At 48.6% G+C, this 144,179-nt stretch overlaps 1 protein-coding gene and 1 non-coding gene across 3 annotated transcripts; one reads left to right on the forward strand and one right to left on the reverse strand.

Annotated features, from left to right (window-relative positions):
- Positions 1-52,637: 52,637 nt before the first annotated feature.
- Positions 52,638-52,833, reverse strand: LOC139234247 (U2 spliceosomal RNA). The gene has a single exon (XR_011588301.1). It is a non-coding gene; the product is annotated as a U2 spliceosomal RNA (small nuclear RNA).
- A 27,422-nt stretch (positions 52,834-80,255) lies between these two features.
- On the forward strand, positions 80,256-120,567 carry LOC139234175 (tropomyosin alpha-1 chain). Of its 2 annotated transcripts, XM_070865215.1 has the most exons (10): positions 80,257-80,590; positions 81,522-81,647; positions 92,924-93,057; positions 95,066-95,183; positions 95,809-95,879; positions 100,644-100,719; positions 101,259-101,321; positions 101,414-101,483; positions 102,298-102,376; positions 105,380-105,587. In XM_070865215.1, exons 1-10 carry the CDS (start codon positions 80,477-80,479, stop codon positions 105,381-105,383), a joined length of 855 nt encoding a protein of 284 aa, XP_070721316.1. In that variant the 5' UTR covers positions 80,257-80,476; the 3' UTR covers positions 105,384-105,587. The 2 variants fall into 2 exon arrangements, with proteins under 2 accessions (XP_070721317.1, XP_070721316.1); XM_070865216.1 differs by lacking the exons at positions 102,298-102,376; positions 105,380-105,587 and adding an exon at positions 119,145-120,567 and having other exon boundaries at positions 80,256-80,590.
- The last annotated feature ends 23,612 nt before the right edge of the window (positions 120,568-144,179 follow it).

The raw sequence follows: 144,179 nt of genomic DNA on the forward strand, positions 1-144,179 counted from the left end.
ATCTTTTATGTCCATCTGAGAGCAGACAGGGCATCAGTTTAATATCTTATCCGAAAATTGGCATCTCTAACAGTGCAGCGCTCCCTCAGCACTGCACTGTAGTCTCAGCCTAGAAATTTGTGCTCGAGTCCCTGGAGTGAGTATTTGAATCCCAACCTTCTGACTCAGAGATGAGAGTGCTGCCCACTCAGCCATAGTTGACATTGTGCTCTGGGATAACAGGCTATTGGGTGAACAACATTAAATAGAATAGGTTAATACTATACACTCCTCATCTCTCCCACAGATGGATCATTTTTTGGTAGATTGTATGTCTCAGGCTACAAAATACAAATCAGGTTTATTGAGCAATAAAATTAAAAAGAAGCAAGAGTGAAATAGCAGATTTCACTCGATTACAAAAGTTTATTGAAGTTTGGAAAGTTGATAAAAGTTGATATCGTACATCCTAGGCATGGCATTTACCTAAGATGACTCAACGTTTTCACATAGCCAAAGCAAAATCAAAATGGTAGCTTATTCTGTATCGTAAATACAGATTGCAGCAGCCAATTTGCAAAAAGCAAGCTCCCACAAACAGCAATCAGATAATGACCAGTTCATCTAACAAAAATTGTCAGGAAGCGGTGCCTGGAATGGGCAGGAGAGTGGAGCCTTGGGCTCATACAGGGATGGAAGAACTATGCTAGGATGAGTTAGATGGACTAAATGGTCTCCCTCATCTACAGTTAAAGTCCACAGGGATGAAGATAAGTTTCCTGCCTGTTGCATGGTGAGGTGAAAGACAGGACCTCTGAGTGTGATGAGAACCTGTTACAAACCTGCTATCTATCCAAGTCTCATTGATTTTGGGTTCACTGGGTTTGCAATCAGTCTGACAGTTTCTAATTAAAGCCTCACTCATGAATCATCTGCAGTGATAGCTCTGGTTTTATCATTCCATGTGTTGCAATGGGACCTTCGCCCAACTAATGGGTAACTGTAAAGACATTGGCAGTCTCCAATCATCAGTCTCAACCTGATACCGCGAAGCATGTGGTAGTGATCTCCGACTTCATTCTTGGCTAAGCTGGGATCAGAAGAAGAACGGTTTTAGCCCCATTTAAAATGACTCTTTTGTTCAGTTCTCATTCAAAGCAGTGAGTCATTCCATGATCTGACCTTCCCCCAGGCCGTTCATCCTCTGATCATTGAGGGTGAGAACAGCCTGCATTAACCTGCCCTCCTGTTTTCCATCCTCCTGTGAAGAGAAGCCTTCTCCTGGGCTCCCTTCCCTAATGGAGTGGTTGGGATTGGAGCTCACTGCGGGAGGGGATCATCCTCCTGGGCTCCCATTCCTAATGGAGTGCTGGGATTGGAGCTCACTGCGGGAGGGGATCAGCGATTCAAAGCGGCAGCCTCCTGCCTCCTGATGTAATGGTCAGTTCAGTGAGGAGCCAGCGAAGAATGCTTTTTGTCCAGAATCCGATCTCCAACCCAAGAAAACAACACGTGACATGCTTGCATTTATATAGCGCCTTTAACATCCCACGGCGCGTTTACACCTGGGTGGGCTCGCAAGCCACAGTGAAGGAAGTGCAGCGTGAAAATCACATCACTGCCCAGCTCCCCAAGAGAGTCAGCTGTGGCTCAGTGGGCAGCACACTCGCCTCCGAGTAAGAAGGTTGTGGGTTCAAGTCCCACTCCAGCAACTTGAGCACATAAATCTAGGCTGACATTCTCAGTGCAGTGCTGAGGGAGTGCTGCACTGTCGGAGGTGCCGTCTTTCGGATGAGACGTTAATCCGAGACCCCTTCTGCTCTCTGAGGTGGATGTAAAAGATCCCATAGCACTATTGCGAAGAGCAGGGGAGTTATCCCCGGTGACCTGGGTCAATATTTATCCCTCAATCAACATCACTAAAACAGATTATCTGGTCATTATCACATTGCTGTGTGTGGGAGCTTGCTGTGCACAAATTGGCTGCCGCGTTTCCCACATTACAACAGTGACTACACTCCAAAAGTACTTAATTGGCTGTAAAGCGCTTTGAGACGGCTGGTGGTCGTGAAAGGCGCTATATAAATGTAAGTCTTTCATTCTAAACGCAGTTCCTCCCATGCTATTAGCTCTAGACTTAGGAATTTGCTTACAGTCTATTCAAGTTGGACCAAAACGTAGAAATCCACACTGACTGACTGTTCAAAAGATCTTGTTTTTACAGGTGAAAATGAAGATCAAGATAATCGGCTGCAGGAAAAATGAAAACCAGATGCAGGCAATGACAGGGTTGCACTGGTATGTGATGCTCTTGTCTAATCTTCTCATCTTCAGTGATAGATCGCTATCTTCCCCCTTTCATATTACAACACATTGCGCAGTGGAAGCAGGGCTCTACACAGCCAAAGATATTTCAGTTGTCCTTTTTGGACTCATCCCTGAAGACACCGGTAATTGAAGTCCGTTGTAGAAGTGAAAAGGATACAGGTAGTGTCATGTTTCTGATGGCCTTCTCATCATAAAGGGTCCATCGCACTGCCCTGGAATGCTCCCAAGCTCCGTATACACGGTACAACTGACCTGCAGTATTTCGCCAACATTTATACAGCTCCAGTTACTCTTATCCATAGCTTACTTGGATTATTAGAGATTTAATAGTGTTCAAAATTCTGAGAGGTTTTGATATCTGTAAGCTGGTTCCACTGGCAGTAACTAGAGTACACAGATATAAGGTGATTCCCAAACAAACAACGGTGGTGGGGGGGGTGGGGGGCGGGTGGAGGGAGGGAAGATGAGGAGAATTCTTTTTATGCAGCGTGTTATGATGAAGAAAAAAGAAAGACTTGGATTTATATAGCGCCTTTCACAACCACTAGATGTCTCAAAGCGCTTTACAGCCAATGAAGTACTTTTGGAGTATAGTCACTGTTGTAATGTGGGAAACGCAGCAGCCAATTTGCACACAGCAAGCTCTCACACACAGCAATGTGATGATGACCAGATAATCTGTTTTTTGTTATGTTGATTGAGGGATAAATATTGGCCAGTACACCAGAGATAACTCCCCTGCTCTTCTTCGAAATAGTGCCATGGGATCTTTTACATCCACCTGAGAGAGCAGACAGGGCCTCGGTTTAACGTCTCATCTGAAAGACGGCACCTCCGACAGTGCGGCACTCCCTCAGCACTGCAGTGAAGTGTCAGCCTAGATTTTTGTGCTCAAGTCCCTGGAGTGGAACTTGAACCCACAACCTTCTGACTCAGAGGCGAGAGTGCTACCCACTTTTTATTTTATTTTTATTAAATATTATTTATTCAACATTAAAAGTAATTACAACATCATGATCATTCTATTGTAGCATACAAATCCTGTCTGCACCTCTGCACAGCCATTCCTCCAACATACAAACATCAAAACCTGAAGTTTAATTTGACTCCCGTAACAGTTATTAATCTATTGTGATCATAACCAAACCTTCCAAACTCTTTCTAGGATATCCTCATCCCAAAAGGTTTCTTGCAGACACAACAGGTCCATGCCTTTAACACACTGCAACAACTGCTGCAATTTCCTTTCTCCTCCTCAGTCCGTTCACATTAACCGAGACCAATGTAATCATTGCTCCTAATAAAGGAGGTGTGCCTGATAATCCTCCCGTCATTAAATCTCTGGTCCTTCCCTCCTCTCATGCTCCTTCCCAACTTTCCGGGCAACTCTTGCTTCCTCCTGCAGCCTCCGGCTCTTTTTCACCTCCTGTTTGTGTCATGTATCTTACATTATTATATATAACTGTATCCTAACATGCTATACATGACTGTAATAAGATATGACCTGTAACCACCAGCATACTTTACCACCAGGGGTGAACTTGCAAGAGACAGGTATATAAGGAGAGGTCTCAGGCAAGTGCAGCATTCCAGAGCTGTGAAATAAAGGTGCAGGTCCAGAGTGACCTTGACTTCACTACATGCCTCGTGTGAATCTGTACTGAGGGGACAGGACTTTACAGTGGCGACGGGTTACGGGATTACAGAATCCACAGAATGGCGAACAACGGATCAGATGAAAAGTACAATGCGGGAGACAATTGGGAGGACTTTATAGAAAGGCTCCAGCAAAGCTTTGTAACCAAAGACTGGTTAGGCGATGATGCGGCAGACAAGAGAAGAGCTCATCTCTTGACCAGCTGTGGCTCGAAAACATACGCTTTAATGAAGGATCTGTTGGCACCCGAGAAACCAGCAAGCAAGTCGTTTGAAGAATTGAGCACACTGGTAAGAGACCACCTGAAGCCAGTGAGCAGCCTACACATGGCCAGACACAGGTTCTACAACTACAGACGCTGTATGGGCCAGAGCATACCCGACTTCGTGGCGGAACTTCGGAGGTTATGTGAGTTCTCCGATGAACTGAGGAGAGAAATGCTGAGAAACTTTTTCATTGAAGGAATAGGCCACGCAGGCATATTCCGAAAGCTCATAGAGACCAAGAACCTGACCTTAGAGGCAGCAGCACTGGTTGCACAGACATTCTTGGTAGGGGAAGAAGAAACGAAGTTGATTTACAATGCAGGTACGACAACTAACGAAATATCAGAATAAGAAGTTCACAGCACTAAACAAGCTGCTACCCCCACACACAGACAAAACCGGGAGAACAGGCTCTCAACAGCAGGCAGAAGCCATCAAGGGCCACAGGAACGGTCGTTCACACCTCATCAACCCACAATGCGAGCAATCAACTACAAACTGAGAGAAGCTCAAGAGAGATCAGCCAGACGCAGCTCATTCTTTGGGAACTCTTTGAACAATGGAACAGGTCTGTGCTGGAGGTGTGGGGGTGGACACTCGTCAAGGGGATGTCGATTTCAGCAGGCTATTTGCAGAAATTGTGAATATACAGGGCATTTGGCCCGCATATGCAAAAAAACAGTAACTCGGCTGGTATACGAATCAGATGGGTCGGAAAGCGGACCAGAAGATGGTGGGGACAGTACCCGGGACACCGGTGTACAGCGGGTCAACACAATCAATGGCTGCTGCTCCTACAACAGGACGCCTCCTATAATGATGAGGGTCCTACTCAACGGGATATCTGTCAACATGGAGCTGGATACGGGAGCGCGTCAATCTCTCATGGGTGCTCAACAATTTGAACAACTGTGGCCGCATAAAAGAGACAGACCAAAACTCACAAGGGTCGACACCACACTAAGGACCTATACCAAAGAAATCGTACCAGTCCTCGGCAGCGCCATGCTCTCTGTCACAAACAAAGGGACAGTGAACCGACTTCCCCTGTGGATTGTCCCCGGAGACCCCCCAGCACTGCTGGGGAGAAACTGGCTGGCAAAACTAAACTGGAATTGGGATGATGTCCATGCCATGTCATTAGAGGAACGGACCTCCTGCTCAACAGTTATAAAGCGATTTGAACATCTCTTTCAGCCAGGTGTGGGCACTTTCAAAGGGGCCAAAGTCAAAATCTACATCACACAGGATGCTAGACCGGTCCATCACAATGCCAGAGCTGTACCCTATGTGATGAGGGAAAAGATTGAACATGAACTAGACAGGCTTCTGCGGGAAGGAATTATATCACCTGTGGAATTCAGCGACTGGGCAAGTCCCATCGTCCCAGTCATGAAGCCTGATGGATCCGTACGAATCTGTGGGGACTACAAATCTACCATAAACAGAGTCTCCCTGCAGGACTAGTACCTGCTGCCCAGAGCGGAGGACTTATTTGCCACATTGGCTGGAGGTAAACTTTTCTCAAAATTAGACCTCACATCTGCGTATATGACGCAAGAATTGACCGAGGAATCCAAGCTACTCACCACCATCAACACACATCAAGGCCTTTTCATGTACAATCGATGCCCATTTGGCATCAGGTCGGTAGCTGCCATATTCCAGCGCAACATGGAGAGTCTGCTCAAGTCCATCCCGGGGACGGTTGTATTTCAAGACGACATACTTATCACGGGCAGGGACATCGACTCCCATCTCTGTAATTTGGAGGAAGTACTAAAGCGGTTGGATCGGGTAGGACTACGAGTCAAGAAATCCAAGTGCCTGTTTCTCGTACCCGAGGTTGAATGTTTGGGCAGAAGGATTGCCGCTGATGGAATCCGCCCAACAGAGTCCAAAACAGAAGCAATTCGTCTGGCACCCAGGCCCTGGAATGTCTCAGAATTGTAAGCCTTTCTCGGGCTACTCAATTACTTTGGGAACCTTATGCAGAACTTAAGCATGCTGCTAGAGCCTCTCCACGTGCTACTCAGGAAGGGGTGCGATTGGTTTTGGGGGGACATCCAGGAACGCGCCTTCAATAAGGCACGCAACCTTCTGTGTTCCAACAGTGTTTTGACTTCCTTTGACCCAGGTAAAAAGCTAGTTCTCACATGCGATGCGTCAGCGTATGGGGTCGGGTGCGTTTTGCAACATGTCAATAGTGCGGGCAAATTACAACCCATAGCTTATGCCTCCAGGTCACTTTCGCGGGCGGAGCACGGGTACGGAATGGTGGAGAAGGAGGCGCTCGCGTGCGTGTACGGTGTCAAAAAGCTGCACCAATACCTTTTCGGGGCCAAGTTCGCGTTAGAAACCGACCACAAGCCCCTCACATCCCTCCTATCTGAGAGCAAGGCAATAAACGCCAACGCCTCAGCGCGAATTCAACGGTGGGCACTCATGCTGGCGTCCTACGACTATACCGTAAGGCACAGACCAGGCACAGATAACTGTGCCGACGCGCTCAGCAGGCTACCCCTGGCGACCACGGAAGGGTCTGACGAACAGGACTGTGAGATAGTCATGGCGATCAATGCCTTTGAGTCCACAGATTCGCCCATGACGGCTCGCCAAATCAGAGCCTGGACGGCCAGCGACCCCACGTTATCCTTAGTAAAAAGATGTGTCCTAACCGATGCCTGCCCCGAGTAATTAAAACCCTTTCACAGGCGCATGCATGAGCTATTACTACAAGCAGACTGCCTGATGTGGGGCAGCCGAGTAGTCATGCCTCTGCGAAGCAGAGAGGCATTTGTCCAGGAGCTCCACCGCGAGCACCCGAGGATCGTTCTCATGAAGGCCATGGCCAGATCCCAAGTCTAGTGGCCTGGTATTGACGCGGACTTGGAGCTCTGCGTCCGAAGGTGCACCATTTGTGCCCAACTCAGCAATGCCCCCACTGAGCCACTGGCCCTGGCCTACAAAACCGTGGTCACGAGTGCACGTAGACTATGCGGGCCCATTCATGGGCAAAATGTTCCTCATAGTTGTAGATGCATTTTCAAAGTGGATCGAATGCACCATTTTAAACTCGAGCACAACCTCCACCACTGTGGAGAGCCTCGCAACCATGTTTGCAACGCACAGAATCCCTGACATATTGGTCAGCGCAGAATTCCAAGACTTTATAATTGACCACGGCATAAATCACGTCAAGACGGCACCATTCAAGCCGGCCTCCAACGGCCAGATGGAGAGAGCAGTGCAAATCATTAAACAAGACATGCTTAAAATCCAAGGTCCCACGCTGCAGGGTCGCCTGTTGCGACTGCTGCTGGCATACAGATCTCGTCCGCACTCACTGACTGGGATCCCCCCCACGCAACTGTTGATGAAAAGGACTTTAAAAACAAGACTATCATTAATCCTCCCAGACATGCACGAAATCGTTGAGGCAAAGCGCCGTAAGCTGACTGAGTACCATGACAGAAATTCGAGGGGGAGATGGAATGAGATAGGGGACAAAGTGTTTGTACTAAACTATGGCAGGGGTCCCAAATGGCTTGCAGGGACAGTAACGGGCAAGGAAGGAAACAGGCTACTGGTAGTATAAATGGACAATGGCAAAACCTGCCGGAGACATGTCGACCAAGTCAAAAGCAGATTTACCAACAACACTGCGGAACCAGAGGCAGACTACAATGCGGAACTCGCATCACACCTGGTGGACAGACAGAGGGAACAACCTGAGGAAAGGGCAATCCCAACAAACAGCCCAGGCGAGTCAACAACAATCACACCAATCGAAACAGATAGCCCAGGCGAGATACCAGCAACCACACCCAAAAAAAAACAGACACCAAGGCAAACAACTGAACCACAACTCAGACGCTCCACGCAAGAGTGTAGACCACCTGAGAGACTGAACCTATAAAGACAATAAGACCTTGGGGGAGGGTGATGTCATGTATCTTACATTATTATATATAACTGTATCCTAACATGCTATACATGACTGTAATAAGATATGACCTGTAACGACCAGCATACCTTACCACCAGGGGTGCACTTGCAAGAGACAGGTATATAAGGACAGGTCTCAGGCAAGTGCAGTATTCCAGAGATGTGAAATAAAAGTGCAGGTCCAGAGTGACCTTGACTTCACTACATGCCTCGTGTGAATCTGTACTGAGGGGACAGGACTTTACAGTTTGAACTTTCCCTGCGGTTTCAGCCTCTTCCTTACATTAGGTTTAGGTCGAGGAGCTGCCCCTTCTCCCTCCTTCTGTCCTTCACTAACCTTTTCCTTTCCACATGATACCCCCCACCCCCCAGTTCCATGCCTCCATCCCTCTCCTCACTCTTGATCTCTTCTGTAATCTCCCATCTGATCCCCATCAGATACAGAATCTCCCTTAGAGAGTCCTCCTGCTATCACGGTTTCTCCAACAGTGCCACTCCCTTCGTCCTCACCTCCACCGCTGACCCTTGCTCCCTGTTTCTTCTCTCTCTGGGACAATGGCGTGTCTCCACCCATCTTGTTACCTTTTGGCGTCTTTGTCTCCCTGCTCCCGTCCTGCTGCCCTTTAAGGCTCCTGCCTCTTGCACCCTCTCCTGGTCTTGCCCCCTCCTGATCCCCAAGATATACAACTCCCAGTCTCTCTTTGGAGTACTTACATTTACCCCGCGCCCTGCACCCGCCTCTGCTCCCCCCACGGACACCTGAAGGCGAGCCATATTATGGATCGACTCTGTCCCTGACCCGGGATGCCCTCCGCTGACTTTGCCCTTTTCCACCATACTTGGTGTGTTTTCCACCATCTCCATCCTGTTCTCTGCTCTGCAATTTCCTGCCTCTTGTTGCGCTCTTTCCTCATTCCGTTCGGCGACTGTGTTCTCCGCCTGCTCCGCTCTTCTGGCCACTCCACCCACACCTCCTGCTCCTTCTCCCATCTCCTCGTCACTCAAGGAGCTTCCTTCTACCTCACACTCACAGCGGGTGGGGCCTTTGCAACAAACCCCACAGCTCTCTGCCTTGCAGTTCCGAGCGATGTGTCCAGACTTGCCACAGTTATAACAGGACAGGTCTGGACATCTTCTTACTAAATGGTCGTGTCCAAGACAGTATTAGCAAACCTTCACCTGGTTATCATGCAGAACCCGGAAGTACTGCACTCCTTCCATTCTCTCCAATTTCATGCTGTAGGGTAATGACTTCACCCCCTCTGGGAACCGCACCTTTACATAACGGGTTCCATCGGCTACCCGCGTCCCAGGATAGTATCTCCTCTTTATTACTGAGCAAAGTTTAATGTCCCACGACTCCAACTTTTTTATCAGCACATCGTCCTCAACATAAACCGGCAGGAATACAGCAAAGACACATCTAAGTACTTCTCAGCAACCTTCAGGCTCAGTAAAAGTCTTTCCACCTCCTCTCGGCCACTGACCGTTACTTTGAACCAAACATTCGGCTTTGGTCGGCAGGCAAAGCAACTTCCCTCACCACAGTCCTCATGTACCGCCCGGATAATATCCCAAGCTCGCATCTCCTTATCCTGGCACTGAACCACCACCATGTTTTCTTTCCCAAACCTCCTGAGGTCCCGGCCAAATCTTTGGGCCTTTTATTCTCCCTTCTCTCTCCTGATTAAATTCACACTGGGAGCATTGTCCTCTCAGGGGCCCAGTACTCCAGGCCCCTCAGCAGCATCTGGCTGATGTTTATGGGCCAAAACAGCCCTAACATTTGAAAAAAAAACAAACACCCACCACCAACCTATTACAAACGCACTCCAACTCCGGCAGTAATCAGCAGTACCTGCTCACTCCTGGCCCCTCCCACCAAGAGAGTGCTCACTCCTGGCCCCTCCCACCCAGAGAGTGCTCACTCCTGGCCCCTCCCACCCAGAGTGCTCACTCCTGGCCCCTCCCACCCAGAGTGCTCACTCGTGGCCCCTCCCACCCAGAGTGCTCACTCCTGGCCCCTCCCACCAAGAGAGTGCTCACTCCTGGCCCCTCTCAACCAGAGAGTGCTCACTCCTGGCCCCTCCCACCCAGAGAGTGCTCACTCCTGGCCCCTCCCACCCAGAGAGTGCTCACTCCTGGCCCCTCCCACCCAGAGAGTGCTCACTCCTGGCCCCTCCCACCCAGAGTGCTCACTCCTGACCCCTCCCACCGAGAGTGCTCATTCCTGGCTCCTCCCACCCAGAGAGTGCTCACTCCTAGCCCCTCCCACCCAGAGAGTGCTCACTCCTGGCCCCTCCCACCCAGAGTGTGCTCACTCCTGGCCCCTCCCACCCAGAGAGAGCTCACTCCTAGCCTCTCCCACCGAGAGTACTCACTCTTGGCCCCTCCCATTAAGAGTGCTCATTCCTGGCCCCTCCCACCCAGAGTGCTCACTCCTGGCCCCTCCCACCCAGAGTGTGCTCACTCCTGGCCCCTCCCACCGAGAGTGATCACTCCTGGCCCCTCCCACCCAGAGAGTGCTCATTCCCGGCCCCTCCCACCCAGAGAGAGTTCACTCCTGGCCCCTCCCACCTAGAGAGAGTTCACTCCTGGCCCCTCCCACCCAGAGAGTGCCACCCACTGAGGCCCGTCTGAATCTGGAATGCGCTGCCTGAAAGGGTGGTGGAAGTAGATTGAATAGGAACTTTCAAAAGGGAATTAGATAGATAGTTGCAAAGGAAAAAAAAAATTGCTGGGCTATGGGGCAAGAGCGGGGGAGTGGGCCAAATTGGATCGCTCTTTCAAAGAGCCAGCACAGGCTCGATGGGCCGAATGGCCTCCTTGTGTGCTGCAAGATCCTATAATATGATTCTCTGTATGCAAACTGAAGGTTGCGGATTCCAATATCAGTCACTGATTTATGCAAAATAGCAGCCCATAAACAAACCAGGATTCACTTTAAGCCACAATAATGGTGAGAAAAGTACTTTGATTTTCGTTTGATATTTCAACACAGGTTTGGAAAAGTCTTTGGAAAAGGATATTGCAGAATTTTTGTTCTGTTCATTCTGGGGATATGGGCAAGGCCGACATTTATTGCCCATCCCTAATTGCCCCTTGAGCCGCCTCCTTGAACCGCTGCAGTCCGTGTGGTGAAGATGCTCCCGCAGTGCTGTTAGGGAGGGAGCTCCAGGATTGTGACCCAGCGATGATGCAGGAACAGTGATATATTTCCAAGCCAGGATGGTGTAGTAGAGGCAGTGTCAGGTACTGTCAATAATTCGGCCAACTTGCTCAGATGTCTCAGCAGATATACCTGGATCACCAACGACTTTGATTTTCACAAGAGGGAAGCTCTGCACCATTTATTGAGTGAATCAGGAACTATTCATTCTTTCTAACCTGTTGAGTTCTATGCGATCTGTTTGTCTTAACAATCCATGTCACTTCGCTCCACCATTAGCTGAAGCTTGTACAAACCCTCTTATCTTGGAATCATGGGTTCATCATTTTAGAATTGCTCTGGTGAATTTTTGATTAGATCCTGAATAAGTTAATTATTTTCTGTAGTAGGCTCATCTATTCCTTGCTCCTTCAAAGTCAGAATCTGAGATGGCACAAACTGCTATAATTGTGGTTCCATCCCATTCAGTGGGTCGACAGTCATGAGATAATCATGGATCATGAACATCATTCACTATCTTCATTCATTCAACCAGTGAATATAAGAACATAAGAAATAGGAGCAGGAGTCAGCCATTCGGCCCCTCGAGCCTGCTCCGCCATTCAATACGATCATGGCTGATCTGATTTTGGTCTCAACTCCACTTCCCCGCCCACTCCCCATAATGCTTGACTCCCTTATCATTCAAAAATCTGTCTCTCTTTACCTTAAATATATTTAATGACCCAGCCAGGGGGATTGTAATTACCCTCCATTTCAGCATCCTGTTGTTTCATACAGGATTCCAAGAACGTTGCCTCCTCTATTCCATCATCATCAAGACTTGCTTCCACTCTAAAAATGAGTCCTCAGGTGGCTGAACAGTCTACTCCATCCAGCAGAACATTCCATGGTCCTAAATTTACCTTTTACTAGTTTGAATCGATGTCTCCTTGTCCTAATCTTTGCAGCAGGAACAGGAGGAGGCCATTCAGCCCCTCGAGCCTGCTCCGCCATTCGTTCATGATCTGTACCTCAACTCCGTTTACCCACCTTTGTTCCACGTCCCTCGATCCCCTAACCCAAGAAAATTCCATCCATCTCATGTCTTGAAAGCTTCAATTGTTCCCCAGCATCCACAGCCTTTCGGGGGAAGAAAGTTCCACATTTCCACTACCCTTTATGTGAAAAAGTGCTTTCTGATTTCCCTCTTGAACGGCCTAGCTCTAAGTTTAAGATTATATCTCCCTGTTCGCAACCACAGGAAATAGTTTCTCATATCTACCCCATCAAAGCATTTTAACATTTTATACATTGCTATTAGATCATCCTCAATCTTCCTAACTCAAGGGAATACAAGCCCAGTCCACGCATCCTGTCCTAATAATTAACCCTTTTAGCCCGGTAGCATTCTTCTGAATCTGCGCTGCTTTCCCGCCAAGGTCGCTATACCCTTCCTGAGGGGTGGTTCCCAGGACTGAACACTCTCTATAAAAGCTACCAATTAATCCCACTCCCCGCTCTTTCCCCACAGCCCTACAATCTGTTTTCCTTTTTAATTATTTATCCAATTCCCTTTTGAAAGTTACCTGGATCACAACACCGGAACTCTGATGTTAAGATGAACGGACTCCTCTCCACCCCCCCCACCCCCGCCCCCCACCTGATATTAAACTGTAATGTTATTCTCAGTGTTGTACCGGGAATCGGGGTATTGACTCCCTGTGGGTATCAGAACCCCCATGATCTCTGAGCCCGCTGCTCCCCTCGAGCTCTGGGATTTCACACGCCTGACTCTGGTGAAATATGCAAAGCTTGAGTCACTAGCAGGGGTCAAGTGGCCATTTCCGGTTGCCCCGCTGTTTAATTTGACTGATTACATTTAACCTTCCGTTGGATGGCTTAATTCACCAGCAAGAGCACGTCACAATTTTAAAAGAGAGTTTTATATCACTGTTTATCACTTGGATGGCAAATGTAACAACGTCACACCGAGTGCTGACATCGCTCTAACAGGAATGAGCCAGATAACCTCTCGCCCATCAGTCACTGCCTTTATTCAATCTGCAATTGTACTTTCAATCGCTGAAAACAAATCAATTGATGGCACGGGTAGTAACCATGGAAACGCGGGGGTAGTAACCATGGAAACGCGAGGGGTAGTAACCATGAAAACGCAGGATAGTCACCATGGGAACGCAGGGGGTAGTAACCATGGAAACGTGGGGGGTAGTAACCATGGAAACGCGGGGGGTCGTAACCATGGAAACGCTGGGTAGTAACCATGGAAACACAGGGGGGGGTAGTAACCATGGAAATGCGGAGGGTAGTAACCATGGAAACGCAGGGGTAGTAACCATGGAAACACGGGGTAGTAACCATGGAAATGCGGGGGAGGGTAGTAACCATGGAAACGCGGGGGTAGTAATCATGGAAACGCGGGGGTAGTAACCGTGGAAACGCAGTGGGGGGGCAGGTAATAACCATGTAAACTGACAATAGTGCAGACCTGCGGCTGAGATATTAAACTAGCACCTTGTCCGCCTGTTCCTCGCATTCTGGCAGACAGTTAAGATCACTTTACAATATTTAGAGGGGAGCAAGGTGCTCTCCCAGTGTCCCGAAGCCATTACCACCCAAACTGGCTTTTCATACCATTGCTGCTTGTGGGATCTTGCTGTGCATAACATGGCCGCCATGTTCGAATTTTTAACAACAGTGACTGAACTTCAAAAGTAACTTGTGCGACGCTTTGAGCCGATCCTCAGAGATGGGGTGAGGTGTTACATAAATCCAATCTTCCCTATCTCTGTAATCTCCTCCAGCCCCACAACCCACCCACTCCCCGAGATGTCTGCGCTCCTCTAACTCTTCCCTCCTGAGCATCCCTGATTATAATCACTCAACCATTGGTGGCCGTGCCTTCAGCTCCCTGGGCCCCAAGCTCTGGGACTCCCTGCCTAAACCTCTCCGCCTCGCTCTCCTCCTTTAAGACGCTTTTTAAAACCTACCTCTTTAAAGAAACTTTTGGCCATCTGCCATAATTTCTACTTACGCGGCTTGGTGTCAAATTTTTATCGCATAATACTCCTGTGAAGCACCTTGGGACGTTTTATTATATAAAGGCGCTATATAAATACAAGTGGTTGTTGTTTGTTTAGTGCCCAGTGTGATCACAGCGTGTATTGCCCAGTAGGATGTGGGCCAATCCAGGTACCACTCTGGCCTGATAGTTGCCCTGGATGAAAGTGTAATTTTCAGGAAATATTTCAGAATGTTAAAGCCTTTCAATTATCCTTACTCCGCCACCTGTAGATTGTCCTCTCTAGCCCATCTTGTACCATCACAGATCCAAGACCTGCAGCAGTATCGCCTCCAGTAACAGGATTAACCCACTGCAGTTCCCATTGTTGATCGAGCCAGTCACTTTGTACATACGAACAATGGTGGATGGGTAAAGACCCTCTGGTCCATCCTGCCTGTCCCACACAACAGCAACAACAACAACGTGTATTTATATAGCACCTTTAGCGTAGTCAAACAGCCCAAGGCGCTTCACAGGAGTGTTGTAAGACAAAAATTTGACACCGAGCCACATAAGAAGAAATTAGGGCAGATGACGAAAAGCTTGGTCAAAGAGGTCGGTTTTAAGGAGCATCTTAAAGGAGGAAAGAGAGGTAGAGAGGCGGAGAGGTTTAGGGAGGGAGTTCCAGAGCTTGGGGCCCAGGCAACAGAAGGCACGGCCATCAATGGTTGAGCGATTATAATGAGGGAAGCTCAAGAGGGCAGAATTGGAGGAGTGCAGGCACCTCGAGGCGGTTGTAGGGCTGGAGAAGATTACAGAGATAGGGAGGGGCGAAGCCATGGAGGGATTTGTAAACAAGGATGAGAATTGCGATACCTTGTGTATCACAATATCTACACTCCACCCCACCCGAAACCATGTGGTCACCTGGGAGAGGCAAAAAGCAGATTAAAAAACCCCAGGCCAATTTTGGGGGAAAAAATCTGGGAAATTCTTCTCTGACACATCGAGGCAATCCATACTAATCCAGGAGACCACTCGGGCCCTGAATACCCTGCAGTACCTACCTTCTGTAAGAGGTGCTCTCCGCCCCAGCCAGAAACAGGACCAGCTCGCGCTTGAAGGAATTCAGCCAATCAGCGTTCACCGCACGGACTGGCAGCCTGTTCCAGAGGCCCACTGTTCTCTGGGAAAAGACCCACCTCTGGCTATTATTCAGCCCACATTTGGCATCTCTGAGAAATAGCTGCCGTTTGGAACTTTAACTCAGCCGCCTGTCTTGTTTTTTAATGACATGCCTGTAGATGAAGGAGTTGTCCTTTTGCAAAGGGCGTTACGGAGTTGGATGGGACAGCTGACAATTTACTGAGAGAATCCAGTCAGTGTGAATCTCTTGTCCACAGAGCAGACGGGGCCCCAATTTAACTTCTGGTTCAAAAGACAATGCAGTACTCCCTCGGTGTTGCACTGGAGTCTCACCTTACATTATGTGCGCAAGTACTGGAGTGGGTTTTAAACCCACGGGGCTAGACTTTCCCTAAAGCCCCTCGATGCCTAATTGCCCACTGAGAAGAACCGCTAATGTTTGGTGAGTAACGCTGGTGAGAATTTCCATTTTTATGTTTAAAGTAATTAAAACTAATCGCCTGGCGAGAAAATGGGCGTTGCACACTCATTGTCGGCGGGTTTCTCGGCGGTGAAGTGGAAAGTTAGTAACATGGGCGGTCATTACCAGAATGGACGGTAAGTACTAAAATTTAGTCCCAGGCTGCGGTTGGGCCTAGGGGAGGAAACTTAAAAATTTCAATTAAAAAAAATAAAAACGTACAAAGCATTCCCAAGACAGTTTTAAACCTAATCGTCGTGTTAAAATTGCAAAAAAAAAAGACTCTTTCACTGACCTTTCTTTGCAGGGCCCCCCCTTACCGCCCTGTTAAGCAGCGTATATAGAGCGGGTCTCTCGGCGATCTGGACATCGGCGCGGGCGATTTCAGATGTGGCCAATACCATCAAAATCTTAAGTGGAAACTTTCACCGGGCGGAAAACCAGTTATACCGTCGAGAAAATCGCCGACAATGAAGGCGAAAGTCTGGCCCACAATCTTCTGAATCTTGTGAATCTCTGCAGTTCTCTGCCCCAGAGGGTTGTGGCGGCTCAGTCATCGAGTATATTCAAGGTTGAGATCGATAGATTTTTGGACTCTCGGGGAATCAAGGGATATGGGGATCGGGCGGGAAAGTGGAGTTGAGGTAGAAGATCAGCCATGATCTTATTGAATGGCGGAGCAGGCTCGAGGGGCCGAGTGTTCTACCCCTGCTCCTATTTCTCATGTTCTTATGAAAAGTACGATTATCTGCACTTTTAAAAAATGTTGCAGAGAGTGAAATGAAAATTGGGACATACACATGGGGTTAAGATAGAAGCTGAAATATCATGGACAAACTATATTAAAAAATATATATATTTTTAAATCTAGTAATTTTTATCATAATGTAGAAATTTGACATTCCACAAATATAACATTAGTTTTTCAGGGCCAGAACAGTGGTTTAGCATTCAACACGCTGTTAAAACCCAGTTACACTTGTTCCAACAAGGTTTAACATGATGAAGGGTCACCTACCCGAAACTTTAACTCCACAGATGCTGCCTGACCCGCTGTTTTCTGTTTTTATTTCAGATTCCAGCATCCGCGGTATTTTGCTTTTGCATTAACATGCAGCGGGGTGTTTAACAGCGATATTAGCGCGGAAAAGCTTAAGTTTTCGTTGGTTCCACTGATTTCACTGAAGGCTGGCTATGGGGAGGTGTGTGGGGGCAGGGAATGACTGAGCACAGTGCCAGGATTTCCACATTTAGCTGCGCATGTGCTAAATCCTGAAGTTGGGGTCAGTTTCGAGGGTAAACGCTGACAGTTCGCCGTAATGACCCACCGCAAAATCTGGGCCAATCACTTCTGCCTTTTGTTCTTTCCTCCCCTCCCCCTTTCCCGGCCTCTACGCTTGCTTAAAACCTGTTACATCGCTAACTTTTCCCAGTTCTGACGAAGGGTCATCGACCTTAGTGCTGGCTGTTACGGCAGGTCGATGGAAAATATGGCGCCCGCATGGTGCGCACTGGCCGTCATCTTGGGAAGGGCGGTAACGCTGATTTGACGCACGACCCACCATTTTGGATGTTGCCTCGCCATTGTACCGCCCTCTCTTAAACATACACAGCTTAAACGATGGAACCCCACCCCCAACCCACCAGCGTTACTTAAATGGACACAATGCAACTTTGAGCTAAGCTGCTTTTCACCTTTGTACTGGTTCCTGCTCAGTTTATTTGAGTCACCATCATCATAGGCAGTCCCTCGAAATCGAGGAAGACTTGCTTCCACTCTAAAAGTGAGTTCTCAGTTGACTGAACAGTCCAATACGGGAATTATAGTCTCTGTCACAGGTGGGACAGAGTGGTTGAGAGAAAGGGTGGGTGGGGAGTCTGGTTTGCCGCACACTCCTTCCGCTGCCTGCGCTTGCTTTCTGCATGCTCTCGGCGACGAGACTCGAGGTACTCAGTGCCCTCCCGGATGCTCTTCCTCCACTTAGGGCGGTCTTTGGCCAGGGACTCCTAGGTGTCGGTGGGGATGTTGCATTTTATCAGGGAGGCTTTGAGGGTGTCCTTGAAACGTTTCCTCTGCACACCTGGGGCTCGCTTGCCATGTAGGAGTTCCGAGTCGAGTGCTTGCTTTGGAAATCTCGTGTCAGGCATGCGAACAATGTGGCCTGCCCAACGGAGCTGGTCAAGTGTGGTCAGTGCTTCGATGCTGGGGATGTTGGCCTGATTGAGGACATTAATGTTGGTATGTCTGTCCTCCAAGGGGATTTGCGGCATCCAGCGATTTGAGGTGTCTGCTGTACATGGTTCATGTCTCTGAGCCATACAGGAGGGCAGGTATCATTACAGCCCTGTAGACCATGAGCTTGGTGCCAGATTTGATGGCCTGCTGGCCAAGAACGAGGAGACACTCCCCATGGTGCAGGGCGCCATCGACTGCACCCACTTTGCGGACACCGTGTGACAATGCTGAGATGTACCATAGCTGCAAAGGCTACCAGTCTTTTAACGTGCATTTGGTGTGCGACCACGCCCAGTGCATCACAATGGTCAACGCCCACTATCCTGGCAGCAGCCATGATGCCTTCATCCTGTGCCAGTCCGGTGTATCTGCAATCTTCCAGCTACGCAAGGGTGGCTGCTCGGTGACAAGGGCCATCCACTCCAGCAAGTACTGGAGGGCTCCTCCTCTGCGGTCAAGGCAGCAGAACCGTTGCTTCAGCTGATGACACCCTCCGCAACACTACCACTTGTGGCCCACAATCATATAATGACAGCCATGGGGGGGTGGGGCGGGGTAGGTGGGGTGGGGCGGAATATGTGGGGGGGGTGAGGGGTGGGGGGGTGGGTTGGGGCGGGATATGTGGGGGGGTTGAGGGGTGGGGTGGGGTAGGTGGGGGGGAGGGGGATGGTGGGGGGAGGGGGTGGTGGGTGGTGGGGGGGAGGGGGGTGGGGCGGGGTAGGTGGGAGGGTGGGTTGGGGTGGGGTATGTGGGGGGGTGAGGGGTGGGTGGGTGGTGGGGGGAGTGGGGTGATGGGTGGGGGTGTGGGGCGGGGTAGGTGGGAGGGTGGGGTGGGGCGGGGTATGTGGGGGGGGTGAGGCGTGGGGGGGCGGGGTATGTGGGGGGGGTGAGGGGTGGGGCGGGGTAGGTGGGGGAGTGGGTGGGGAGGGGGATGGTGGGTGGTGGGGGGGAGGGGGTGATGGGGGAGGGGGGTGGGGCGGGGTAGGTGGGAGGGTGGGGTGGGGCAGGGTATGTGGGGGTGTGAGGCGTGGGGGGGTGGGGTATGTGGGAGGGTGAGGGGTGGGGCGGGGTAGGTGGGGGGGTGGGTGGGTGGTGGGGGGAGAGGGGTGAGACGGGGTATGTGGGGGGGGTGAGGCATGGGGGGTTGGGGCGGGGCGGGGTATGTGGGGGGGGAGGGGTGGGGCAGGGGGGTGGGTGGTGGGGGGAGGGGGGTGATGGGGGAGGGGGGTGGGGCGGGGTAGGTGGGAGGGTGGGGTGGGGCAGGGTATGTGGGGGGGGTGAGACGTGGGGGGGTGGGGTATGTGGGGGGGGTGAGGGGTGGGGCGGGGTAGGTGGGGGGGTGGGTGGGTGGTGGGGGGAGAGGGGTGAGGCGTGGGGGGGTGGGGTGGGGCGGGGTATGTGGGGGGGGTGAGGCATGGGGGGTTGGGGCGGGGCAGGGTATGTGGGGAGGGAGGGGTGGGGCAGGGGGGTGGGTGGTGGGGGGAGGGGGGTGATGGGTGGCGGTGTGGCGGGGTAGGTGGTCGGGGGGAAGACTGTAGATGGATGCCCTCGAGCAGCTCTGGGCTGGGAAGGCCCAGCTGTAGACCACACCACCTCGGACTGGGCGGCAATCTGGGCTGGCTGACGGACAGCAGCGAGGGCACTGGTGGAAAGGCAGGAGTGGGAGTAGGAACGCTGTCAACCTGAGAGAGGGCAGCAGATTATTGCTCCAAGGACCCAAGGCCTCAGCGATCCTCATCGTCATCATCGGCAGTCCCTCGGAATTGAGGATGACTTGCTTCCACTCTTAAAGTGAGTTCTCAGGTGACTGAACAGTCCAATACGAGAATTACAGTCTCTGTCACAGGTGGGACAGGGGACAGACAGTGGTTGAAAGAAAGAACATAAGAACATAAGAATTAGGAACAGGAGTAGGCCATCTAACCCCTCGAGCCTGCTCCGTCATTCAACACGATCATGATTGATCTGGCCGTGGACTCAGCTCCACTTACCCGCCCACTCCCCATAACCCTTAATTCCCTTATTGGTTAAAAATCTGTCTATCTGTGATTAGAATACATTCAATGAGCTTCCTGCTTCCTGGGCAGAGAATTCCACAGATTCGCAACCCTCTGGGAGAAGAAATTCCTTCTCAGCTCGGTTTTAAATTGGCTCTCCCGTATTTTGAGGCTGTGCCCCCTAGTTCTAGTCTCCCCAACCAATGGAAACAACCTCTCTGCCTCTATCTTGTCTATCCCTTTCATTATTTTAAATGTTTCTATAAGATCACCCCTCATCCTTCTGAACTCCGAGTAAAGACCCAGTCTACTCAACCTATCATCATAAGGTAACCCCCTCATCTCCGGAATCAGCCTTGTGAATCGTCTCTGTACCCGCTCCAAGGCTAGTATATCCTTCCTTAAGTAAGGTGACCAAAACTGCACGCAGTACTCCAGGTGCGGCCTCACCAATACCCTATACAGTTGCAGAAGGACCTCCCTGCTTTTGTACTCCATCCCTCTCGCAATGAAGGCCAACATTCCATTCGCCTTCCTGATTACCTGCTGCACCTGCAAACTAACTTTTTGGGATTCATGCACAAGGACCCCCAGGTCCCTCTGCATCTCAGCATGTTGTAATTTCTCCCCATTCAAATAATATTCCCTTTTACTGTTTTTTTTTCCAAGGTGGATGACTTCACATTTTCCGACATTGTATTCCATCTGCCAAACCTTAGCCCATTCGCTTAACTTATCTAAATCCCTTTGCAGCCTCTCTGTGTCCTCTACACAACCCGCTTTCCCACTAATCTTTGTGTCATCTGCAAATTTTGTTGCACTACACTCTGTCCCCTCTTCCAGGTCATCGAAGTATATTGTAAACAGTTGTGGTCCCAGCACCGATTCCTGTGGCACACCACTAACCACCGATTTCCAACCCGAAAAGGACCCATTTATCCCGACTCTCTGCTTTCTGTTAGCCAGCCAATTCTCGATCCATGCTAATACATTTCCTCTGACTCCGCGTACCTTTATCTTCTGCAGTAACCTTTTATGTGGCACCTTATCGAATGCCTTTTGGAAATCTAAATACACCACATCCATCGGTACACCTTTATCCACCATCCTCAAAGAATTCCAGTAAATTAGTTAAACATGATTTTCCCTTCATGAATCCATGTTGCGTCTGCTTGATTGCACTATTCCTATCTAGATGTCCCGCTATTTCTTCCTTAATGATAGCTTCAAGCATTTTCCCCACTGCAGATGTTAAACTAACCAGCCTATAGTTACCTGCCTTTTGTCTGCCCCCTTTTTTAAACAGAGGCGTTACATTAGCTGCTTTCCAGTCTGTTGGTACCTCCCCAGAGTCCAGAGAATTTTGGTAGATTATAATGAATGCATCTGCTATAACTTCCGCCATCTCTTTTAATACCCTGGGATACATTTCATCAGGACCAAGGGACTTGTCTACCTTGAGTCCCATTAGCCTGTCTAGCACTACCTCCCTCGTGATTGTCTCAAGGTCCTCCCTTCCCACATTCCCGTGACCAGCAATTTTTGGCATGGTTTTTGTGTCTTCCACTGTGAAGACCGAAGCAAAATAATTGTTTAAGGTCTCAGCCATTTCCACATTTCCCATTATTAAATCCCCCTTCTCATCTTCTAAGGGACCAACATTTACTTTAGTCACTCTCTTCTGGTTTACTATCTGTTTTTATGTTTTGCGCAAGTTTACTTTCGTAATCTATCTTTCCTTTCTTTATTGCTTTCTTAGTCATTCTTTGCTGTCGTTTAAAATTTTCCCAATCTTCTAGTTTCCACTAACCTTGGCCACCTTATATGCATTGGTTTTTAATTTGATACTCTCCTTTATTTCCTTGGTTATCCACGGCTGGTTATCCCTGCTCTTACCGCCCTTCTTTTTCACTGGAATATATTTTTGTTGAGCACTATGAAAGAGCTCCTTAAAAGTTCTCCACTGTTCCTCAATTGTGCCACCGTTTAGTCTGTGTTCCCAGTCTACTTTAGCCAACTCTGCCCTCATCCCACTGTAGTCCCCTTTGTTTAAGCATCGTACGCTCGTTTGAAACACTACTTCCTCACCCTCAATCTGTATTACAAATTCAACCATACTGTGATCACTCATTCCGATAGGAACTTTTACTTGGAGATCATTTATTATTCCTGTCTCATTACACAGGACCAGATCTAAGATGGCTTGCTCCCTTGTAGGTTCTGTAACATACTGTTCTAAGAAACAATCCCGTATGCATTCTATGAATTCCTCCTCCAGGCTATCCCGTGCGATTTGATTTGAGCAATCGATGTGTAGGTTAAAATCCCCCATGATTACTGCCATTTCTTTTTCACATGCCTCCATTATTCCCTTGATTATTGTCCGCCCCACCGTGAAGTTATTATTTGGGGGCCTATAAACTACGCCCACCAGTGACTTTTTCCCCTTACTATCTCTAATCTCCACCCACAATGATTCAACATTTTGTTCATTAGAGCCAATATCATCTCTCACAACTGCCCTGATATCATCCTTTATTAACAGAGCTACCCTACCTCCTTTCCCTTCTTGTTTATCTTTACGAATTGTCAGATACCCCTGTATGTTTAATTCCCAGTCTTGGCCACCCTGCAACCACGTTTCTGTAATGGCCACCAAATCATACCCATTTGTAATGATTTGTGCCGTCAACTCATTTACTTTATTTCGAGTGCTGCGTGCGTTTAGGAAGAGTGTTTTAATCCTAGTTTTTAAACCATGATTTTTAGTTTTGACCCCTTCTGCAGCCCCTTTATATTCATACATATTGTCCCTTCCTATCACCTTGTGGTTTACACTTACCCCAGTGCTACTCTGCTCTGCTGCCTCCTGCCTTTTGCATTCTTTCTTGGATGGGTGGATGGGGAGCCTGGTTTGCCGCACGCCCCTTCCGATGACTGCGCTTGATTTCTGCATGCTCTCAGCGACGAGACTCGAGGAGCTCAGCGCCCTCCCGGATGCACTTCCTCCACTTAGGGCGGTCTTTGGCCAGGGAGTCCCAGGTGTCAGTGGGGATGTTGCATTTTATCAAGGAGGCTTTGAGGGTGTCCTTGAAACGCTTCCTCTGCCCACCTGGGGCTCGCTTGCCGTGTAGGAGTTCCGAGTAGAGCGCTTGCTTTGGGAGTCTTGTGTCGAGCATGGGAACAATGTGGCCCGCCCAACGGAGCTGGTCGAGTGTGGTCAGTGCTTCGATGCTGGGGATATTGGCCTGGTCGATCCCAGCCATCTGTTGGAGCACAGATTGCTGGATTTCTGTGCGGGCCCCTTTCCACACTTGTAAACCCAGCAACGATGACAGCAGTCTGAGCTTCCACTGCAGCAGTGAGTCGTTGGGTCGCTTACACTTGTGTTGCAATGGAAGCTGTACCATCACCCATCACACCGACCATCACGGTTGGGTCCACAAGGTTTCAAATCGAGTCGCCCATCACTGCCATCCTGGAAAGCCTGGGCTCCAAGCTCCGCGCAAAGCCCCATGCAACGTTGGGGCCGCACTCCTCCATGCTCCTTGACACTGACGAGAAGTTCCCTGGCTAGGCCTTCCCTTGCACCCAGCACTTTGTCTGCCAGCCCATTACCCGCTTGGGAACACCATCACCTCCACGTTCCCCTCCAAGTCACACACCATCCCGACTCGCAAATATATTGTCGTTCCTTCATCGTCGCTGGGTCAAAACGCTGGAAACAACAACACTTTCACCACACGGACGGCAGCAGTTCATGAGGGCTCACATCATCTCCAGGGATGGCCAAAAGTCCCACCTTTGCTAGCGACGCCCACATCCTGAAAAGAATCAAAAAAATATTCTTCTTGTTTAAGAGCATTGTAAATTTTTGGTAACTCCATGTGACATTCTTTACATGAAATTATTTTGTATATTAGAAATACTTTTTCCATAAAAAATTTGCTCAATATTTTGAACTTTCTGTTCACAATATTTTTCTTTAGCCCGGCAGCATTCAGCCACCTCAGGTCCTTTCATCTGATCGAGTTGAAACATAAATATCGTATTTCAGGAGGCTACGGTTGCAGTATGTGCCTCTCCATTTGCATTTGATGCCGTAAGATAATATTACCATGCATGGTCCTGTCTAGTCTGTAAATAGCTGGCATGTAACCTATGGCTATATATAACTGACGGGTGTCTGCTGGAAATGGCAGATGGCATATACAGGGAGCGTCACTAGACTGTTTTAAGAGGGAGAACATTGCAAGGGTCTTCAACTTGTGCCATCGATTGTCCAACAGAGCCTTGCAAGGCCTTCCGACATTCCACTTTGCACCACATCCTGTTTCGTTGTTATTTTGTCCTCTCTCTCCTTTCCCCATGTCCGGATCAAACATTGATACCTGGGAACACGGACCCCATAATGGGAGCCAGCCAGTCAGTTCTGCACGCTATTCCCTCTACAAGTGGCTCAGTGGGCAGCAGGCTCGTCTCAGAGTCAGAAGGTTGAGGGTTCAAGTCCCACTCCAGGAACTTGAGCACACAATCTAGGCTGACACTCCAATGCAGTGCTGAGGGAGTGCTGCACTGTCTTTCGGATGAGATGTTAAACCAAGGCCCCATCTGCCCCCTCAGGTGGACATGAGTTTTTGACCACATATCCGCAGCATAACTAAAACCACCCATTTCCACCTCCATAACATCGACCGTCTCCGCCCTTGCCTCAGCTCATCCACTGCTGAAGCCCTCATCCATGCCTTTGTTACCTCTAGACTTGACTATTCCAACGCACTCCTGGCTGGCCTCCCATATTCTACTATACGTAAACTAGAGGTGATCCAAAAGTCGGCTGCCCGTGTCCTAACTCGCACCAAGTCCCGCTCACCTATCACCCCTGTGCTTGCTGACCTGCATTGGCTCCTGGTTAAGCAACGCCTCGATTTCAAAATTCTTATCCTTGCTTTCAAATCCCTCATGGCCTCGCCCCTCCCTATCTTTGTAATCTCCTCTAGCCCCACAACCCACCCGAGATGTCTGCGCTCCTCTAATTCTGCCCTCCTGGGCATCCCTGATTATAATCACCCACCATCGGTGGCCGTGCCTTCAGCTGCCTGGGCCCCAAGCTCTGGAACTCCCTCCCTAAACCACTCCGCCCCTCTACCTCTCTTTACTCCTTCAAGACGCTCCTTAAAACCTACCTCTTTGACCAAGCTTTTGGTCACCTGCGCTAATTTCTACTTACGCGGCTCAGTGTCAAATTTTTTATATCATAACACTCCTGTGCAGCGCCTTGGGACGTTTCACTACGTTAAAGGTGCTATATAAATGCAAGTTGTTGTTGTTGTTGTTGTTGTTGACATAAAAAATTCCATGGCACAATTTCGAAGAAGAGCAGGGGAATTATCCCTGGTGTTCTGGCCAATATTTATCCCTCAACCAACATCACTAAAACAGTATGGGCTAGATTTTCAGTTTTCGGCGACAACAAAGTTTTACGCCAAAATTACCGTTTTCGCTGCGCTACCGTTTTTAGGCCTAACTTTCGGCCTTTACGTTGGTAAAGTCGACGTTGCACGAGGATTTGCGGCAGAAACCGCGAGTTTCGGCAACTTTAGTCCCGGGCTAAAAAAAACAAAAAAATTGCAAAAAACATTCAAAAACGATTCACAAAACATTCAAAAAACCCTTACCTACTGAACCGCTGAGAAATAATTAAAAAATAAAATCTTCAACTGACCTTTTTGCAGGTCTCTATATTTGCCGTTGCTGGCAGGTTTGACCCTGTCGGTATTCTGGGCGCGGGGTACGGGTCCCGAAAGTGCGCCGGTAACGCAAGCTGCGGCGTTGCACATCGGCGCACCTCTCCCCGGCGGTACGTGGAAGCGCCGCCGCAAACTGGTCACCGAGGATCCCGCTGACCATGTTTTCGCCGCAGAGGGTCAAATCGCGGCAAAAACCCGCTCGCAAAATGTAAGCCATTATCTGGTCCCTGTTGCATTGATGTTTGTAGCATCTTGGCTGCTGTATTTTCTACATTACAACAGTAACTACACTTCAAGGGTATCTCATTGGCTATAAAGCACTTTGGGATGCCCTGAGGTCACGAAAGGCACTATATAAGTCTTTTTAAAAATTGTTTAGGTCCTTCAAAATCAGGGAGGGCAGGGTAGGAGATGATTGAGTCTGAAACATGAGCGCTGCTCTGGAGGGTCAGCCTACATTATGTGCTCATGTTCCGTGAGTGGGGCATTGAACCCACGACCTTGTGGCCCAGAGGTGAGAGTGCTGCCCACTGATCCATGGCTCCGAGATCTTGCTCAACATTGTTCTTCAGCTGGCATTTACAGTGACATCCGTTGTAATCTATGGGGCCAACATTCACTTGATAACGCCACCATTAACGCCGGAGAGAGGCGGCTAACGGGCAGCAAAGGCTGTCCGCCGGCAGTGAGCGGCGTCCACGTCTCCGTGGAAATGGAGATGGTCATTGGTGGAGGCACCAAGAGATCACGCTGTGCCCTCTAATGCAACCGTTAACACCGGCGATGGGCAGCTAACGGGCGGCAAAGGCCTACTGTCGGTGGCTTGCCCCGCGAATCCTCGTGCAACGTAAACGCCGAAAGTTAGGCCGAAAAACGGTAGCACAGCGAAAACAGTAATTTTGTCGTAAAACTTCTGTTTTCGCTGAAATCCGAAAATCCGCCTCCGTGGAAAGCGAGATGGCCATTGGTGGAGACGCCCTCTAACTCCATCCATGTGGTGATGTCATCCCGCATGCAACGCCCCCCCCTCCCCCTGACGCCGCTGACGCCATATTTGCTTTCCACGGCGGCCTCCCCGGCAGGCGGTCGTAGCACCTGCAGAAAGTGGTGAGAATGTCGGTGATCTCGGGCACAATCGCCAGAGAGCAAGGTGAGTTTTTTCTTTATTTATTCCAGCTTTTATTTACCAGTTGTACCAGTGGGGAAGTGTGGGTGTATGGGTCGGAGAGGGTTGGGCATTTTTTTCTCCACGTTTTTCCAGCCTTCCACCGCGAAATTGAGTGGGCCTCCTGAGCTCGAGGGTTGGTGCCCAAGGATGAGTGTACAACGCCACTTGTTATCGCCGCTCGCTCATCTTTGGGCGTAAAAACTCAGTTTGGCATTTGGAGCCTGCACCTAACGCCTGCCGGTAAAATCAGCACTCAGGCGGTGACACCGCCTCAAACACAGCCAGAACCAATTTCGAGCCCTATGAGTTCCTTTTCCCATCTAAAGACCCAGCTCCCTTTCACTCTAATCCCTCCGGCTATGCCGGGTATGATTGCAAAGTCACCACATTGAGTGTGGACTTGATCTTCTATAATTAGTGGGATAGACAGCATCCTCGGGAGCTGCTCACTTTAAATAACAACGTTGCATTGAGCCAAGCTCCAAATGCTGGGCACAGCTGCAGCTCCGAGCTGCATTAAGTCCGGATAAGTCAAACAAATTTGATTAAACAAAACATTAATATTGCGTGTGTACAGTCGAGAGTGGCTTGTCACAGGAAAAGAAAGGGGTGATTGAAGTGGGTTCAGACTGACAGCAGTGCAGCGAATACGTCCAGCCCCAGTGTTGCTGCTGTTCTGACGGACGGGGATTTAGTTGGAGTAACATTCCAGATCAAAGCGAATCAAGCGCTAATCCAGATTAACCCAGTCGCTGTTGTGAATGTCAAAAGCACTTGCCACATAGGCTGAGATCGGCTGTCTATGGAAACCCGACACAAAGACATCGCAAGTACTTCATTTGCTGAAGGGATTGGGTCTTCTTGTGAACATGGAATTTGCTCTCGTTAAACCTATTTAAGCAAATTTACAAAATACAATGGAAGTTGAAAGAAAATTGGTGTTGTACTGTACGCACCCGCGGTTATGCTGACAGCTTTGTCAAGCTGTTGCATTGTGAGTGACTTAGCCAGTCACGTGATGTTCACAAGACTCAATAAAACCCCAGCCAGTTGGGTCCAGGGGATCCACGATGAGGCAGGTGGTTGTGAGCTTGATGGATGAACCGATAATGTATAGTGTGATTGTTAAATCTTAGCAAATAAACCAACTAGTTCTTAATAGCAATGTGTTGCTATGAATTCTTAAGCAAAGAACCCATGAAGCAAATACATTACAGGCGTTAATCATAAGAACATCAAGATCATAAGAATTAGGAGCAGGAGTCGGCCATTCGGCCCCTCAAGCCTGCTCCACCATTCAATGAGATCATGGCTGATCTTCTACCTCATTTCCACTTTCCTGCACTGTCCCCATATCCCTTGATTCCCTTAATATCCAAAAATATACTCAAAGACTGAGCCTCCACAGCCTTCTGAGGCAGAGAATTCCAAAGATTCACCACCCTCTGAGTAAAGAAATTTCTCCTCATCTCAGTCCTAAATGGCCGACCCCTTATTCTGAGACTGTGACCCCTGGTTCTAGACTCCCCAGCCAGGGGAAACATCCTCCCTGCATCTACTCTATCAAGCCCTGTAAGAATTTTGTATGTTTCAATGAGATCACCTCTCATTCTTCTAAACACTAGAGAATATTGGCCTAGTCTACTCAATCTCTCCTCATAGCACAATCCCCCCATCCCAGGATCAGTCTGGTGAACCTTCGTTGCACTCCCTCAATGGCAAGCATATCCTTCCTTAGGTAAGGAGACCAAAACTGTACACAGTACTCCAGGTGCGGTCTCACCAGGGCCCTATATAATTGCAATAAAATGTCTTTACTCTTATACTCAAATCCTCTTGTAATAAAGGCCAGCATACCATTTGCTTTCTTAATTGCTTGCTGTACCTGCAGGTTAACTTTCAGTGATTGGTGTACAAGGACACCCAGGCCCCTCTGAACACCAAAATTTCCCAATTTCCTTCATATTAATTTAAAGACCGAGGGGTTGAATTTGGTCAAGGCCTCCCCCCGCCCAAGTACTGCCCAAAGTGCTGCCGATGGCCGGACGGTACTTTTGGCAGGATTTCATGGCCGAGATCCCTCGAAGGTCGGCGGGCAGCAAATGGACGATGTATGCCACCAATCTGGGCAGCAGCGGGCGGGAGGTCTCATTCTCGGCGGCAGAGGCACTTGCCGCCCAAGTGCTGCCGAGGATGGAGGGTGAAGAGCTGAACATAAAAATCATCAGGAAAAAATGTACAAACTATCGAAAGATCTTCAGGGGACCCCATGCAGGTAAGTCGCTGTGGAAAACAAATGCTCACTTACCTTTTTTTCACGATCTTCAGACTCACCGTCGGGGACAGACCGGCCTCCAGCCAGCGGCCCCCCCGTTCTGCCGCCGAGACCTGCCGACTCCCGCTCGGCGGGCGGGAGCTCAGTTGCGCCATTCGGCCGTCCGCTGATGTCAGCAGGCGATTCCCGGCGGCTCTCCCCTCCCGCCCGCTCCAGGCCGCCCCGAAAGTGGCACTGGGCGGGTCTTGCAGAGGAATGTCGGAGGTAGTGAGTGGTAAGGTGATCAATTTCGGCCCCAGAGAGTAAGAACATAAGAACATGAGAATTAGGATCAGGAGTAGGCCATATGGCCCCTCGAGCCCGCTCCGCCATTCAATGAGATAATGGCTGATCATCGACCTCAACTCCACTTTCCCGCCGATCCCCATATCCCTTGATTTCCCATGAGTTCCAACATATATTGATCTCAGCCTTGAATATATTCAGAGACACAGCATCCAAGCCCTCTGGGGCAGAGAATTCCAAAGATTCACACCCTCTGAGTGAAGAAATTCCTTCTCATCTCAGTCTTGAATGACCGACTTCTTATCCTGAGATTGTGGGGATGAAATTGGCAACTGTCCAGTTTGGGGCACACAATTAGAATTAAATGAATATTTAGCGCCCGGCGAGATGGGCCGCTAAATGTTGCGGAATTGGGATCTGTGGATAGAGGATTGGCTAACGAATAGAAAACAGAGAGTCGGGATAAATGGTTCATTCTTGGGTTGGCAATCAGTAACCAGTGGGATGCCACAGGGATCAGTGCTGGGACCCCAACTATTTACAATCTATATTATCGACATGGAGGAAGGGACTGCGTGTAACGTAGGCAAGTTTGCTGGCGATACAAAGATGGGAGGAAAAGCAATGTGTGAGGAGGTCACAAAAATCTGCAAAAGGACATAGACAGGCTAAGTGAGTGGGCAAAAATTTGGTAGATGGAGTATAATGTTAGAAAGTGTGAGGTCATGCACTTTGGCAGAAAAAAATCAAAGAGCAAGTTATTATTTAAAGATTGCAAAGTGCCGCAATACAGCGGGACCTGGGGGTACTTGTACATGAAACACAAAAGTATAGTATGAAGGTACAGCAAGTGATCAGGAAGGCCATTGGAATCTTGGCTTTTATTGCAAAGGGGATGGAGTATAAAAGCAGGGAAGTCTTGCTACAGCTATACAGGGTATTGGTGAGGCCACACCTGGAATACTGCGTGCAGTTTTGGTTTCCATATTTACGAAAGGATATACTTGCCTTGGAGGCAGTTCAGAGAAGGTTCACTAGGTTGATTCTGGGGATGAGGGGGTTGACTTATGAGGAAAGGTTGAGTAAGTTGGGCCTCTACTCATTGGAATTCAGAAGAATGAGAGGTGATCTTATCGAAACGTATAAGATTATGAGGGGGCTTGACAAGGTGGATGGAGAGAGGATGTTTCCACTGATAGGGGAGACTAGAACTAGAGGGCACGATCTTAGAATAAAACTGAGATGAGGAGGAATTTCTTCTCTCAGAGGGTTGTAAATCTGTGGAATTCGCTGCCTAAGAGAGCTGTGGAAGCTGGAACATTGAATAAATTTAAGACAGAAATAGACAGTTTCTTAACCGACAAGGGAGTAAGGGGTTATGGGGAGCGGGCAGGGAGGTGGAGCTGAGTCCATGATCAGATCAGCCATGATCTTATTGAATGGCGGAGCAGGCTCGAGGGGCCGTATGGCCTACTCCTGTTCCTATTTCTTATGTTCTTGTGTTCTTTTGTTTTTAAAAAAATGGGAGGGGTGATATTGGAGGCGTAATGCGCCTCGGTGGGGCAGTCACAGGACGATAGAGGGGTAGAATAGCGGGGCCATGATCAGCCCGCCCTCCCCTTCAGTTAAAGGAGAGGGTCGCTGTGAATACTGCAGCCACTTTCCTGGCACGCACTGGGCCCCCAGGACAGGTTTCAGCTGGGCCAGCGGGCCAGCCCCCAAGCGGGGGTGCCGGGCTACATGTTGGCTGCCCAGCCGAAGCTGCGGCTGCCATCGTCAGCCCAACAAAGAAAAGATGGCTGCCGCAATGCAAGGCCATCCCCTGTAAGGACGGCCGGGCACCCTGGACACGACAGATTTGAGACCCACGGAGCAGTCATTGGCATCACCCCGTGCCAATCTTGCATCCCGCAGGGCGAATTCCCCCGTATGGCACAAAGTTTTCGGTGCGAGGTGATGAGAGGTCGGTATGCACGGCGATGAGAGGTCGGTACACTCGGTGATGAGAGATCGGTACACACGGTGATGAGAGGTCGGTACACTCGGTGATGAGAGGTCGGTACACTCGGTGATGAGAGGTCGGTACACACGGTGATGAGAGATTGGTACACACGGTGATGAGAGATTGGTACACACGGTGATGAGAGATCGGTACACACGGTGATGAGAGATCGGTACACACGGTGATGAGAGGTCGGTACACACGGTGATGAGAGATCGGTACACATGGTGATGAGAGATCGGTACACAAGGGATGAGAAGTCAGTACGCACGGTGATGAGAGATCGGTACACAAGAGATGAGAGGTCAGTACACACGGTGATGAGAGATCGGTACACACAGCGATGAGAGGTCGGTACACACAGCGATGAGAGGTCGGTACACACAGCGATGAGAGGTCGGTACACACGGTGATGAGCGGTCGGTACACACGGTGATGAGAGATTGGTACACACGGTGATGAGAGATCGGTACACACGGTGATGAGCGGTCAGTACACACGGTGATGAGAGATCGGTACGCGCGGTGATGAGCGGTCAGTACACACGGTGATGAGAGGTCGGTACACACGGTGATGAGCGGTCAGTACACACGGTGATGTGAGATCGGTACACACGGTGATGAGCGGTCAGTACACACGGTGATGAGAGGTCGGTACACAAGGGATGAGAGGTCGGTACACACAGCGATGAGAGATCGGTACACAAGGGATGAGAGGTCGGTACACACAGCGATGAGAGATCGGTACACACGGTGATGAGAGATCGGTACACACGGTGATGAGCGGTCAGTACACACGGTGATGTGAGATCGGTACACACGGTGATGAGCGGTCAGTACACACGGTGATGAGAGGTCGGTACACAAGGGATGAGAGGTTGGTACACACAGCGATGAGAGATCGGTACACACGGTGATGAGAGATCGGTACACACGGGATGAGAGGTCGGTACACACGGTGATGAGAGATCGGTACACAAGGGATAAGAGATCGGTACACACGGGATGAGAGATCGGTACACAAGGGATGAGAGATCGGTACACACGGGATGAGAGGTCGGTATGCACGGCGATGAGAGATCGGTACACACGGTGATGACATCTAGACTCCCCGGCCGGGGGAAACAATCCCTCAGCATCTACCTTGTCAATCCCCCTCAGAATCTGACATGTTCCAATGAGATCACTGATTCTTCAGGCCCAATCTGCTCAATCTCTCCTCTTGGACAACCTTCTCATCCCAGGGATCAATATGACAATATCACATGGAAAACCATGGAAGGAATATTAATTTGTATTTCATGCACCAGAACAGATTGTTTTGATGAGATGATTTGTTATCTGAAATGCAACGAAAAGAAAACTGATAAATGTTGTGCATCCGGAACAATCCGATTGAGAACGAGCGCAGTATCTGATTGAACACCAGAACCAATCTGTGGTCGCCAGAACCAATCTGCAAGAGACAATCTCAGTTTCTTCCTCCAATACATTTAAATGCAGGCAGCACCTTCACACTGTGGATTGGATTTTATAACCAGTTACACAGTATTTGCAGCACAGAAACAGGCCATTCGGCCCATCGGGTCCGTGCCGGGGTTTATGCTCCATGCCAGCCTCCTCCCATCCCTCTTCATCTCACCCTATCAGCATAACGCTCTATTCCTATCTCCCTCATGTGTTTATCCAGCTTCCCCTTAAATGCATCCATACTATTGGCCTCAAATTCTCCCTGTGGTAGCGAGTTCCACATTCTCACCACTCTCTGGGTAAAGAAGTTCGGCCCACCTGAGAGAGCAGACAGGGCCTCGGTTTAACGTCTCATCCGAAAGTCGGCACCTCCGACAGTGCAGCGCTCCCTCAGATCCCTCAGATCCCACGGCACTGCCTCAAAGAAGAGCGTGGGAGCTCTCCCCAATGCCCTGCCCAAGCATTATGTAGATAGTGGACTGCCCTTCAGTTTGATACTGATCCCCCTCTGCGCACTTCAGCTCTGTGTAGAAGCAAAGTAGGTCGAAGGATGTGCAGGTTCTGTGCGGTGTGACCGACTAGTAGTGAGCAGTGCGCACGGGAGTGGCACAATGGGTTTTAATGATTGTGGTTTGCAATTCAGAAATGGAACGTTCCACCTGGTTCAACACTTCAAGCAGTGAACGTGAAATGGGATTCCACTGACACACAGGAAACATTTCTCAATTATACCCCATTCTTTTTATTAAGGGTTAGCAGTCGAGGCAGAAACGATGTCAGTATTCAGGATTGAGCACAAAATCTAGACTGCCACTGCCATTTTTTCAATGAGTCACTCATCCCCCGCCCTTCTTCAAGGCAGTGCCGTGGGATCTGAGGGAGTGCTGCACTGTCGGAGGTGCCGTCTTTTGGATGAGACGTTAAACCGAGGCCCTGTCTGCTCTCTCAGGTGGATGTAAAAGATCCCATGGCACTATTTCGAAGAAGAGCAGGGGAGTTATCCCCGGTGTCCTGGGGCTAATATTTATCCCCCAATCAACATCCCCAGAACAGATTATCTAGTCATTATCACGTTGCTGTGTGTGGGAGCTTGCTGTGCGCAAATTGGCTGCCGCGTTTCCCACATTACAACAGTGACTACACTCCAAAAGAACTTCATTGGCTGTTAAGCACTTTGAGACGTCCTGAGGTCGTGAAAGGCGCTATATAAATGCAAATCTTTCTTTTAGATTGAACAGGTGGATGAACGAAAAGGGGTTGAAGGGATATGGGAGCAGGGCGGCTAAATGTGATTAGAAGTATGTAAAGGGCGACGTAGACTGGTGGGGCCAAATGGCCTGTCTCCGGGTTATAACTACCTCTGCCTTTTAATGGCCTCAGACATTATTTGGTTAGCGGAATAGTTTTCATATCCTGTAATATTTCAAAATGAAATAAATTCAATGTAATCTTGGCTGGAAGCGAAGGTTAGTCAGCACCAGGAGCCACTTAAAAGCACAGTGCCAATTGTTGTGGGCAGGCCTACAATATTCTCAGAAACTAGTTGAGAAACATCCAGTGAAGTTTTATATCTGTAAAAGGGAGCACTATCACTTTTTTTTAATTACTTGTTCTCAGGATGTGAGAGTCGCTGGTAAGGCTGGCATTTATTGCCCATCCCTAATTGCCCCTTGAGAAGATGGTGGAGAGCCGCCTTCTTGAACCGCTGCAGTCTGTGTGGTGAAGGTGCTCCCACAGTGCTGTTAGGGAGGGAGTTCCAGGATTGTGACCCAGTGACGATGAAGGAACGGCCGATATATTTCCAAGTCAGGATGGTGTGTGGCTGGGAGGGGAACGTGGTGTTCAATCTTCCCTCTAATTTTTTGTGGGTGCGTGGCCCCTTTAAAGGGCTGCGCGACCCATTCACATTTCCGCGCCAGCGTTGACCTGCACGGGAGCTCCAGATCACTGAGCGGCCTCGCAGCTTAACGGGAACATTGTTGGTGTTCCCACATGCCCGCTGACCTTGCCCTTCCAGGGGGGATCGGCATATGGTGAGTTGCTGCAAGGAATGCTGCAGCCACAGTGCGCCAGTGGCAGAGGGGTGAACATTAAGTCCAAAGACCAGGGTGGGGTACAGGCCAACTGCTGCGCAATATGTCGGGCTCCTTGCCTGTTGTATTGGCTGTACCCATCCCAGTGCAACCTTCCACTTTCTTCTTATTGCAGGAGAAACAATTTCCTTTTTTCTCCCCATTGCTTGGTTTTCCTGTGTTGTGCCCTGTCTGTAGCCAAGGGGGCGGAGAGGTGACGTGTTCCTTTCCTGTCTGGCCTTTTTCCCCTGCTCCTTTATTTGTGTTCATGTCTGGACTATTGTTTCCATAAACGTACCAAGGGGGAGATAGTCAGCTGCTTTGCGCCTCCTGTTTGCGCCTGCGGGGGGCGGTAGAGGGGCGCTAAGGGGTTACCGACCCGGTGCGGCAAAGTCACCGATGCCCGTGAACTTCCCTGGTGGTTTTGCGCCACGCTAACACTGACCGCCTCGCTCTCTAGCACCCCGTAGACCGTGATGTCATCAGGTGCGCAGCGCCCCGTTACCGCCCCAGGTGCAATATTCGCTCCCGCCCCCCCGCAGCATCGCCGGGTATCAACACCGGCAGCAACAGGAGGCGTTGTCATCTCGGCTGGCCACTTGGGGGGCGATAACTAAAGGCAGTGGTGGTCAGGTCGGCCAAACTTTATTCCACGCACCGCAGTGTCTGGGACCTGCTGGAAGGTTTGGAAAGCTCATTACTGCGCAGTCTCAGCCCCCATTCTTGGAGAGTAATTGGGGCTGTAATGGCAGTCGCACAGGCCCTGAGACTGTCTGCATTCCTTGCTCCATTCCTGCCCCCTGTCCTCACCTTAACGTGAGTTTTGTGCCTTTATGCTTTTAGACAATCAGCCAGCAGATGACCAGCCTGCCCCTGAGCCCCCCAATGACAGTGTCGAAGGAGATGAGGAAGAGGACACAAGCACTGCGTCTCTCACCCGCAGGCACCACCTCGGAGACTGGCACTATGCGTTCGTTAGAGGCAAGGTTAGTCGAGGGGTCTGCACTGGGTGATGCACCAGGGCCAAGCGGGCTGCAGCAAGGCTGGGGGAAAGGGTAGCTCGGAGGCCAGCTCCCCAGAGGGAGAGTTTGTGGGTGAGTTCTACTGCACAGGACTCAGATGAGGACCTCAATGGGAAGGCATTTACACAAAGGGTGATGGCCATGCACTCCGAGACGATAGGTGCAATGGCAAGGGTGCCCGAGAGCCTCTCGGCAATGGTAAGGAGCGTGGAGGAGTCCGCCTCCAACATTGCACAGAGCTCTGCGCACACCATGGAGCCCAGCATTGCCAGTCTGCAGAGGATGGTGGACTCCCAGAGAGACTGTGGGGACACAGATCTCATGGCATGTGTCATGGGCGATGTGGCAGCTTCCATTGCAGCACAGGCGGAAGCGACGTAACGTCTTAGTGCTGTAGTACAGACAATGGTTGCTGGCATCCAATCTCAGACTGCTCTCACTCAGTCCCAGCTGGATGCCACGCGAGCTCTGACTACTGCCGTCGTCACTGGATCCACCACAGTCCACCGGGGATCTCACGGTGTCACAACGGCCCAGCAATCTGTGCTGCAGTGGATTGGCGGGGATGCTGAGGTGCTGACCCGGGGGAGTGGCAGTGGGTCAGTGGAGCAGGAACCTGCTGTCCTCTCTCGGGATGACAGCGTTCCTGATCCCACCACTGTCATTCCTCCATTGCCGGTGTCGCTGTCTGTCACCCAGCCAGCCCAGACTGTCACCGCCCAGCCTGAGGTGGTGCAGCCTACAGCCGGGCCTTCCAGGCCCAGAGCTGGTCGAGGGCGTCCTGCAAGGCCATCTGTATCTCTGGCCCTGACACACAGCAGCCTTCCACCAGCCATGCTGCAACCATTGGGGACACACTGCGGAGGCTCAGTAGAATAGATAAAGGTACAGTAAAGACGGGAAATAAGGTTTTGCACAAGGGTAATGTTGTCTATTCAATAACTCAATAGACTGAATACTGTAAACTCCGAACAGGTACAAACCTGGCTCTGCTTTATTAGGGCCCAAAGTGATTACATTACAAGATGGCTGGCCTTTTATACCTGGGCCGCACACACGTGCGTACAGCCCAATGACCTCCGACACTGGCGCCACCTGGTGGCTAGTAAATCCAAGTATACATACATGACAATATGCCCCTTTAAGATATTAGTAACAGTCTTTTTACAAATTGAGACGGTCCGGGGCTTTCCGCTCCAGAGTCTCTGAGTCTGTTATGAGTGGGGGCTGGGTAGCCGATCTGATGGGAGTGGCAATGACCATGTCAGGGATTGAAAGTCCAGATTCATTGATGACAGCGGAGTCCTCTAATGACTGAGGGTAGGTTGGTTGGTCACTGATTGTGTCTTCCTCAGACTGTTCCGGTTCATCCGTGTGCCGCAGCTTTATCTGATCGACATGTTTCCTGCATGTCTACCCATTCTTGAGCTTAACGATAAACACTCTGTTACCTTGGCCGTATCAGTACCGACGATCCATTTGGGACCTTGACCATAATTCAGTACATACACAGGATCATTGATAGAAATGTCGCATGACACAGTAGCGCGATCATGATACCCTTGCTGACTTTGATGTATTTGACATGATTATTCAAGTCAGGGTGGACAAGAGAGAGCCTGGTCTTGAGACTTCTCTTCATCAATAGTTCAGCAGGGGAGACCCCGGTAAGCGTATGGAGTCTTGTCCTGTAATTAAGCAATATGCATGACAAGCGAGTTTGCAGTGAACCTTAGAAACATAGAAACATAGAAATTAGGTGCAGGAGTCAGCCATTTGGCCCTTCGAACCTGCACCACCATTCAATATGATCATGGCTGATCATGCAACTTCAGTACCCCATTCCTGCTTTCTCTCCATACCCCTTGATCCCTTTAGCAGTAAGGGCCACATCTAACTCCCTTTTGAATATATCTAACGAACTGGCCTCAACAACTTAATGTGGTAGAGAATTCCACAAGTTCACAATTCTCTGAGTGAAGAAGTTTCTCCTCATCTCGGTCCTAAATGACTCATGCTGGAGTCTGTCCAGTTCGATTTCGACCTTCTCCCTCATCAAGTATGGAACTGCCCGAGCTTTATGATGGACTGGTCTTGCATCCGAGTCCACGTGGATCTGTACCTTGGCGCCCGTGAAATTGTCGATACCTGGTTCAAACACCAAGGGGAACTTGCTCAGCACTTGAGCACATGGAGTATCCTCCTCCAACGACAACGCTTTGATCTCGTTCCAGTTCCATTTGATTTTTTTCTAACCATTTCCTACCAAACAGCATTGGACCATTGCCTGGAACAATCCATTAAGGTAAATCGTGAACCGCACCATCATACGACACCTTGATTATTGCACTGCCAATCACCGTTATGAGTTCTTTGGTGTACGTACGCAACTTAGCATTGACTGGACTCAGCTTAGCCCTCACAGCCTTAGTATCCCACAGCCTGTCGAATGTCCTCTGGCATGCGAACGATGTGACCTGCCCAGTGGAGCTGATCGAGTGTGGTCAGTGCTTCAATGCTGGGGATGTTGGCCTGAATGGGGACGCTGATGTTGGTGCGCCTGTCCTCCCAGGGGCTTTGTAGGATTTTGCGGAGACATTGTTGGTGATATTTCTCCAGCAGCTTGAGGTGTCTACTGTACATGGTCCATGTCTCTGAGCCATACAGGAAGGGAGGTATTACTACAGCCCTGTAGACCATGAGCTTGGTGGCTGTTTTGAGGGCCTGGTCTTCAAACACTCTTTTCCTCAGGCGACCGAAGGCTGCACTGGCGCACTGGAGGCGGTGTTGGATCTCGTCGTCGATGCCTGCTCTTGTTGATAGGAGGCTCCCGAGATATGGGAAGTGGTCCACGGTGTCCAGGGCCGTGTCGTGGATCTTGTTGACTGGGGAGCAGTGCTGTGCGGTGAGGACAGGCTGGTGAATTCGTGCCATAAGTGCCTCTCCGCCATACTTAAATGCCTCAGCAGGGATTCCATCCGCTCCCGTAACCTTGTTATTTTTAAGCTCTCTTATGGCTTTTTCTACCTCGTGCAGTGTTGGGGTCTCACTGAGATGGTGGCGGGTAGCTTGCTGTGGGATGGAGTCGAGAACACTCGAGTCAAAGGCAGAGTCTCGATTGAGGAGATCTTCCAGCGGGCCCTGACTGCCTCGGTGTCCTTGATGAGTGTTTCCCCGTTCTTGGCCAGCAGTAGGGTGGAGCCTTGGGTGCTTGGGCCTGTAGGTAGCCTTGACTGCGATGAAGAATCCTCGCACACCATGGCTGTCGGCCAGCTGCTGTATCTCCTGTGCTTTCTCCGTCCACCACCTGTTCTTTAGGTCCCGGGTTTTTTGTTAGACCTCAGCCTTGAGACGTCTGTAATGCTGCTTTGCTGTTCCCGCGTTGGGTTGTTGTTTAAGGCTCAGAAATGCCCTGCGCTTGCGATCTATTAGTTCTTGGATCTCCTGATCATTCTCATCAAAGCAGTCCTGGCCTGGTGTTTCCTGGTTGAGTAACTGAGCGACTCTTTGCAGGCACTGGTTATGGAGGCCTGGAGGGCAGACCAAGCGCTGTGGGCATTCCGCGTCTCGGGGTCGTCAAGGCACACCAGGTTAGCTGTGAGGCGCTGGCTGTATAGGGCTCTCTTAGCTGGGTCCTTAAGTGCTCCCATATTGACTTTTTTGCCACACTGCTTCTGCTGTTCCCTCCGCTTTGGGGCTATGTCGATGTTGATGATGGAACGGATTAGGCGGTGGTCCGTCCAGCGGTTATCAGCTCCTGTCATGGCGCGGGTGATGCGCACATCCTAGCGATCCCTGGCTCGGATGATGGCATAGTCGAGCAGGTGCTAGTGCTTGGAGCGAGGGTGTTGCCACGATGCCTTGTATTTGTCCCTCTGGCAGAACAGGGTGTTGGTGATAACAAGTTTGTGCTCTAGACATTTTGTCAGGAGTAGGGTACCACGGGAGTTGGCTTTCCCTACTACCTCTCTGCCAATCATGCCACCGCAGAGGTCTGTGTCTCTGCCGACCCTGGCGTTGAAGTCACTTAGGAAGATCAGTTTGTCACCCATGGGGACGCAGGTCAGGGATTTTTCGAGGTTGAAGTAAAAACCCTCTTTGGCCTCATCCGTTGCATTGAGTGTTGGGCCGTACGCACTGATGACTGTGGCGCATTGGTTCTGGGATAGGGTGAATCGGAGAGTCATGAGACATTCGTTAATCCCGCAGGGGGAGTCTCTGAGATGGTCGACCAGCTCGCTTTTGATGGCGAAGCCAACTCCATGGAGGCGGCGTTCTTCCTCTGGTTTTCCTTTCCAGAAGAAGGTGTAACCTCCACCTTGTTCTTTGAGCTGGCCTTCCCCTGCCCGCCAGGTCTCGCTTAGGGCGGCGATGTCGATATCAAAACGTCTAAGTTCCCGGGCAACTATGGCGGTGTGGCGATCCAGCCTGTCGCTGTTGGGGTTGTCCGTGAGGGTCCTGACGTTCCAGGTCCCAAACTTCATGTTAGAGGAGTGGAAGATGCCTGTGCATGATTTCTTTTAACGTGGGGTGGTGTCTTATAACACTGCTGTGAACTGCCTTGGGACGCTTTACTATGTTAAAGGCGCTATATAAATACAAGTTGTTGTTGTTGTTGTATAATGGTACAGTATAATGGGGTGTAAATCGGGCGGGGTGTAAATCGGGGGGGTATAAATCTTCCGGCTGATTCCAATTCCTCCCTGGCTGGATTGGGTTAAAATGCCCCACACCATGGTCCAGAGCACAATTCAAATGGAAGCTTTAGAATGAATTTGGACATTGGCCACAGACACTGTCTAATATCCCAATAATGCTAACTGCTCTGTGACACAGTTCACATATCACTGATACCTTGAATGTGTGAAATTCTTCCATTGTATTGTAATAGCTAGTGAAGAAACCATTCCACCTTACACGGCCAGCACTGATTCAGTCTTGGCATCACTTTAATGGACACATCATTTCACACGTTCCAGTGATGTGCGCCACAGGAGTTGGGATTTAGCGCAGCCTGTATAATGGAAGAAATATTTCAACTTCAGTTACATAGACCATGTCAGAAGTGGTTATTTGTTGGCTCGTTTTTTCCTTTTTTCTTTCCCACTAATGCAAAAACAAAGACTTGCATTTATACAGCGCCTTTCAGGATGCCGCAAAGTGCTTTACAGCCAGTGAAGTACTTTTTGGAGTGCAGTCACTGTTGTAATGTAGGAATCGCGGCAGCCAATTTGCATACAGCAAGCTCCCACAAACAGCAATGTGATAAGGGCCAGATAATCTGTTTTAGTGATGTTGATTGAGAAATATTGGCCCAGGACACCGGGGATAACTCCCCTGCTCTTCTTTGAAATAGTGCCATGGGATCTTTTACATCCACCTGAGAGAGCAGACGGGGCCTCGGTTTAACGTCTCATCCGAAAGACGGCACCTCCGACAGACTGAAATCACTGGTTTAGAGTGTACCGTACCCGGCAGGATGCAAAGCAAATGGCTTCAGTTAGCCAAAATGCTGCCAGCTGTGGCCCAGTGGGCAGCACACTCGTCTCTGAGTCGGAAGGTTGTGGGTTCAAGTCCCACTCCACGGACTTGAGCACAAAAATCTAGGCTGACACTCCAGTGCAGTGCCGAGGGAGTGCTGCATTGGCGGAGGGGCCGTCTTTCGGGTGAGACGTTAAACCGAGGCTCCGTCTGCCCTCTCAGGTGGATGTAAAAGATCCCACGGCACTATTTCGAAGAAGAGCAGGGGAGTTATCCCCGGTGTCCTGGTCAATATTTATCCCTCAATCAACATCACAAAAACAGATGATTGGGTCATTATCATTCGGATCAGCCATGATCATGTTAAATGGCGGAGCAGGCTCGAGGGGCCGTATAGCCTACTCCTGCTCCTATTTCTTATGTTCTTATCACATTGTTGTTTGTGGGAGCTTGCTGTGCACAAACTGGCTGTCGCGTTTCCTAAATTACAACAGTGACTACACTCCAACAATACTTCATTGGCTGTAAAGCGCTTTGGGAACAAGCTAAGGTCGTGAAAGGCGCTATAGAAATACAAGCCTTTTTTTCTTGCAAAAGAAGCAGGACTAGTGCAATATTCTAGTTTTTAACTTTTTCGGGGAGAATGAATCACTGTTGCGGTTTCAGTCATCATACGGAATAGCTCACAGACTCTGCTAACAGTTTGTCCGCTGCAGTCTTGTTTAATGTTCACTCTTTCTTCAGCAATTGTCTCTAATTTTCCCACTGAAACTGATTTGTAGCATTAACAGAGGAAGCAAATATTTATAAAAGTCCGCCTGTATCATTACAGGGTGATTGCAGTGTGTTTGAGGTTAGCTCCCAGCGAATGTGTATCTGCTCGGTGTCAGTGTAAAAGGCACTCCACTCTGATTGATGCTGAAGGAAGGAAGGACTTCATATTTTCATGTCCTTGGGATTTCCCAAAGCACTTCAAAGCAAATGAATGACTTTGGCATTGTACTGTTGTACTGTCGGAGGCACGGCCATTAATTAATGAGAACAATGACCCGATAATCTGCTTTTTAGTGATGTTGATTGAGGGATAAATGCTGACCAGGATACCAGGAGATCTCTGCTTCTCTAAGAGAAAGACCTGGATTTATATAGCGCCTTTCACGACCACCGGATGTCTCAAAGCGCTTTACAGCCAATGAAGTACTTTTGGAGTGTTGACACTGTTGTAACGTGGGAAATAGGAAATCTGTAAATAGTGCCACGGGGTTTTTTACGTCCACCTGAGAGGGTAGGCAGAGTCTTGGTTTAACCTCTCGTCTGAAAGACGGCACCAACAACAATGCCGCACACCCTCAGCACTGCCCTGGAGTGTCAGCCTGGATTATGTGCTGTCTCTGGAGTGGGACTTGAACCCACAATCTAAGTATGTCATCATCATCATAGGCAGTCCCTCGAAATCGAGGAAGACTTGCTTCCACTCTAAGAGTGAGTTCTCAGGTGACTGTACAGTCCAATAGGGGAATTACCGTCTCTGTTACAGGTGGGACAGACAGTGGTTGAAGGAAAGGGTGGGTGGGGAGCCTGTTTTGCCGCACGCTCCTTCCGCTGCCTGCGCTTGGTTTCTGCATGCTCTCGGCGACGAGACTTAAGGTGCTCAGCGCCCTCCCGGATGCACTTCCTCGAAATATATCGAAATATGTACAAAGAAATTAAATAGCCAGTGCCGATTAATAAGGAATCATTCTGAATGAAAATGTTAAATGATTATAATAGACGTATTTGGAGGCCATCACTGATGTTTCTGAAGCATCGCGGAAACCCAGTTGCCCTACAGTTTGTATGCTGAAAGATATTTTTGTAATTCTTCCAATCGGTCATTCTTTTCTTATCAGTGTCTCTTTGATCTTTCTCAGTCGTTGGCGCAGTGTTCATGCTTTGAACTTGTTGGTGATCCACGATTGATCAAAAGGACTAATTTAGTCCAAAGAAGTTCAAAGCGGCTCTCGGGGCATTCCACTAGGATCTGGCTGCATGAACTGATAGACTTGTAGTGCTGGCTCTTCTCAATCAGTCCTCGGTCCAAACCTCCACTACAAAACCTGGCCAAAGGGACCCCTCCAGTTTGACTCAAATCCTGCTCTCTAACAGAAAGGAAAAAGACTCCTGTTTATATAGCGTTTTCTCACCACCTCAGCGCATCACAGCCAATGAAGTACTTTTTTGAAGTGTGGTCACTGTTGCAATGTAGGAAACGCGGCAGCCAATTTGTGCACAGCAAGCTCCCACACACAGCGATGTGATAAATGACCAGCTAATCTGTTTTAGGGATGTTAGTTGAGAGATAAATATTGGCCCCAGGGCACAGGGGAGAAATAGTGCCATGGGATCTTTTACATTCGCCAGAGAGAGCAGATGGGGACTCGGTTTAATGTCTCATCTGAAAGACAATACTTACAGATCTGAAATGGTTTTCATTTGAGACATGACAACTGTGATCATACACGATCCAAGTTTATAAAATGGAACCAAAAATGCAGATCCAACCAATTGATGTTATGTGGATTGTGAGTTTGGAACCAGAGGCAGTGAGTACTGAACCCTCAAACAGCAATTGGTGGCCGTGCCTTCTGTTGCCTGGGCCCCAAGCTCTGGAACTCCCTTCCTAAACCTTTCCACCTCTCTACCTCTCTTTCCTCCTTCAAAACGCTCCTTAGAACTGACCTCTTTGACATCTTGGTCACCTGTGCTAACTTCTCCTTATGCGGCTTGGTGTCAAATTTTTTTTATCTCCTAATACTCCTGTGAAGCACCTTGGAACATTTCACTATGTTAAAGGCGCTAAATAAATACAAGTTGTTTTTGTTGTGATCAGAGGGCTACACTGCACCGGAATGTCAGCCGAGATTTTGTGCTGAAATCTCAAGAGTGGGACTTGAACCCACGGTCTTGTGACTGAGGGGCGAGGGTGCTGCCCACTGAGCCTCCGAGGAGCTGGTCGGCGAGCGTGGCCTTTGCGTCCAGTGCAGGCGGGGAGACCGAGTGTGTCTGGTCACGCGATGGCCGCAATTGTGGCAAGGCGATAATAATGTGAAAATCCACAGTCAGCCAGAGAAACAAAACTGCTCAGAATCCTTTACATCATAAATACTCCCAGAAACTGGCAGTGTGCCGCTAAAGCTGATTATATGGGTCAGTTATCAATGGGTGTTTGTGGGAGCTTGCTGTGCGCAAATTGGCTGCCGCGTTTCCCGCATTATAACAGTGACTACACTCCAAAAGTACTTCATTGGCTGTAAAGCACTTTAGGCCGTCCTGACTGTTATGCTTTTGGTACGACCTCACAAACACACAGGTTTTAAGAACCTGTCAGGTGACCTGTTCCCTCTTTAATTGTTGTAAACATCAATGGCTGCAATGCCACAGTAGTCCACTGGGTGGAGCTATATATATTACACTGAGCCTGTGAAAGGCGCTAGATAAATGCAAGTCTTTATTTTGTTTGTTTCCAATTAGAAAAGGTTTATATCAAAGAATCAGATCTGTGGTGTTTCTCTTTCCAGCCCCTTGGAGAAATTCAGATCTCGGGAAATCAGACCCTAACACATCACCTCCTGCCCTCCCCCTCTGTGTCTGGTGATTGATATCGATGGTATTTCAGTTACCCGAGTGACTCCATCACCACACTGACCAATCACCATTCAGAAAGAGCAACTCCCTCAAGACCTGATAAACAAAAAGTTGCAAATGTTGGAAATTTGAAATAAGAAGAAAAAATAATGAAAAGAGTCGACAGTTTGGGCATCTAAGGGTAGATTTTGGAAACTCGTGTTCCAGGACCTGAGCATTACACGGTGACAATGTATATTGGCAGTTCATTACAGCAGTGAAATCACTCCAAAAGTACTTCATTGGCTGTAGAACGCTTTGAGACGTCTGGTGGTCGTGAAAGGCGCTATATAAATTTAAGTCTCTCTTTCAGCCGTGGAATCAGACACCCCAAGTGACATGCTGAAATCTTTTTCCTAAAGGTAGACGAGCACAATCTGACCTCCCTCAAGCTGTTTGCGCTTGGACTTGAGTTTTAAAAACAGCCTGTAAACAGGAGGCTGCTCGGTGACTGGCCCGTGTAAGAATATCTCATTGTCGAGCGCTTTGCAGCAGGGTCTAATATCCGCATTGCCGGATGGCGGAGAATTATCTCAGGGCTACACGTGTCAGACAGTTGCCAATGACACCCACTGTTCGGGGCAACCGGACGGATCCACGGGCCTTTGCATGTTCCAATTCGAGTCATCTGTGACTGACTATAGTTATGTGTGGGCATGGCTCCACGGTATACAGCGGCCCGGTATTTGGCACAGGCTGCCCCTGAACCGCCAGTCTCACTCACAGTACACAGGGCCTGCTGATTACAACAACAACCTGTATTTCTATAGCGCCTTTAACCTAGTGAAAGGTCCCAAGGCGCTTCACAGCAGTGTTACAAAACACCAAGCCGCACAAGGAGAAATTAGCGCAGATGACTAAAAGCTGTGTCAAAGAGGTAAGTTTTAAGGAGCATCTTGAAGGAGGAAACTGAGGTAGAGAGGCGGAGAGGTTGAGGGAGGGAGTTCCAGAGCTTGGGGCCTAGGCAGCAGATGCATGTCCTACATCCATGATCATGGTTCTGTGCAACATCTTGGGAGGCTTTTCTATGTTGTGGGCAGGATATAAATTCATGCTGTCCGGTATATGCGCATGCGAGTGTGCGTGCATGTGCATCTGTGTGTGTGCGTGTGCGCGTGCATGTGTGTGCGTGTGTGTGTGTGTGCGCGTGTGCGTGCTCTATGAGTGTGTGTGCGTGTGCATGCTCTCTGAGTGTGTGTGCACGAGCTGGCCTGTGCATGTGTGCATGCCTGTGTGTGCAGCGCATTCGTATACGTGTCTTATTTTTAATTCATTCACGGGATGTGGGCGTCGCTGACAAGGCCGGCATTTATTGCCCATCCCTAATTGCCCCTTGAGAAGGTGGTGGTGAGCCGCCGCCTTGAACCGCTGCAGTCCGTGTGGTGAAGGTGCTCCCACAGTGCTGATAGGGAGGGAGTTCCAGGATTTTGACCCAGTGACAATGAAGGAACAGCCGATATATTCCCAAGTCAGGATGGTGTGTGACTCGGAGGGGAACGTGGAGGTGGTGGTGTTCCCATACGCCTGCTGCCCTTGTCCTTCTAGGTGGTAGAGGTCGCGGGTTTGGGAGGTGCTGCCGAAGTAGCCTTAGCGAGTTGCTGCAGTGCATCTTGTAGATGGTGCACACTGCAGCCATGCACAGGTGCATGAGTGTGTGCATGGGTGTACGTGCATGGGTGTGCATACAGGTGTACAGGTGCATGTGTGTGTGTGTGTGTGTGTGCATGCGTGTGAGTAGGTGTACATGTGTGCGCGTTAACATGTGTGTGCGTGCTTGTGTGTGATCTAGCTCTGTCAAGCCCGTGCGGCGGCTGGTGTGCAATGGCCACCACACGTAAAAAAAATCCACACACAGGCATCTTCCACCCTTCAAGGTGTAGTTCGGGTCCTTCATTGAAACACCTGTGAACTCGTCCTTTTTTTGACCTGGAAGCAAGTTATGCTCGCTTCGAGGGACTGCCTATGATGATGATGTGTGTGTGTGTGTGTGTGTGTGTGTATGCGTGCGCGTGCTAAAATGTAAATTCAGTCAGGCCTGATCGAGCAGCTTACGCGGGCGCCTGTGATCTGTTGAACAGGAAGGTGCCCGGTGCTGTGATCGTTTGGCTATCACTGGAGGTCTCATTCCATCTGTGTTTCAGCTTTCACTGTTGTATAACTCGGAGCTAGGGAGTTATTGTTGGACACCAGTGCTTAAAACATTCTGATGGCATTCTGTGGTCCAATATTTTAATGGAGGTGTTAACCCATTTAAACCAAATGGGTTAATGCCTGTGTTGGAACAGTGAATGTCATACGATCGCCTTATTCATTCTGCGACTAATACACCAGCTGCATTTCCTCGGCCCAGATCCCTTTGTCAGATCCCAGCACCGTCGTTACTCCACAGAGTCATGTTTCAAGGCCAGCTCTGTGCACAGGATGGCCGTGGCAAGCCCAGGGCTGCTCCCTTACCTCGGGCTCTGCCAGGCACACCATTACATAGAAAAGTCCCGCCGTGTCCACACCAATCACAGCAACACCATCAACAACAGAATGCTCCAAAACAAACACAGATCGCCAAAACCATCCTGTGAGGGTCCTTTCCTTTCACTCGGTCCCAAAACTTTTGTATTACCTCCTTGGATTCTGAGAGTCCTGCACTCATACCCTCCCCATCCACCCATACCCGCCTGCACACACACCCACACACACACCCACACACTCACCCGCCTGCACACCCACCCACAAACACACCCACACACTCACCCACACACACACCCACCCACACATACACCCACACACTCACCCACACCATCATCATCATAGGCAGTCCCTCGGAATCGAGGTAGACTTGCTTCCACTCCTGACGTGAGTCCTTCGGTGACTGAACAGTCCAATACGTGAACCACAGTCCCTGTCACAAATAGTCGTTGAGGGAAAGGGTGGGTGGGACAGGTTTGCTGCACGCTCCTTCTGCTGCCTGCGCTTGATTTCTGCATGCTCTCGGTGCTCAGCGCCCTCCCGGATGCTCTTCCTCCACTTAGGGCGGTCTTTGGCCAGAGACTCCCAGGTGTCAGTGGGATGTCGCACTTTATCAGGGAGGCTTTGAGGGTGTCCTTGTAATGTTTCCTCTGACCACCTTTGGCTCGTTTGCTGTGAAGGAGTTCCGAGTAGAGCGCTTGCTTTGGGAGTCTCGTGTCAGGCATGTGAATGATGTGGCCCGCCCAGCGGAGCTGATCAAATGTGGTCAGTGCTTCAATGCTGGGGATATTGGCCTGGACGAGGACACTAACGTTGGTACGTCTGTCATCCCAGGGGATTTGCAGGATCTTGCTGGTGGTATTTCTCCAGCGACTTGAGACTGTACATGATCCACTCCTCTGAGCCATACAGGAGGGCGGGTATTACTACGGCCCTGTAGACCATGAGCTTGGTGACAGTTTTGAGGGCCTAGTCTTCAAACACTCTTTTCCTCAGGCGGCCGAAGGCTGCACTGGCACACTGGGGGCGGTGTTGGATCTCGTCGTCAATGCCTGCTCTTGTTGATACGAGGCACCCGAGATAAGGGAAGTGGTCCACGTTGTCCAGGGCTGGGCCGTGGATCCTGATGTCTGGGGGGCAGTGCTGTGTGGTGAGGACAGGCTGGTGGAGGACCTTTGTATTACCGATGTTTAGCGTAAGGCCCATGCTTTCGTACGCCTCAGTACATGTGTCGACTACGTCCTGGAGTTTAGTCTCTGTGTGTGCACAGACGCAGGCATCGTCCACGTACTGTAGCTCGACGACCAGACGTTGGGGTGGTCTTGGACCTGGCCTGGAGACGGCAACAGTTGAACAGCTTCCCACTGGTTCTGTAGTTTAGTTCCACTCCAACATGGAGCTTGTTGACTGTGAGCTGGAGCATGGCAGGGAGAAAGATTGAGAAGAGGGTTGGAGCGATGACGCAGCCCTGCTTGACCCCAGTCTGGACGTGGATTGGGCCTGTGATGGATCCGTTGGTAAGGATCACGGTTTGCATGTCATCGTGGAGTAGGCAGAGGATGGTGACGTACTTTTGGGGGCATCCATAACGGTTGACAGTGTCAAAGGCCTTTGTAAGGTCGCAGAAGGCCATGTATAAGGGCTGGTGCTGTTTCTTACATTTTTCCTGCAGCTGTCGCGCTGCAAAAATCATGTCTATGTGCCTCAAAGTGATCGTGACCATCTTTAAAAAAGGGGACAAGTCCGACTGCAGCAACTAGAGGAATCTCCCTGTTATCAGCCACTGGGAAAATCGTCACTAGAGTACTCCTCAATCGTCTTCTCCACACACACACCCACACACTCACCCACATACCCAGACACTCACCCATACACTCACCCACATACCCACACACACACCCACACACACACCCACACACTCACCCACATACCCAGACACTCACCCATACACTCACCCACATACCCACACACACACCCACACACTCACCCACATATCCAGACACTCACCCATACACTCACCCACATACCCACACACACACCCACACACACACCCACACACTCACCCACATACCAACACACACACCCACACACTCACCCACATACCAACACACTCACCCACACACACACCCACACACTCACCCACATACCAACACACACACCCACACACACACCCACACACTCACCCACATACCAACACACTCACCCACACACTCACCCACATACCCACACACACACCCACACACACACCCACACACTCACCCACATACCAACACACACACCCACACACACGCCCACAAACACAGCCACACACTCACCCACACACTCACCCACATACCAACACACACACCCACACACACACCCACATACCAACACACTCACCCACACACACACCCACACACTCACCCACATACCAACACACTCACCCACACACACACCCACACACTCACCCACATACCAACACACACACCCACACACACACCCACATACCAACACACTCACCAACACACTCACCCACACACTCACCCACACACACACCCACATACCAACACACTCACCCACACACTCACCCACATACCAACACACTCACCCACACACACACCCACACACTCACCCACATACCAACACACTCACCCACACACACCCACACACTCACCCACATACCCACACACACACCCACACACTCACCCACATACCAACACACTCACCCACACACACACCCACAAACACAGCCACACACTCACCCACATACCCAGACACTCACCCACACACACACCCACAAACACCGCTACACACTCACCCACATACCCAGACACTCACCCACACACACACCCACAAACACAGCTACACACTCACCCACATACCCAGACACTCACCCACACACACACCCACATACTCACCCACATACCAACACACTCACCCACACACACACCCACATACCCAGACACTCACCCACACACACACCCACAAACACAGCCACACACATACCCACACACTCACCCACATACCAACACACTCACCCACACACACGCCCACAAACACAGCCACACACACACCCACACACTCACCCACATACCAACACACTCACCCACACACACGCCCACATACCCAGACACTCACCCACACACACACCCACAAACACAGCCACACACTCACCCACACACTCACCCACATACCCAGACACTCACCCACACACACACCCACAAACACAGCCACACACTCACCCACATACCCAGACACTCACCCACACACACGCCCACAAACACAGCCACACACTCACCCACACACACCCATACACCCACACACACACCCACATACCCACACACACACCCACACACTCACCCACATACCCACATACACACCCACACACTCACCCACATACCCACACACACACCCACACACTCACCCACATAACCACACACTCACCCACACACGCCCACAAACACAGCCACACACTCACCCACATACCCAGACACTCACCCACACACACGCCCACAAACACAGCCACACACTCACCCACACACACCCATACACCCACACACACACCCACACACTCACCCACACACTCACCAACACACACACCCACACACTCACCCACATACCCACACACACACCCACACACTCACCCACATACCCACACACACACCCACACACTCACCCACATACCCACACACACACCCACACACTCACCCACATACCCACACACACACCCACACACTCACCCACATACCCACACACACACCCACACACTCACCCACATACCCACCCACACATTCACCCACATACCCACACACACACCCACACACTCACCAACATACCCACACACTCACCCACACACGCCCACAAACACAGCCACACACTCACCCACACATAGACCCACACACCCACACACTCACCAACACACACAACCACACACTCACACACACCCACACATACACTCACCCACACACACACTTCCACACACACTCACCAACGCACTCACCCACATACACACCCACACACACGCACATACACTCACACATACGCACACACCCACACATTCACCCACACGCACACACCCACACACACACCCACCCACATACACATCCACAAACGCACCCATACACGCTCACACACACGCTCACACACCTACACACATCCACACACACGCACACACACCCACACTCATCCACACACTCACCCACATACACACTCACACACCCACACACACTCACACCCACACGCACACCCACACGCACACCCACACACACTCACACACACCCACACGCACGCACACACACTCCCACAGACACACACCCAAACACTCACCCACACACAAACCCACACCCATGAGGTAGTACACACTGCCGAAAATGCACCTGTGATAACACCAGCAAAAAGCTCTTTGATGTAAACATAGCAATTACTCCGATTAAGGCCTGGGAGTGTCGCAGGGCTTTAAAATCCCGGCCTTAATACCAGAACAAATAAACAGGCTTGGCCAACTCCGTGTATGTCCTTTAAACATTGGCCCTCGTTAATCAGTTGAATTTTTCTGTGCAATTCCCGGAGGGCCGGATTTCTGCGATGCGAGGCTGTGAAAGGTTTATTGACTCTGTGTGCTGCACTTGGTGATGAGTGTTACCCACAGCGCGGCGATCTATTTTTTTTAAAATTCGTAGCCAATCTTTCCAATTCTTTGTCAAATCACAAACGCCAGAGGTCACCTTGCACACATCAAGGATCACTCTGCGCCAATGCTCTTAGCCAAAAGGCCAAGAGCCACTGCACCGTTCCTGGAAGTACTGTAATACCAGGTTCGTGCCATGGAGGTGGATGGGTCAGGCCCCCCACACACCTCCGTGGAGGTGGATGGGTCAAGCCACCCCACCCACCTCCTATTTCCAAAAAGCATAGGAGAACCACCTTCCTGATCCAGGGAGAACCACTTTGGGTCATGGTTACTCCCCTGTCAGGTCAGTTACGCATGATCTTAGCCAAAAGGCCGAGAAGCGATCTATGCTACAACACAGAATCGCTTGCGATCCAGGGGACAAAACCAGTCAGTCTGTTTTAGTCCGTGTGGCCCGTGGAATCCCACCGCAATGTTTAGCCGTCTCCGAACTAAACGACCGAGAAATTGACACCGGCACAGGTTCTGTTTCCCCAATGCACGGTTCACTGTCTGTCTCTCTCTCCTCACAGACACAGACCAGTAACTCAATCCAAAGGGCAAGGCCATGGATAGGCAGAGTCAAGGCTGCCAGACTCCGCCCCTCTCCCCTCCCCAACCCCCCCAAAGTGTGCACGGGACAAAGAGCTTGCATTTCTATAGCGCCTTTCACGACCTCAGGACGTCCCAAAGCGCTTTACGGCCAATGAAGAGTTTTTGAAGTGTCGTCATTGTTGTAATGTAATGCATCCAATTTGCGCACAGCAAGCTCCCACAAACAGCCATGTGATAATGACCAGATATCACTGATGTTGGTTGAGGGATAAATATTGGCCATGACACCGAGGAGAAGTCCCCTGCTCTAGTGCCACCTGAGAGGGCAGACGGGGCCTCGGTTTAAGGCCTCATCCAAAGACGGCACCTCTGACAGTGCAGCGCTCCCTCAGCACTGCACTGGAGTGTCAGCCTGGATTTTGTGAAGTTCCTGGAGTGGGACTCGAACCCACAATCTTCTGACCCAGAGACAAGGCACAGCTGACAGGTATCAGGGGTACTTAGGGTCACCAGCTCCCCAGGATCGCCGCGGAGTCTCCAGGAATGAACAATTAATCTCCAGGATACGGCCGCACGCAAACCCAGGAGAAGAATCAGAGAGGCATCAAAGTATGGGGCTTCTCAAAAAAAAATTCTTTAAACACTTTTGTTCAATAGTTATAAAAATGTTGGTCATGGGAAAATGGCTGTTTGGCTCACAGTTAAGAATCATCCAATTGGGCACTGAAGAGCCTATTCATTTTCCGATTGGCCGTGGGGAGGGGAGCCGGGAGGATGGACATATCAGGCGACCAATGGCGGGAGGGTGGGGCAGGGCTGGTGGAGGCGGGAAGTCACGTGATGCAAGCTCCAGGAATATGTCCAAGCAGAGGGGGCGATCGCCGGGGTATTCCTTGCTCAACATGGTGACACAGAGCCCTAGTGAGCTGCCCACGTTTTGTCCAGCCAGAGCACTGGTTTGTAGGGGTAGCTGGAGTAAGGTGGGAATGCTCCCAGTCCCAGTGATACGTCCCCCCCTCCAGGTTCCCGATCGTTGGTATTGTACACACTCTGTGTAAGGAAATACTTCCTGACATTCCGGAAAGGTTGAGAAGGTTGGGCCTCTACTCATTGGAGTTCAGAAGTGTTGTGTATGTATATATCCTGTACACTCGATGTACAGTTATGTAAGACCAATGACTGTATCTTTACACTGTATACAATATGCCTGTACCACCAGAGGGTGCAAACTGGTGGAGACCTAGAGGTCACCTGCACACGGCAGGTAACCAGGTATAAAAGGGAGCCACCTTACTGTACCCTCATTCAGGAGCTGGAATAAATGGACTTAGGTCACAACAGTTCAAGTTACCTTACCTCTTGGAGTCATTACTAGAGTGCTTACAGACAGCACAAGTAGAATGAGAGGTGATCTTATCGAAATGTATAAGATTATGAGGGGCCTTGACAAGGTGGATGCAGAGAGGATGTTTCCACTGATGGGGGAGACTAGAACTAGAGGGCATGGTCTTAGAATAAGGGGCCGCCCATTTAAAACTGAGATGAGGAGGAATTTCTTCTCTCAGAGGGTTGTAAATCTGTGGAATTCGCTGCCTCAGAGAGCTGTGGAGGCTGGGTCATTGAATATATTTAAGATAGAGATAGACAGTTTCGTAAACAATAAGGGAATAAGTGGTTATGGGGAGCGGGCAGGGAAGTGGAGCTGAGTCCATGATCGAATCAGCCATGATCGTATTAAATGGCGGAGCAGGCTCGAGGTGTCGTATTGCCTACTCCTGCTCCTATTTCTGATGTTCTTATTTGTCACAATTTAAAAAAATAATTCTCCTCTGGATGAGAGTGTCGGTGTCAGGGCCACAAGTATCGAGCACGCAAAGCTTCCCTGATAAAAGCAGTCCCCTCTCACCGTGGCTGTCCGTGGGGTGATGAAGCTGCCATATTAGGGTTAAGTGGGGAATTGCAGAATGTTAACCCTGTGGCAATGAAGGCAAGATGACAAATGTCCAAGTCAGGACGGTGTGTGACTGGGCGGGGAATGTTGAGCTGATTTTGCTGCTCTTGCCCTCCCTGTGCTGGGGTTAAGAATGTGAATGTTGTAATAATGTAGACAGTGCTGTGCCTGAATGCCAAGGATGAATTTTTGGACATGGAATCAAACACTTGCCATTTATTAAAGGGGTTACATACTCACGACCAAATAAAGAAGTCTTTTCCGCAGAAGATACAAACATTGACAGCCCATTGAGCTCAACACTCCCAGTGCCTCCCTCTTCATCTCCGCCTCATTACCCTCTCTCCTCCTTCAAGACACTCCTTAAAACCGACCTCTTTGACCAAGCTTTTGGTCATCTGCCCTAATTTTTGTGTAGCTCAGTGTCAAATATATTTATTTTGTTTTATAACACTGCTGTGAAGCGCCTTGGGACGTTTTACTATGTTAAAGGTGCTATATAAATACAAGTTGTTGTTGTTATGGTTTTACCCCCTTTGTACTACCTCACTATCCCATCATATTAGCATTCCATAGCCCGGTAACCTCCCTCCGTACTCTCCCTCTGTACCCTCCCTCCCTCCATGCCCTCCCTCCGTACCCTCCCTCCCTCCATACCCTCCCTCCATACCCTCCCTCCGTACCCTCCCTCGGCACCCTCCCTCCCTCCATACCCTCCCTCTGTACCCTCCCCCCCTTGGCCTGCTAACTATGTTTGGGTTAGCGTGGGAGCTGAGGCTCCAAGTGTTGTGATAAAGCGAATCTGAATGTAAACAGAGTGACCCAGCCCAGAAACACTCTGCGCACGAACTCTACACATACATCTTCACCACTGCACAGGCTTCCAATTTGAGGCTTTTTGGAATTTTAGAAATAATCTAAAAATGGATCAAAAAGTCAGAGTAATTTTGTGTAAAATGGTCTCTCCTACTAGTTCTCCATCTTGACCTCTAACAGTCGAGGTCGCAAGGGAGGGGGTGCTGCAGCAGTAACCTTGCGGAGTCGCTGCAGTGTATCCTGTAGACCGTGCTTACTGCACCATGGTGCACTGGTGCTGGAGATTGGGACTTGGGGGGGGGGGGGGTGCTGAGAGAGGGGGATCAGGAATGAGGGGGGTAATCAAGAGCGAGGGGGGCGATTGGGAGCATGGGGGGCCTGGAGAGGGAAATCAGGGGAGATGGGGAAGATTTGGAAGAGAGAGCGGCTATCGGGAGAGAGGGGCTGATCGGGAGAGAGGGGCTGATCGGGAGAGAGGGGCTGATCGGGAGACTGAGGGGGGATCGGGGGAGAGAGGGGTTGACCGGGGGAGAGAGGGGGCAACGGGTGAGGTGGGGGGGGATCTGGAAAGAGAGGGGGATCGGGAGAGAATGGGGGATCGATAGAGGGGGCAATAGGGAGAGGGGGGAGAGGGGACGATAGGGATAGGGAGCGATAGTGAGAGGGGGCAATGGGGAGGGGGGATTGGGAGAGGGGGTGATAGGGAGCGGTGGGGATAGAGAGAGGGGGTGTTAGGGAGAGGGGTTTCAGGAGAGGGGACAATAGGGAGAGGGGGCGATAGGGAGAGGGGGGATCGGGGGAAGAGTGGGATCGGGAGGGGGGTATCAAGGAGAGGGGGGGATAGGGAGAGGGGGGGATAGGGAGAGGGGGCGATAGGGAGAGGGGGGATAGGGAGAGGGGGCGAAAGGAAGAGGGGGGCGATAGGGAGGGGGGGCAATAGGGAGAGGGGGCGATGGGGGGGAATCAGGGAAGAGGGTGGGATTGGGAGAGGGGGCGATAGGAAGGGGGAATCAGGAAGGAACGGGGGTTAATTGGGAGGGGGGGTGATAGGGAGAGGGAGGGAGCGATAGGGAGGGGGGATCTGGGGAGAGTGGGGTCAGGAGAGGGGGCAATAGGGAGAGAGAGCGATAGGGAGAGAGGGCGATAGGGAAGGGGGGATCAGGAAAGAGTGGGGGTTAATCGGGAGGTCGGCGGGGTGAGTCAAGGCATGGTTGGGAATGATCCCTCTGAGTTGTGTGACCATTTGGCGGCACAATGCTCTGCTGGCCCTGGGCTGTTAAATTTTGCGATCTGTGAATGGCCCGCGCATGTCCCTTAAAGGGGCCGCACACCCAGAAACAGAGAGGGGACTTTGATGGTGGGCTACGGCCTGTGGTTTTAATCTGGAGTCGGGGGTCGAACTCCTGCTCCTCCTGGATCCTCGTTCTGGTGAATATTTTGATCTTTTTGTGGTGGGAGGCAGCGGTCGGTCCCTTTAAGGAGCGGTTGGTTGGGTTGAATGGAGACCTGGTTTCCCCGAACACACCATCCCAGAGTGTCTTGCTGTTTCCTTCTTGGTGAATTCCATCGCAGTCACAGTTTTGAGGGAGCAGCGTGTGGCGGCCCGGCCCGGAAATCGGCATGGTCCCGGCCTGCAAGACCATCAGCAGGCCGGGGCCCAGGGAGCAGCATGAGGCGGCATACCACTGCAGGGAGCAGCGCGTGCTGCTGCAGGAGGGCAATTGCTACGAAGCCAGGTCACTGATTGCAGTGCGGAAAGGCACATCAGGAGGGGCGAAGGAGCGGCAAGAGTCCGTAGGGAAAAGGGCCCGGGGCCCGGGAGAGGCGTGAGTTCGGGGCCCAGAAGAGGCGAGGGCCCAGGGGCAGCACGGGCCCAGCCCACACTGCGATATGTGTGTGCACTAGGTCTGTGCAGCAGAGTTGGTCTCCAGTCGTCCTGGTTAACCCTTGCCACTGGATAAAGGCCGAGCTCTGTCAAGCCCGTGTGGTGGCTGGTGTGCAACGGTCACCACAAGTTAAAAAAATCCACGCACAGGCATCTTCCACCATTCAACATGTAGTTCGGGATCTAGAATATCAGGTCCTTCATTGAAACACCTGTGAACTCATCCTTTTTTGGCGTGGAAGCAAGTCATCCTCGATACGAGGGACTGCCTATGATGATGGGAATGGAGACCTGGTTTCCCCGAACTCAGCGCCCCAGAATCCCTTGCTGTTTCCTTCTTGGCGAGGTCCATCCCAGCCACGGTCTGACTTCCAGTATTCAGTACCTTTCACCTATCTATCGATGATTATTTCACTATAAGGAGATCAAAAAATTGCTTTAATCCCCACCAGATTGACAAGCTGGTTCCGCTTCATCATCAAGGCACTGAAACAATCTTTCAGTTACATAAACAATACTCAGTGGCCACTCGAATACAGAGTTTAGTCTGTGAATGAAGAAGGCCTTACTTGGGACTCAGTCGCCCAGAAAATGTCCACACGATCTCCTTTGAATTTCCAGTACTCCGATCTATGGGACGTGGAGTGACCTCAGTAAAAGACCGTGTAACTTATTCAACGGTCATAGAAATATTAACATGATAGCAGCTGAATTGTGTGAGTGCAATTGTGTGTCTGCTGCTGACCTGATGAAGGAGTGAGTGTTTCCTGAAAGACTGAGGAGTGAATTCTTGACATTTTTCTGTGCTGGAAAGAATTCGGTTGAACTTGTTGATTCAGTTGGGTAGATTTTTATCAACTGGTGCGCTGCTTGAAGGGCTCCTTGTGACGAGACTGCTATTATTTTTTTTTCAGGTTGAATAAACTTGGATAGGCCTTGGAATGGAAGGAGGAGGCCCAGAAATTACAGGACAGTTTAAACAAAACTCACGAGTGGGCCGAGGAACGGCAGATTCAATGTAATCCAAAGTACGGTACGGAGCAAGGAAACGTGTCTGACACAAATGCTCCATGTTGAAGTAGCTTAGGATGAAGTTGAATAAAATTTAAGATGGCCGTTGTGTCATAGAAACATAGAAAATAGGTGCAGGAATAGGCCATTCGGCCCTTCGAGCCTGCACCACCATTCAATAAGATCATGGCTAATCATTCACCTCAGTACCCCTTTCCTGCTTTCTCTCCAAACCCCTTGATCCCTTTAGCCGTAAGGGCCATATCTAACTCCCTCTTGAATATATCCAATGAACTGGCATCAACAACTCTCTGGGGCAGGGAATTCCACAGGTTAACAACAGGTCAAACACAAGCCAGCAATCGGGCCTATCCGAGCATTGCACTACAATCAGCAAACCATTGGAATATAGGCCTCTGGTCAGTCCGCACCTTGAGTACTGGCTCCACTTCTGATCACTGAGAGGCAAGGGAGATGTTAAGAACACAAGAATTAGGAGCAGGAGTAGATCATTCAGCCCCTCGAGCCTGCTCCGCCATTTAATAAGATCACAGCTGATCATCGACCTCAACACCACTTTCCCGCCCGATCTCCATATCCCTTGATTCCCCTAGACTCCAAAAATCTAGTGATCTCAGCCTTGAATATATTCAGAGACTCAGCATCTGGGCAGAAAATTCCAAAGATTCACACCCCTCTCAGTGAAGAAATTCCTCCTCGTCTCAGTCCTAAATGGCTGACCCCTTATTCTGAGACTGTGACCCCTGGTTCTAGACTCTCCAGCCCGGGGGAAAAACCCTCTCAGCATCTACCCTGTCAATCCCCCTCAGAATCTTATATGTTTCAATGAGATCACCTCTCATTCTTCTAAACTCCAGAGAGTATCGGCCCACTCTACACAAGCGCTGGAGGTACAGCAGAGAAGAAGCATGAGGTTTGTCCCTAGTGTCAGGGGTCTGGGTTATGAGGATAGGCTGGAGCCACCAGCTATTCAACCTTGAACGGAAGCATCTGAGAGGTGATCTTATACACGTGGACAGGTCCTCGGGCAAACCGATATTCACAGGATCAGAAGATGCATTTGGATGGATGAGGGAGGTCATTCCATCGCTCTTAGTTCATCCAGAACAGCCCTACACTCTCCCCCACAGCCGGATCAATGATTCAAATTGATTCAATGATTGCAAGAAGAGTAGGGGAGTGGGCTCTGTTCGCTCACGGGATTTGTTTAACTCATCCTGTCATTTCTGGGCCTCCTCCTTCCATTCCACGGCCCATCCTCGAGTATTCAACACAAAATACAATAAAACCAGTCTCGTCCCATGGAACCCTTCAAGCAGAGCTCCAGTTGATAAAAAATCTCCCCAACTGAATCTACAAGAGCAGCCGAATTATTTCCAGCACTCCCTCAGTCCTGCGCTGGAGTGTCAGTCTGGATCATGTGCTGAAGCCTCTCACAACCTTCTGACTCAGAGGCGAGAGTGCTGCCCACTGAGGCACAACTGACACACCTCTGAGAGTGGGTCAAAGGAAGCAGGGCTTCAGTAATGGACACATTTAGGATTGATATCAAGAACTTCTTCATGCAAAGAAAAGCAAGGACTGGACTCCTAGATAGAGCCAAGGAAGAAAAGGCACTGGAATCGTTCAATCCAGCAGTGGGGGAGAGCGTAGGGCTGTTCTCGATGAATTAAGATTGACCTCCCTCATCCATCAAATGGTATTTTCTGATCCTGTGAATATCGGGTTGGCTGAGGACCTCCACAAGGCTGTACCTCACTGAATTTCTGTGGGAAAATGGGACTGGGGTAGAATTAGGAATGTAAACATCATGGAGACCTGAACGTCCGCAAAATGAAGAGGATGAAAACCATGTGGTTGAATAGCTTGCAATACTCACATTGGGCACTTGGGAGAGCTATCAACAGTTGAACCTTCGCCTAGCGGCGAGTTGGGAGGGGAAGGGAGACAAATTGGCAGAGGAAATTGGGCATAAAAAAGGTTCATCTTGTGCAGCCTCATCACCCAGATCAGCAGCCTCTGCTTGTCCTCCTCCCACCCTCTCAAACACATACTTTCCTTTTGAATTTCAAGCAGGTCTATTTAACATGAGTTAGATTCATTTCTAGATATGACTAAATGTTCGTATGGACCCCGACAACATCCCGGCTGTCATGCTAAAGACTTAGGCCCCAGAACTAGCTGTGCCTCAAGCCAAGCTGTTCCAGTACAGCTACAACACTGGCATCTACCTGACAATGTGGTAAACTGCCTAGGTATGTCCTGTCCACAAAAAGCAGGACAAATCCAATCCGGCCAATTACCACCCCATCAATCTACTCTCAATCATCAGCAAAGTGATGGAAGGTGTTGTCGACAGTGCTATCAAGCAGCACTTACTCACCAATAACCTGCTCACCGATGCTCAGTTTGGGTTCTGCCAGGACCACTCAGCTCCAGACCTCATTACAGCCTTGGTCCAAACATGGACAAAAGAGCTGAATTCCAGAGGTGAGGTGAGAGTGACTGCCTTTCACATTAAGGCTGCATTTGACCGAGTGTGGTATCAAGCAGCCCTAGTAAATTTGAAGTCAATGGGAATCAGGGGGAAAACTTCCTACTGGCTGGAGTCATACCTAGCACAAAGGAAGATGGTTGTGGTGGTTGGAGCTCAATCATCTCAGCCCCAGGCAGTGTCCTAGGCCCAACCATCTTCAGCTGCTTCATCAATGACCTTCCCTCATCATAAGGTCAGAAGTGGGGCTGTTCGCTGATGATTGCACAGTGTTCAGTTCCATTCACAACTCCTCAGGTAATGAAGCAGTCCATGCCCGTATGTAGCAAAACCTGGACGACATTCAGGCTTGGGCTGATAAGTGGCAAGTAACATTCGCACCACACAAGTGCCAGGCACTGACCATCTCCAACAAGCGAGAGTCTAACACCGACCCTTGATAATCAACGGCATTAGCATATCCGAATCCCCCACCATCAACATCCTGGGAGTCACCATTGACCAGAAACTTAACTGGACCAGCCACATAAATACCGTGGCAACAAGAGTGGGTCAGAGGCTGGGTATTCTGCGGTGAGTGTCTCATCTCCTGACTCCCCAAAGCCTTTCCACCATCTACATGGCGCAAGTCAGGAGTGTGATGGAATACTCTCCACTTGCCTGGATGAGTGCAGCTCCAACAACACTTAAGAAGTTCGATACCATCCAGGGCAAAGCTGCCCATCCACCACCTTCAACATTCACTCCCTCCACCACCGGCGCCCCCTGGCTGCAGTGTGTACCATCTACAAGATGCACTGCAGCAACTCGCCAAGGCTTTTTCAGCAGCACCTCCCAAACCCGTGACCTCTACCGCCTAGAAGGACAAGGGCAGCAGGCGCATGGAACCATCATCACCTCCACGTTCCCCTCCAAGTTACACACCATCCTGACTTGGAAATATATCGGCCGTTCCTTCATCGTCACTGGGTCAAAATCCTGGAACTCCCTCCCTAATAGCACTGTGGGAGCACCTTCACCACACGGACTGCAGCAGTTCAAGAATGCGACTCACCACCACCTTCTCAAGGGCAATTAGGGATGGGCAATAAATGCTGGCCTTGCCAGCGAAGCCCACATCCCAGAACAATTTTGTTAAGTGACTAGTGGAGTAGATTTTTGTGTGATACTGTAAGATGGATGATAAAGCCTTGTGATCGGGAGAGATGTAAGGCAGGCTGCCGGCTCACTATCACTCTCGCACAACGCGGGATCTACCCACTTTGTACATGTGAGTGGTATATTGCGTTGTGTAGAGAATGACATCAAATTTACAGCAAGAAATAGAGCATTCGGTCCATCTGGTCCATGCTCCACATGAGCCTCCTCCCATCCCACTCCATCTCACCCTTATCAGCATCTCCTCCCTCTTGTGTTTATCTAGCTTCCCCTTAATGGCATCCATCGCACCTTTCATGACCACCGGATGTCCCAAAGCACTTTACAGCTAATGAAGAACTTTTGGAGCGTTGCTACTGATATTATCATGTATTCAACTGTCATTGTAATCCATGTATAAACTGACCTAAGTTGTACACCGTGAGAACACTGACCACTAGGTGGTGAACTTGTGGGAGGCACTCCTAACTTGGACTTTCAGGTTTAAAAGGGGAAGCTCCACCCATCTTCTCCAATTCAGTGCTGGCTAATAAAGGTTATCTGGTCACAGAGTGACCTTCTCTCTAGTATGGGCCTCGTGTGCATTTGTACTGTATAGTAAGGACATATTAGATATAATGTGAAACACAGCAGCCAATCTGCGCACAGCAAGTGCCCACAAACAGCAATGTGATAATGACTAGATAATCTGTTTTGTTATGTTGATTGAGGGATAAATATTGGCCAGGACACCAGGGATAACTCCCCTGCTCTTCTTCAAATAGTGCCATGGGATCTTTTACATCCACCTGAGGGGGCAGACAGGGCCTCGGCTTAACGTCTCATCTGAAAGATGGCACCTCCGACAGTGCAGCACTCCCTCAGTACTGTACTGGAGTGTCAGCTTAGATTTATGTGCTCAAGTGCTTGAAGTGGGACTTAAACCCACAACTTCTGACTCAGAGGCGAGTGTGTTGCCCACTGAGCCACGTTTGACACTAGTGATTCTAGTCGTCTCAACCATTCCCTGTGGTAGCAAGTTCCACATTCACACCACTCTCTGGACCATTTTTATAAATGTATTACTTTTTGGGGGATATTTAGAGTGTTTGCAGCATGTGGTATGTTTGATCCACGAGATAGGCAAAGTTCTTCAGTTTGTGAGGATAAAGTGCGTCACCCTGGAGGCGGGACATCTCGGAGAATCAGTGAGAGCAAGCTACGCTTCAAATATAAACAGCCCACATTCTCAGAAACACACATTTATAATCCAAATAAATCAGAAGATGTGACGTTAATGGGGGCTCGTGGCCCTCCATCAATCCTCAGTGCGTGTCTCATGCAGTTGGCACAAGATCAGTTTTATTGTAGTCAGACAGGGATTAGAAGTGAGAAGATTTGCAGCCTGAGTCTAATACCCCAATGGAGCAGAGCCCAGAGGACTTGCTGTCTAACCATGACTCCGGAAACTGCGAGGAAGTCAGTCCGATAGCAATTTGGGCATGATGTTGAGAGTAATAATAAATATTTTACAGCGTGTCAGCTATATAGCCTTGTGAAAGCACTAATGAGACAGGGAATAATGGGGCCCAAACAGTTTCACTGAACATTTTCTCATCGGTGTTACCCCACTCCAGATTTCTCCCCTGGGTAGGGATCACTAGACACCATTTCTGTAGTCATTATTTACACAAGAGAAAGAAAGACTTGCATTTATATAGTGCCTTTCATGGCAATTGGACGTCCCAAAGCACTTTATAGCCAATGAAGTACTTTTTGGAGTGTGGTCACTGTTGTAATGTGCCAATTTATGCACAGCAAGCTCCCACAAACAGCAATGTGATGATGACCTGTTTTTTTATTATGTTAATTGAGCGATAAATATTGGTCAGGACACCAGGGATAACCCCCTTCAAAAGAGTGCCACAGGATCTTTTACATCCATCTGAGAGAGCAGACAGGGCCTCGGTTTAACATCTTAAACAAATGACAGCACCTCTCCTCAATCAGCCTAGATTTTTTAAATGTGCTCTAGTTCCTGGAGTGGGACTTGAACCCACAACCTTCTGACTCAGAGACAAGTGTGCTGCCCACTGAACCAGGGACAAAAAAGCCTTGAAAGTGAGTCAATGGTGACAGCCTGTTAACCAAAATGTCTATTGACACCACTGTGTCAACCAATGAGTTAGACACAGGGCAGGACTTATTGCAGGGCTCACAGCAAACAATCTATGTTACAACAAACAAATCTATTCACTCAGCAAACAGAGTCTATTTAAACGGCACGCCACCCAAAACAGTCTACAGAGTCTATTTTAAAAGTGTCTCCACATTTTACAGCAAACAGGCAGGATTATCTCTCCAGCAAAATGCAGCGAATGGAGGATAATCTAAGACCACCTATTTCCACCTCCGTAAAATCGCCCGGCTCCGCCCATGCCTCAATTCATCCGCTGCTGAACCCCTCATCCATGCCATTGTTTCCTCCAAACTTGACTATTCCAACGCACTCCCGGCTGGTCTCCCACATTCTACCCTACGTAAACTAGAGGTGATCCAAAACTCGGCTGCCCCGTGCCCTAGCTCACACCAAGTCCCGCTCACCCATCACCCCTGTGTTCGCTGACCTACATTGGCTCCCGGTTAAGCAACGCCTCAATTTCAAAATTCTCATCCCTATTTTGAAATCCCTCCATGGCCTCGCCCCTCCCTATCTCTGTAATCTCCTCCAGCCCCGAGATGTCTGCGCTCCTCAAATTCTGCTCTCTTGAGCATCCCTGATTATAATCGCTCAACCATCGGTGGCCGTGCCTTCTGTTGCCGAGGCCCCAAGCTCTGGAACTCCCTCCCGAAACCTCTCTACCTCTCTTTCCTCCTTCAAGACGCTCCTTAAAACCCACCTTTTTGACTAAGTTTTGGTCACCTGCCCTAATTTCTATGTAGCTCGGTGTCAAATTTTAAAAATCTCATAATACTCCTGCGAAGCGCCTTGGGATGTTTCACTATGTTAAAGGGGCTATATAAATACAAGTTTTTGTTATTGTTATAGTTACATACAAATGATGTGCGTAAAATCAATCTCAGTCACTGACAGCAGTGCGGGCTCCAGGCGTGACTGACGGGGGCGGGGGGGCGGCGGGGGCGGGGTGGGGGTGGGGATGTTACCCAATCATCTGGCCAGGAATACTGGTGTCACTACATGGAGCACATTTCAACCGAATCCTCGCGCCCTCTCCCCCGCCCCATGGGAAACTGGTGGGATTGGATTGGCCACTTTTGTTTATACCCCGCCCAATTTTTAAAGTCAGGTGACACTTTAGGTATTCGTTCGTTACCATCAACAACGGTGTAGTCCAACCTTCGATGTCCTGGGGTCTTTTTGAAGATATTACGATCTGTTTTTTTTCCCACAATCCTTCCCTTTCATTTTTAGACAGAATAAATATTCTCTCTCTCACTCTCAGTTCATATTTAATATTTACTATAATTTCGATGTTAAAGAAAACATATTGAAATGCTCTTGTTGTGTGACTGCCACCACAGACCAAAGCTCAACCAATTTAGTATAACTAGAATTCATTATGCTCCCACTGCTGGAGCTTCTTTTAGCATATGGTCTCTGTAATGTATTTGCTTCATGGGTTCTTTGCTTAAGAATTCATAGCAACACATTGCTGTTAAGAACTAGTTGGTTTATTAGCAAAGGTTTAACAATCACACGACACATTACCGGTTTATCCACCAGGCTCACAACCACCTGCCCTATCGTGGATCCCCCGAGCCCAACTGGCTGGGGTTTTATTGAGTCTTGTGAACATCACGTGACTGGCTAAGCCACTCCCAACTCAACAGCTCAACCAACCTGTCAGCATACTCACAGGGACTTATATTACAGTAGTGTAGTGGTACCAACATCCCCAGCATCGAAGCACTGACTACACTCAACCAGCTCCATTGAGTGGGCCATATTGTCCGCATGCCTGACACAAGACTCCCAAAGCAAGCGCTCTACTCGGATTCACAGCAAGCGAGCCCCAGGTAGACAGAGGAAACGTTACAAGGCCACCCTCAAAGCCTCCTTGATAAAATACAACATCTCCACCTGGGAGTCCCTGGCCAAAGACAGCCCCAAGTGGAGGAAGAGCATCTGGGAGGGCGCTGAGCACCTCGAGTCTCATCGCCGAGAGCATTCAGAAAGCAAAGGCAGGCAACGGAAAGAGCGTGCGGCAAACCAGTCCCACCCACCCTTTCCTTCAACGACTGTCAGTCCCACCTGTGACAGACTGAGACTGTAATTCCCGTATTGGGCTGTTCAGTCACCTGAGAACTCACTTTTAGAGTGGAAGCAAGTCTGCCTTGATTCCGAGGGACTGCCTATGATGATGGTAGTGGTAATGACACTGGACCAATAATTCAGTAAAACGTGAGTTCAAATCCCACCATGGCAGTTTAAGAATTTTAATTAAGTACCTGGAAGCGATGTTCCCTCTAACTGTTTACCCCTTGAATTTGCTGCGAGGCCGCGCACACGCCCCGTTTCTTCCTGCGGCAGCAGCTGGTGAACGGCCTGCACGAGACCTCGCGACTAACACGCGGCCACGCACCTTCAGGGGAACGTTGTCTGGAAGTAAAAAGTTGGTGCCATTAAAAGTGACCATGAAGTTGTTGGATTGTCGTAAAAACCCAATTGGTTCACTCATGTTCTTTGGGGAAGGAAACTTGCGTCCTTACCCGGTCCGACCTCTATGTGACACAGTCCCACACCAATGTGTTTGCCCTCTGAAGTGGCCCAGCAAAACAGGAAACAGTCAAAGAAGGAAAGAGCTGGCATTGATATAGCGCCTTTCACAACCTTACGCTGTCCAAAAGCACTGTACAGTCAATTAAGTGCGTTTGAATTTTTATTGTAATGTCGGAAACGTTACGGACTGCAGCGGTTCAAGAAGGCGGCTCACCACCACCTTCTCGAGGTCAATGAGAGATGGGCAATAAATGTTGGCCAGCTACGTCCACATCCCAAGAATGATTTTCTGAAATCCGCAATCTGTCCCCTTTGCTCTCTGCTCTTGGCCAACTTGGCTCCTGTCAGCCCTTAGATCAGAATGCAGCGGCAGGTCAGAGTGCAAAGGTAAGAGTTTGGTAAGTGGGAGAAGTGATTGGCTGGTTGATTGGTGAGTAGTTTTTCTTTTTTCCTTATCTTGTCAGTAAGAAACCTTTGGCATTGTTGTCAAATTAAGTTATTTTAAGGGTTAAGTCATGGCAGGAGAGCCTAACCCATGTCATGCTCCTTCTGTGCCATGTGGGAAATCAGGGACGCTTCCAGTGTCCTTGACAACTATGTGTGCAGGACGTGTATCCAGCTGCAGCTCCTGTTAGACTGCATGACGACACTGGAGCTGCGGATGGATTCACTCTGGAGCATGCGCGTTGCTGAGGATGTCGTGGATAGTACGTTCAGTGAGTTGGTCACATCGCAGGTAAAGGTTACAAAGGCAGATAGGGGATGGGTGACCACCAGGCAGAGCAGGAGTAGGAAGGCAGTGCAGGAGTCCCCTGTGGTCATCTCCCTCCAAAACAGATATACCGCTTTGGATATTGTTGGGGGAGATGGCTCACCAGGGGAAGACAGCAGCAGCCAAGTTCATGACATCATGGGTGGCTCTTCTGCACAGGAGGGCAGGAAAAAGAGTGGGAGAGCTATAGTGGTGGGGGATTCTATTGTAAGGGGGATAGATAGGCGTTTCTGCGGTCGCAACCGAGGCTCCAGGATGGTATGTTGCCTCCCTGGTGCAAGGGTCAAGGATGTCTCGGAGTGGGTGCAGGGCATTCTGGAGTGGGAGGGTGAACGGCCAGTTGTCATGGTACATATAGGTACCAACGATATAGGTAAAAAGCTGGATGAATTTCTACAAGCTGAATTTAAGGAGCTAGGAGTTAAATTAAAAAGTAGGACCTCAAAGGTAGTAATCTCAGGATTGCTACCAGTGCCACATGCTAGTCAGAGTAGAAATAAAGGATAGCTAAGATGAATACGTGGCTTAAGCAGTGGTGCAGCAGGGAGGGATTCAAATTCCTGGGACATTGGAACCGGTTCTGGGGGAGGTGGGACCTATACAAATCGGACGGTCTCCACCTGGGCAGGACCGGAACCAATGTCCTCAGGGGAGTGTTTGCTAGTGCTGTTGGGGAGGGGTTAAATTAATATGGCAGGGGGATGGGAACCTATAGAGGGAGACAGAGGGAAATAAAATGGGGGCAGAAGCCAAAGATAGAAAGGAGAATAGTAAAAGTGGAAGGCAGAGAAACCCAAGGCAAAAATCAAAAAGGGCCACATTACAGCAAAATTCTAAAGGGACAAAGAGTGCTAAAAAGACAAGCTCGAAGGCTCTGTGCTTCAATGCGAGGAGTATTCGTAATAAGGTGGACGAATTAACTGCGCAGGCAGCTATTAACGATTATGATATAATTGGGATTACAGAGACATGGCTCCAGGGTGACCAAGGCTGGGAACTCAACATCCAGGGGTATTCAACATTCAGGAAGGATAGACAGAAAGGAAAAGGAGGTGGGGTAGCGTTGCTGGTTAAAGAGGAAATTAACGCAATAGTAAGGAAGGACATTAGCTTGGATGATGTGGAATCTGTATGGGTAGAGCTGCGGAATACCAAAGGGCAGAAAACGCTAGTGGGAGTTGTGTACAGACCACCAAACAGTAGTAGTGAGATTGGGGATGGCATCAAACAGGAAATTAGGGATGCGTGTAATAAAGGTACAGCAGATATCATGGGCGACTTTAATCTACATATAGATTGGGCTATGCAGTGGATGAGGATTTCCTGGAGTGTATTAGGGATGGCTTTCTAGACCAATATGTCGAGGAACCAATTAGAGAGCTGGCCATCCTGGACTGGGTGATGTGTAATGAGAGAGGACTAATTAGCAATGTTGTTGTACGAGGCCCCCTGGGGAAGAGTGACCATAATATGATAGAATTCTTTATTAAGGTGGAGAGTGACAGTGTTAATTCAGAGACTAGGGTCCTGAAATTAAGGAAAGGTTACTTCGATGGTATGAGACGTGAATTGGCTAGGATAGATTGGAAAATGATACTTAAAGGGTTGACAGTGGATAGGCAATGGCAGACATTTATAGATTACATGGATGAACTACAACAATTGTACATCCCTGTCTGGAGTAAAAATAAAATGGGAAAGGTGGCTCAACCGTGGCTAACAAGGGAAATTAGGGATAGTGTTAAATCCAAGGAAGAAGCATATAAATTGGCCAGAAAAAGCAGCAAACCTGAGGACTGGGAGAAATTTAGAATTCAGCAGAGGAGAACAAAGGGTTTAATTAAGAGGGGGAAAATAGAGTATGAGAATAAGCTTGCAGGGAACATAAAAACTAACTGCAAAAACTTCTATAGATATGTGAAGAGAAAAAGATTAGTGAAGACCAACGTAGTCCTTTGCAGTCAGAATCAGGTGAATTTATAATGAGGAACAAAGAAATGGTAGACCAATTGAACAAATACTTTGGATCTGTCTTCACTAAGGAAGACACAAATAACCTTCCGGAAATACTCGGGGTTCGAGGGTCTATCGAAAAGGAGCAACTGAAGGAAATCCTTATTAGTCAGGAAATTGTTTTAGGGAAATTGATGGAATTGAAGGCCGATAAATCCCCAGGGCCTCATAGGCTGCATCCCAGAGTACTAGTGGCTCTAGAAATAGTGGATGCATTGGTGATCATTTTCCAACATTCTATCGACTCTGGATCAGTTCCTATGGACTGGAGGGTAGCTAAAGTAACACCACTTTTTAAAAAAGGAGGGAGGGAGAAAACAGGAAATTATAGACCGGTTAGCCTGACATCAGTGGTGGGGAAAATGTTGGGATCAATTATTAAAGATGAAATAGCAGCGCATTTGGAAAGCAGTGACAGGATCGGTCCTAGTCAGCATAGATTTATGAAAGGGAAATCATACTTGACAAATCTCCGAGAATTTTTTGAGGATGTAACTAGTAGAGTGGACAAGGGAGAACCAGTGGATGTGGTGTATTTGGACTTTCAAAAGGTTTTTGACAAGGTCCCACACAAGAAATTAGTGTGCAAAATTAAAGCACATGATATTGGGGGTAATGTACTGACGTGGATAGAGAACTGGTTGGCAGACAGGAAGCAGAGAGTTGGAATAAGCGGGTCCTTTTCAGAATGGCAGGCAGTGACCAGTGGGGTCCTGCAGGGTTCAATGCTGGGACCCCAGCTATTTACAATATACATCCATGATTTAGATGAAGGAATTGAATGTAATATCTCCAAGTTTGCAGATGACACTAAGCTGGAGGGCGGTGTGAGCTGTGAGGAGGATGCTAAGACACTACAGGGTGACTTGGACAGGTTAGGTGAGTGGGCAAATGCATGGCAGATGCAGTATAATGTGGATAAAACAGGAAGACAGAATATTATCTGAATGGTGACAGATTAGGAAAAGGGGAGGTGCAACGAGACCTGGGTGTCATGTTACATCAGTCATTGAAGTTTGGCATGCAGGTACAGCAGGCGGTGAAGAAGGCAAATGGCATGTTGGCCTTCATAGCTAGAGGATTTGAGTATAGGAGCAGGGAGGTCTTACTGCAGTTGTACAGAGCCTTGGTGAGGTCACACCTGGAATATTGTGTTCAGTTTTGGTCTCCTAATCTGAGGAAGGACATTCTTGCTATTGAGGGAGTGCAGCGAAGGTTCACCAGATTGATTCCCGGGATGGTAGGACTGACATATGAGGAGAGACTGGATCAACTGGGCTTGTATCCACTGGAGTTTATTTAGAAGAATGAGAGGGGATCTCATAGAAACATATAAAGTTCTGACGGGATTGGACAGGTTAGATGCAGGAAGAATGTTCCAGTTGCTGGGGAGTTCCAGAACCAGGGGTTACAGTCTAAGAATAAGACGTAAGCCATTTAGGACCAAGATGAGGAGAAACTTCTTCACTCAGAGAGTGGTTAACCTGTGGAATTCTCTGCCGCAGAAAGTTGTTGAGGCCAGTTCATTAGCTATATTCAAAAGGGAGTTAGATATGGCCCTTATGGCCAAAGGGATCAAAGGCTATGGAGAGAAAGCAGGAAAGGGGTACTGAGGTTGAATGATCAGCTATGATCTTATTGAATGGTGGTGCAGGCTTGAAGGGCTGAATGGCCTACTCCTGCACCTACTTTCTATGTTTCTCTGTTTCTATCCATTGGTTCTCAGAAGCTGCCACGTCACACATCATGACTGGTTGCCCAAAGGAATCCACGTGGTCGGAAAGGCACTGTAGCCCCATGGGTATGGAGAACGTGGACTGTGGGTAGGGAATAGGTGTAAATGGATGTGATTGTGTGATTGGGTGTAGCAGGATTTGGGTATTAGCAAGACCCAGGGTTCTGTGTTAGGGCAACCTTTGTTTTCCATTTATATAAATAATCTGGCTCTGCCACTACCGGCTCGCCCGTTGCAGGGGCTCGGTGAGGCTTCACCAGTCATTTGAGTGGCATCTCCATCACCGAAGTCACCTCCTGCCCATCCCCTATTCCCCCATAGACACCTTTAAACTGCATAACGCACTCTTCACTGACTCCATGAAATGTTGATTTGCAGGATCTTGCGGAGGACAGATGCACCAACGTCAGTGTTCTCGATCAGGCCAACATCCCCAGCATCGAAGCACTGACCACACTCGACCAGCTCCGTTGGGCGGGCCACATTGTTTGCATGCCTAACACAAGACTCCCAAAGCACCCAAAGCAAGCACTCTATTCGGAACTCCTACACGGCAAACAAGCCCCAGGTGGGCAGAGGAAACGTTTCAAGGACACCCTCAAAGCCTCCCTGATAAAATGCAACATCCCCACCAACACCTGGGAGTCCCTGGCCAAAAACCGCCCTAAGTGGAGGAAGAGCATCTGGGAGGGCGCTGAGCACCTCTAGTCTCGTCGCCGAGAGCATGCAGAAACCAAATGCAGGCAGCGAAAGGAGCGTGCGGCAAACCAGACTCCCCACCCACCCTTTACTCCAACCACTGTCTGTCCCACCTGTGACAGAGACTGTAATTCCCGTATTGGACTGTTCAGTCAACTGAGAACTCACTTTTAGAGTGGAAGCAAGTCTTCGATTTCGAGGGACTGCCTATGATGATGAAATGCTGATGTTGTGCTACCAAAGTGTGTTTGTAGGCTTGGTCCCTGGGCAACTCAACCAGCTGAGTCCTGCAGTCGGGAGCTTGAGCCGACTGAAATTCTACCTGCACATGCTCGCCAAAATGTTCAAAATCACAAAGAGTTTTGATTGAGTGAATAATGAGAAACTGTTTCCACTGGCAGGAGGTTTGGTAACCAGAGGACACAGATTTAAGATCATTGGCAAAGAACCAGAGACTTCACCTATACAAATCTGTGAAGTTGGCAGGACAGTTTTTTTTTAAGTATATTGGGCCCCTGGCTTTATAAACAGACACATGATGTACAAAAGCAAGGAAGTTGTGCTAAGCTTTTATAAATCACTGGTTAGGCCTCAGCTGGAGTAGTGTGTCCAATTCTGGGCACCGCACTTTAGGAGGCATGTCAAGACTTTGGAGAGGGTGCAGCGGAGATTTACCAGAATGGTACCGGGTATGAGGGACTTCAGTTACGTGGAGAGACTGGAGAAGCTGGGGTTGTTCTCCTTGGAGCAATGAAGGTGATTTAAAAACAGTGTTCAAAATCCCAAATCATTTTAAATACCTTCATTAGATCATCTCTCAGCCTTCGAAACTCAAGTGAATACAAGCCAGGTTTGTGCAATTTGCCCATGTAATTTACCTCTTTAAGCCTGGGTATAATTCTGGTGAATCTGTGCTGCACTCTCTCCACGGTCAATATATCCTTCCTGAAATGTGGTGTCCAGAACTGAATGCAGTATCCAGATGGGATCTGAGCAAGATGTTATAAATCTGAAGCATAATTTCCTCTCTTTTGTATTCTAGCCTTCTGGAGCTAAAGGCCAACATTCCATCAGCCTTTTTGATTGCTTTTTTATCTGTCCACTAGCTTTTAGTGATTTGTGTACCTGGACTCCTAAAACCCTTTGATCCAACAGCGCTCCCAGTCTCTGACCGTTAATAAAATACTTTGATTTGTCTTTCACAGATCCAAAGTGGATGTGGCTCAGTGGGCAGCACTCTTGCCTCACGAGTCAGAAGGTAGTGGGTTCATGGTCCCACTCCAGGAACTTAAACACTTAAATCTAGGCTGACATTCCCAGTGCAGAGCTGAGGGAGTGCTGGACTGTCGGAGGGCTGTCTTTTGTGTGAGATGTTAAACTGAAGCCCCGTTTGCTTTCTCAGGTGGATGTAAAAGATCCCATGGCGCTATTTTGAAGAAGAGCAGGGGAGTTATCCCCTGGCCAATATTTATCCCTCAATCAACATAACAAAAACAGATTATCTGGTCATTACCACATTGCTGTGAGTGGGAGCTTGCTGTGTGCAAATTGGCTGCCGCTTTTCCTACATTACAACAGTGACTACACTTCAAAAGTACTTAATTGGCTGTAAAGCACTTTGAGATGTCCGGTGGATGTGAAAGGTGCTATATAAATCCAAGTCTTTCCTTTCCTTTCCCCATATTGAACTCCATCTGCCACAATTCAGCCCACTCACTGAATCTGTATACTCCCTTTGTAACGTCCTGCTCCCATCTACACAACTCACTGCATCTCCCAACTTATAAACTTCGATACACAACTCTCTATTCCTTCAGCCTAGTCATTACTATATGTGGTGCAATGTTCAGGCCCCAGTACAGGTCTCAGGGAAACACCACTTGTCACATTCCACCAATCAGAGAACAAACTCTTTATCGCTGCTCTCTACCTCCTACCTCCCAACTCATTATCGACCTTGAGTTCAAATCCCACCACAGCAGCTGTGGAATTTAAATTCAATTAAAAATAAATCTGGAATAAAAAGATATCACTCATGTCCTTTAGGGAAGGAAATCTGCCGCCCTTACCCGGTCTGGCCTATATGTGACTCCAGACCCATAGCAATGCGGTTGACTCTTAACTGCCCTCTGAAATGGCCTAGCAAGACACTCAGTTGTAGTCAAGAAGGCAGCTGGAAGGAAATTAGGGATGGGCAATAAATACCAGCCTTCCCAGCGATGCCCACATCCCGTGAATGAATTAAGAAATATATCGAGTTTACTTCCAATTCCATAGGCTCCCATTTTTCCTTATCAAATGCCTCTGGAAATCCATATGGACAACATCCATAGATATTCCCTTATCCATATGCTAGTGGCTGCCGCAAAAAAAATCCAACTAGATTAGTCAGACATGACCTGCCCGTCACAAATCCATACTGACTGACTTTGATCAACCGATACTTGTCCAGGTGCCCAGTTACTCTACCTCTGAACTAAATTCTACTACCTTCCCCATGTTAACTGGCAGGTCTGTCGGTCTCTCCCTTTTAAATAATGGAGTGACATTTGCACTTTTCCAATCCAAAGGCACAATTCCTGAATCTAGAGAGCATTGGATATTGTAACTAATGCACCTATAATTTCATCACCTGTTTCTTTTAATATCCTGGGGTAAAAACCTTCAGGTCCTGGAGATCTGTCTATCTTAAGTCCCATTATTTCCCCATTACCATTTTTTACTAATATTAAAACCACTAAGTCCCTCCACTTGACTTATTTTTATGTTCCTTTGTATCGTAGGTAATTTGCCCTCTTCCTCCACTGTGAAGACTGACACAAAGTTCTTCTTAACAAGTCAGCCATTTTCTTATTATCCATTAGAGGACGAATCTCAGTCCTTGTCTGCCTACAGCCATTTTATGGTCTCAATTCCAGAATGGCGACCAGCAGCCCTTTAATAGCTGCTGGCACCAGCACATCACGGAGTCTGGGGAAAAGCAGCACTGGCATCACTGGCCCAGAACCGTACCATCCAATCGGGAGTCAGGCCCCGACCTGAGGATTATGAATCTTTGGAATTCACTACCCCAGAGCGGTGTGGAAGCTGGGTTATTGAATACATTTAAAGCTGAGATAGATCTTTTTTTGAACTACAGGGGAGTCAAGGGTTATGGGGAACAGGCTGGAAAGTGGAATTGAGGCCTAGATCAGATCAGCCATGATCTTATTGAGTGGCGGAGCAGGCTCGAGGGGCTGTATAGCCGACTCCTGCTCCGATTTCTTATGTGACATGGGACTGAGACGTCCTGGAGCAGGGTCAAGTCAAACCTTAACTCTGGATTCGCCCGATTAGCATTGGGGCAAACTATAAACCCCTTCACACCCACACCACAGGCAGTGTTCGTGCACCTGAAGTAACCCACTACATTCCAGAAAACAAGTGCTGAGTCTGTTGTAGGATCCTTTCAATTCACTTAACATAGGCCTTACATGAGATAGAAGAATTTGTAGTAATATGGTGACTTTCAAGACCTCAGGAAGTCACGGTGCTTTACAGCCACTGTTGTAATATGGGAAACGCGGCAGCCAACTTGCACACAGTAAGCTCCCACAGACAGCAATGTGATAATGACCAGATAATCTGTTTTAGTGATTGGCCATGACACTGGGGATAACTCCCTTGCTCTTCTTTGAATAGTGCCAGTGGGATCTTTTATATCCACCTGAGAGAGCAGGTGGGGCCTCGGTTTAACGTCTCATCTGAATGATGGCACTTCTGACAGTGCAGCTCTCCCTCAGTACTATCCCTCCGACAGTGCAGTGCTCCCTCAGTACTGCCCCTCCGACAGTGCGGCGCTTCCTCAGCACTGCCCCTCTGACAGTGCGGGGCTCCCTCAGTACTGCCCCTCCGACAGTGCAGCACTCCCTCAGCACTACCCCTCCGACAGTGCGGCACTCCCTCAGTACTGCCCCTCCAACAGTGCGGGGTTTGCTCAGTACTGCCCCTCCGACAGTGCGGCTCTCCCTCAGTACTGCCCCTCCGACAGTGCGGGGTTTGCTCAGTACTGCCCCTCCGACAGTGCGGCTCTCCCTCAATACTGCCCCTCCAACAGTGCGGCGCTCCCTCAGTACTGCCTCTCCGACATTGCAGCGTTCCCTCAGTATTGCCCCTCCGACAGTGCGGTGCTCCCTCAGTACTGCCCCTCCGACAGTGCGGCGCTCCCTCAGTACTGCCCTTCCGACAGTGCGGCGCTCCCTCAGTACTGCCCTTCCGACAGTGCAGCGCTCACTCAGTACTGCCCCTCCGACAGTGCGGTTCTCCCTCAGTACTGCCCCTCCGACAGTGCGGTTCTCCCTCAGTACTGCCCCTCCGACAGTGCGGTTCTCCCTCAGTACTGCCCCTCCGACAGTGCGGCACTCCCTCAGTACTGCCCCTCCGACAGTGCGGTTCTCCCTCAGTACTGCCCCTCCGACAGTGCGGTTCTCCCTCAGTACTGCCCCTCCGACAGTGCGGCACTCCCTCAGTACTGCCCTTCCGACAGTGCGGCACTCCCTCAGTACTGCCCTTCCGACAGTGCAGCGCTCACTCAGTACTGCCCCCCCCCCCCATACCCGACAGTGCGGCGCTCCCTCAGTACTGCCCCTCCGACAGTGCGGTTCTCCCTCAGTACTGCCCCTCCGACAGTGCGGTTCTCCCTCAGTACTGCCCCTCCGACAGTGCGGTTCTCCCTCAGTACTGCCCCTCCGACAGTGCGGCACTCCCTCAGTACTGCCCCTCCGACAGTGCGGCACTCCCTCAGTTCCGCCCCAGTACGGAAAAAAACAAGTTAGCAGCCTGACTGCCCAAGAGAAGCTTTCACAGCTAACCGGACCGATTGAAACATTAAAAGAGGGATTGGTTTAGAATTTTAGTTGGAGCGGCAGATTTTACGAGCCGAGTGTGATTCTCTGGTGTCCCAGTCAACTTCAATAATAAAATAGCAGTGCCGGGCTGCGCTCGGGGTTCTCTCTGGTTAGGTTTATTTTGGTAAGATTTTTTTTTCAGGATGACTCAGATTTTCCAGAATGCTTGCCTGGGACCAGGCTCCATTTCAGCATTGTAAGACAAAAGCGAAGAGTTTTAGTGAAATGTATATTGCGAGGGGCAAGTTTAGAAAGCGCCAGTGTGGTGCCCCTCCAACAGCACTGGGGCATGGGGCACTGGCAGGCTGGCTCCCATGAAACACTTCTCAAACTGCCTGCTATCAAAACGAAGCTGGTCAATTGCTAATCGCAGCTGGCAATGACTGTAAGCAGATCTGCTGAGTGTTGGTTCTCAGAGTGTATCAGTGCCACAGAGCAGCCTCTCAGCCAGCAGCCCGTGTAACACACTGCCTCTTCAAGCTTCTGTTCCAATTATTGCCCCCTTGAGAGCCCTGAGCGCCGAGTCAAGTATCTCTGAGCAGCCTCCTGTATCCGCTCCCACTGCACAAGGTGGGAACTCTAGCCCGCAGCCCAGGGAGCGAATGGCTCGCAGTTAATATTGCTGGACGTGTTGATGTCCTTTTCTGTCAGTACTAGCTCACAGGGGAAGTCAAACAGCTCGTAACTACTTGAGAAATGCATAACCGCAGCATCAGCCCTCCCAACAGCATTGACACAATGTTTGCACACCGCAACAATTAAAGTGGCTCCCTGGGCTGCCGTGATATATGTGTGTGCATAATACACTTAACTGGGCTTTCATAAAATGATCCTTCGTTCATTATATTCACTGATAGGGCAGAGAGAGCACAGTCTGTACCCCGGGGGAGAGAGGGCACAGCCTGTACCCCCAGGGGGAGAGAGGGCAGTCTGTAGAGAGGGCAGTCTGTACCCCGGGGGAGAGAGGGCACAGCCAGTACCCCCAGGGGGAGAGAGGGCACAGTCTGAAACCCCAGGGGGAGAGAGGGCACAGTCTGTACCCCCAGGGAGAGCGGGCACAGTCCGTACCCCCGGGGAGAGAGGGCACAGTCTGTACCCCAGGGAGAGCGGGCACAGTCTGTACCCCCAGTCACAGTCTGTACCCCCAGGGGGAGAGAGGGCACAGTCTGTCCCCGGGGAGAGAGGGCACAGTCTGTACCCCCAAGGGGAGAGAGGGCAGTCTGTACCCCAGGGAGAGAGGGCACAGTCTGTACCCAGGGGGAGAGAGAGCACAGTCTGTACCCCGGGCAGAGAGGGCACCATCCATACCCCCAGGGAGAGTGGGCACAGTCTGTACCCCGGGGAGAGAGGGCACAGTCTGTACCCAGGGGGAGAGAGGACACAGTCTGTACCCCGGGGAGAGAGGGCACAGTCTGTACCCCGGGGAGAGAGGGCACAGTCTGTACCCAGGGGGAGAGAGGACACAGTCTGTACCCCGGGGAGAGAGGGCACAGTCTGTACCCAGGGGGAGAGAGGACACAGTATGTACCCCGGGGAGAGAGGGCACAGTCTGTACCCCGGGGAGAGAGGGCACAGTCTGTATCCAGGGGGAGAGAGAGCACAGTCTGTACCCCGGGGAGAGAGGGCAGTCTGTACCCCTAGGGGGAGAGAGAGCAGTCTGTACCCGGGGAGAGAGGGAAGTCTGTACCCCAGGGGGAGAGAGAGGGCAGTCTGTACACCAGGGGGAGAGAGGGCAGTCTATACCCGGGGAGAGAGTGAAGTCTGTACCCCGGGGAGAGAGGGCAGTCTGTACCCCGGGGAGAGAGGCCAGTCTGTACCCCGGGGAGAGAAGGAAGTCTGTACCCCAGGGAGAGAGGGACGTCTGTACCCCGGGGAGAGAGGGCAGTCTGTACCCTGGGGAGAGTGGGCACAGTCTGTACCCGGGGAGCGTGGGCACAGTCTGTACCCTGGGGAGAGAGGGAAGTCTGTACCCTGGGAAGAGAGGGCAGTCTGTACACCAGGGGGAGAGAGGGCAGTCTGTACCCGCGGAGAGAGGGAAGTCTGTACCCCGGGGAGAGAGGGAAGTCTGTACCCCGGGGAGAGAGGGCAGTCTGTACCCCGAGGAGAGAGGGAAGTCTGTACCCCGGGGAGAGAGGGCAATCTGTACCCCGGGGAGAGAGGGAAGTCTGTACCCCGGGGAGAGAGGGCAGTCTGTACCCTGGGGAGAGTGGGCACAGTCTGTACCCGGGGAGCGTGGGCACAGTCTGTACCCTGGGGAGAGAGGGAAGTCTGTACCCCCAGGGGGAGAGAGGGCACAGTCTGTACCCCGGGAGAGAGGGCACAGTCTGTACCCTGGGGAGAGAGGGTACAGTCTGTACCCCGGGGAGAGAGGGCAGTCTGTACCCCGGGAGAGAGGGCACAGTCTGTACCCCCAGGGAGAGAGGGCACAGTCTGTACCCCGGGGAGAGAGGGCACAGTCAGGGCTGGAGTTCGAAATGATGGGAGAGGGGGGTAAATCTTTGCTTTCTTTGAGTGGGATGGTGAGGGGGGGTAATGTCAGAGCCTTGTATTCCACTGACTGACTGCAGTCCCCTGGGCTGTGAGGGGAGGGGGGCTGGAATGTTTCTTTTGGGCGGGGGGGGGGGGGAGGGATGTGAGTAGAAACACAGTGTGAGATAGGGGGGGGGGGGGCAGGAAAAGTAACAGGGCTGTAGAGGGAGGGGGACGGGGGCAGGAGAGCTGGGCATGGTTGTGCTGGGCATCCCAGCCCCGATCATGCCCTTTTTCCCTTCCTGGTTGAGTGGAGCCCCTGGCCGGCGAGGCGGGGGTGGGGGGGGCGGTGGTAGGGGAGGTCCTCTTTTGGTTTTTAGATGGCTGGTGTTTGAAGAGGTGGAAATGTGCTGACGGGCAGAGAGCGAGAGAGAGACCGCAGGCAGCTCCCCATATACGGTGCTGGTTGTGGTCAAATGTCCCCGAGCAACGAATCAACGCGCTGATGCAGGGAGAAGATTGTCCATAGGGTAGGGACACGCCGCCTATGCTTCCAAAAAAGTATTAAGTGTCTTGAGGAATTCAATCTGCCCCCTGCGAAGGACATATTTCTGAGGCCAGGACAGGAACTGGTGCACTTCAAGCTCAGGTCCTCGAATCAGCACCGTCTCTCTCTCTCTCTCTCTCCCTCCTCTCTCAGCCTTTCTGCATTCCCCCTCTCCTCTTTATTTTCAATTCTGAGCTTTTTAGCTAGCCCCTTTCTCTTTTAAACCACACACAAAGCCCCCACCCCAGCAGCAGCCATGGACGCCATCAAGAAGAAGATGCAGATGCTAAAGCTGGACAAGGAGAATGCCTTGGACCGTGCAGAACAAGCCGAGGCGGACAAGAAAGCGGCGGAGGACAGGAGCAAACAGGTTGGAGGCTTTCTGTGGGGTGGGTGGCTGGAGGGATCGAATCCAAACTCTCTCCCCTTAGTGCAAACTATACTGACCGGGGCTGCTCACCGCCCGTCTCCAGATGTTAATGCAACTAAGTCCTGAATATCCCACTTCAAATGAGCAAACATTAACTTGTAAATAATTAAAAATGTTAGTTTTACAAAAGTTTCGAGTGTGTCTATATTTGCGAATGTGCACTGCTTGTGTGTAATTCCCCCTACAGAACTGAAGCAAAGTTCGTTTTAAAAGTTACTCATTTGTCGCTATTGAGAGCAGTGCCCGTGTTTAATTCCCCTACAGAACTGAAGCAATGTTCGTTTTAAAAGTTACTGATTTGTCGATATTGGGAGCAATGCCTGTGTGTGTAATTCCCCTACACAATTTTAGTTGATATAAAGTTAATAACTTGCAGATATTGAGAGCACTGCCCCGCTGTTCAATTCTCTCCGGAATTACAGCAATGTTAAAACGTCTCTGTGAATTCAGAGGGTACAACTTGAACACTGCGCTGAGCTTCAAACCCTGTTTTACACCTTACAATGTCTGCATCAATGAATTGTGTGTGTGTGTGCATGTAGTTTGAAGATGATGCCTTACAACTGGAAAAGAAACTGCGAGCGGTGGAGGATGAGAGGGATAAATTTTTGGAAGATTTCAACAAGGCAGAAGAACGGCAGCTGGCGGCGGAGGAGAATGCTGCTAAGGTATTTGTGCGGGTGAAGGAACCTCTTAACCACTTTCTGCTTTTCTCTCTCTCTCTCTCTCCCTCTCCTTCTCTCCCTCTCTCCCTCTGGCACACGCCACGCCGCCTCTCTCCTCTCCTCTCTCCCTCTCTCCACTCTGCCATCGCCTGAAAACCTTGCTGCTCTCTTTAAACAAAAAAAACCTCGGCACACACGAACTATAGCTGGAGGATGAGCTGGTGGCTCTGCAAAAGAAGCTGAAGGGAACTGAGGATGAGTTGGACAAATACTCCGAGGCTCTGAAAGATGCTCAGGAGAAGCTGGAGCTGGCCGAGAAGAAAGCCACCGACGTGAGTATTGCACTCTATGGGCGGGGGGGGGGGACTGTGCACCATTGCCACTTTCCGCCTAGCTTGACTTCCTCACATGCCTTGACAAACTAGCAGCTACTCATTCCTGTGTCATTCCTTCTTGTTTGATATCGAAAAATTCCATTATTCACAGTACGTTTACAGAACCCCCAATATTGTCCCTAAAAATAACCCCAGGGGGTTTAAGACAGGGTTGTAAAGGTATGTGCAGACTCCCCCGGGTGTGTGTATGTGTGTGTATATATAGCGCAGTGCTTTATATGGGCATTGTGCTATATGTGTCTTGGGACCTACCCCATCCAGAGGTGAGAATCGGTTGTGCGCTTGTCGGACGGGGGTGCTGAGCATGTTTTGGCACACAGGGAGCCCCGCTCGTCACTCAGCCCTCCTCCACATAGTATGCAAAAGAGCAGTTATAAAAATGACTGGGAGGTTAATGCCACCAAACGCCCCATATGGAGAGTTGCAGCCTATTACAGCTGATCCAATAGACGGTGACGGCAAGACCCCATTCACCCCCCCCCCCCTCCCATCTATTTGTAATGCGAGTTGATGCTACTTATTCCTTAAAAGGAAAAGTATGCGGACTATTCCGAATAGTACTTATATCTCTGGCATTCTGGAGAACACAGAATCAGCGTTCCCAGACTGGATAGCAGCAGCAGCATTTCCAACCCAGTCCAGCAATGCCCTTCACTCCCAGCTCTTCCAACAAGTGCCACGTCTGAAGCCCGCTCTGATTTCCTCACTGATTTTTACACTCCATTGTGTCTCGGCTATTTCCGCTGGTTGAACGGGGAGTCACTCAGCTGTCCTGAATGTACAGCAAGACTCCAGGCTCTGAGAGTGTGCCGAGTGGTCGCCCCGAATCCCACTTCAAATCACCCAGAGCCTTCCAAGAGTTTTCAGATTCTTTTCAGGGCCTGGGAGCTGGTAACGCTGCACAGATTGCATTGCATTTCCACACACACACACACAAATCATTATTATTGGGAGAAATTGTCACGCAGGAAAATCTTTTATTTTAATGTTTCAAAAACATTTCCAAATTTTTGAAATTCAGACCACACGGGGAACTTTGTGCTACTCTTCCCAAGGACTGCCCAGCATGTTGAAACTACGCGCAGATTGTGTGGGATAGGGGAACATTTTCTAGAATGGGATGAGAATACATTTATTGCAAATATCAATGGATGATAGATAGTCAGATGCTGAGAGTTTCTGGACAATGATTGTTCTTCAATGAAAAAGTTATCAAACTAAGAAATCCTTCACTGACAATTTAGGCACCTCTGGTGAAGGATTTGACTCTTTGCTGGGGTGAGACTCAGTGGGCCCCAGTCATCCTCCCCACACTGCAGCCCAGTGGCCATTATTCATGTCTGAATCTTGACAGTGGGTATTACTGGGCTATTCCACCATGGGAGCCTGGTGCCAAGAGCCCATCCTTCCCTCGGGTAGTATCGGCTATGTGCATAGTTCCAGGATGGGAGGGGAGTGCGGGAGAGGTCGCTTGATACCAATCAGGAATTAGAACACAGTCTGATTTCACCCCCCCCCCCCCCCCAATCCAGAGGTACTATCAATATGGACTGCCACCTCATCTCAGATTGGCTCACAGAGGCCACGGACCAACCCTAGGGCCTTCCGCATCTGCAAGGCTCAGCTAGTCATCAGGGAGCTGGGGGATGTTTCGAGGTGAGGATTAGCTCCCATATTAATAGGAGAATTCAGACTCCCTGGGGCTCCCAGACAGAGAGAGCACATTCTGACTCCTGGGGCAGAGAGAGCACATTCTGACTCCTGGAGCTCCTGGGGCAGAGAGAGCACAGTCTGACCCCTGGGCTGAGGCAGAGAGAGCACAGTCTGACCCCTGGGGCCCCTAGGGCAGAGAGAGCACAATCTGACCCCTGGGGCAGAGAGAGCACAGTCTGACCCCTGGGAAAGAGAGAGCACAGTCTGACCCCTGGGGCAGAGAGAGCACAGTCTGACCCCTAGGCTGGGACAGAGAGAGAGCACAGTCTGACCCCTGGGGCAGAGAGAGCACAGTCTGACCCCTGGGGCAGAGAGAGCACAGTCTGACCCCTGGGGCCCCTGGGGCAGAGAGAGCACAGTCTGACCCCTGGGCCAGAGAGAGCACAGTCTGACCCCTGGGCTGGGACAGAGAGAGCACAATCTGACCCCTGGGGCAGAGAGAGCATAGTTTGACCCCTGGGGCAGAGAGAGCACAGTCTGACCCCTGGGACCCCTGGGGCAGAGAGAGCACAGTCCAACTTCTGGGGCCCCTGGTGCAGAGAGAGCACAGTCTGACCCCTGGGGCTCCCGGGCGGTTGCCCCCGGTTGTCTCCACCTCTCCTGAAGGTGGGGAGCAATAACTGGGCATCATTCCATGGGGGTCTGATGCAAGCGGCCACAGTTTCTTGGGCAACTAGTATTGGGGACTATGTAACAGTGGTTAGAAAGTGTCACAGCTGATTCCAGTCTTATCCATAACCAACTTCAGTGCATGCACTTTTCAGAAAGGGGAAAGTGGAACAAGGGAACTCAGCAGTGACAATCCTGACTGAATAGCCTTTTCTCTAGTTTGCGGGACACAGAGAACAGCTATAGCCCTGCACTGTACAATCAATGCATGCAGATTTTCATGAACGTGTGTGTCTGTCACGGTGCCAGATATCAGTGCTAGGGATGGAACATTTACCCCCACTGTGGGCACTTAGTGTCAGCTCTCAGCACCCATGGGCACAGGCCCGAGGGAGGGTCATTTTTCTAGTCTAAAAGACTTGCGTTTCTATAGCGCCTGTCACAACCTCAGAATGGCCCAAAGCGCTTTACAGCCAATGAAATACTTTTGGAGTGTAGTCACTATTGTAATGTGGGAAACACAGCACTCAATCTGTGCACAGCAAGCTCCCACAAACAGCAATGTGATAATGACCTGATTATCTGTTTTAGGGATGTTGATTGAGGAATAAATATTGGCCCAGGACACTGGGAATAACTCCCCTGCTCGTCTTCAAAATAGTGCCATGGGATCTTTTACATCCACCTGAGAGCAGACGGGACTTCTGTTTAACGTCTTTTCTGAAAGACAGCACCTCCGGCAGTGCAGCACTCCCTCAGCACTGCATTGGAATGTCGGCCTAGATTTTGTGTTTATGGGTGCTACCCTGAGCAAAGGCTGGCATCCTGCTGCATTTATTTCCCACAGTAGCCCATCTGAGTGAGAGTATCAATCCAGTGTCAATTTGTGCTGCATCCTGGGCAGTTTTGTGAAGCTGAACAGTGAGAATGGAGTGGACGGAGATTGTTCAAACACAGTACAGGATTCCTTACAATCTAAAGAGAGGAATCATTCACCCCACCAGTCCGGACTAGATTCATCTCTAGGACAACTTCCTAACCTGTACACCATCTTTATTAAATAGTTTATTCAATGATGTTTATAAATAAGGGGTGATAGCAAATCATGGGTATACCCCCTACCTCCATTCCCCACAGGCCCTCCTGGGGACCCAGGCTCCCCAAGTGTGATTTGGTCAGAGTTTACCCAGGGTGGAGGGGGGGGGGGGCGGGGGGGAGTTTGTAAAATGATCCCTTATAAACAAGGACAACATTTATCCCTCAAGAAACGCCATAAAAACAAAAACAGTTTATCTGGTCATTATCACATTGCTGTTTGTGGGAGCTTGCTGTGCGCAAATGGGTCACGTTTCCCACATTACAACAGTGTCTACACTCCAAAAAGTACCTCATTGGCTGTAAAGCGCTTTGGGATGTCCTGAAGTCAAATGCAAATCCTTTCCTTGCTTTTTCCGACAGTGGACAAGGGGCTATGGGAGGGAGGAACTTAACACAATCACAATCACTCAATAAGATAATGGGACTAAAGGCAGATAAAGCCTCTGGACCTGATGGCTTTCATCCTAGGGTCTTAAAAGAAGTAGTGGCAGGGATTGTGGATGCATTGCTTGTAATTTACCAAAATTTCCTGGATTCTGGGGAGGACCCAGCAGATTGGAAAACTGCAAATATAACACCCCTATTTAAAAAAGGAGACAGACAAAAAGCAGGAAATTATAGACCAGTTAGCCTAACATCTGTGGTTTGGAAAATGTTGGAGTCCATTATTAAAGAAGCAGTAGCAGGACATTTGGAAAAGCAAAATTTGGTCAGGCAGAGTCAGCATGGATTTATGAAGGGGAAGTCATGTTTGACAAATTTGCTGGAGCTCTTTGAGGATGTAACGGACAGGGTGGATAAAGGGGAACCAGTGGGTGTGGTGTATTTGGACTTCCAGAAGGCATTTGACAAGGTGCCACATAAAAGGTTATTGCACAAGATAAAAGTTCATGGGTTGGGGGTAATATATTAGCATGGATAGAGGATTGGCTAACTAACAGAAAACAGAGAGTCGGGATAAATGGTTCATTCTCTGGTTGGCGATCAGTAACTAGTGGGGTGCCGCAGTGATCAGTGCTGGGACCCCAACTATTTACAATCTATATTAATGACTTGCTGACGATACAAAGATGGGAGGAAAAGCAATGTGTGAGGAGGACACAAAAAATCTGCAAAAGGACATAGACAGGCTCAGTGAGTGGGCAAAAATTTGGCAGATGGAGTATAATGTCGGAAAGTGTGAGATCATGCACTTTGACAGAAATGGAGAAAGATTGCAAAGTGCCGCAGTACAGCGGGACCTGGGGGTACTTGTGCATGAAACACAAAAGGATAGTATGCAGATACAGCAAGTGATCAGGAAGGCCAATGGTATCTTGGCCTTTATTGCAAAGGGGATGGAGTATAAAAGCAGGGACGTCTTGCTACAGCTATATAAGGTATTGGTGAGGCCACACCTGGAATACTGCGTGCTTTGTTGGTTTCCATATTTAAGAAAGGATATACTTGCTTTGGAGGCAGTTCAGAGAAGGTTCACTAGGTTGATTCCGGGGATGAGGGGGTTGACTTATGAGGGGGTTGGACCTCTAGTCATTGGAATTCAGAAGAATGAGAGGTGATCTTATCAAAACGTATAAGATTATGAGGGGGCTTGACAAAATGGATGCAGAGAGGATGTTTCCACTGATGGGGGAGACTAGAACTAGAGGGCATGATCTTAGAATAAGGGGCCGCCCATTTAAAACAGAGATGAGGAGAAATTTCTTCTCTCAGAGGGTTGTAAATCTGCGGAATTCGCTGCCTCAGAGAGCTGTGGAAGCTGGGACATTGAATAAATTTAAGACAGAAATAGACAGTTTCTTAAACGATGAGGGGATACGGGGTTATGGGGAGCGGGCAGGGAGGTGGAGCTGAGTCCATGATCGGATCAGCCATGATCTTATTGAATGGCGGAGCAGGCTCGAGGGGACGTATGGCCTACTTCTGTTCCTATTTCTTATGTTTTTCTCATTTAATAAATTAAATATTGGGAAGACCGAAGCCCTTGTTTTCGGTCCCCACCACAAATTGCGTTCCCTAGCCACTGACTCCATCCCTCTTTCCACCTTCTGTCTGAGGCTGAACCAGACTGTTTGCAACCTTGGTGTCATATTTGACCCTGAAATGAGCTTTTGACCACATTATCTGCTGCATAACTAACACCGCCTATTTTCACCTTTGTAACATCGCCCGTCTCCACCCCTTGCCCCAGCTCATCTGCTGCTGAAACTCTCATCCATGCCTTGTTACCTCTAGACTTGACTATTCCAATGCACTCCTGGCTGGCCTCCCATATTCTACCCTACATAAACCAGAGGTCATCCAAAACTCGGCAGCCCGTGTCCTGACTCTCACCAAGTCTCGTTCACCCATCACCCCTGTGCTCGCTGACCTACATTGGCTCCCGGTTAAGCCTCGACTTCAAAATTCTCATCCTTGTTTACAAATCCCCACATGGCCTTGCCCCTCCCTATCTCAGTAATCTCCTCCAGCCCCACAAACCGCCCCCCGAGATGTCTGCGCTCCTCAAATTCTGCCCTCTTAAGCATTGCTGATTATAATTGCTCAACCATTGGTGGCCGTGCCTTCAGCTGCCTGGGCCCCAAGCTCTGGAACTCCCTGCCTAAACCTCTCCGCCTCTCTTTCTTCCTTCAAGACTCTCCTTAAAACTCTTTGACCAAGCTTTTGGTCATCTGTCCTAACTTCTCCTTATGTGGCTCGGTGTCAAATTTTTTAAATCTCATAATACTCCCAAGAAGTGACTTGGTTGAAGGCGCTATATAAATACACGTTGGTTGAATATTGTCCTTTGAGCATATCTGCAATGAAATGTTGAATACAGCAGAACTCTGAGTGGTATATCAGAATATTGGCAGCCTTTCCTGACATGATCTGCAGGAAATGCAATAGTTGAAACACTGAAGACCTTTGGCAAGTTGATTGCAGGGACATTGAGGAGATCCCAGTCTCTGTCAGCCTGTAGGAGGCGTGTTCCGGTGTAAAGCACCTCGGAATGTGCAAACTCCCAGAATGTTAATTTCAAGGTGTGGCGATCGCCAGCTAAAAATGTGCACCCAAATCAAAATCCATTTTCAAATGCAACGGCCCGAATAGCTTATAATTTAAATTGCAGACGCCCGCTTGCTTTGCAAATATTTTAATGCGGTGTTTAATTTTCTTTGTGGGAGGGAGAGGGTTAAAAAGTGGGTTACTTCCGGTGCTAAGTGCATTTGGAGCCGGGAGTGGAGATTTTTTTTTAAAGGGCAAATTTTTTTTTGCAGGGCTCTGGAGGTTGAGCTTTCTGCATATATATTTAAACACGTTAAGGGGAGGTGGGAAGGAGAAGTTTAAGAAAAAAGGGGCGGAAAAAAGTAAAGGAGATAAACCATGGCCAGCGCGACGTCGGTGGATGCAGTGAGGAGGAAGATTAAGGGCTTGCAGGACCAGGCAGATGTGGCGGAGGAGAAGGCAGAGAGGCTGCAGAGGGAAGTGGATACAGAACGACAATGCCGAGAGCAAGTGAGAACCAGTAACCTTGAGGACTGAGGGCCTGAGTCTCAGTCCCAGCAACAATGTAACCCTGGGCTCAGAGGGCAATTGCAACCAGTAATTGGCCCCAGAGCAAGGACATAAAGTGGCCTATTTCAAGCACCTAACCTACCTGTTTCTCAATAACCGAGAGGAAGCAATAGCGTTATTTTATTTCCAAGGGGGGGGGGGAAGGGAAGGGAAGGGGAGGGGTAAGTGAGACCATTTAAGATTAAAGGAGAAACACCAAGATGTTTATCTCCTAAGACTATGGAAATACACATTTTCAAAACCTGCGTTTGAAAAATGTCTCTTTCCCCCCCCCCCCTCCCTCCCCCAAGTCGTTACTGTGTCTTGTATCCTCGTTTTATTTTTGAATCTGCAGCTCGTTTTTCTGGGTTGCATGTTGTATCTAGATTCAGGAAGCTCTTTCTGATTTGTGGTCATGATGGTAGAGTTTTAATTCTTGCAGTCAGTTCATTCAAAAGTTAAATCTTTTTAATTGCAGGACGTTCAGTTGTGGTTTTGATTCCGGACCTGGGCGCGCACACATAGATTGAAAGATGAAGGTGGAGAGATTTGTGCTAAACTGCTGATAAATCAGCTCTAGGAAGTCTCCATGCTTTCACCCACCCTTTTGATGTGGCTTGTGCGTTTGAGGGACTAGTTTGATTTAATCAAACGGTTTACTTGAAGCTGGTCTCCCAGTTTAATACAAAGGAGTGCAGGACGTGAGCAAACAGCTCTGGGCTGAACTTGTTAAGGACTCCTGACCATCCGAACAAAAGCTTATCTGGGGCGTCACAAGCGAGTAGAATGTCCTCCTTTGGAAGCCAAGACCCAATCTAATGATGAAAAGAAACTAAAAATGAGGAAAGGGGGCAGGGAAACTGAATTCTGGAGGACAGCAGGCCATTCTGCATCTGAAAAGATGGGTTTATGGTTTTTTGCTGTTTGTAGGTGAACTACTTACTCTTTTTTTTTCTCCAGATGCTTATGAACCTGCTGAGGCACTCCAGCACTTTAACATTTTATTATTTTCTTTTAATCTCGAGTGTCTGGTAGGGATTTTGTTTTGTAGATATAATCTTTTGTGAACCAGCTTGGGCATTATTTGTGTTTTGTTTTTAAAAAAAGGTAATTTTTAAAAAGATAATTCCTGGTGCACATTTAGTTTTCTTGCAGAGGTGCAGTGATGTAATGGTGTGCTGTGTGACCATATATGGACAGCAAATCCCTTGCTGACACTTTGCCACATGGGTGATGTGGAGGAGCAGGGCTGGTGTTGGGCAACTGTCTCGATTAGAATATCATAAACACTGCAGGAAGTCGCACTGAACTTTAGCCCCTTCTCAATGTCAAAACTTTGAGAATCCAAGTAAAATCCAGGGTGGCGCAAACTCGAGTCAAACCTTATCTGATTCACCTTCTGTAATGGCTTCTGTGTGAAATCCCTTCTTACGTGACTGGGACCCTAGTTTCTTGGGTCTCTTAATGTACAATCATTAATCTTAAATTGTCTATAGCTTGCCAAACTAAAATGAGTTTTGTTACCTGTTGTGCCTTGGTGACCGCTTCTTTCTTTGAAGGTGACAGACCAGTTGAGAGAGCTGTTTTTAAAAATATATATATATATATATATTTTATATAGATATATTTAAAAAGCATGAGAGTTCCTAGGCCTTTTATAAATAGGCATGGAATACAAAAACAAGAAAGTTTGGCTAAATCTTTTCTAAAACACTAATTGGGCCTCGGCTAGAGGATTTTGTCCAGTTCTGGGCACTGCACTTTAGGGAGGGTGCAGAGGAGATTTTAAAAGAATGGCACCAGGGATGAGGGACTTCAGTTACGTGAAGAGACTGGAGAAGCTGGGATTGTTCTCCTTCGAGCACAGAAGGTTAAGGGGAGATTTAAGAGATGTTCAACATTCTGAAGTGTTTTAACGGCATCGAACGGAAGAAACTGTTTCCACTGGCAGGTCATAACCAGAGGACACCAATTTTAAGATAACTGTCAAATGAATCTGGTGGGACAAAATCAAGGGATATGGGAACAGTGCAGGAAAGGAGTTGAGGTAGAAGATCAGCCATGATCTCATTGAATGGTAGAGCAGGCACAAGGGGCTGAATGGCCTGCTCCTCCTATTTCTTATGATCTGGAATGGCATTGGAAACAGATTCAATAGTAACTTTCAAAAGGAAATTGGATCAGTAGGTCCAGGGGAAGAATTTGTAGGGCTCTGGGGAAAGAGCAGGGGAGTGGGACTAATTGGATCGCTCTTTCAAAGAGCCGGCACGATGGGCCGAATGGCCTCTTTCTGTGCTGTGATTTTTAGATTGAAGAATAAGGGAACGGCACATGTATATAAATCAATTCATGTGGAATCAGTGTTCCCAAACACAGACTGGCTTCGAATTGTGATGAGAGTGAGTGTGAAATGGGGCAGGCATTTATTGCTGCTCGGCTGTGGAATGTTGCACTGTGCCGAATGAACAGGAATCGCGCTCGGTGGGAAGTGATGGGATGTGTGCGCCCAGGCCCCTGATGTGATGAGCCAGGAGGTCTAGCCCACCCAGCCACTGGCCCCCAGAAGTAGAGGCGGGTAAAATACCCAGGGGAGCAAGTGGCAGAGTCTCCAGGTCAGTCGGTGTGAAGTGTTGAAGTGAGCCCAATTGCGCCGCTGCTCTTTTCCCCACGTGCCTCATTGCGCAGCTTGCAGTATAACTCCAGTTTCACCGAGGTTCACTTGGTGAACTGATTGCGGTGTGGGTGGCAGCGAAGGCGGCTGGGTCAGTACGTGCTGTCAGCAGGATTGTAAGTGGTCGGCTTGGGAATATCTGAAGATGAAAGACTCTGCAGGGTATAACTGTTGTGCTGCTGGAGGAGAAGCTGGGAGGGTGGGGGAAGGGAACGTTGCCTGGAGGGCGGTGGGCCAGCATTGAATTGTGAGGGTGAATGAATATTCTGGAATTTCCTTTGCTTATCTGGGAATAATCTTGTAGAATTTTTCCCATCAATTAAAATGGGGCAGGGTGTGGAGGATGCAATAGGGCAGTTGCCTGTCTCCGCCCCTGCCTCAGCTCATCTGCTGAAACCCTCATCCGTGCCTTTGTCACCTCCGGACTTGACTATTCCACTGCTCTCTCTTTTCAACCTACTGTTTTCAGCCAGATTACTGCCGGTGTGGGCGAGGGCTAAGCTCTTCCCCTCCCCTGGTCCTGCTCACTGACCACAAACCGAAAAAGTTTATCGCCAATTCCACAATTCAAGAGAATTAATTGTAATAGTTTCTTCTGTAAACTAAAATAAGAGTTTTGAGAGTTCAAAACTAAGGGACATAAATATAAGATAGTCACTAATAAATCCAATAGGGTATTCAGGAGAACCTCCTTTACCCAGAGAGTGTGAGAATGTGGAACTCGCTACCGCATGGAGTGGTTGAGGGGAATAGCAGATACACATTGAAGGGGATGATAGATAAATACATGAGGAAGAAAGGAATAGAAAGATATGCTGAGAGTGGGGCGAGGTGTGTGTGTGGAGCATAAACACTGGCACAGACCTGATGGGCCGAATGGCCTGTTTCTGTGCTGTACATTCTTTGTCAAAGATGAAAACTAGCTTGTGAATCTTGTAAGTTAATGATTTGAAAGTCGCTTTCCATGAATTTTCCCTGCAGAGACAGGTCTGCTGGTGCCCTTTATGGTCTGGATTTCACTTTATGTAAATCTGTGGTAGTAATGCAGCAGGGAAGGTGTGACCTAGGATCCCTTGATCTTCTCAATGGCCCCTTTACTCTAGGTGACTTTGGCATGTGTAACCGCAACTGATCTTTGGAAACGTTGCAGAGATCGATCAGCTCTCAATAATATCTGAGCAACTGTGTGTTGGAGTGCCAGATAGTTCAGTTCCTGGCGAAGTGCGTCCGTGATAAATAAGTTACAACTCCAATATCGTTTGTAGAACAATTACTCCATTCTAATAACTGGAGATAATAAAAAGAAAAGAATGGGATAATGTTTCTCCCTTGTAGTGGTCTGGGCCAAATATGATCTCTTATTTTCTTGTTTCCAAGCTAAATACATGGGAAGATACCAATAAATTTTTAAAAAATGATAGAAGGGAAGGAATGACACAGCAGTCAGTATCGGTGGGCTCTGTCAGTCGCTTACTCTTCCAAGCAGGCTCTTGTTATCGAGTGTGTTGTGCAACCTTGTGTTTGTCCTGGGCTTTTGACCATTTTGTTTTGCCCCCCCCCTCCCAAAACACACACTCCACCCTAGGCTGAAGCTGATGTCGCCTCTCTGAACAGACGTATCCAGCTGGTTGAGGAAGAGTTGGACAGGGCCCAGGAGCGTCTGGCCACTGCCCTGCAGAAACTGGAGGAGGCAGAGAAGGCAGCTGATGAGAGTGAGAGGTGAGGAGTTCTTTGATCGAATAAATCGCCTGATCCCTTTACCAACGAAGGTCTTATCTCTTTTACTGCTACAGGTTACTAAAACAGTCTACCAATCTCTCACTGTTTTAAAGTTGAATGTATAACAATTAACTGTGAATATCTTGTATGTCTTTTTTCAAAACTCTTAAGGTGAGGATCAACTGTGACCTGAAAAATTTGTTTTATTGCCATTAAGACATGACGAAGGAGTCGGCCATTCGGCCCCTCAAGCCTGCTCCGCCTTTCAATGAGATCATGGCTGATCTACCTCAACTCCACTTTCCCGCCTGATCCCCATATCCCTTGATTCCTTTAATATCCAAATATCTATCGATCTCTGTCTTAATTATACTCAGTGACTGTATTTATATAGCGCCTTAAATGTAGTGAAACGTCCCAAAGGTGCTTCACACGAGTGTTAGGAGACAAACAATTTGACACCGAGCCACATAAGGAGAAATTAGGGCAGGTGTCCAGAAGCTTGGTCAAAGAGAGAGGTTTTAAGGAGCGTCTTGAAGGAGGAAAGAGGTTTAGGCAGGGAGTTCCAGAGCTTGGGGCCTAGGGGGAGATAACTGAGGGAGTTGGTTGGGGGATGGTTTGTAGTTTTATTCCCCTGAACCTGTATGTTTGTGCACATTAAAAATTTAAAAGCTGAGAAATGGAACTTGACTTAAAGCAATACTTATTGTTAGACTAAATCATTGGAAGTGTTCTTGTATTCACTCTTCCCCCTCCCAACTCTTAAATTGTGTTGCAAAAAGTTGCAGCGACTGGTTCTGGAGTCGTTTTAAAACCAAAGAGTTGATTTTATTCCCAATCCTCTAGAATTATGCTGAAGTGAAGATGGACAATGAGGAATCTTGTTTCAGCTCCACCATGTCTGCCGCTGACCTTGTCTGACATCCCTGGGGTTAACGCCACTCCGTGTTGGCCCTTTAGAGGCACTCTGAACAAGTTGAAGTGTTGCTCCAGACCCCACTTTAGGGAGCTGTCCCCCATAATTGGCATTTTTGGCATGGTCCAGCATGGACAGGGTCTCCACCTTGGTCTCTGACTCAGCAAGAAAACTTTTCAATTTGATCTTTTTTTCTGTAAAAAGGGGAAATGGTTTGAACAACAAATACTACCGTTGGGACTTTTCTTCCCTTTTTTTTTTAATGTATCATCATTGGGGGAGGGGAAAGAATCTGAAGCTGGAAATCTTCGATAACAACAGTGGCGGGGCTAGGTTTGACCGACTGGTGACGGGGACCGAGGTGGGGAACACTGACACACCTGGTTCAAAGGGCAAGACAGGAACCGCACGGGACATGCCGGCCAAACCTGGAAAGAAAGACTTGCATTTTTATAGCGCCTTTCACGACCACCGGACACCTCAAAGCGCTTTACAGCCAATTAACTACTTTTGAAGTGTAGTCACTGATGTCATGTAGGAAATGCGGCAGCCAACTTGTGCACAGCAAGCTCCCACAAACAGCAATGTGATAATGACCAGATAATGTCTTTATGTTGATTGAGGGATAAATATAGGACACCGGAGAGAACTCCCCTGCTCTTCTTCAAAATAATGCCATGGGATCTATTACGTCCACCTGAGAGAGCCGACAGAACCTCGGTTTAACATCTCATCCAAAAGACTGCACCTCCGACAGTGCAGCACTCACTCCCATTGCAGTGCTGAGGATCAGCCTAGATTTATGTGCTCAAGTCCCTGGAGTGGGACTTGAACCCACAACCTTCTGAGTCGGAGGTGAGTGTGCTGCCCACTGAGCCACAGATGACACCGGAGACTGAAGATGGGCGATGAGGTTCCTGGGAGTGAAATGGAGGCTGTCCTCCAAACCTGTGTTGGCCAACCTCAAAACAATTCGGGGTCATGACCTCCCTCCCTCCCTTCCCCTAAGACTCTGCCTCCTATAATGATGGGCATTGTTGATTTCTGTGGCGTGATGCTCATCTCCATATTCTTGGCTTTCCTTTCTCCTAGAGGTATGAAGGTTATTGAGAACAGGGCCCTGAAGGATGAGGAGAAGATGGAACTGCAGGAGATCCAGCTCAAGGAGGCCAAGCACATTGCAGAGGAGGCTGACCGCAAGTATGAAGAGGTGAGTTGTTTGTGTGACCCGAGTCTTGTGTGGAGGATGAAGCCAGGGCGATAGCTTCGTAGTCCTGATGTTAAAATGAAGGAAATTGAGAACTTGTCCAATTCTGTATACAGCTGTCTTAAAATGTTTAATGTTATTCATTGAGTGGGCCATTCAGCCCCTCGTGGCTGTTCAGTCATTCAGTTAAATCATGGCTGATCTGTACCTCAACTCCGTCTACCCATCTTTGCTCCACATTCCTTGCTGCCCTTACTCAACAAAGGTCTCTCAAAGAACAGTCATGGGCACTATGGGCGGAACAGCCTCCTCTTGTACTGTATCAGTACATAAGAACATAAATAGGAGCAGGAGCCGGCCATTTGGCCCCTCGAGCCTGCTCTGCCTTAATAAGATCATGGCTGCTCTGATCTTGGCCTCAACTCCACTTCCTTTGAATTCCTTGATTCTATGGACAATCATGAGTAGATTGTGCCTGAATTTACGTTTGAGCTTTTGTTTCTTCCCCCAAGCTCGTGCATCCCGGCGCCCATGGAGGGAGGTCCACCCCGCAATGTCCCATGATGGCTGGCTGAAGCTGTGCTGTCGCCAGCAAGATCTCTGAATAACTCTTATTTTATGTCTTCAGGTTGCACGTAAACTGGTTATCATTGAGAGCGACCTGGAGCGGACTGAGGAGCGAGCAGAACTCAGTGAATCGTACGTATTCTTCCCACTGCTGTGCACTGTCTGTGAAACTAAAAAGTGCTTTCAAAGACCAACCATTAAAACATGCTTAACGTGAAATGCAACTTAAAATATTAAGTCTTTGAGTACGATGATGGCAAATCTTTAAAAATATATATATAAAATTCCTCTCATCATTTCGTAATGTCTGACCTGAACGTGGATACGAAAATAATAGCAACTTTTATTTATATAGCGCCTTTAACATAGTAAAACATCCCAAGGCGCTTCACAGCAGTGTTATAAGACAAAACAGATAAAATGATCAATTATGAGGGAACGTAATCTCATTCCACAGTGCGATCCCAGCCCGGTACTCAAAGAATTAAGGCAGCGATGAAACTCATCCAGATATGAAATGTCTTGGCTGTATCCCCTTTGGGGGTTTTTTAACGTGTTGTCTCTTCTTCACTGCATGCTTTCACTGCACACTGTTTTGTGGCCATGTGCATTTCTGGCGATCTGTTAGTCGGGCCCGCCGAGGGGAAGAGGAGGTTAGAATAATGGACCAAACCTTGAAATCTTTAGTGGCAGCAGAAGGCAAGGTACTGGAATTAATGCACTCTCTGGCCTGGCTCCACCACAATGTGCTGCCGCGCGCTCTCTCAACACTTGTGGGCTCACTGTGTGCCGAATGAGTACTGCCTTGGTGTTTAGGAAGGTCTCGCTGGCTCCCCTCTCTGCTGCCTGTTCTGCAATCTCTTGGTGTTGTGATTTCAGTCCTCATTTATGTCCTTCAGCAGTGGCCTAAAAGCAGTTGATTTTTCACTCCCCTCTGTTAAAGAAAATTTACAAACTCGTTTTCCTTGGGTAAGGAATTCTTGCATTTATCACCTATTTTATAGGTGAGAAGTGCATAGCGATATGGCTCGCTTAAAATGGATTAGATTGTGAAGGAGTCAGCTGCTTTAAGGCTACCTTTTGTGCTCTTATAAATAAAGAGCTATTTCGTTAAATCTCCTTTTTTCTTTCTCTTGCTTTCTCTCTTTAACTCACTCTTGCTCTCATGCTTTCTATCACTCTTTCTCCTTCATTCTCACTCGTGCACACTCGGCCCCATTCTCTCGCTGCCATGTGCTCGCTCTCTGCCCCGCTCCCCCATTCTCGTCCCTGCTTACGTGATCTCTCTCCTTTTTTTTTCTCTCTCTCTCGCTGCCCCTCTCTCTCTCTCGCTGCCCCTCTCTCTATCTCTCGCTGCCCCTCTCTCTCTCTCTCTCTCTCTCTCTCTCTCTCTCTCTCTCTCTCTCTCTCTCTCGCTCTCTCTCGCTGACCCTTTCTCTCTCTCTCTCTCTCTCTCTCTCTCTCTCTCTCTCTGCCCCCTCTTGCGCTCTCTCTCTCTCTCTCTCTCTCTGCCCCCTCTCGCTCTCTCTCTCTCTGCCCCCTCTCGCTCTCTCTCTCTCTGCCCCCTCTTGCGCTCTCTCTCTCTCTCTCTCTCTCTGCCCCCTCTCGCTCTCTCTCTCTCTGCCCCCTCTCGCTCTCTCTCTCTCTGCCCCCTCTCGCTCTCTCTCTCTCTGCCCCCTCTCGCTCTCTCTCTCTCTGCCCCCTCTCGCTCTCTCTCTCTGCCCCCTCTCGCTCTCTCTCTCTGCCCCCTCTCGCTCTCTCTCTCTGCCCCCTCTCGCTCTCTCTCTCTGCCCCCTCTCGCTCTCTCTCTCTGCCCCCTCTCGCTCTCTCTCTCTGCCCCCTCTCGCTCTCTCTCTCTGCCCCCTCTCGCGCTCTCTCTCTCTCTGCCCCCTCGCGCTCTCTCTCTCTGCCCCCTCTCGCTCTCTCTCTCTGCCCCCTCTCGCGCTCTCTCTCTCTCTGCCCCCTCTCGCGCTCTCTCTCTCTCTGCCCCCTCTCGCGCTCTCTCTCTCTCTGCCCCCTCTCGCGCTCTCTCTCTCTCTGCCCCCTCTCGCGCTCTCTCTCTCTCTGCCCCCTCTCGCGCTCTCTCTCTCTCTGCCCCCTCTCGCGCTCTCTCTCTCTCTGCCCCCTCTCGCGCTCTCTCTCTCTCTGCCCCCTCTCGCGCTCTCTCTCTCTCTGCCCCCTCTCGCGCTCTCTCTCTCTCTGCCCCCTCTCGCGCTCTCTCTCTCTCTGCCCCCTCTCGCGCTCTCTCTCTCTCTGCCCCCTCTCGCGCTCTCTCTCTCTCTGCCCCCTCTCGCGCTCTCTCTCTCTCTGCCCCCTCTCGCGCTCTCTCTCTCTCTGCCCCCTCTCGCGCTCTCTCTCTCTCTGCCCCCTCTCGCGCTCTCTCTCTCTCTGCCCCCTCTCGCGCTCTCTCTCTCTCTGCCCCCTCTCGCGCTCTCTCTCTCTCTGCCCCCTCTCGCGCTCTCTCTCTCTCTGCCCCCTCTCGCGCTCTCTCTCTCTCTGCCCCCTCTCGCGCTCTCTCTCTCTCTGCCCCCTCTCGCGCTCTCTCTCTCTCTGCCCCCTCTCGCGCTCTCTCTCTCTCTGCCCCCTCTCGCGCTCTCTCTCTCTCTGCCCCCTCTCGCGCTCTCTCTCTCTCTGCCCCCTCTCGCGCTCTCTCTCTCTCTGCCCCCTCTCGCGCTCTCTCTCTCTCTGCCCCCTCTCGCGCTCTCTCTCTCTCTGCCCCCTCTCGCGCTCTCTCTCTCTCTGCCCCCTCTCGCGCTCTCTCTCTCTCTGCCCCCTCTCGCGCTCTCTCTCTCTCTGCCCCCTCTCGCGCTCTCTCTCTCTCTGCCCCCTCTCGCGCTCTCTCTCTCTCTGCCCCCTCTCGCGCTCTCTCTCTCTCTGCCCCCTCTCGCGCTCTCTCTCTCTCTGCCCCCTCTCGCGCTCTCTCTCTCTCTGCCCCCTCTCGCGCTCTCTCTCTCTCTGCCCCCTCTCGCGCTCTCTCTCTCTCTGCCCCCTCTCGCGCTCTCTCTCTCTCTGCCCCCTCTCGCGCTCTCTCTCTCTCTGCCCCCTCTCGCGCTCTCTCTCTCTCTGCCCCCTCTCGCGCTCTCTCTCTCTCTGCCCCCTCTCGCGCTCTCTCTCTCTCTGCCCCCTCTCGCGCTCTCTCTCTCTCTGCCCCCTCTCGCGCTCTCTCTCTCTCTGCCCCCTCTCGCGCTCTCTCTCTCTCTGCCCCCTCTCGCGCTCTCTCTCTCTCTGCCCCCTCTCGCGCTCTCTCTCTCTCTGCCCCCTCTCGCGCTCTCTCTCTCTCTGCCCCCTCTCGCGCTCTCTCTCTCTCTGCCCCCTCTCGCGCTCTCTCTCTCTCTGCCCCCTCTCGCGCTCTCTCTCTCTCTGCCCCCTCTCGCGCTCTCTCTCTCTCTGCCCCCTCTCGCGCTCTCTCTCTCTCTGCCCCCTCTCGCGCTCTCTCTCTCTCTGCCCCCTCTCGCGCTCTCTCTCTCTCTGCCCCCTCTCGCGCTCTCTCTCTCTCTGCCCCCTCTCGCGCTCTCTCTCTCTCTGCCCCCTCTCGCGCTCTCTCTCTCTCTGCCCCCTCTCGCGCTCTCTCTCTCTCTGCCCCCTCTCGCGCTCTCTCTCTCTCTGCCCCCTCTCGCGCTCTCTCTCTCTCTGCCCCCTCTCGCGCTCTCTCTCTCTCTGCCCCCTCTCGCGCTCTCTCTCTCTCTGCCCCCTCTCGCGCTCTCTCTCTCTCTGCCCCCTCTCGCGCTCTCTCTCTCTCTGCCCCCTCTCGCGCTCTCTCTCTCTCTGCCCCCTCTCGCGCTCTCTCTCTCTCTGCCCCCTCTCGCGCTCTCTCTCTCTCTGCCCCCTCTCGCGCTCTCTCTCTCTCTGCCCCCTCTCGCGCTCTCTCTCTCTCTGCCCCCTCTCGCGCTCTCTCTCTCTCTGCCCCCTCTCGCGCTCTCTCTCTCTCTGCCCCCTCTCGCGCTCTCTCTCTCTCTGCCCCCTCTCGCGCTCTCTCTCTCTCTGCCCCCTCTCGCGCTCTCTCTCTCTCTGCCCCCTCTCGCGCTCTCTCTCTCTCTGCCCCCTCTCGCGCTCTCTCTCTCTCTGCCCCCTCTCGCGCTCTCTCTCTCTCTGCCCCCTCTCGCGCTCTCTCTCTCTCTGCCCCCTCTCGCGCTCTCTCTCTCTCTGCCCCCTCTCGCGCTCTCTCTCTCTCTGCCCCCTCTCGCGCTCTCTCTCTCTCTGCCCCCTCTCGCGCTCTCTCTCTCTCTGCCCCCTCTCGCGCTCTCTCTCTCTCTGCCCCCTCTCGCGCTCTCTCTCTCTCTGCCCCCTCTCGCGCTCTCTCTCTCTCTGCCCCCTCTCGCGCTCTCTCTCTCTCTGCCCCCTCTCGCGCTCTCTCTCTCTCTGCCCCCTCTCGCGCTCTCTCTCTCTCTGCCCCCTCTCGCGCTCTCTCTCTCTCTGCCCCCTCTCGCGCTCTCTCTCTCTCTGCCCCCTCTCGCGCTCTCTCTCTCTCTGCCCCCTCTCGCGCTCTCTCTCTCTCTGCCCCCTCTCGCGCTCTCTCTCTCTCTGCCCCCTCTCGCGCTCTCTCTCTCTCTGCCCCCTCTCGCGCTCTCTCTCTCTCTGCCCCCTCTCGCGCTCTCTCTCTCTCTGCCCCCTCTCGCGCTCTCTCTCTCTCTGCCCCCTCTCGCGCTCTCTCTCTCTCTGCCCCCTCTCGCGCTCTCTCTCTCTCTCTCTCTGGGGCCCCCCCTCTTCTCCACACCCCCCCCCCCCCACCCGTCCTGTGCGTGCTCTCTCTCTCTCTCTCTCTCTCTCTCTCTCTCTCTCTCTCTCTCTCTCTCTCTCTCTCTCTCTCTCTCTCTCTCTCTCTCCATTTTTCTCTCTCTCGTTCTCTCCCCTGTTTTTTTTTTTGCATTCCCCTCTTTCTGCTCTGCCCTAAAACAGTAAATCTGCTGAGCTTGAAGAAGAGTTGAAAACTGTGACCAACAACCTGAAGTCACTGGAGGCTCAGGCTGAGAAGGTAGGAGAGGGTGCAATCCCTGCTTTGATACCAGCCGTGTGAAACATTGCAACAAAATGATGGTCTCCATTGTCTAACTGCAGAAATTAAAACTTTCCCCTTTGCTAAAAATAGCTTTGCTGTATAATATGGTTAATCTAATGTCTTAAATTACAACCCAGGACCACTTTATAATTTAGTAAATTCTGTCTGATTGTGCATTGACCCTGTGCTAGTATAAATTGGAGCAATTCAATAGCCAGAGCAACTTTAAGAATTACAATGCTCTTTCATATTGGAGAGGGAAATAATTTCAAGTGCAGTGCCACAGTGTATGATTTTAAATGTTTGTGTAAAGATGCTTCAGATTACCCATAGCCTTTCCAAATAATACAGGGCATTTAAATATACTGAATGTATTGCTGAAACTGTTGCCATCAAATCCTTTCTGTTTGATGATTTGGAGGGGGGTCAGGCTAGCTGGTTATTTGTAGCCTATTGGAATTTTGCCCTTGATGCCTGTTGATGAGTATTTTCCTTGCTCCCCCCCCTCCCTGCAGTACTCACAAAAGGAAGACAAGTATGAGGAGGAGATCAAAGTCCTGAGTGACAAACTGAAGGAGGTGGGTGAAGCCTCCCATTGGATTTTTGTGATTCCAGCGTAGTCTCCTTTTGGTCTGGTGCTAAAACCGTGAAATCTCGTTCATGTTTTCAGGCTGAAACCCGCGCTGAGTTTGCAGAGAGGTCTGTCGCCAAGTTGGAAAAATCCATCGATGACTTGGAAGGTATGATTGTCAATCACTCTTCGAATGTCTGCTGGCTGTTAAAGTCGGCCTGTACTGTTGGTTTGTGGCCCGAAACATACCCAGCGGGCAGGTGATGCTGCACCGTCTGATGTCTCTCTCCTTTTCCACCAGAATGCTAGTGAGTGATAAACAATGGAGCTATTGGTGAGAGGAAGGTGTATAAGGTGGTACTGGTGGGTGTACAGGGTGGTAACTGATGTCAGGGAGGTGTTTAGTGTGGTAGTTGGTGAGATTTCAATAAAAAAGTTTAAATAGCATTACTTCATCATTTAGCTTTAGTGACGTTTGTTTAACATTGAAAATTGGCTGAAATAAAATCAACCCTGGCCATCCTCTATCTAGTCCACTGTCTCCATCACTTTGATTCTTTCTAAGATTCTCTCACTCTTCAGATATTGACATACTGCTTCTCCCTGGGTTGTCTTTGCCCTCTTTGGGCCAGCAGGAAATGCATGTGTTTGTGGAGGGAACTCTTCCTGATTTGTATTTAAGGTCTAGATTTTGTTTACATCCTGTAAGGAGGACATTTTTAAACCATTGACTTGTTCACCAAGGGCAGCATGTAATATTCTCTGGGGTAAATAGGTTGCATGAAGTAGCAAATTATCATTTCCTTCATTTACTGATTGATTTTTTTTTCTCTCCCCATTTTGCTCACTTGTACTTGGCTGTTCACCTGACCTCCTCCCTTTTTCTGCTCTTCTGTCTGTCTTGGATGCTGCGGCCTTTCATCATCCCTCTCATCTTTCATCATCGCCATGTCTCCTCACCTCTGCTGCCTCTGCCCCTGTAGACGAGTTGTACGCCCAGAAACTGAAGTACAAGGCGATCAGTGAGGAACTGGACCATGCTCTCAACGATATGACATCAATGTAAATCTCTTCCTCCATGCCTGTCTGCATCTGTACTCCACAACTCTCCAAATAAACTCCCTTGTACTTACTGCACCTCTTTTTCTATCTATCAAACTGATTCTTAACTCCATCCTCTGTTCCTCACCTTGTCTCTTAACTATATTTAATTTTGCAGTGCACTCATGTTTGCCGTTCCGGAACTGATTTACCTGCACTGCTTTAATGAGAATGGCGGTGTTTAAAAATGGAAGTACATTATGCATCTTCTGCATAATAGCACCCATTTAAATCAGGATGCCAGCGTTCAGAAACATAAGTGTACTGTGTCTAAATCTTCAACTCCATTTGTCTAACCCTATTTAATTCTGGAGTTCATTTGCTTTGTTTAAAACAAAAAAGAAAAAAATGGGAGTCTTGCCCAAAGCAAATATTTCAGAATTGCCAAACCAGGAATGTAAAATGCAGTCCTGAAACTTTGGTCTGTTCTCGTCGTGTGTACATCACCAGATTAACTCTGTTCTGTATTAATACCTGAGGTTCATTTGCTTTGCAAAAACGTATGTGGTTTTTGCATAATGCAAATGTGTTCCGGACAGAATTAACCAAGCATTGGATGTGGACATCTTGTGTAGTCCGAAGAATTTGGTCACATCCACTCACGAGAGTGTGTGTGTGTGTGTGTCTATGTGAGAGTGTGCACAAGTGTAACTTGTAACTCCCAATGAGTTTCCTTCTGTTGTACTAATCAATAAATTATTAGAAACCTCACACACTTTTTTTACCATCCTCTTACCATTGACTACACCTCCATCTCCTTGTGTGCCTCTAACTTTTATTTCTTTCAGGTTAGCAATACATCTTTCTTGCACTAACAGCGTATTGCAGCGCTCACCCCGAAGTTTCATTTACTTCCCGGCCACAGATACACACCTGGAAGTCTGGGCAGGATTTCCAGTTGGTGCCGGGTTTTTGTTTCCTGCACATTGCGTTTTGAACTTTTCGAAGAGCAGCCTGCTTCCGCCTGTCGATGCCGTCATTGGCTCATTCCAAATGAAACACACTGTTGGTGTGCAGTTGGCTGGTTTCAGTGGTAGTTTGATAGGCTGGCAGTCCGTAAGATTTCTGGTTTGGGGTCTGCTTTCATGTGGCAGGGGTAGGAAAGCACATGCATGTACACTATACGCACCAACCTAGCAACCATGGGGTCAGAGTTCAAATTCCCACCCAGGCAAGTTCTGACATTGCATTCAACAAATCTGGTCATTTTACGGGTTAGCACCACTGGAAGGGGCGGCAGGGGAGGAATAGGACGCTGAAAGCAGAGTATTCTATAACCCAATGGGTTCATCTGCTCCTCCTATACCTGACCCCGACTCACTTCGGAGTCACGTAGCAAACCACCTGGTTGTGAAGAAGGCCTGTCGCCGTCTTGGAGTCCCCAGGGCTGGGCCCTAATTCAGGCCTTTGCACCATCCCCATCTCTCAACATCATAAATTGTGGATAGATTAAAGTACTCTCTTTTGGAGGAGATTGTCTTCATGAGCACCGTGTTGGTGATGCAGCTTCTAGAATGACAAACGTGATTGGCCAACCTCAGTCTTGATCACACGGAGAATGAGTGTAGAACTCAGCACAGGGGAAGGCCATTCACAGAATCATACAGCACTGAAGGAGGCCATTCGGCCCATCACACTGTCCCTGCTCTTTCCCCATTCCCCTGCAAATTTTTCCTTTTTCAAGTATTTATCCAATTCCCTATTGAAAGTTACAATTGAATCTGCCCTTTCAGGCAATGTATTCCATGCCATCGTAACTCACTTTATATAACAACAAATTCTCAACTTCCCTGATTCTTTTGCCAATTATCTTAAATCTGTGTGCTCTCGTTAAACAGTTTGCTATTTACTCTATCGAAACACCTCCTATTAAATCTCCCCTGCTCTAAGGAGAACAACCCCAGCTTCTCTAGTCTCTCCACATAACTTACTCATCCCTGCCAGAGTAATCATGAAACAACAGGGAGAAAGGGAAGAGTAACCTCTGCTCGAAGAACAATCCAAGCACTCGGCCCATCGTGTCTGTGCTAGCTCTTCAACTGGAGCTGATCCCCTTTCCTGCCATTATCTGAAGTGTTACTATCTATACTACTACGATCAAGTTGTAGTGTTTATATTTGCTACACTGTTGAAATCTTAGGCCAACATCCATGCAAGATTGCTAGAATTTGGGCGTTGATTTTCAACCTGCCCATTGGTCCTGGTTGTTATGCTAAGTTTCATGGCGGATTACAGCTGCTTGCCTCTTCCAAATGGGCGCTAGGGAACATCTGTATTATAGCCCTATCTGCAGGTTATATCCTAGTGATGACCAACTCTCTAACCCATGTGGCAAATGGTGTTCTCCACATCATTTTAAGTCCGTTCTTTATGTTGGAGCGAGCTAATTGACCCGATGAGGCACTGGCCTGCCCCCTTGCTTCTCCTGCGTGGCAGGACATTGCGGCGGTTTGTGGCTGTAAAGGAGGAAGATTCGTGGGAAATAGAGGGGGACAGAGAGACACAGAATGTGAAAAGGAGGGAGAGTGATGGAAATAATAAGTTTGGTTCCTTCTGGTCTGTTTCATTTTGGAATGATCCATCTTTGTGATGAGGCAGTTTTGGCCTCCTTGTCCTGGCAGTTGGGCCATGTCAAGTTGAGAATTTGGTTTGTGGAAACGCTTCATTAGATGCTATAAATAACATTAATTAAACTGGAGACCAGAGCAGGCAGTAACTCCACTCCTGCAAAATAGGATTCAACTAATTCATTCCTATTTTAGTAAGCTCTCCTGTTCTTCCATGAACCTGCAAGATTTCAGGTTGGCATGGCCTTGCACTGGACATCAAATTGGAAAGTAGCCAAATTTTTTCAAATTCTTCGCTTGCTTTTATTTTTATGCAGTTTATTTTTTTTTTGCTTTCTGCTTTCATCTGTTTCTGCGTTCGGCCATTCATTGTTGTTCTGTACCTTTTCTCGCGCAGATAAACTGCTTCACTGCAATGCCAAAGACATCTTCAACCAGCTGGCTTTTCTTGTTTCTGAATTCTTCTTCACTCAAGTTTTTAAAAACTGGGCCGAATCTCTTCCTCTCCCTGTCCTAGCAGTTATTCCCGGCTTTCAGTCACACTCCTCATTGTACAGTGTCTCTCTTCCTAGCCTAAATGTAAAATAAATACCCTTCCAGATGAACTGTATCCTTTTGCAATTTCTTATTTATTATTGAACAGCAGCTTTGAAAAATAAAGCCGAGGTTATGCTTTACACTAGAAAGAAATGCTTTTGTGGCTGTTGCTTTTTCACTCACGTTGTGCATGTTTGCGCAGATGCCCGATAACGATTTGAGCAGACCACATGAATTGGTGCAATGTTGGGTTAAGTTGATGATCTGTGTCTGTCTGGTGTTGCCAAGTGTTTCATACAATGACTCGAAGTTGCCTCCAATTGGAAGTTTAGCCCCATCCTCCTTGAGCTGATTGTATAGAGGGATGCAGTGTGGCGACTGCACTAGGAGTTGTTGCTTCATTGGTGGGTACGGTGAACAATGGACTGAAGACATGGACCTCACCACTGCAAACCACTCCACTCCAAACCAAAACTCAAACCTGTTGTTTTTTAAAAGCTAAGTTTAATAAATATGTATCTCTCTGTGGAAAGTTCTAAGCTAGACTGGTTTCTACTGAAAGTGCTGAATGAGGATATTGGTTTTTTTTAAATTGTATTATTTCTTCCCCCGGAATACGAAGGGGCTTCCTTCTCCTTTAACATCGATCAAAGCGGCAGAATGACCCTGGTTATAATCCTGAGGCACAATGTTGGGCCCAATGAATTTGTACACCATTTATGTACAGAATCTGAGTAGTTTTAATATCCAGCTCCCTGTGCACTTCAGTTGGGTTCAATTCATGGGCACGGTTGGATACAAGCCCACCAGTTCAACTGCTCAATTCTAATGCCGTTCCACTTTGTTTAAATAGCACAACCGGGTGCTTTTTAAAAAAAAAAACTGATGTTCAGAAATTGGCAATTGAATGTTGGAGGATAAATCAACTGACTCTACCATCTTGTGTTCACTAACTCAGTAAGACATGTCGTGGGTGAGGACGGAGCTTTACCTCCCTGATCTTCCTCACTGAGCTCCGGCAGATAAAAGTTAATCACAAATTCATAGAATGGTTACAGCACAGGAGGCCATTCGGCCCATCGAACCTGTGCCAGCTCTCTGCAAGAGCACCTCAGCCAGTCCCACTCCTCCTGCCCTTTCCCTGTAGCCCTGCAATTTTTTTTTCCTTTGGCTATTTATCCAATTCTCTTTTTTGAAAGCCAAGATTGAGTCTGCCTCCACCACCTTTTCAGGCAGTGCATTCTAGATCCTAACCACTCGCTGCACAAAATGTTTTTTATGTCGCCTTTGGTTCTTCTGCCAATCACCTCAAACCTGTGTCTTCTGTTCTCGACCCTCCACCAATGGGAAGTTTCTGGACCCTTCATAATATTGATCACCTCTATCAAATCTCCCCTCAACCTTCTCTGCTCTAAGTAGAACAACCCCAGCTTCTCCAGTCTATCTATGTAACTGAAGTCCTTCATCCCTGGAACCATCTTTTCTGTGCCCTTTCTAAGGCCTTCACACCCTCCTTCAGTTCAAGGGAACTAATTGTAAGCGTTTATTCTGTAAACTAAAATAAAAGTTTTGAAGACCATTACTCGGGTCATAAATATAATAGTCACCAAGAAATTCAAAAGAAACTTCTTTACCCAGAGAGTGGTTCAAATGGGGAACTCGCTACCACATGATGTAGTTGAGGCGACTAGCACAGATACATTTAAGGGGAAGCTCGATAAGTACATGCGGGAGAAAGGAATAGAAGATTATGCTGTTGGGGTTAGATGAAGAGGGGTGGGGGCAGGCTCATGTGGAGCATAAACACCTGTTGAGCCAAATGGCTTGTTTCTTAGAACCCTAGAATGATTACAGCACAGGAGGAGGCCGTTTGGCCCATCAAGCGTGTGCTGACTCTCTAAGAGCACCTCAGCTAGTTCTGTACAGCTCATTCTATGTTGGAGCTCCTTGTCTGTGAAGCCCTCCCTGTTGCATCTGCCCTTTTTTGTTGAAGTTGCTGAGCTAGTGACCCGACCCCCCCCCCTCCCAATGGCTAATCACACTGTTTAGATGAAGTTGGACCAGGCGAAGAATGATACATCAATGGGAAAAATAGTTTTTAAAGTATTGCCTTGAGGTATTTTGACAATTGATCTAAAAAGACTTGCATTTCTGTAGTGTCTTTCATGACCACTGGACGTCTCAAAGCGCTTTACAGCCAATGAAGTACTTTTGTAGTGTAGTCACTGTTGTAATGTAGGAAACTCAGCAGCCAATTACCACACAGCAATGTGATAATGACTGGATGTTTTTGTTATGTTGATTTGAGGAATAAATATGGGCCAGGACACCGGGGATAACTTCCCTGCTCTTTTTCAAAATAGTGCCATGGGATCTACGTCCACCTGAGTAGGCTGACAGGGCCTCGGTTTATCGTCTCATCCGAAAGACAGCACCTCCGACAGGGCAGCACTCCCTCAGTACTGCACTGGAATGCCAGCCTAGATTTTTGTGCTCCAGTCCCTGGAGTGGGGCTTGAACCCACAACCTTTTTTTTATTTTCCAAGTAATAAGTGATCTCCTTATTTTTCTTACCAAAATAGAATACCTCACATTTATGTGTTGAAATTCATTTGACAATTATATGCCCAGTCTGCAAGTTTATTCATGTCTTCCTGAAATTTGTTGCAGCCCTCCTCAATATAACCCCTTCCCCACCCCCACCACCAATTTGGTGTCATCTGCAAATTTGGAGATTGTGTTTTTGATTCCAAAGTCTAGATTGTCGATGTGAATTGTGCACAGCGGTGGTCCCAGCACAGATTCTTGTGAGGATCAATTTCCATCTTCTGCCACTCTGAATAGCTACCCTTTACCACTACCCTCTGCTTTGTCTTGCCAGCTAGCCATCCATTTTGCTCATCATCATCATAGGCAGTCCCTCAAAATCGAGGAAGACTTGCTTCCACTATGGGGAGGAGTTAAACTAATATGGCAGGGGGATGGGAACCAATGCAGGGAGACCGAGGGAAACAAAATGGAAACAGGAGCAAAAGACAGAAAGGAGATGAGTAAAAGTGGAGGGCAGAGAAACCCAAGGCAAAAAACAAAGGGCCACTTTGCAGCAAAATTCTAAAGGGTCAAAGTGTGTAAAAAGGCAAGCCTGAAGGCTGAGAGCCTCAATGCGAGGAGTATTCGGAATAAGGTGGACGAATTAACAGTGCAGATAGCAGTTAACGGATATGATGTGGTTGGCATCACGAAGACATGGCTCCAGGGTGACCAAGGCTGGGAACTCAACATCCAAGGGTATTCAACATTTAGAAAGAATAGACAGAAAGGAAAAGGAGGCGGGGTGGCGTTGCTGGTTAAAGAGGAAATTAATGTAATTGTAAGGAAAGACATTGGCTTGGATGATGTGGAATCGGTATGGGTGGAGCTACAGAATACCAACAGGCAGAAAACGCTAGTGGGAGTTGTGTACAGACCTCCAAACAGTAGTAGTGATGTTGGGGAGGGCATCAAACAGGAAATTAGGGGTGCATGCAATAAAGGTGCAGCAGTTATCATGGGTGACTTTAATGTGCATATAGATTGGGCTAACCAAACTAGAAACAATACGGTGGAGGAGGATTTCCTGGAGTGCATAAGGGATGGTTTTCTAGACCAATATGTCGAGGAACCAACTAGGGGGGAGGTCATCTTATACTGGGTGTTGTGTAATGAGAGAGGATTAATTAGCAATCTCGTTGTGCGAGGCCCCTTGGGGAAGAGTGACCATAATATGGTGGAATTCTACATTAGGATGAAGAATGAAATAGTTAAGTCGGAGACCATGGTCCAGAACTTAAAGAAGGGTAACTTTGAAGGTATGAGGCGTGAATTGGCTAGGATAGATTGCCGAATGATACTTAAGGGGTTGACAGTGGATGGGCAATGGCAGACATTTAGAGACCACATGGATGAACTACAACAATTGTACATCCCTGTCTGACGTAAAAATAAAAAAGGGAAGGTGGCTCAACCGTGGCTATCAAGAGAAATCAGGGATAGTAATAAAGCCAAGGACGAGCCATACAAATTGGCCAGAAATAGCAGTGAACCCGGGGACTGGGAGAAATTTAGAACTCAGCAGAGGAGGACAAAGCGTTTGATTAGGGCAGGGAAAATAGAGTACGAGAGGAATCTTGCAGGGAACATTAAAATGGACTGCAAAAGCTTCTAAAGATATGTAAAGAGAAAAAGGTTAGTAAAGACAAACATAGGTCCCCTGCAGTCAGAATCAGGGGAAGTCATAACTGGGAACAAAGAAATGGCAGACCAATTGAACAAGTACTTTGGTTCGGTATTCGCGAAGGAGGACACAAACAACCTTCCGGCTATAAAAGGGGCCAGAGGGTCTAGTAAGAAGGAGGAACTGAGGGAAACTCCTTATTAGTCGGGAAATTGATGGGATTGAAGGCCGATAAATCCCCAGGGCCTGATGGTCTGCATCCCAGAGTACTTAAGGAGGTGGCCTTGGAAATAGCGGATGCATTGACAGTCATTTTCCAACATTCCATAGACTATGGATCAGTTCCTATGGAGTGGAGGGTAGCCAATGTAACCCCACTTTTTAAAAAAGGAGGGAGAAAACAGGGAATTATAGACCGGTCAGCCTGACATCGGTAGTGGGTAAAATGATGGAATCAATTATTAAGGATGTCATAGCAGCACATTTGGAAAGAGGTGACATGATAGGTCCAAGTCAGCATGGATTTGTGAAAGGGAAATCATGCTTGACAAATCTTCTGGAATTTTTTGAGGATGTTTCTAGTAGATTGGACAAGGGAGAACCAGTTGATGTGGTGTATTTGGACTTTCAGAAAGCTTTCGACAAGGTCCCACACAAGAGATTAATGTGCAAAGTTAAAGCACATGGGATTGGGGGTAGTGTGCTGACGTGGATTGAGAACTGGTTGTCAGACAGGAAGCAAAGAGTAGGAGTAAATGGGTACTTTTCAGAATGGCAGGCAGTGACTAGTGGGGTACCGCAGGGTTCTGTGCTGGGGCCCCAGCTGTTTACATTGTGCATTGATGATTTGGACGAGGGGATTAAATGTAGTATCTCCGAATTTGCGGATGACACTAAGTTGGGTGGCAGTGTGAGCTGTGAGGAGGATGCTATGAGGCTGCAGAGTGACTTGGATAGGTTAGGTGAGTGGGAAAATGCATGGCAGATGAAGTATAATGTGAATAAATGTGAGGTTATCCACTTTGGTGGTAAAAACAGAGAGACAGACTATTATCTGAATAGAAACATAGAAAATAGGTGCAGGAGCAGGCCATTCAGCACTTCTAGCCTGCACTGCCATTCAATGAGTTCATGGCTGAACATGAAACTTCAGTACCCCCTTCCTGCTTTCTCGCCATACCCCTTGATCCCCCGAGTAGTAAGGACTTCATCTAACTCCCTTTTGAATATATTTAGTGAATTGGCCTCAACTACTTTCTGTGGTAGAGAATTCCACAGGTTCACCACTCTCTGGGTGAAGAAGTTTCTCCTCATCTCGGTCCCAAATGGCTTACCCCTTATCCTTAGACTGTGACCCCTGGTTCTGGACTTCCCCAACATTGGGAACATTCTTCCTGCATCTAACCTGTCTAAACCCGTCAGAATTTTAAACGTTTCTATGAGGTCCCCTCTCATTCTTCTGAACTCCAGTGAATACAAGCCCAGTTGATCCAGTCTTTCTTGATAGGTCAGTCCCACCATCCCAGGAATCAGTCTGGTGAATCTTCGCTGCACTCCCTCAATAGCAAGAATGTCCTTCCTCAAGTTAGGAGACCAAAACTGTACACAATACTCCAGGTGTGGCCTCACCAAGGCCCTGTACAACTGTAGCAACACCTCCCTGCCCTGTACTCAAATCCCCTCGCTATGAAGGCCAACATGCCATTTGCTTTCTTAACCGCCTGCTGTACCTGCATGCCAACCTTCAATGACTGATGTACCATGACACCCAGGTCTCGTTGCACCTTCCCTTTTCCGAATCTGTCACCATTCAAATAATAGTCTGTCTCTCTGTTTTTACCACCAAAGTGGATAACCTCACATTTATCCACATTATACTTCATCTGCCATGCATTTGCCCACTCACCTAACCTATCCAAGTCACTCTGCAGCCTCATAGCATCCTCCTCGCAGCTCACACTGCCACCCAACTTAGTGTCATCTGCAAATTTGGAGATACTACATTTAATCATCTCATCTAAATCATTAATGTACAATGTAAACAGCTGGGGCCCCAGCACAGAACCTTGCGGTACCCCACTAGTCACTGCCTGCCATTCTGCAAAGTACCCATTTACTCCTACTCTTTGCTTCCTGTCTGACAACCAGTTCTCAATCGTCAGCACACTGCCCCCAATCCAATGGTGACAGATTAGGAAAAGGGAAGGTGCAACGAGACCTGGGTGTCATGGTACATCAGCCATTGAAGGTTGTCATGCAGGTACAGCAGGCAGTTAAGAAAGCAAATGGCATGTTGGCCTTCATAGCGAGGGGATTTGAGTACAGGGGCAGGGAAGTATTACTGCAGTTGTACGGGGCCTTGGTGAGGCCACACCTGGAGTATTGTGTACCGTTTTGGTCTCCTAGCTTGAGGAAGGACGTTCTTGCTATTGAGGGAGTGCAGTAAAGGTTCACCAGACTGATTCCGGGATGGCGGGACTGACATATCAAGAAAGACTGGACCAACTGGGCTTGTATTCACCTGGAGTTCAGAAGAATGAGAGGGGATCTCAGAAACGTTTAGAATTCTGACTGGTTTAGACAGGTTAGATGCAGGAAGAATGTTCCTAGTGTTTGGGAAGTCCGGAACTGGAGGTCACAGTCTAGGGATAAGGGGAAAGCCATTTGGGACTGAGATGGGGAGGAACTTCTTCGCCCGGGGGGTGGTGAACCTGTGGAATTCTCTGCCACAGAAAGTTGTTGAGGCCAATTCACTGAATATATTCATAAAGGAGTTAGATGTAGTCCTTACTACTAGGGGGATCAAGGGGTATGGCGAGAAAGCAGGAATGGATTACTGAAGTTGTTTGTTCAGCCATGAGCTCGTTGGATGGCGGTGCAGGCTCAAGGGGCCGAATGGCCTACTCCTGCACCTATTTTCAATGTTTCTAACCTTCTGACTCTGAGACGAGTGTGCTACCCACTGAGCTACAGCTGACACGACAGAGACCACTAAATTGGAGATCAATGGCCACTGTTGTTGGGAGACGTATTCCTTCTTGAAGGCTTATGTATGCTTGTGCATCTTTGCTGTTATGTGGCACAAGTGTCTTTTGTTATAATTAACCTAATCGCATAAATGACCTTTCCCCACAACACAAAGTATCGCTGTACGTGTAGCTATTCCTGTGCACTATGCATTGTGCATGTTCCAGTGAGGTGCTTTGACTGGCACACCCAGTTTGCATGGTCATATAACCTATTTGGGTTTATGTTGCATTGACTGAGTTACTTCTGGTAAATGGTTATAAGGAGCACTTCCACCAAGAGTCGAGTCCACACACCGGATGTTTCTTGGGGTTGCTGAGCCTCCAGGAATTGAAGATGAATCTGCAGGACACTGCTGTGAGCAGCTCAGTAGGAGAATCACAAGGGCATTGAAAAAAATGTCTTTATTTTTATTCGAAAAATGTTGAATGTGGGGGGCGAAGTGGTTTGACCGGACGGGGTAGTTGCCATTCTTGTTCCGTCTGAGCAGGTCTTATTCCTGCCAGGTGTATTGAGATTGTTGTCTGGCATATCTGGGGAGGAGCTAAAGAGGAGAATGACATTGAGATTCCTTTGTATCCAGTACTGATGGCACTCTCTTTCCCTCCTACCCATCCCCCACACATCCCCCTATCCCCGGTGTACTGGCCAATATTTATCCCTCAGTCAACATAATTAAACAACAGATTATCTGGTCATCACATTGCTGTTTGTGGGAGCTTGCTGTACGCACATTACTGCTGCGTTTCCCACATTACAAGTGACTACACTCAAAGTACTTCACTGGCTGTAAAACGCTTTGAGACATCCGGTGGTCGTGAAAGGTGTTCTATGAAGCCAAGTCCTTTCTCTCGTGCTCTCTCTCCCTTATCTCCCTTTGTTTTCTCTCTCTCTCTCTCTCTACCTTATCTCCCTTTGTTCTCTCTCTCTCTCTACCTTATCTCTCTTTGTTCTCTCTCTCTACCTTATCTCCCTTTGTTCTCTCTGTCTCTCTCTCTCCTTTTGTTTTCTCTTTGTCTCTCTCTGTCCCTTTTTGTGTTCTCTCTCTCCCTTTATCTTTCTTTCCCCCTCCCCTACTGGATGAGTGATTACACTACTGTTTGAGGTATAGATGAGTTAATGACTGGTGGAGGGGGCTGCTTTCACACTCCAAGGGCCATTTCAATTAGGAATATATATATTTTTTTAAATGTAAGTTTGAAGCCAGACGAATTTTTTTTTTTAAACTCGTCAAAGCTGGGGAATAAATCTACTATTTATTAGTAAATAAAGTCCTTTTGCCCTGGCAGGCTCCTTGCACCTCTAAATATATGCGTTATTTATGGTTCTCTTCTAATAAAGCTCTTTCTCCTCCCGTGTCCCAGTAAGTCTCCACAATCCTGGTGGATGGAATAGCATAGAATCATAGAAAATAGGTGCAGGAGTAGGCCATTCGGCCCTTCAAGCCTGCACCACCATTCAATATGATAATGGCTGATCATGCAACTTCAGTATCGCACTGCCGCCATCTCTGTACCCCTGATCCCTTTAGCCGTAAGGGCCACATCTAATTCCCTTTTTGAATATATCCAACGAACTGGACTCAACAACTTTCTGTGCTAGAGAATTCCATAGGTTCACAATTCTCTGGGTGAAAGTTTCTCCTCATTTCGGTCCTATATGGCTTACCCCTTATCCTTAGACTGTGACCCCTGGTTGTGGACTTCCCCAACATCGGGAACATTCTTCCTGCATCTAACCTGTCCAATCCCATCAGAATTTTATATGCTTCTATGAGATCCCCTCTCATTCTTCTAAATTCCAGTGACTATAAGCTAGTTGATCCAGTCTTTTTTCTTGGGTCAGTCCTGCCATCCCGGGAATCAGTCTGGCAAACCTTTGCTGCACTCCCTCAATAGCAAAAATGTCCTTCCTCAGAATAGGAGACCAAAACTGAACACAATACTCAAGGTGTGGTCTCACCAAGGCCCTGTACAACTGCAGCAAGACCTCACTGCTCCTATACTCATCCTCTTGCTATGAAGACCAACATGCCATTTCCTTCTCTGCCTGCTGTACCTGTATGCCTACTTTCAATGACTGACTGAACCATGACACCCAGGTCTCGTTGCACCTCCCCTTTTACGAATCTGTCACCATTCAGATAATCTGCCTTCCTGTTTTTGCCACCAAAGTGGATAACCTCACACTTATCCATGTGATATTGCATCTGCCATGCATTTGCCCACTCACCTAACCTGTCCAAGTCTCCCTGCAGCCTCTTGGCATCCCCCTCACAGCTCACACCGCCACCCAGCTTAGTGTCATCTGAAAACTTGGAGATATTACGCACAATTCCTTCGTCTAAATCATTAATGTATATTGTAAATAGCTGGGATCCCAGCACTGAACCTTGCAGTAACCCACTAGTCACTGCCTGCCACTCTGAAAAGGACCTGTATCCCTGCACACACAACTCGCACATTTCACCAGCAGTAACTGCAGCCCATTGGTTGCCCCCTGTCCCAATGAGTCCACTGATTTGAAAGTTGTGAAAATGTTTGCTGATGTTTTGTGAAGTTGAGTGAGAGGGAAAGAAATGAACTTTGTATAACTACAAGGTTTGGTGAAACCAGAACTTCAAACCACAGAGTGAAAGGCTGAGTTGGACATTTAGCTGGAAATTTGGTCAAAACTTTCTTCCAATGCGTGCATCGTGTTAATATATAAAACACTGGAAATTTAAAATAAAACACAAATTCTTAGAAACACGTAGCGGGTTAGTTGGCATCTGTGGGGGACAATTTAGCATTTCCGGTGTGCCCCATGCATCTCAATCTTTATCTTTAGTTCTCATAGTCAACAATTATGATGACTTTCCTTGTGCATTCAAAGTATTTTCTATATTTACATTTGTTTTAAAGATTTGTTGGCACTTTTTAAAATTGAGTGTGCTGCAGTTCCATTTTTGTACAGTGCAGGGCCTAGACTTGCTGTTGTTTTCTGCAGTTCCCCCCTCAGAGTTGTTTTTTTTAAAACTGTGCAAGATGACCTACACTTGATGTGTCTAGTTTGGTCTGCACAGGCTTGACTATTTGAATAGCACTGTGCTGTGAATCATTTTACTGTTGCCTTGTATGTACAGAAACAACTTCTTTCAAATCTCATCCAATGGAAGCTTGCAGGGGACCAGGATTCAATGCACTATTGACGATCATTAGTGATTCCGTGGTCCCGGGGAGGAGACCAGCTTGGGCTGAAGATGGGGTGGTTCTCCCAAACGCACTCCTGGTGACTGAGGCTCTCTGAATGTAGGGTTGTAGAATTAACCCCTCGAGTTACAAACTGCGCACAATTCACTTCAAACCGTCCATTGCATTTTAAATAATTAAGTTTTGTCCAATGTGCAGCCCATCTAATTCATAAGGTCAGAGATAGTGAAAAGTCTTTCGGCCCACCCATCCGATGCATTAGATGCTGCATCTTGATGTCTAATTGTATTTTAAATAGCCCCTGTGTTTCTGCCTCTTGCTTTGCTTGGCAGATTTTTCTAAACTTTATCATTTTCAACATGAAATCTCTTAATATATCAATTTATTCATTGATTTCTGTATCTGGTCGTTGCTCTGTATTTTGATGTAATCTTCACTCTTGTGACAAAGCATTTCATGCTATAGAACTCGATGTTTTTTTAAAAAAAGACTTGGATTTATATAATGTCTTTCATGACTACTGGAAGTCTCAAATCGCTTTAGAGCCAATGAAGTACTTTTTGGAGTGTAGTCACTGTTGAAATGTGACAGCCGATTTGTACACTGCAAGCTTCCACAAACCGCAATGTAACAATGTCCAGATAATCTGTTTTATTGATGCTGATTGAGGGATGAATATTGGCCAAGACACTGGGGATAACTCCGTGCTCTTCTTCATTCTGAGAGCAGATGGGGCCTCGGTTTAACATCTCATCCTAAAGATGGCACCTCCGGCAGTGCAGCACACCCTCAGTACCGCACAGCCTAGATTTTTGCGCTCCAGTCTCTGGAGTGGGACTTGAACCCACAACCTTCTGACTTGGAGGTGAGAGTGGTACCCATTGAGCCACAGCTGATGCAGGCTCCTTGCTAGAGCAATACAAAACAAATCTCACTGCCTTGCTCTTCCCCATCTTGACTCAGCCACCCTCTGGCCATCGACTACTTTCTGGGCCTTCCTTAAACACCATCTATCTAGACTGTAAAGCTTAAATTTCTTGTAATTCATCTCCTTTTACGTTTGATCAACCGTTGCTGTTCTTGTCTCTACCCAAATTGGATCCAATTCACATGTGAAGACAATCTGAGCATAGTTTCATTTGAACCGTCCCTTCTGGTGGTGTATTAAGATGAGCCTGTTGGAAGTGAATGATTAAGTGACTTTCACTCCACTCATTTATTATCTCCTGTAGTGTGATAGCAAAATGGCACCATAGAAAGTTGCAGGATTGTTGGGAACTGCTTTACTGTAAAGCAGTCCTCCCCTTTTTCTCTCTCGATCTATCTGTTTTTCACTCATTTTTGATTCAACTGTGTTTGGTTTGACTCCAGGACTGGAGTATCTTTGACATTGGTAATATTTAATGAAATCAAACGGGTGCGTTTTTCTTTAGAAGTGTCTGTCCAGACCTCAATGCCTGCTTTTAGCTTCCTTTTCGCTACCTGTTTATTTGTGACTGGTCTCACCATTTTTTATTTTATCCTTTCCTTACAAATGAGACCACAGTCTGTCACTAGAAAGGGTGTGATGTAGCCTGGTGGTTACGGCACCCAGCAATTGTGAGTTCAAATCCCACACTGGCAGGGTGTGAAACTGGTACCAGAAAAACCAGCCCATGAAAACTACTGGATTGAATCACTAAATTACTTCAGGAAAGGGAACCTGCCACCCAGTCTGGCCTAGTCTCCAGTCCAGTCCCAACCTTGCGTGGTTGACTCTTAATGCCGTCTGCCCAACTAGGGGTGGGCAATAAGCGGCCAGTTTCAAAGTGAGTGGGATCATGAATGCAAGTGTGCAAATCGCTTGTATATAGGAATCGAATCCTATCCCCTCTAAATTGTGCCATACAAAGCAAATGATGCAACGTAACTTCATATAATAAACAGTAGAATTGTAGGTTCCAGTGAATTAGTACATTAGTTATAGTTCCACAAACCAGGTGTAGGGAAGGTTTTTTTTTTGCAGGGTTGGTGGCACTGTAATCTTCAACTCTTGGAGCCATTGTCGTACAGAAAAGGTTTGACTGTGTGTTGGATTTAACTTGCAACAAAGCCCAGAATGGGCTTGGGGTTTCTGGATGTGATGCTCAATGCATTGTGGTTTGTGTTGGGGCATGCGTAATAATGAACTATAAATTGAGGTCGGCAAAAGATTGCAGTATTTCAGCACTGCGAAGGTTGGAATTGTGTATTAGTGAGTTGCCTGGGTTTTGGTTTGACGTTGAGCTTTGCTGGTTTTTCTTCTCGTCGTTTTTCGCCTAACCTGAACTCTTCTGCTTTTGTTTCCTTCTAACCTGCCCGCGGACCCTGAAGACCGCCTGTATCACCAACTTGAGCAAAATCGTCTCCTTGCTAATGAGCTTAAGCTGGCCTTGAATGACCTGAGTGACTGATTTTGAGGGGTGATATCTAGCCTGGTTTCTAACCTTTAACCTGCTGGTTGTTGTATTTTCTCCTCTGACTAGTTTCGGATTGGCGCTATTGCAGGGATTTGCCTGTCAAATGAGATTAATTTCTTTAACCATTTCCCATTGGTCATGTAACTTAGCCAGCCTCATTCATTCAAACTCTCAATTTTAGATTTCCCAGTAAGTAAACTAGTCTATAGGAGAACCACTGCTTCAGTGCAAATGCTATAAGCCTCATTCTATTGTATACAAGCTCTAACTAGTTACCAGATATGCTTGCAGTACGATACTAAGCTAGTGTTTAATATGCAATATGTGTAATGGTCTAACCAGCTGATCATGCTTGCTGTGCATTTGTTAAGTACAATTTCCCTACATCTTTACACCATCTTCCCTATTCCAAATCCTCTTTTCAACCAATTGATTAGCACATCTGCAAGGAAGAACTTGCATTTATATAGCACCTTACACGACCTCAGGATGTCCCAAAACGCTTTGGAGCCAATGAATTGTAGTCACTGTTGTAGTGTAGGCAAAGCGGATCCCATACGGTTCTTGGTTTTAGAATTAGCTTCGCACGCTCATTTTCAGAAGAGAACATTTTCGAATTGTATTTACACAGTGCGCACGAGCAGTTGGTTTGACCTTGCTAGCTGGGTTCCATGTGCATGCCTTGAATGTAAAGCAGTGCATTTCTGATGAGCGTTCGTGTGCATTATATTTATTTATCTTTTAATCTTGCAACAGAGAAACTGGCACAAGCCAAAGAAGAAAACCTCAACATGCACCAGATGCTCGATCAAACTCTACTGGAGCTTAATAATTTGTGAGCTGCCTTGATTTGCTGCAGACTGGTTGCCCCTCTCTCGGTTGCCAAAGCCCATTCTTGAGAACAAGTGTGCCCTTGCTTATACGTGGATGTTTGGCAAAGGGGCAGGCAGTCAGGAGTTAGACCAACTTGATGAGTGATGAACCATTCGATGGTAACACTAGTAAGCGATTGAATATATACCAAATCGAAAATCTGCAGTATCCCATAATTGCCACACCGGTTTAAAAAAAAACTCTCCCCAACTGTTAACGTGCAGGCTGTTCATACTCCAAACAAATATATATATTCTTTGCAACTTTCTTGGTGTCCCCACCACCCCATTTCGTTTTTGATATTTGCCAGAAATTATTTTTTAAAACCTTGCCAAATATGTTTAGCGCCGTACGGTTTTTGTTTTTTTTGCTGCTTAAGAGTTATTTTTAAATGGAAGAATGCACTGGCAACCAGGTAAAGGGGAGTTGGGGAGCAACACTTTAGACCCACTTCTTTTTTTGTAAAACACTGGGTTTTTAAACTTGCAATTTTTTTTTCTCAGAGGGAAGGGATTAAAATATAGGAATGTTTTTTTAGAAGGTATGGGTGCTGTAGCTTATAATATTGCCTGTTTTTGTAATGAGCTATGTCCACATTTTTGTTGTCCCCTGTGATTGAATTGGTGGTCAGTCTGAAGTCTGGCTTGTAATTCTCCTTTCCATCTTGGTTCAACCTTTCCCGATTTGTGTTTTGAAAAGTTGTGTTTTAAAATGTAAATGAAAGGCACGATAGCAACACATCAGATTTATATTGGGAAAAGAAAATCTGGGAGCGTCATCTAGCTCTAGCCAATGAAGTTTGTTAAAGCAGCAATTAAATTTTAAGCGACATGTAGATGATAGTGTCACAAATTGCATAGTGAGGAGATTCTAGAATGTACTTATTAAATCCCCCACCCACTTTCTGCATCTTTGCACCAAGTCATCTTTGCTACCAACAGGTAGCACATTCCAGGTTGAGGTGTAGGCTTGGGCTCATTCAGAATTTTGCAATAACACAGCGATTATTAATGAGATATCCATGCCAACAGGGGTTGATTTTCGCCTGTCACAGTTCAAACCATAAACATGAGCATTGCTGAAAAATTAATTGCCTTTTTTTTCCTTTTGTGTACTTCTGAATATTGTACAAAATGTATGAATGACTTAAAATCTGAAGACTATTTTATTTGTTGCAAAAGGCAATAATGACTAGAACATTCTGGTAATGCCTCCCTGTGCACGCTTAATCGTGAATTGTTTTAACAATATGCCTGTCTGTAAACTTTATTATGATAATAAACACACACTCATGAGATTTTGTAAACCAGTCCTTCGAATTTCTTGAGCTTCATAATTCTCTCGTTTTTTGGTGGGCAAAGAAGTTACATTTCTACAGTGCCATTCGTGGCCTCTGGACCTCCCAAAGTGCTTAACAGCCAATGAAGTACATTTTGAAGTGTACTGTCGTAGTGTAGGAAACGGGCCAGCCAACTTGCGCACAGCAAGCTCCGATCAGAGGGATGAACATGTGGCTCAAAGACTGATGTGGGAAAAATGGGTTTTGGTTCATGGGGCACTAACACCAGTACTGGGATAAGAGGGAGCTATTCCGTTGGGACGGGCTTCACTTGCACCATGCTGAGACTAGTCTTGGTGAATCGAATACCTAGGGCTGTAGAGAGGGCTTTAAACTAAATATTTGGGGGGAGGATTCAGGTAAACAGAAATTTAAAAAGTCAAAGAGCAAGAAGGCGGCAATAGAGCAGGGTAGCATTGGGGGAAATGATAAGGGACAGAATTTATAAAAATAAGTGTGTTATCAGAAAATGGGGTCAAAGCAGGAAAAAAATGTTTTATTAACAAAAACTTAAGTTCTTTATCTGAATGCATGCAACACTTGTAACAAGATAGATGCGTTGACGGCACAAATGGGTATGATCTGATAGCCATTACAGAGATGTTGTTGCAAGGTGACCAAGGCTGAGAACTGAATATTCAGGGGTATTTGATAATTCGGAAGGATAGACAGAAAGGAAAAGGAGGTGGGGTAGCTCCTGTTAATAAAGGATGAGATCAGTGCAGTAGTAAGGAATGATATTGGCTCAGAAGATCAAGATGTAGAATCAGTCTGGATGGAGATAAGAAATAATGTGGGCATAGTCTATAGGCCTCCAACAGTAGCTACACTGTCGCACAGAATATAAATCAAGAAATAATGGAGGCTTGTAAGAAAGGGTACAGCAATAATCATGGGTGACTTTAATCTTCATATTGATTGAACAAATCAAATTGGCCAAGGTAGCCTTGAAGAGTTCATTGAGTGTATCCGGGATGGTTTCTTTGAACAGTATGTTGCGGAACCAACCAGGGAGCAGGCTATCTTGGATCTGGTACTGTGTAATGAGACAGGATTAATAAATGATCTAGTAAGGATCCTCTAGGAAAGAGTGATCATAGCATGGTTGAATTTTAAATTCAGTTGGAGGGTGAGAAAATTGGATCTCAGTGTCCTGATCTTAAATAAAGGAGATTGTATGAAGGCAGAGTTGGCTAAAGGGGACTGGGAAAATAGATTAAAGTATGGGACGGGTGATAAGCATTGGCAGACATTTAAGGAGATATTTCATATATATTCCAGTGAGAAGAAAAGACATTTAAGAGAAGGGAGAACCATCTGTGGCTAACTAAGGAAGTAAAGGATGGTATCAAATTTAAAAACAATGGCATACAACAAAGTGGCCAAGGTTAGTGGGAGGCCAGAGGATTGGGAAACTTTTTAAAAACAAAAAAGAGGGAAGATAGATTATGAAAGTAAACTAGCGCAAAATATAGAGTTTCTACAAGTATATAAAAAGGAAGCGCGTAGCTAAAGTAAACGTTGGTCCCTTAGAGGATGAGATTGGGGAATTAATAATGGAAAATAGGTAAATGGCAGAGACTTTGAACAAATATTTTGTATCGGTCTTCACTAAAAACATCCCAATACTGGATAATCAAGGAGCTATAAGGAGGGAGGAACTTAAAACAATCACTATCACTAAATAAAAAGTACTCTGTAAAATAATGGGACGAAAGGTGGACCAGTCCCCTGGACCTGATAGCTTGCATCCTTGGGTCTTAAATGAAGTGGATGCAGAGATAGTGGCTGCATTGTTGTAATCTACCAACATTTCCTGGATACTGGTGAGGTCACAGCCGATTGGAAAACTGCAAATGTAACGCCCTTATTTAAAAAAAGGAGGCAGACTGAAAGCGGGAAACTATAGACCAGTTAGCCCAATTGCAGTCGTTGGGAAAAGATGGAGTCCATTATTCATTATCATTGACGGTCCCTCAAATGATGACTTGCTTGCATGTTAGTTCACAGATGTTTCAATGAATGATGTTTCAGTCCTGAACTTCAATTGAGGGGGTGGAAGATGCCTGTGCGTGGATTTTTTTAATGTGTTGAACATTGCACATCAGCCATCACATGGGCTTGACCGAGCTAGGCCTTTATCCAGTGGCAAGGGTTAACCAGGACTGGGAGACCTGCTCTGCTGCACAGACCTAGTGCACACACACACACACGTGTGTGTAGGCAGACCCGTGCTGTCCCTGGGCCCTCGGCTCTTCTGGGCCCCGTACCTTCATTCACCGTGATCTCTCGCCGCTCCTCTGCCACAAACATTTGGCGCATCTCCGCCACGATCTCCTGCTGCAGCTCCACACCAAACATTCGCCGAACCTCCGTCACAATCACCTAATCCCACTTTCCAGCTCTTGGTCCGTAGCCCTGTAGGTTACGGCACTTTATGTGCAAAACCAATTATTTTTTTTATGTGGTGAGGATTCCTGCCTCTACCACCCTTTCAGGCAGTGAGTTCTGGACTCCCACCACCCTCTAAGTGAAGAAATTTCCCCTCCTATCTCCTCTAAACCTCCCCCCAATTACTTTAAATCTATGCCCCCTGGTTGTTGACCCCTCTGCCAAGAGAAATGGGTCCTTCCTATCTATCCAGGCCCCTCATAATTGTGTACACTTCAATAAGGTCTCCCCTCAGCGTCCTCTATTCCAAAGAAAACAGACCCAGCATCCCCTCATAGCCAAAATTCTCCAGTCCAGGCAACATTCTTGTAAATCTCCTTTGCACCCTTTCCAGTGCAATCACATCTTTCCTGTAATATGGTGACCAGAACTGCACACCATACTCCAGCAGCGGCCTAACCAGTGTTTTATACAGTTCAAACATAACGTCCTTGCTCTTGTATTCCATGCCTCAACTAATAAATGCAAGTATTCCTTATGCCTTCTTAACCATCTTATCTACCTGGCCTACTTTCAGGCATCTGTGGACCTGCGCTCCAAGGTCCCTTTGTTCCTCTACCTTTTTCAGTATCCGATCATTTAATGTGTATTCCCTTGCCTTAGACCGCCCCAAATGCATTACCTCACACGTCTCCAGATTGAATTCCATTTGCTACTGCTCTGTCCACCTGACCAGTACATTGATATCTTCCTGCAGTCCACAGCTTTCTTCTTCATTATGAGGGTAGTGCATACGATGTAGTGTATGTGGACTTTAGCAAAGCTTTTGATAAGGTCCCAAATAGCAGACTGGTCACGAAGGTGAAAGCCCATGGGATCCAGGGCAAAGTGGCAAGTTGGATCCAAATTGGCTTTGAGGTAAGAAGCAAATAGATGTTTTTGTGATTGGAAGGATGTTTTCAGTGAGGTTCTGCAGGGCTCAGTACTGGGTCCCTTGCTTTTTGTGGTATATATCAATAATCTAGATTTGAATATAGGGAGTATGATTAAGAAGTTTGCAGACAACACTAAAATTGATTATGTGGTTGATAATGAAGAGGAAAGTCATGGACTGCAGGAGGATATCAATCTACTGATCAGGTGGGCAGAACAGTTGCAAATGGAATTTAATTTGGAAAAGTGTGAAGTAATGTACTTGGGGAGGGATAATAAGGAAAGGGTATACACATTAAACAGTAGGCCACTTAGAAGTATAGATGAACAAAGGGACCTTGGAATACTTGTCCACAGATCCCTGAAATTAGCAGGCCAGGTGGTTAAGAAGGCATACAGAATGCTTGCCTTTATTGGCCGAGGCACAGAATACAAGAGCAGGGATTGTATAATACTCTGGTTAGGCCACAGCTGGAATACTGCGTGCAGTTCTGGTCGCCGTATTATAGGAAGGACATGATTGTACTGGAGAGGGTGCAGAGGAGATTTTCTAGGATGCTGCCTGGAATGGAGAATCTTAGCTATGAGGACAGATTGGATAGGCTGGGTTTGTTCTCATTGGAACAGAAGAGGTTGAGAGGGGACCTCATTGAAGTGTACAAAATATTGAGGGGCCTGGATATAATGGATAGCAAGGGCCTATCTCTGTTAGTGGAGGGGTCAATTACGAGGGGGCATAGGTTTAAGGTGGTTGGTGGAAGGTTCAGAGGGGATTTGAGGGGGGGCTTCTTTACGCAGAGGGTTGTGAGGATCTGTAACTCGCTGCCTGGAAGGGTGATAGAGGCAGAAACCCTCACCACATTTAAAAGGTGCTTGGATGGGCACTTGAAGTGCCGTGGTCTGCAAGGTTACAGACCTAGAGCTGGTAAGTGGGATTAGACTGGATAACCTCTTGTTGGCTGGCGCAGATACGATGGTAATACGGCCAGAGTGATTCTCCTGGACTAGTTTCGATTGCCTGATGGGTCGGAGAGGAAGTTTCCCAGATTTTTTCCCCCCCAATTGGCTTGGATTTTTATCTGGTTTTAACCTCTCCCAGGAGATCGCATGACTCCAGGTGGGTTGGGGTGGAGTGTAAAATGTTGCAATACATGGGGTGTCGCAGTTGTGTGGGGCGGACTGGTTGTGCCGGATGCTCTTTATCTGCAAACTTCTTAATCATACCCCCAATATTCTAGTCCAAGTCATTGATGTATACCATAAAAAGCAAGGGACCCAGTTCTGAGCCCTGTGGAACCCTACTGGATACAGCCTTCCAGTCACAAAAACACCCATCAACCATTACCCTTTGCTTCCTGTCTCTGAGCCAATTTTGAATCCAACTTGCCACTTTGCTCTGGATCCAATGGGCTTTTACTTTCGTGACCAGTCTGCCATGTGAGACCTTATCAAAAGCTTTGCTAAAATCCATATACACTGCATCATATGCACTGCCCTCTCCGACCCTCTTGGTTACCTCCTCGAAAAATTCAATCAAGTTAGCCAGACACGACCTTCCCATAACAAATCCATGCCGATTGTCCTTGATTAATTCATGTCTTTCCAAATAAAGATTTATCCTGTTCCTCAGGATTTTTTCCAATAATTTTCCCACCACTGAGGTTAGGCTGACTGGCCTGGAATTACTCGGTCTATCCCTTTCTCTCTTTTTAAACAAAGGTATAACATTAGCAGTCCTCCAGTCCTCTGTCACCACACCTGTAGCCAGAGAGGACTGGAAAATGATGGTCAAAGCCTCTGCTATTTCCTCTTTTGCTTCTCAACAGACTGGGTTACATTTCATCCGGGCCTGGGGATTTATCCACTTTCAAAGCTGCTAAGCCCCTTAATACTTCCTCTCTCACTATGTTTAACTTGTCTAATATTTCACACTGCTCCTCCCTCATTGCAAAGTCTGCATCGCCCCTCTGTTCCGCCATTCAATTAGACCATGGCTGATCTGTACCTTCACTCCACCTACCCACCTTGGTTCGATAACCTTTACTATCCTTGTCTAACAAAAATCTATCAATCATAATTTTGAATTTTTCAATTGTCCCCCAGCCTCAACCGCTTTGTGGAGTAGAGTATTCCAGATTTCCACTACCCTTCATGTGAAGAAGTGCTTCCTGACATCACTCCTGACCGGCTTGCCCCTAAATTCAATGTTATGCCCCCTTGTTCTGGACTCCCCCCACCAGAGGAAATAGTTTCTCTCTATCTGCCCCATCATATTCTTAAATCATCTTAAACACTTACGGCCCGGTACCATTCTGGTGAATCTGCGCTGCACACCCTCCAAGGCTAATATATCCTTCCTGAGGTGCGGGGCTCTAAATGGGGTCTGACCAGAGTTTATATAACTGTAACATAACTTCCACCCTTTGTATTCCAGCCCTCTTGAAATAAAGGCCAATATTCCATTAGCATTTTAAGCTATTTTTTGTACCTGTCCACTCGTTTTAGTGATTCCTGTACCTGGACCCCTAAATCTCTCTGCCCCTCCACAATTCCTACTCACCAGAAATCGTTTGATCAATGATGCAAGTACAGTTGGACCTCGGCACCCTCGGGACCTGACCAGTGCCAGAACAGAGAATTTTCCAAACCACGGGAGGTCACGCTTACCTGTTGACAGCATCTGGTCTCCTGAGTGTGTGTGTGCATGCTGGCAGCCTGTGGGCAGCCCCCTCAGCACCCACGCACACACTCATTGACTGACAGCCTCTCCAGCCGATCAAAATTTAAAAAAAAATAAACTCTCCTCTCCCTCAGGCCCAACTAATGCCAAACCACAGATGTTTCCGGATTAGGGACTCCCGGTGGAGAGGTACAACCTGTACTTCCAAGTTCACTGCCACAACAACTTGTATTTATATAGCACCTTTAACGTAGTAAAACATCCCAAGGAGCTTCACCGTAGTGTCATCAAACAAAATTTACACTGTCATGTAATCAACTATCATTGTAACCCATGTATAAGCTGACCTAAGTTGTACACCTTGAGAACATTGACCACAAGGGGGTGAACTTGTGGGAGACACTCCTAATCTGGACTTTCAGGTATAAAAGGGGAAGCTCCACCCACCTTCATCACTTGAGGTCTTGGTAATAAAGGTAACTGGTCACAGAGTGACCTACTCTCAAATATGGGCCTCGTGTGCATTTATACTGTATAGTAAGGACATATCAGACACCAAGCCTCATAAGGAGAAATTAGGGCAGATGACTCTAAGCTTGGTCAAAGAGGTAGGTTTTAAGGAGGGTAGAGAGGTTAAGAGAGGGAATACCAGAGCTCAAGGCCTAGGCAGCTGAAGGCACGGCCCAGGGGTGAGGCTGGAGGCGATTACAGAGATAGGGAGGGGCGAGGCCATGGAGTGATTTTAAAACTAGGATGAGAATTTTTAAATTGAGGCGTTATTTAACCAGGAGCCAATATTGTCATCTTTTTCTTCTTGGGCAGTCCCCTGGAGTTGAGGATGACTTGCTTCCACACTAAAATGAGTTTTCGGGTGACTGATGAGACCAATGCAGGATCTACAGTCACTGTCACAGGTGGGGCAGACGGTGGTTGGAGGAAAGGGTGGGTGAGGTGCTTGATTTATCGTATGCTCCTTGGCTTCCATGTGCTCCCAGCGAAGAAATTCGAAGTGTTCGGCGCCTTCTCGGATACTTTTCCTCCACTTTGAGCGGTCTTGGGCCAGGGATACCCAAGAGTCAGTGGGGATGTTACATATTTTCAAGGAGTCTTTGAGGGTGTTCTTGAAGCATTTCTTCTGCCCACCTGGGACTCGCTTGCCGCGTCTGAGTCTAGTTTTGTGAGTCTAGTATTGGGCACGCGGACGATGTGGCCTGTCCATCGGAGTTGATCGCGTGTGGTCAATACCTCGATGATGGGGATGTTGGCTTGAGAGAGAATGCTGATGTTGGTGCGCCTATTAATTTACAGCATTTTGCAGCGGCAGCATTGGTCAGCGAGCACAGGGGTGAACAGGACTTGGTGCGAGTTAGGACATGGGATGCCGAGTTTTGGATAATCTCAAGTTTATGGAGGGTGGAGGACGGAAGGTCAGTCAGGAGGGCTTTGGAATAGTCAAGTCTAGAGATAAAAAAAGGCATGGATGAGGGTTGCAGCAGATGAGCTGAGGCAGGGGTGAAGATGGGCAAGGTTACAGAGGTGGAAATAGTTATGCCACGGATATGTTGTCGGAAGCTCATTTCAGGGTCAAATATTACACCAAGGTTGCAAGCAGTCTGGTTTGGCCTCAGACAAATGCTAGCGAGAGGGATAGAGTCGGTGACTAGGGAACAGAGTTTGTGGTGGGGACCAAAGACAATGGCTTCAGTCTTCCCAATATTTAAATTAAGTTTCCTTGATTTTTATAGTTTTGACCGACACATGGACATTGCACAAGATATTATAATCTATTCAAATCTGCTATGTTTTCTCGTTCTTGCGTACGTTTTTTTCATTCTAACACCTAATTTGTAGCTCATAGCCAATGTATAGTCTGTCAGTATTTGGCTAGTTTCAGATTTGTACTATATTCAGTGGGCTCATTGTTCAATCTGGTCAAGTTGCAGGTCATGGAGCGTCAGGACCTGCCTGTGGGAGCATCTTTTTTGCTGGACAAGAAAAGCTACTGGGACTGCAGCTGAATGTGTGATACAAGTCTCAACGAGCCATAGCGCAATTGTGTGATCGGTAGATGATGTCTGCGGTGAGCAGGTGAAGATAATTTGCTTATTTACGGCATCTCGGCAGAATCTGGAGCCGATTGCGAGGCCCTGCTCCTGGTAATAGTAGCTTGGCATTTAGTCGGTACATTGTGGCAATATCTACACCGGTGCACCTAGGGGACTTGTGCAGACGTGGCTTGCAGATGGTGGATGTGACTGGAGAAATCGGCCGGTCAACACACACAACCCATGGGATTTTGGGGTCAAAAACCAAACTTGACTGTTGCCAAATAGTTCCTGTTCAACGGAGTGGAAGTGGTAATTACAAGAAGCCATGGAAGTCCAGTCCAAAGATAGCTTGGTTATTAATTGCCAAGTTGGTCTAAATTAGTGACCCCTGGTTCCCTGTAATTGGATTTACATGGGCAATGATTTAGGAATTTCTCCATTTTAACCTGTTGCTGTTTTAGCAGCTCATCTTGGTAATTTCATTGTCTGAAGAATCTGCCCGTGGTCAGTGTGAATTGGAGCGTTTCACTTTAATTCCATAGCCACCGACTCCATCCCTCCTTAGCATCTACCTGAAGCTAAACCAGAATGTTTGCAATCTAGGCATCATATTTGACCCTGAAATGAGCTTCCAACCACATAGCTGCGGAGTAACTAAAGCTGCCTATTTCCACCTCCGTAACATCGCCCGCCTCCACTCATAGAAACATAGAAATTAGGTGCAGGAGCAGGCCATTTGGCCCTTCGAGCCTGCACCGCCATTCAATAAGAACATGGCTGATCATTCAACCTCAGTACACCTTTTCTGCTTTCTCTCCATATCCCTTTGGCTGTAAGGGCCATATCTAACTCCCTTTTGAATATATCTAACGCACTGGTCCCAACAACTTTCTGCATAAATTTTGCGCCGAGAGTTAATTGACCGCAGCAGGACTCGAACCTGCAATCCTCTCATATTGTCAAGGGTCAAACCGAAGTCAGATGCCTTATCCATTAGGCCACGCAGTCATCTGCTGCTGAAACCCTCATCCATGCCTTTGTTACCTCTAGAGTTGACTACTCCAACACACTCTTAGCTGGCCTCCCACATTCTATTCTATGTAAACTTGAGGTCATCCAAAACTTGGCAGCCTGTGTCCTAACTCGCACCAAGTCCCGATCACCCATCACCCCTGTGCTCACTGACCCACATTGGCTCCTGGTTAAGCAACGCCTTGAGTTCAAAATTTTTGTTTTTTTGAGGCGAGGGATGATGACAGCAGATTTGAAGGAGAGGGGGACGGTACCTGAGGAGAGAGAATCGTTAACAATGTCAGCTAACATCGAAGCCAGAAAAGGAACTTAGGTAGGCAGCAGTTTAGTGGGAATATTATGTGAAGTTTGTACCCATCCTTTACCTTTAATGTCACATCTGTCCATCTTAATCCTCATTCATTCAGCCATATATACCAACTTAGCAAGTGCTGTCACCCTATGGGTGCTCGGGACACAGCCCCTTGCCATGCTTGCATGAGTTGCTCTCTCACTATCCCTGTATAGAAATGCTCCCATTATCAGCAGTAGTTGCATACTCACAAGCCAGCTGCACATTTTTCTATTTTAATACCAGTTCTTTGCCTTTCAAAAGTCCTCAAAAGTTTTTTAGAAGCTTTAATACTGCCCTTATAATGAGCAAAGTTCGATTTAGTCAGCAGCCCTCCTACCTTGCCTATGTACATATGCCAAGTTTTCCTATAACAGCATATTGACGCATTCCCTTTAAATGCTCTTGGTCACCTCAACCTTGGCATTGGTTTATTTGGCACCCAGTGCCAAAACTTGAGTAAAATGCCAGACATCTATTTCAGCTACAAATGCCCAGATCTCACTTCGACTGATATTGAGCAATTTCCAGCACTGATGTTCGTGCAGAGTTCAGGAACATGATTCTTTGGGAATAGAGCTCTTTGAAGCCTTTCAATATGTAATTTGTTATGCAGTCATTGACTGCAGAAGAGCAGCTGAAGAACTTGAAGCCCATTCCACATGTGTTTTGCGATCTCTTAGCCAACATGTGCAGGGTTTCACTTAACATGACTGTAACACGATTGTGTCACTAGATTCAGCAATCTATGGGGCAGCACAGGCCAGCCACACTGCGATATATGTATGCACTAGGTCCGTGCTGCAGAGCTGGTCTCCAGTCGTCTTGGTTAATCCTTGCCACTGGACCAAGACCTAGCTCTGTCAAGCCCGTGTGGTGGCTGGTGTGCAACGGTCACCACACGTTAAAAAAATCCATGCACAGGCATCTTCCACCCTTCTAACATGTAGTTCTGGACCTGGAATATCAGGTCCTTCATTGAAACACCTGTGAACTCATCCCTTTTTGGTGTGGAAGCAAGTCATCCTCGATACGAGGGACTGCCTAAGAAGGGAATAGAATCAAGCAAGCAGGAAGTGGGTCGCATGGACAAGATGAACGTGGAGAGGTCAAGAGGCCAGATCAGAGAGAAACTGGAGAGAGATGAGAGTTCAGGGATAGGGCAAGGGGGAACCTCAGAGGAAGTTTGGCCCAGTGGACTAGGGGAAGGAAGGGAACTCGCAGAGGCAGCTGATCGGATGGTCTCAATCTTTGAGACAAAGAAGTTCATGAGCTCCTCACACTTGTTGTTGGAGGTGAGTATGATGGAGACAGGGGAGAGGGGTTTAAGAAGACGGTTAGCAGTAGAGAATAGTAGCCAGGGATTATCTTTACATTCCAGAATTCGGTTCTTGCAGACAAGAGTAGGACCCGATAATACTTTGTGGTCCAGCCAAATATGCAGGTGAATGGCTAAACCAGTTGTCCCCCACATTCGTGGACTTCAGGGAGCGAAGATGAAGGCTGTACCAGGGGGAACGGCCAGGATGAGGGAGAGTAATGGTTTAATAGGGACTAGGGCATCAAAGGAGGTGATCGTCAACAATATTTTGCATTGATATAGCACTTTATGCAGAAGAATGTCCTAAGGTGCTTCACAGAATCATAATCAGACAAAACTCAACACTGAGCCAAAGAGGAGGATATTCGGAGCAGTAACTAAAAGCTTGGTCCAAGGTGTGACTGAAGGAGGAGAGGGAGGAGGAAAGGTGAGCTGAGCTTCCAAATTCATATCCTCTACATTACACAGACCACCTCTGTAACTTGGCCTAACTCCCCACCTGCCTCAGCCCATCTGTAGACAAAAGCCTCGTCCATGCCTTTCTCACCCCTAGACTTGACTATTCCAACGGATTCCTCACCTCCCTTCCTCCACCCTCCGTAAGTGCATAAGAAATAGGAGCAGAAGTAGGCCACACGGCCCCTCGAGCCTGCTCCACCATTCAATAGATCATGGCTGATCATCAACCTCAACTACACTTTCCTGCTCGACCGCCATACTCCTTGATCCCCTCGACTCCAAAAATCTATCTACCTCAGCCTTGAATATATTCAGAGACTCAGCATCCACAGCCCTCTGGGGCAGAGAATTCCAAAGATTCACCACCCTCTGAGTGATGAAATTCCTCTTCATCTCTGTCTTAAAATGGCCTATGCCTTATCCTGAGACTGTGCCCTCTAGTTCTAGACATTCCAGCCAGGGGAAACAACCTCTTAGCATCTACCCTTTCATTCCCCTTCAGAATCTTGTATGTGTCAATGAGATCACCTCTCATTCTTCTAAACTCCAGGGAGTATAGAAACATAGAAAATAGATGCAGGAGTAGGCCGTTCGGCCCTTCAAGCCTGCACCACCATTCAATATGATCGTGGCTGATCATGCAACTGCAGTACCCCACTCCTGCCTTCTCTCTATATCCCTTGATCCTTTTAGCCGTAAAGGCCACATCTAACTCCCTTTTGAATATATCCAACGAACTGGACTCAACAACTTTCTGTGGTAGAGAATTCCATAGATTCACAATTCTCTGGGTGAAAAAGTTTCTCCTCATCTCAGTCCTATATGGCTTACCCCTTATCCTTAGACTGTGACCCCTGGTTCTGGACTTCCCAACATCGGGAACATTCTTCCTGCATCTAACCTGTCCAATCCCGTCAGAATTTTATATACTTTGGAGATCCCCTCTCATTCTTCTAAATTCCAATGAATATAAGCCTAGTCAATCCAGTCTTTCTTCATATGTCAGTCCTGCATATAGGTCCATTCTACACAATCTTTCATCATGACAGCTCTCTCATTCCAGGAATCAATCTAGTGAACCTTTGTTGCACTACCTCTAAGGCAAGTATATCCTTCCTCAGATAAGGAGACCAAACCTATGCACAGTACTCCAGGTGTGGTCTCACCCAGACCCTGTATAATTGTAGCAAGACTTCCTTACTCTTGTACTCCAACCCCCTTGCAATAAAGGACAACATGGCATTTGCCTTCTTTATTGCTTGCTGTACCTGTATGCTTGCGTTTTGTGTTTCATGCACAAGGACACCCAAATCACTCTGATTTAATTAGGAGGAGGAAAATAGAGTATGAGAGGAAGCTTGCTGGGAACATAAAAACTGACTGCAAAAGCTTCAACAGATATGTGAAGAGAAAAAGTTGAGTGATGACAAACGTAGGTCCCTTGCAGTCAGATTCAGGTGAATTTATAATGTAGAACAAAGAAATGGCGGACCAGTTGAACAAACACTTTGGTTCTGTCTTCACGAAGGAAGACAGAAATAACCTTCCAGAAATACTAGGGGACCGAGGGTTTAATGAGGAGGAACTGAAGGAAATCCTTATTAGGCAGGAAATTGTGTTAGGGAAATTGATGGGATTGAAGGCCGATAAATCCCTGGGACCTGATAGTCTGCATCCCAGAGTACTTAAGGAAGTGGCCCTAGAAATAGTGGATGCATTGGTGATCATTTTCCAACAGTATATCAACTCTGGATCGGTTCCTATGGACTGGAGGGTAGCTAATGTAACACCACTTTTTAAGAAAGGAGGGAGAGAGAAAACGGGTAATTAGCCTGACATCAGTAGTGGGGAAAATGTTGGAATCAATTAATAAAGATGAAATAGCAGCGTATTTGGAAAGCAGTGACAGGATCGATCCAAGTCAGCATGGTTTTATGGAAGGGAAATCATGCTTGACAAATCTTCTGGAATTTTTTGAGGATGTAACTAGTAGAGTGGACAAGAAGGAACCAGCGGATGTGGTGTATTTCGACTTTCAAAAGGCTTTTGACAAGGTTCCACACAAAAGATTGGTGTGCAAAATTAAAGCACATGGTATTGGGTGTAATGTACTGACGTGGATAGAGAGCTGGTTGGCAAACAGGAAGCAGAGAGTTGGGATAAACGGATCCTTTTCAGAATGGCAGGCAGTGACTAGTGGGGTGCCGCAGGGCTCAGTGCTGGGACCCCAGCTATTTACAATATACATTAATGATTTAGATGAAGGAATTAAGTGTAATATCTCCAAGTTTGCAGATTACACTAAGCTGGCTGGCTGTTTGAGCTGTGAGGAGGACGCTAATAGGCTGCAGGGTGACTTGGACAGGTTAGGTGAGTGGGAAAATGCATGGCAGATGCAGTATAATGTGGATAAATGTGAGGTTATCCACTTTGGTGGTAAAAACACGAAGGCAGAATATTATCTGAAGAGCGGCAGATTAGGAAAAGGGGGAGGTGCAATGAGACCTGAGTGTCATGGTACATCAGTCATTGAAAGTTGGCATGCAGGTACAGCAGGCAGTGAAGAAGGTAAATGGTATGTTGGCCTTCATAGCTAGGGATTGAGTATAGGAGCAGGGAGGTCTTACTGCAGTTGTACAGGGCCTTGGTGAGGCCTCACCTGGAATATTGTGTTCAGTTTTGGTTTTCTAATCTGAGGAAGGATGTTCTTGCTATTGAGGGAGTGCAGCGAAGGTTCACCAGACTGATTCCTAGGATGGCAGGACTGACATATGAGGAGAGACTGGATCGACTGGGCCTGTATTCACGTGGAGTTTAGAAGGATTGAGAGGGGATCTCATAGAAATATATAAAATTCTGACGGGACTGGACAGGTTAGATGCAGGAAGAATGTTCCCGATGTTGGGGAAGTCCAGAACCAGAGGACACAGTCTAAGAATAAGGGATAAGCCATTTAGGACTGAGATGAGGAGAAACTTCTTCACTCAGAGAGTTGTTAACCTGTGGGATTCCCTACCGCAGAGAGTTGTTGATGCTAGTTCATTGGATATATTCAAGAGGGAATTAGATGTGGGCCTTACGGCTAAAGGGATCCAGGGGTATGGAGACAAAGCAGGAAAGGGGTATTTACATAGAAAATAGGTGCAGGAGTAGGCCATTCGGCCCTTCGAGCCTGCACCACCATTCAATGAGTTCATGGCTGAACATGCAACTTCAGTACCCCATTCCTGCTTTCTCGCCATACCCCTTGATCCTCCTAGTAGTAAGGACTACATCCAACTCCTTTTTGAATATATTTAGTGAATTGGCCTCAACAACTTTCTGTGGTAGAGAATTCTACAGGTTCACCACTCTCTGGGTGAAGAAGTTTCTCCTCATCTCGGTCCTAAAATGGCTTACCCCTTATCCTTAGGCTGTGACCCTAATTGAGGTGAATGATCAGCCATGATCTTATTGAATGGTGGTGCAGGCTCGAAGGGCCGAATGGCCTATTCCTGCACCTATTTTCTATATTCTATGACCAACATTTAAAAGTTTCTCACCGTTTAAAAAATATTGTTTTTCTATTCTTCCTATCAAAGTGAATAACCTCACCTTTCCCTACAATATACTCCATCTGCCATCATACTGCCCGCTCACTTAAGTCTATCTATATCCCTTTGAAGACACTTTGTGTTCTTCTTACAGCTTACTGTCCCAACTAGCTTTGTATCGTCAGCAAACTTGGATACATTACACACAGTCCCTTCATCTAGATCATTAATATAGATTGTAAATAGCTGAGGCCCCAGTACTGATCCTTGCGGTACCCCACTAGTTACAGCCTGCCAACTTGAAAAAGACCCCTTTATTCCTACTCTTTGTTTTCTATCCGTTAACCAATCCTCTATCCATGCTAATATATTACCTCCAATGGCTCATCCAAAACTCTGCTGTCCGTATCCTAACTTGCACTGAGCTCGCAGACCTACATTGGCTTCCAGTTCAGCAATTCCACAGTTTAAAATTCCTGTCCTTGTGCTCAAATCCCTCCATGGTCTCTCCCCTCTCTATCTCTGTTCACTCCTTCAGCCTGAAAACCCTCTGCGGTCTCTGCGCTCTTCCACTCTGGTCTCTTGTGCATCCCCTACATTCCTCTATCTTTCTCCTGGCTCCGTGTTTACTATCCCTGGTGTCGCTCCATAATTCTCCCCCTTTCTCTCTCTTCCTTTCGGCACTGAGCCAAGAGCCCCGATTTGTACCTGGGGTGAGAGGTGAGTGTGGGGTCCAGGGGGTGAGAGGTGAGTGTGGGGTCCAGGGGGTGAGAGGTGAGTGTGGAGTCTATGGGACGAGCTGTTGCCTCGCCCCAACTCGTCCCCTCTGAGACCCAGGCTATTTTATCCCCTGGGATCTCATTCCAATATCCCGAGAATTGACTGCTACCCGGAATTGGCAGGAATGACCCAATGGCTGGTGGGCGAGAGCAGGAACGGTCAGCTGCGAACCTAAGGAAATGCTTCCCTGCAAGAGACGAGTGGAAGGTTAGGGGGATCGCAGACAATTCTGACCAACAAGGGAATCTTCAATAAATGTACATAAGCACCTACCTGGGCTTCTTCTGGCCCTGGATACGATCTGTGGCAACTTTCCCAGGCGCAGTTGACACTGAGCGACTCCCGCAGCCCGGGGTTAAAATTGCATCATGATTCTAATCATGGCATCAGACCCCAATATTTGAATTCATGACGTCCGCATCTTGTAGGAAATCAGGAATCCGAAGAAGTTGCAAATTATAAAAGATATAATGATTTTATAAAAGTAAAGCCAGTGCGAATCCAGTATGAGGTGGTTTTGGTGGAGCCTCCTGTGTCACTAATATCACACCTACCATGCTTTACTGATCTAACAGGGCCTGGCCCATAGCCCCAGTTTCTGCTTCACCCCACCTCTGTATTGGAGCAAGACAACTCAAGAATAGATATTGAATTTGACAGCATAGGGGACAACTCACATTGGGCTTAATATATCAGCACACCCTTAGGTTCGTATTATTTCACACGCTCTGGTAGTGCTCCAACTTGAAATGATAGCGTATGTGATATATGTATCCCATGTAGCAAGACTTTGATGCATAAGCCAATTGTGTACTCATGTCTATGACTAACCAGCACCAAAAGAAAATGTATTTGAACACACCAAGAGAAGATCTGAAGCAACATAGAGGAAACACCAGGCGGGATAAGATCAGGAAAGATAGAAGAAACAGAGGATTCCCCAAGCGGGGTAAGATCAGGAAAGATGGAAGAAACAGAGGATTCCCCAAGCGGGGCAAAATGGGAACACCGGAACAGTGAATTGAACTTGAGTAGAGGTCGGAGGTTCACCCTCCCCCTCAAAGGAATGGACTGTAAGAAAGGGGGAAATCTTAATTTCTGAGTCTCCCTGCTAACTAACGTCCAAGTGGAGAAAGCAAAAACCAAATAACTTGGAAATTGCTAGAGTAGTCGGGAGCCGATTATGAGACGTCAGTAAGGATATTTCCTTCTCAAAGTAGGGAATTGTAAGAAATCATGAATATGAAGAAATTAAGAATTATAAAAGAAATAATGATTTTATAAAAGAAATACTTGTGCTAGCTCAGCAGGCACAGAGCTACGGTCAAGCCAGAAAAGCAAGCCTTCAAGATCTAGCTACGGCGATAAGGGATTTAACAAAGAGCTTTAAAGATAAACAAGCTGTATCTTGAAAGGGCAACAAGACATTCAGGTAGAGATAAGGAAGAAAATGATCTCATAGGTACCCTTTCCCCTGTGATTGGACCACGGGATGGGTAAAAATGATCGACACCAGGTATCCACCAGCCCGTCGAAATAAGGTAAAGAAACGGGCGACTGAGAGGGAAAAGCAGGCAGTTAGGGACGAAGGTTTCCTCGAGGTGGACGCATGCTGGCTAATAGCATGGTCGAGTTCTAGCCTCTGAGGTAGATCGATGATGGCTGTTGGCCTAACACCTCGAGGGACGACCCAACAGAAGTGACCGTGGCTGCAGGGATCCACCCAGTCCGAGACCACGCTCTGCCTCACCGTCACAAAAGATTTAAGGGTGCTGCTACAATTTTAACCACTTGTACATATTGTTCACGGCAGGTGCACACGGGGAGGTTAAGGGGTCATCTCTCTCTCTCACCTTTAAATTAGAAGTTCATGGGTTCAAGTCCCACTCAAAAGACTTGAGCCCATAATCTAGGCTGACACTCCAGTGCAGTGCTGAGGGAGTGCTGCACTGTCGGTGGTGTCGTCTTTCAGATGAGATGTTAAACTGAGGCCCCGTCTGCCCTCTCAGGTGGACATAAAAGATCCCATGGCACTATTTCGAGGAAGAGCAGGGGAGTTCTCCCCAGTGTCTCAGGGCCAATATTTGTCCCTCAACCATTATCACTAAAACAAATTATCTGGTCATTATCTCATTGCCATTTGTCGGCGCTTGCTGTGCGCAAATTGGATGCCGCGTTTTCTACATTCTTTCTATCTGTTTCATAAGGTACAGTCGCCACCTCTGCCCCATCGAGTGCCAGTGGAACAGGAACCCGACTTTTAAACAAGGTGCTTCCTGGCTGATTTAGAAGCCCAAACACAGATAGTGGATCTGAACACTGCTGGTTGCCACCTGAGGACTGTCAGTGCCTGTGAATCTGTGCCCCAGTAGCAAGCAGTATCTTTTAGAGGAGAGGAAGCTGGGAAGGGTGGGGTGTTTGGGGAACCAAATCCTATTTTAATGTAAAGATATGTTCAAACTTTTGATCAGACATCTCACTCCCAGTTAGGGTTGCCAGGACATATTCCTGGAAGTGTCATCAGATGACCGCCCCTTTCCAACCGCCCCGTCCGCACACTCTTGCCCTAGGTCGCCCAACACGACCATCCTCACTGGCCAATCAGAAAGCGAATCGTCTCTTCATTACTGTTATGTATGCACCACCTTGTAACCAGCATTCTACTGCCAACAGAGGGCGCATCTATTGGGAGTCCCAAGGGATCCCAGCATCCTTTGGGAGCACTGCATATAAGCAGGTCTCCCATGCTGTGCCAGCACTCTGGAGTCAGAATAAAGAGACTAAGGTCACACTTACTCAAGCCTACAGTACTCAGTCACATTACCTTATTTGAGACATAACAACTGGCGATGAGTAATAGATAACGAAACACCATGCGAAAATGCAGAGAACTGTTGGTATCCTGGAGAAATTCTCAGAAGGTGACAATTGGGACGCCTTCGTGGAGCGACTCGACCAATACTTTGTGGCCAACAAGCTGAAAGGGAATAAGAACGCTGCCAAACAAAGGGCGATCCTCCTCACTGTCTGCGAGGCAACAACCTGTGGCCTCATGAAGAATCTTCTTGCTCCAGTAAAACCAACAAACTATTGACTGTTGAAACACCGAACCTGAGCAGAGCCATAACGATAGCCCAGGCATTTATGTCCACCAGTGATAACACCAAACAAATTTTGCAACATAAAGATGCATTGGCAAGTACTGTACATAAAGTAATGTCGTTTTCAGTCAGGAATGCATATGGCAGAATTTACACGCCTGCAGCTGCATGACCTCAGATGACTTAGGGTCCGCCCTCAAGTGTGAATGCGAGGCAATTAACACCTTGTTGGCGCTGCGGAGGTGATCATCGAGCCCATCAATGCTGCTTCAAACACTATGCGTGCAAAGGCTGTGGAACAATGGGACACCTCCAGTGAATGTGCAGACGAGCTGCAAACCACCACGTTGCAGAGGAAGACCGATCCATGGCGGATCAAACTGAACTAAAGACTCGAACCGAGGAGGCAGGAGTGTATGGGGTACACACCTTCACCACGAAATGTCCACTGATCATGTTAAAAGTTGAACTGAACAGAATTCCAGTATCCATGGAATTGGACACGGGTGTGAATCAGTCTATCATGAGCAAAAAGGCCATCGAGAGGCTGTGGTGCAACAAGGCACAAAGGCCCAAGCTGAGCCCTATTCATACCAAGCTGAGAACTTACACTAAAGAGCTGATCCCTGCAATTGGCAGTGCAGCAGTAAAAGGCTCCTATGATGGAGCAGTGCACAAACTACCACTATGGATTGTACCAGGAGGTGGCCCCACACTGTTCGGCAGAAGCTGGCTGGGAAAAATCCACTGGAACTGGGACGACATCCGAGTGCTTTCGTCCGTCGGCGCCACATGTGTCCAGGTTTTGAGCAAGTTCCCGTCGTTGTTTGAGCCAGGCATCGGAAATTTCTCTGGGGCGAAGCTGCAGATCCACTTGGTTCCCGGTACATGACCCATCCACCACAAGGCACGTGCACTGCCATGCATGATGCGAGAGAAAGTGGAGATGGAGCTGGACAGGCTGCAACGAGAGGGCATCATCGCGCCAGTTGAGTTCAACGAGTGGGCCAGTCCGATTGTTCTGGTTCTCAAGGGCGATGGCACGGTCAGAATTTGTGGGGGCTATAAAGTAACGATTAACCGTTTTTCGCTGCAGGACCAGTACCCGCTACCCAAGGCAGACGACTTATTTGCGACGTTGGCAGGAGGGAAGACGTTCACCAAGTTGGACCTGACCACAGCCTACATGATGCAGGAGCTGGCGGAATCTTCGAAAGGCCTCACCTGCATCAACACGCACAAAGGTCTGTTCATCTACAATAGATGCCAGTTTGGGATTCGATCGGCCGCGGCTATTTTTCAAAGGAACATGGAGAGTCTGCTAAAGTCGGTTCTGCGCACCATGGTTTTCCAGGACGACATATTGACCACAGGTCAGGACACCATCGAACACTTGCAGAACCTGGAAGAGGTTCTAAGTCGGCTAGATCACGTTGGACTTACGTTGAAATGCTCGAAGTGTGTTTTCCTGGCGCCAGAGATCGAATTCTTAGGGAAAAGAATCGCGGTAGATGGCATCAGACCCACCTATGCCAAGACGGAGGCCATCAAGAACGCGCCGAGACCACAGAACATGACGGAGCTGCGGTCGTTTCTGGGACTCCTCAATTATTTTGGTAATTTCCTACCCGGGTTAAGTGCCTTGCTAGAACCTCTACATGTGTTGCTACGCAAGGGAGATGACTGGGTAGGGGGGAAATCACAAGAGACTGCTTTGGAGAAAGCCAGAAATCTGTTATGTTCCAACAAACTGCTTGTTGTTTGACCCATGCAAACGTTTAGTCTTCGTACAGGGTCGGGTGTGTGTTACAACAAGCAAACGATTCAGGAACATTGCAACCGGTTGCTTATGCGTCCAGGAGTTTGTCCAAGGCCGAAAGGGCCTGCAGCATGATTGAAAAATAAGCTCTGGCGTGTGTTTATGGGGTAAAAAAAAATACACCAGTATCTGTTTGGGCTTAAGTTCGAGTTAGAAACTGACCATTAGCCGCTCATATCGCTATTCTCAGAGAGCAAAGGTATTAATACCAATGCCTCTGCTCGCATCCAAAGATGGGCGCTCACGCTGTCTACATATAACTATGTAATTCGCCACAGACCAGGCACAGAGAACTGCGCTGATGCTTTCAGTCAGCTACCAATGCCCACCACCGGGGTGGAAATGGCACAGCCTGCAGACTTGTTTTTGGTGATTGATGCATTTGAAAACAATAAGTCACCCGTTACGGCCCGCCAGATCAGGACCTAGACCAGATTTACTCTCCCTTGTAAAAAACAGTGTCTTCCATGGGAGCTGATCCAGCATCCCAGCGGAGATGCATGAAGAGATCAAGCCGTTCCAGCGACGCAAAGACGAAATGTCCATACAGTCCGGCGGACTGTCTTTTGTGGGGCAATTGTCTAAGAAAGGCAGGGAAACGTCCATACGCGACCTACACAGTACCCACCCAGGCATAGTAATGATGAAAGCTATAGACAGATCCCATGTGTGGTGGCCCGGCAACGACTCGGATTTGGGGTCTTGCGTGCGCCAATGCAACACTTGCTCTCAGTTTGTGGTCATGGCCCTCCAAATCGTGGTCTAGGATCCACGTTGACTTCGCTGGCCCGTTTCTAGGCTAAATGTCTTGGTTGTTGTGGATGCTTATTCAAAATGGATTGAGTGTGTAATAATGTCTGTAAGCGTCCACCATCGAAAGCCTACGAGCCATGTTTGCCACGCAAGGCCTGCATGATGTCCTTGTCAGCGACAATGGGCTGTGCTTCACCAGCGCTGAATTCAAGGGATTCATGACCCGCAATGGGATTAAGCACGTTACATCTGCCCCGTCCAAGCCCGCAACTAACGGCCAGTCCAAATCATCAAGCAAAGCTTGAAACGCGTGTCGGAAGGCTCCCTGCAGACCCGCCTTCCCTAGTCCTGCTCAGCTACCGCACAAGACCCCACTCGTTCACCGGGGTTGGGGTGAGTTGGGCTGGACTGGGGTGAGTTGGGCTGGGCTGGAGTGAGTTGAGTTGAGTTGCAGTGAGTTAGGCTGGGCTGGGATGAGTTGAGTTGAGCTGGGGTGGGTGAGTTGAGTTGAGCTGGGGTGGGTGGGGTGAGTTGAGTTGAGCTGGGGTGGGGTGAGTTGAGTTGAGCTGGGGTGAGTTGAGTTGAGCTGGGGTGGGTGAGTTGAGTTGAGCTGGGGTGGGTGGGGTGAGTTGAGTTGAGCTGGGGTGGGTGAGTTGAGTTGAGCTGGGGTGGGTGGGGTGAGTTGAGTTGAGTTGAGCTGGGGTGGGTGAGTTGAGTTGAGCTGGGGTGGGTGGGGTGAGTTGAGTTGAGGTGGGGTGAGTTGAGCTGGGGTGGGTGGGTGAGTTGAGTTGAGTTGAGCTGGGGTGGGTGAGTTGAGTTGAGCTGGGGTGGGTGGGGTGAGTTGAGTTGAGCTGGGGTGGGTGAGTTGAGTTGAGCTGGGGTGGGTGGGGTGAGTTGAGTTGAGCTGTGGTGGGTGAGTTGAGTTGAGCTGGGGTGGGTGGGGTGAGTTGAGTTGAGTTGAGCTGGGGTGAGCTGGGTTGAGTTGAGCTGGGGTGGGTGGGGTGAGTTGAGTTGAGCAGGGGTGGGTGGGGTGAGTTGAGCTGGGGTGGGTGAGCTGGGGTGGGTGGGGTGAGTTGAGTTGAGTTGAGTTGAGCTGGGGTGGGTGGGGTGAGTTGAGTTGAGCTGGGGTGAGTTGAGTTGAGCTGGGGTGGGTGAGTTGAGTTGAGCTGGGGTGGGTGGGGTGAGTTGAGTTGAGCTGGGGTGGGTGGGGTGAGTTGAGTTGAGTTGAGCTGGGGTGGGTGAGTTGAGTTGAGCTGGGGTGGGTGGGGTGAGTTGAGTTGAGTTGAGCTGGGGTGGGTGAGTTGAGTTGAGCTGGGGTGGGTGGGGTGAGTTGAGTTGAGCAGGGGTGGGTGGGGTGAGTTGAGCTGGGGTGGGTGAGCTGGGGTGGGTGGGGTGAGTTGAGTTGAGCAGGGATGGGTGGGGTGAGTTGAGTTGAGCAGGGGTGGGTGGGGTGAGTTGAGCTGGGGTGGGTGAGCTGGGGTGGGTGGGGTGAGTTGAGTTGAGCAGGGGTGGGTGGGGTGAGTTGAGTTGAGCAGGGGTGGGTGGGGTGAGTTGAGCTGGGGTGGGTGAGCTGGGGTGGGTGGGGTGAGTTGAGTTGAGTTGAGTTGAGCTGGGGTGGGTGGGGTGAGTTGAGTTGAGCTGGGGTGAGTTGAGTTGAGCTGGGGTGGGTGAGTTGAGTTGAGCTGGGGTGGGTGGGGTGAGTTGAGCTGGGGTGGGTGGGGTGAGTTGAGCTGGGGTGGGTGGGGTGAGTTGAGCTGGGGTGGGTGGGTGAGTTGAGTTGAGCTGGGGTGGGTGGGTGAGTTGAGTTGAGCTGGGGTGGGTGGGTGAGTTGAGCTGGGGTGGGTGGGGTGAGTTGAGTTGAGCTGTGGTGGGTGAGTTGAGTTGAGCTGGGGTGGGTGGGGTGAGCTGGGTTGAGCTGGGGTGAGTTGAGTTGAGCTGGGGTGGGTGGGTGAGTTGAGTTGAGCTGGGGTGGGTGGGTGAGTTGAGCTGGGGTGAGTTGAGTTGAGCTGGGGTGGGTGGGTGAGTTGAGTTGAGCTGGGGTGAGTTGAGTTGAGCTGGGGTGGGTGGGGTGAGTTGAGTTGAGCAGGGGTGGGTGGGGTGAGTTGAGCTGGGGTGGGTGAGCTGGGGTGGGTGGGGTGAGTTGAGTTGAGTTGAGCTGGGGTGGGTGGGGTGAGTTGAGTTGAGCTGGGGTGGGTGAGTTGAGTTGAGCTGGGGTGGGTGGGGTGAGTTGAGCTGGGGTGGGTGGGTGAGTTGAGTTGAGCTGGGATGGGTGAGTTGAGTTGAGCTGGGGTGGGTGGGGTGAGTTGAGCTGGGGTGGGTGGGGTGAGTTGAGTTGAGCAGGGGTGGGTGGGGTGAGTTGAGCTGGGGTGGGTGAGCTGGGGTGGGTGGGGTGAGTTGA

The sequence above is a fragment of the Pristiophorus japonicus genome, chromosome 21 (genome assembly GCF_044704955.1).
Source record: "Pristiophorus japonicus isolate sPriJap1 chromosome 21, sPriJap1.hap1, whole genome shotgun sequence".
In the NCBI taxonomy this organism is placed as follows: domain Eukaryota; kingdom Metazoa; phylum Chordata; class Chondrichthyes; family Pristiophoridae; genus Pristiophorus; species Pristiophorus japonicus.

Bases quoted from the DNA above. Each gene is read 5' to 3' on its own strand.
- LOC139234175 (XM_070865216.1), top strand. From the start codon at position 80,477: ATGGACGCCATCAAGAAGAAGATGCAGATGCTAAAGCTGGACAAGGAG. The intron at 81,648-92,923 runs GTGAGTATTGCA...ACTCCACCCTAG, and splicing joins CCGAGAAGAAAGCCACCGAC to GCTGAAGCTGATGTCGCCTC. The intron at 101,484-119,144 runs GTATGATTGTCA...ATCTTGCAACAG, and splicing joins ATCCATCGATGACTTGGAAG to AGAAACTGGCACAAGCCAAA.